The sequence below is a fragment of the Salvelinus namaycush genome, chromosome 21, assembly GCF_016432855.1.
Source record: "Salvelinus namaycush isolate Seneca chromosome 21, SaNama_1.0, whole genome shotgun sequence".
Lineage (NCBI taxonomy): Eukaryota > Metazoa > Chordata > Actinopteri > Salmoniformes > Salmonidae > Salvelinus > Salvelinus namaycush.
The window spans coordinates 47,457,014-47,601,192 of record NC_052327.1 but is presented as its reverse complement, the minus strand read 5'-3'; the positions used below and the strand labels follow the sequence as shown (position 1 = coordinate 47,601,192).

General features: G+C 42.8%; 2 protein-coding genes across 2 annotated transcripts; one reads left to right on the top strand and one right to left on the bottom strand.

Moving 5' to 3' along the window:
• Positions 1 to 66,312: 66,312 nt before the first annotated feature.
• On the top strand, positions 66,313 to 83,180 carry LOC120066433 (ras and EF-hand domain-containing protein homolog). The gene is made up of 15 exons (XM_039017795.1): positions 66,313 to 66,508; positions 67,787 to 67,933; positions 69,238 to 69,328; positions 69,608 to 69,703; positions 71,101 to 71,288; positions 71,797 to 71,868; positions 72,432 to 72,480; positions 72,701 to 72,786; positions 73,208 to 73,541; positions 74,315 to 74,447; positions 75,745 to 75,826; positions 79,706 to 79,820; positions 81,769 to 81,870; positions 82,349 to 82,425; positions 82,909 to 83,180. The coding sequence occupies exons 1-15, from the start codon at positions 66,348 to 66,350 to the stop codon at positions 82,994 to 82,996; spliced, it is 1,821 nt and encodes a 606-aa protein (XP_038873723.1). The 5' UTR covers positions 66,313 to 66,347; the 3' UTR covers positions 82,997 to 83,180.
• Positions 83,181 to 85,994: 2,814 nt separating this feature from the next.
• LOC120066432 (protein arginine N-methyltransferase 8-B-like) lies at positions 85,995 to 125,475 on the bottom strand. Its single transcript, XM_039017794.1, has 11 exons — positions 125,399 to 125,475; positions 118,768 to 118,774; positions 118,220 to 118,417; positions 117,138 to 117,293; positions 110,499 to 110,562; positions 102,817 to 102,959; positions 102,533 to 102,620; positions 97,187 to 97,302; positions 94,634 to 94,784; positions 89,379 to 89,500; positions 85,995 to 88,298 (listed from the first exon to the last, which is right to left on the bottom strand). The coding sequence occupies exons 1-11, from the start codon at positions 125,473 to 125,475 to the stop codon at positions 88,215 to 88,217; spliced, it is 1,206 nt and encodes a 401-aa protein (XP_038873722.1). The 3' UTR covers positions 85,995 to 88,214.
• Between the last annotated feature and the right edge of the window lie 18,704 nt (positions 125,476 to 144,179).

The window sequence follows — 144,179 nt, the reverse complement described above, 5'->3', positions numbered from 1 at the left end:
ATAATGCACGGTACTGTCTTTCCAAGCTAGTCAATTGCTACATTTAAATTATTTCGCCACTATGGCCTATTTATTGCCTTTCTACATTTGCATACACTGTACATAGATTTTTCTATTGTGTTATTGACTGTATGTTTGTTTATCCCATGTGTAACTCCGTGTAGTTGTTTTTGTCACACTGCTTTGCTTTATTTTGGCCAGGTCGCAGTTGTAAATGAGAACTTGTTCTCAACTGGCCTACCTGGTTAAATAAAGGTGAAATAAATGTATTTAAAAAAAACGCTGTCTGCCATCTGCCCGGTACAGTTGAAACCGGGATTCATCCGTGAGCGTTTGCCCACTGAAGATGGAATACGTTACCGAACTACAGTCAGGGCAAGACTCTGTTGAGGACGATGGGCATGCAGATGAGCTTCCCTGGGATGGTTTCTGACAGTTTGTGCAGAAATTCTTCGGTTGTGTAAACCCACAGTTTCATCAGATGTCTGGGTGGCTGGTCTCAGACAATGTGGAGGTCCTGAGCTGGTGTGGTTACACGTGGTCTGCGGTTGTAAGGCCGGTTGGACATACTGCCAAATTCTCTAAAACAATGTTGGAGGAGGCTTATGGTAGAGAAATTAACATTCAATTCTCTGTCAACAGCTCTGGTGGACAGTCCTGCATCAGCATGCCAATTGCACACTCCCTAAAACTTGAGACATCTGTGGCATTGTGTTGTGTGACAAAACTGCACATTTTAGAGTGACCTTTTAATGTCCCCAGTACAAGGACCACCTGTGTAATGATCATGCTGTTTAATCAGCTTCTTGATATGCCACACCTGTCAGGTGAATGGATTTTCTTGGCAAATGAGAAATGCTCACTAACAGGGATGTAAGCAAATCTGTACGACATTTAAGAGAAATAAGCTTTTTGTTTGTATGGAACATTTCCGGGATCTCATATTTCACCTCATGAAAGATGGGACCAACATTTTACATGTTGTGTTTATATTTTTGTTCAGCATAAATATATCCTCATGTCACCAAATAATGGATTAAAACACACTGTTTTGCCATGAAGGTCTACCGTAGCCTCATCAGCACTCTGTAGGGTAGCACCATGGTGTAGCCTGAGGACAGCTAGCTTCTGTCCTCCTCTCGGTACATTAACTTCAATACAAAATCTAGGAGGATCATGGTTCTCACTCCTTTCCATAGACTTACACAGTAATTATGAAAACTTCCAGAGGATGTCCTCCAACCTATCAGGGCTCTTGCAACATGAACTGACATCAAAGGATAAGGGAATGAATCTAGTACTGAAAGCGTAAGCTACAGTTACCTAAAATGTGGTGAGTAGTTGACTCAAAGAGAGAGAAACACAATAGTTGAAATTTTTCAGAACAAATACATTTCTTCCAAAATGAAAGAGAAGCAAGAGAAGCAAGAGAAGCAAGAGAAGCAAGAGAGAAAGAGAGAGAGAGAGAGCTAAATTTCGTAGTATATGCTTTTTTTCACTTTCACTTACTTAGATCATCTAATGTAGCTAGCTAGTTTAGCCTCCTGATACATCCGGCTCAAACAGAGAGAGATGCGATGTTAGCTAGCTGACTATGGCTATCCAATACTGAAACTCTTCCAAATCAAGGTAAACTTTTGGTTTTATTAATTTATTGCCACCGGGGCCCACTGGTGTAACTGCTAAACTGCTTGCTGCTGACTATACACTGTACTGTATGACTGTAGTGGGTTTACTTTACTAACGTGTTAAGGTAAAGCGGGCTACCTAGTCAGTTGTACAACTGAATGCCTTCAACTGAAATGTGTCTTCCGCATTTAACCCAACCCCTCTGAATTAGAGAGGTGCGGGGGGCTGCCTTAATCGACATCGATGTTCTAGTAGCTATGTTGGCTATGGCATGACAACGATGTAGGCTGTGTGGCGGTCATGCGTTAGCGGTCATGAAATGAAGGTTTGGCTTGGATTTATTTTCCCGCCTGGTCACAGACAGCTGATGTGTTGTGCACTGAAGTCCACAAGCTAAGGGAAAAGGTGAGAGGAGAAGACCACGTAGATAGATGCGAGAAGGAATTATATTAGATATATAATGAGCTACGAAAGTGAACTGTGTTTGCGTGCGATCAGTGGTGTATTCATTGTGCTGATTGTTTTGAAAAAAAAATCTTAAACGTAACGAAATGGGAATAAACATATCTGAAATTGTCCAATAGAAACTCTTGTTTGCAACTGTTCGACTAATGATTACACCCTAGATCAGCTAGATGCAGGCAAGAGTGTGCAACCTGGTATTGAATGTGACAAAAAAATTATCTCCTGTGCACCTACGTACATTGTAAACTTTCATTCATAGGCTAGGTTGTAGCAACCTTATGATGGGTACAGGGAAAATTTGAGTATCATGTAGTAGCCTAAACCTATTGATGTTACATTGAGCTGGGTGAATGGAATATGAATGACAGTCATCCAATATACTGCAATAGAAATAATGGCATGTTCATAAAAAAAAAGAAAAAGGTACCTATTGCCACCATTATCAGAATACATGATCCTGGTGTCTGACTGCATCCAGATACAGTATATGAATTCAATCTAAATGTAAGGATCGAAGATGTAGCTTAATGGTAATGTACAGTGCCATCGGAAAGTATTCAGACCCCTTGACTTTTTCCACATTTTGTTAAATTACAGCCTTATTCTAAAATGGATTAAATAACACATTTTCCTCAGCAATCTACACATAATACTCCATAATGACAAAGTGAAAACATGTTTTTAGAAATGTTTGCTAATTTATATATATATTTTAAAACATAAATACCTTATTTACATAAGTATTCAGACCCTTTTCTATGAGACTCGACTCAGGTGCATCCTGTTTCCATTGATAATCCTTGAAATGTTTCCACAACTTGATTGGAGTCCACCTGTGGTAAATTCAATTGATTGGACTCTTTGGCCTGAATGCAAAGCATCACGTCTGGAGGAAACCTGGCACCATCCCTACGGTGAAGCATGGTGGTGGCAGCATCATGCTGTGGGAATGTTTTTCAGTGGCAGAGACTGGGAGACTATTCAGGATCGAGACAAAGATGAACGGAGCAAAGTACAAAGAGATCCTTGATGAAAACCTGCTCCCAGAGCGCTCAGGACCTCAGACTGGGGCTAGGGTTCACCTTCCAACAGGACAACGACCCTAAGCACACAGTCAAGACAATACAGGAGTGGCTTCAGGACAAGTCTCTGAATGTCCTTGAGTGGCCCAGCCAGAGCCCGGGCTTGAACCCAATCCAACGTCTCTGGAGAGAACTGAAAATTGTACCTTGTATCAAGATGGCGCCGGAGGGGAAGGCTGCCGTCTTATCGGCTCTTAACCAACCATGCTATTTTGTTTGTTTTTTCTCGTTGTTCGTAACTTGTTTTGTTCATAATGTTGCTGCTACCGTCTCTTATGACCGAAAAGAGCTTCTGGACATTAGAACTGGGATTACTCACCTCAAATTGGATGAGCAGTTCTTCGTCAATGAGTCGGACGCGAGGGATATACTACAGACACCCGACCAGGCCCAGATCCCTGTGATTTGCTGGAAAAGGAAACATAGGTTTCATGGAAAGAGATACCTTGTGAGGATCAGGCGATGAGTGGCTAATCTGCCCTTGCCTTTCGTTTTTTTAGCTAACGTTCAATCGCTATGAAAATAAAAGGGACAAAGTGAAAGCACGTATATCCTGCCAACGGGACATTAAAAACTGTAATATCTTATGTTTCACTGAGTCGTGGCTGAACGATAACATTAAGACCATACAGCTGGCGGGTTATACACTCTATTGGCAGGACAGAACAGCAGCCTCTGGTAAGACACGGGGTGGGGGCCTTTGCATATTTGTAAACAGCTGGTGCACGATATCTAAGGAAATCTCAAGGTTTTGCTCGCCTGAGGTAGAGTATCTCATGATAAGCTGTAGATCACACTATCTACCTAGAGACTTTTCATCAGTTTTTTTCATAGCTGTCTACATACCACCACAGATGGAGGATGGCACTAAAACCACACTCAATGAGCTGTATTCCGCCATAAGCAAACAGAAACACGCTGATCCAGAGGCGGCACTCCTAGTGGCAGAGAAACATAAATCAGTTTTACCTAATGTCTATCAGCATGTTAAATGTACAACCTGAGGGAAAAAATTCTAGACCGACCTTTACTCCACACACAGAGACGCGTACAAAGCTCTCCCTCGCCCTCCATTTGGCAAATCTGACCATAAGTCTATCCTTCTGATTCCTGTTACAAGCTAAAATTAAAGCAGGAAGTACCAGTGACTCGGTCTATAAAAAAGTGGTCAGATGAAGCAGATGCTAAACTACAGGAATATGTTCCGGGATCCTCCCAATGGCATTGAGGAGTACACCACATCAGTCATTGGTTTTATCAAAAAGTGCATCGAGGAGGTCACCCCCACAGTGACTGTACGTACATACCCTAACCAGAAGCCATGGATTACAGGCAACATTCGCACTGAGCTAAAGGGTAGAGCTGCCGCTTTCAAGGAGCGGGACTCTAACCCGTAAGCTCCTAAGAAATCCCGCTATGCCCTGCGACGAACCATCAAACAGGCAAAGCATCAATACAGGACTAAGATCGAAACATACTACACCGACTCTGATGCTCATTGGATGTGGCAGGGCTTGCAAACTATTACAGACTACAAAGGGAAGCACAGCCGAGAGCTGCCCAGTGACACGAGCCTACCAGACGAGCTAAATAACTTATATGCTCGCTTCGAGGCAAGTAACACTGAAACATGCATGAGAGAATCAGCCGTTCCGGACGACTGTGTGATCACGATCTCCGCAGCCGATGTGAGTAAGACCTTTAAACAGGTCAACATTCTGTAATACCAACATGTTTCAAGCAGACCACCATAGTCCCTGTGCTCAAGAACACTAAGGTAAGCTGCCTAAATGACTACCGAATTGTAGCACTCACGTCTGTAGCCATGAAATGCTTTGAAAGGCTGGTCATGGCTCACATCAACACCATTATCCCAGAAACCCTAGACCCAACCCAAATTTGCATACCGCACCAACAGATCCACAGATTATGCAATCTCTATTGCACTCCATACTGCCCTTTCCCACCTCGACAAAAGGAACACCTATGTGAGAATGCTATTCATTGACTACAGCTCAGCGTTCAACACCATAGTAACCTTAAAGCTCATCACTAAGCTAAGGACCCTGGGACTAAATACCTCCTTCTGCAACTGGATCCTGGACTTCCTGATGGGCCGCCCCCCAGGTGGGAGGGTAAGTAACAGCACATCTGCCATGTTGATCCTCAACACGGGGGCCCCTCAGGGGTGTGTGCTCAGTCCTCTCCTGTACTCCCTGTTCACTCATGACTGCACGTCCAGGCACGACTCCAACACCATCATTAAATTAGCTGATGACACAACAGTGGTAGGCCTGATCACCTACAATGATGAGACAGCCTATAGGGAGGAGGTCAGAGACCTGACCGTGTGGTGCAAGGACAGCAACCTCTCCCTCAACGTGATCAAGACAAAGGAGATGATTGTGGACTACAGGAAAATGAGGACTGAGCACGCCCCCATTCTCATCGACGAGGCTGTAGTGGAACAAGTTGAAAGCTTCAAGTTCCTTGGCGTCCACATCACCAACAAACTAACATGGTCCAAGCACACCAAGACAGTCATGAAGAGGGCACAACAAAACCTTTTCCCCCTCAGGAGACTGAAAAGATTTGGCATGGGTCCTCAGATCCTCAAAAGGTTTTACAGCTGCACCATCGAGAGCATCCTGACAGGTTGCATCACTGCCTGGTATGGTAACTGCTCAGCCTCCGACTGCAAGGCAGTACAGAGGGTAGTGCGTACAGCCCAGTACATCACCGGGCCAAGCTTCCTGCCATCCAGGTCCTCTATACCAGGCGGTGTCAGAAGAAGGCCCAACAAATTGTCAAAGACTCCAGCCACCCTAGTCATAGACTGTTCTCTCTGCTACCACATGGCAAGCAGTACCAGAGTGCGAAGTCTAGGTCCAAGAGGCTTCTAAACAGCTTCAACCCCCAAACCATAAGCTAATGGTTTGAACAGCTAATCAAATGGCTACCCAGACTGTTTGCATTGCCCCCCCACCCCCATGCTGCTGCTACTCTCTGTTATTATCTAACTCTACCTACATGTACATAATTACCTCAATTACCTCAACACATTGACTCTGTACCAGTACTCCCTGTATATAGCCCCACTATATTGTTATTTACTGCTGCTCTTTAATTATTTGTTATTCTTATCTCTTACTTATTTTTTATTTTTTTTCTTAAAACTTTGTTGTTGGTTAAGGGCTTGTAAGTAAGCATTTCACTGTAAGATCTGCACCTGTTGTATTCGGTGCAGCTGACAAAAACAATTTCATTTGATTTAATTTGATTTGAAATAACTGTGCAGCAATGTTACCCATCCAACCTGACAGAGCTTGAGAGGATCTGCAGAGAAGAATGGGAGAAACTCCCCAAATACAGGTGTGCCAAGCTTGTAGCGTCATACTCAAGAAGTCTCGAGGCTGTAATCGCTGCCAAAGGTGCTTCAACAAAGTACTCAGTAAAGGGTCTGAATACTTATGTAAATGTGATATTTCAGTTTTTTATTTTTAATAATTTAGCAAACATTTCAAAAAATCTGTTTTTGCTTTGTCATTATGGGGTATTATTGTATGTAGATTGAATACATTTTTAAATAAGGCTGTAACGTAACAAAATGTAGAAAAAGTCAAGGGGTCTGAATACTTTCTGAAGGCACTGTATCTTCAACGGCAGAGGGATATGTTTAAAGTCAAGGTAAGCTGACTTTAAGTCAAGCCAAGGGCATGTGGACCTGGTTACCCTTCTGAGAATAGGGGACGATTGAAAACAAAGGGCGGTCAAATCTTTCACATTTTTGCTTAAACTTACCACATATTGAACTTGGCCCATAATCTTTTAACAAAGGCAGGCAGACAGATCAGTATACAGTACAGTCCAAATCTATAGTGTAACACTGATTATTACACCTACATCTGAGCAATACATATTCATTTTATTCAGTAGGTCCAAAGCTCATTAGCTATGTGCAATAAATCACGGTAGATTGGTGTGTATTAAATCTAGCTCGAATAACACAATTTCCTGTGTTTAGAAGAAATTCTTCCAACACAAGTGCATTGGACTGAGGCCTTAGGGGCTTATACAGTATTATGTATCTGCATGTGTTCTTCTCTTATTTCTTTACGGTGCCGATTCTTTCATCTAACAAACAGGACAAATGACACAGTGAAAGGCTGCATAAGTAGTGAGATCACCCCAAAGAGCATGCATACCGTAATCCACTACTGTATCTGCATTTGCACTACAGACCCGTTGGAGGAGAGCGCTGTTACTGGAGGAGCTTGACAGATCCACTAGACTGTCTAAACAGCTGGCTGTGTGTTATCTGGAGCTCCCCAGTAAGTCTATCCATCTCCACACAGTGTATTCATCTGAGAGAGCAGCAGCTGATGGATCTCATGAACAGGATTAGTGCTTTTGGCTCCACACGTTTCCAACACGCATATCTTGATGTAACACAGATCTTTCCCCATGCGTTAATCTTACTGTTTACACATAACAGTCCTGTAACCATAAACATTGTCCAGGAAACATAAAGAACTGTGTGCATGTGATCAATCAATACAGACTACATTGGCGGAGTCTGAACTAGGAATATGGAATATGTGCATTTATCTACATCAGTTGAGGCTTTGTTGTCTACTAGACTGCAAGCAGGGTTAAGAAAGACTGAGGCATATTTTTAAAATTATGAGATTACTTTCAATGGCAGTATCAGATGGTTTTCCCCTAAGGAATGACTTTACAGGTTAGTATTCAGAGAGTGAATAACACTACACTGAGGTATTCTATCTTCCTCATCATTGTCCTGTGTCTCTGAATGAGGTTGTCAAAGAGCTGCAGAGGAGGAAGAACACTTGGCCCTGAGGCTATCACTGAGTGACACGAGAAACCATGTAGCTATGCATGATCATTAATCTACCTCTTTGAAATGAACACAGTTGAAAAAATATGGCTAAAAAGGATAAGCAGATACATAAAGACATTGACTCAGTCCATCTGCCTTTCATCTTCATTATAACCAAATCACTCACTATCTTATATCTAACATATATCATCTCAACAGGCATGTAGGTCTCAAAAAATCTTATTTTCTTTCAGAACCTCACTAGATAGACAGATATATATAGTATATATATATATACTGTATATATATATATATATATATATATATATAAATAAATACTGTAGATAGATACAAAATTACTGTAGATAGCACCGACGAGCTAACCACCGTCACTGGCTTCATTGGGAAAAGCATCGTCGACTTCGTCCCCACAGTGAAGGTTCGCTGCTTCCCCAATCAAAAGCGCTGGATTAAAACGAGTTGCACACTAAGCTAAAGGACAGAGCTACCACTCACAAGGATATCGTAGCCAACCCCGAGGCTACGGTTGAGGACATGAACACATACAAGAAGTCCCGCTACGACCTCCACAGAGCCATCAAACCGTCAAAAGGACAATATCGGAATCACATTATACTGGCTCTGACTCTCAATGCATGTGACAGGTGCAACAGCACATTACGGATTACAAAAGAAGCCCTAGGCGTGATCTGCCCAACGATGCCTCTCTACTAGATGAACTCAATGCCTTTTATGCACGCTTCGACAAAAACAACACAGAGCCCTGCATGAGGGCCCCCGCTTATCCGGAGAACTGGGGGATCTCGCTCTCTGAGGCTGACGTGAGTAAGGTCAACACTCGTAAGGTCGCAGGGCCAGACTGTATTCAAGGGCGTGTCCTCAGGGCATGTGCAGACCAGCTGGTTGGGGTTAACTGACATTTTCAAACTCTCCATGTCCGAGCCTGTAACCCCCACATTTCAAGCTGACTACCATCATTCCTGTTCCCAAAAACTCTAAGGCATCCTTCCGCAATGACTACCACCCTTGAAGAACTCACATCTGTAAAAATGAGGTGCTTTGAATGGTTGACCATGGCACACATCAACACCCTGGGACTGAACACCACCCTCTGCAACTGGATCCTGGACTTCCTGTTGGGCAGACCCCAGGTGGTAAGAGTAGGCAACAACACCTCCGCCACCCTGACCCTCAACACGGGTCCCCTCAGGGGTGTGGCTTAGAGCCCTCCTGTACTCCCTGTTCACCCACGCCTGTGTGGCTGTGCACGACTCCAACTCCATTATCAAGTTTGCTGACGACACGACGGTGCTAGGCCTAATCACCAACAGCGTGAAGACAGCCTACAGAGAGTAGGTCAGAAAACTGCTCACACCTACGCTGCTGCTAAAATGATTATTGGTTAGTTGTATTACTACCACTATGCTGCTGTTCATTGATTATTGATTACCATTAACCTTAATCTATCTATTTATCCTGTGACTGGTCACTATTACTCCTATTTGCATGTATAAATTACCATTAGTATACTGTTTACTATTATTATTCTGCTACCAGTCACTTTCTCCTAATCCCTGCCTACATGTACATATCTACATCAAATACTCCAGTATCCCTGCACATTGAACATTTGGTAATGGCACTGACATTTTTAGCTTCTTCTCTTATTTCTTATTTCTCATGTTTGTTTGTTTTATGTTTATTTATTAGTTATACTATTTTGGTATTGAATACTGCACTGTTGGGTAAGGCTTGCATTTTAAGCATTTCACTGTACCAAGGTTTGCAGACCTTTGCAAACAGATCAGATTCCAAAGTCAAACACAACCAAAGGACTTTATATTAATGCACATCAGCAAGCCTATCGACTACACCTGTTAGACGGTTCTAATTGATGGGCAACGCTATATCAAACTGAATGCCACTGAGCACCAAAGACAAATAGCATGGCTGCAGTGGCCTCAATATAGATGAAAGAACACCTCTACAATAAATCAAATTGGAGCCATTGCTGATATAATCAGGCAGCAATTTAAGAGAAATGCTGACACAGACACATATTCCTAAAATATTCTACTACCATGCAGTTTATAATCCCAAACTTAACTTTTGATCAAGATATATACTGTATGCTTACAGCTGGGATCAATACCAGAACTGGAACACATATCACAGGAGACTGACACGTATACAGTCTGTCATAATAAAGTGGCTTTTGACCTTAAGACAAGGTAAGAAATGATCTGTTCAACATGTAATGACAGCCTTAAGACAACAACAACAACTGGTTGTCGTTCACATAGCGGGGCCATAAGAGCATAAGACCCAGCCTAAACATTGCCGGCTCCGGAGATGACCTAGGAAGCCACAGCGTTTCAGCATTGTTAACCGAAACTCTCCTGTTTTTTTCCTCTGTATTTTTCCCTTTATAGCTGACATTTTGAGACACTTCGTTGTTTACAGTTCATAATCTGTGTCTGGAAGTCTAAGTACAGTATAATCAGTATAAGTCTAGGTAAGTATACGTATCTACTTAGGTACAAAATGGAATTTGAATCTTAACAAGATTCCCAAAGTAAGGGCTATACTATATATATATATATATATATATATATATATATATATATATATGTGTGTATATATATATATATATATAGAGAGAGAGAGAGAGAGAGAGAGAGAGAGAGAGAGAGAGAGAGAGAGAGAGAGAGGGTTAGAGAGAGAGAGAGAGAGAGAGAGAGAGAGAGAGAGAGAGAGAGACAGAGAGAGAGAGAGAGAGAGAGAGAGAGAGAGAGAGAGAGAGAGAGAGAGAGAGAGAGAGAGAGAGAGAGAGAGAGAGAGAGAGAGAGAGAGAGACAGAGAGAGAGAGAGAGAGAGAGAGAGAGAGAGAGAGAGAGAGAGAGAGAGAGAGAGAGAGAGAGAGAGAGTCTTTTCCTAGTCAAGTCTCCCAAGGACCAGTTGGGTCATTAATACAGTTGGCATGGAAAAAATAAACACCACTTCAGGCCAGTAAGTTAAACTTGTGTAGCGGTAAGCATTTTCTAAGTGGACACAAGTGTTCTATTTTGATTTATGTTTTCACCACTCATTCATCACGTCTTTCTGGACGCATTTCAAATACATCTTCAGCCCTTAATGCTCAACAGCATAAAGCACAGCATGCTTAAGCTCGACATTCCATAGGTCACTTGGAGTTAGGCAAATACATTCTTTCCCCTCTCCTATAATACGTGTGCTGGTGGATGAGTTCAACCTGGAATTGTTTCAGCCAACGCTCCCTTTAAATTGTACAAAAAAAACAATAATAGAGATCTTACTGCAAAGAGTACATAGTCAATAGATACCGTACTATAGAATCAAACGTAGTACTACTCCAACAATGCTCTATTCTCAGAGTTATCACTTGTTATTGGAGTCGTTTAAACCACTTAGCTTATTGATTAAATGCAGTATTTCACTGGGAATATATTATTAAAGCATTCACTCCAACGTTAATAAATGCACATTGTGTTCACACCAGGATAGTTACCTAAATCAAACAAACAGAGACTGCTGTGATGAATGGACTTCTGAAGTCAGGGGAGAAAGCAGGGGGTTGTCTCTGGAAAGAAATAAAAACAGTATCAGAGAGCAATGTTTGCACATGTTTGGCGAGGTACTACATCCCTACATATGTTCCAGACATGAGACTTGGGTGAGGTCACTTTGGGCAAAAATAAACTAGAAGCAGAAATTGTGGGGATGGGTCAGAATGTTTGGATAGTGTGCATTTGGAAGACAATCCTAGATGTGGCCCAAGTGCCTAAAGTTCTGAAATTACTTGCGTTGTGATAAAGAACAAAAGGACAAAGACCAATCCATTACAGCTCTGCAGGAGATTCAAAAAGATTCAAAGTGGACATTCATTTGGGGAAGCTTAATCAAAAAGCGAACATACAGTATCAGTGATTTTTCCTCACTCACTTACTGAATAACTTGGCAAACCAACACGGATAGTGACTTGTTCTTTCAAAAGCAACCAGACATTAATGAGGTGATTTGAGCCATGGCATAACAAACTTGCTTTGTCCTCTATGCATGGTACATCGTCATGTGCTGTATCAGCACTCATCACATCACATAGAAAGGATTCTACAATAGGAAGAGTCATGTCTGGAAAAATCATGTCTGGCAAAGATAATAATACCAGACATAAACCATAGTATGGTCATGGGTGTTGGCATTGTGCATTGTGCAAGATGAATACACTGAATTATATAAAACGAAGGACATAAACAGCATTCAAGAAATAATAATAAATTGTACACCATTTTTGGGAGGCAGCTGTCCTGTTCTTCTGGAGAAAGAAGGATTATCAGACAGCACTTAGGTAAGGTCACCCAAGCCCTCTCCAGCCAGGTACATACAGGGGGAATTTATGGACCATGTGGTACGCACATTTATACCTTAGAGAGGAGGAAACTTGATTCATGATTATTCAGTCCGCTTGATGGGTCTTATCTTTTTCGACAGAATTCCTCATTTTATAAAACTGAAGACAAAAACATATAGACTGGAAGCATATGGTGGGATGGAACACGACCAAGATGGCCTGAGCTCTCCAAGCTCTAGCACAAAGAGCATTTGTTTTAAAATGTACGCTTTTCTTAATTTAATCAGCACAGTCATTACCATGATTGAGGTGGTGAGGCGAGGCATATAAGACTAAAAGCAAGATGAAGGAGAGGAATTTAATATCAGCAACACCGTAGAAGAAGCCTGAATGACCAGTAGATCTGGATGCTTACGGTACAACTTTTAAAACAGGCAAATGGAAAGTTTTAGTATATGAGGAGGCTTTGTTCTGCTCTGGGGCATCTGAATGTATGGTGATGCGGAGGCAGGCAGGAAACACCACTTGTGAGGTGCAGAGTACCAGGCCTGGAGGGTTTCATGGGAAGTTTAACAGGTGTGGTGACATCATTGGCAAATAAAAACCTGTAGAAAATGTCTCAAGTCTGTCCAACTGCAAACACTTAGACATAAGTGCTTGAATGTGGTCACTCACATAGTCTGAGAGACCACACGTATTATGTCTTGGATGTCGAGTCACAGCTTAGCTTGTATCATCAGGGCCAGATACAAAACACTCTTGAATAAAATCTAGATCCAGCAAGAAAAGCTGCTATTCAACTTAATGGAATAGCATTGTTTCCCTACACATTAGGATCAGGGCCTTCTGGGATGCTAAGAGAGAAAACAAGGATCAGATTGAGAATGAATGGACAAGTCCAGTTAGTGTTAACAGTGACGAAGATAAATGAGAACAATAGAGTGTGCTGCCTCAGAGTACACTAAGCCCATGTCTGAGGAATTCAAGGAATGCATGAGGCATAAGATATAAACCACTGTACTGTTGCTGGTCAGTTCAACATCAGTACATTTCAAGACAGAACCCTGCACACATCCAAGATGTCATGGTGGCTTTTCAAATAACACTCTGGCAGAGTAAGATTCTGATATAAACAACCTATTTCTGCTGATTGAGTCCAAAAGGACTTCTGCACCAGCTCCAATAACAGAGCTTTGCTTGTGATGTACTTCCTTGTGGAGTTTGTGCTTCATCTGCCAAGACTAGAGCCTGTTTAAAGGCTGTTCCATACAGCACTCAACATGATTAATACACAGAGAGAATGCTCACACATCTCTGCCCTTAACACAACTTCTGGACCAGAAATTGCGGTCAAGAACATGCCATCCGTCATGGATTAAAATTGAATTCATATAAGGTGATTACTTGGGAGGTTGTACACGCCACTCACATATGCATAGTCTGTCATATTTCTTTGAGTTGCCCAAGTACATTCATTACATTCACTCCATTAATAGAATTTCAAGGTCAGATGTATGTTTTTGAATGCCTCCTTTCGTACTCTAGACTCTGGAGCGGTTGCTTGAGTTAAGGAATGCATCAGCAAAACTGCAGGCAACAGATGATGACTGTGATACGGTAACTCAGTTACGGTACTTAATGCACTTAATTTGCTGTTGCTAACACTGGATAATTGAACCAGACGGATTGGCAAACAAATCAACCAAAGCAAATGTCATAGCTGCCACTGCTGCTGAGTGGTAGCATAAGGCCATTTTGAAACATGGTTAACGATATTAAATTCCTGGGAGATTTTTAGGGCAAATGTAATCACAGTTTGATCTCTATATTTAAGACAACATCACATAAACCGTGGCCTGTCCAAATCAGTGTTTTAAAAATCTTGTCAATGGAAGCGTAACATCCAGCCAGTGTAATCTTTTTTGTTGTGGTTGTTGTAGGTCTTCATGATATACACATGGTGGCAGCTTGTTTTGAAGCTAAACGAGAAGTGTTTGCTGCAACGCTCCACAGAATGCAGGAGAGAGCATCCATATAAACCAAAGCTGAAAGTCCCTGCTTTGTTTTTACTGTTGGGTGGATGGCTCCAATGCATGATGTGGTTCTCTTAAAAACATATTGCGCAGAGAAAACATATCTATTATGGCCTGACTGAACAAGTTCCTATGGTTTCATTAAACAGAAAACATGTATACATTTGTGCTGATGAATAGGTCATTGTCAGAGATGTTCATTGTTCACTGTGTGAGTGATTTCAGATGCATACTGTACAGTGGAGACTCGGCTGCATCCTAACACTGTAATGAGTTTCAACCCAATGCGTTGCATTTGAGTGTGACACTGACAACTGAAATGTGCTTATGAAAAAATATGGAACATAATATCCTAATCTGTTTACACTGTCTTGTCGCACTTGCAACACTGAAGTTATGTAATGCTATACAGCAAATGCTCCAAAACCAGTACCACAGTATGCCACATACTCATCATTGTTAGGCACTTTGGACAGGTTTATGTTTGGGTACACTAAAATGTAGGGTTGGTGTACTAGTTTGTAAAAAATATAGTTGTGACAGCTCCCATTGCACTTCACATGTTTTGACCAAGAGTCACAATTGGTCATTCCTGACATGTCTGGAACAGTAAAATATCTTGATTGACCAAATTTCAAACATAATACGCTAGCTGTGGCAAGGTTACAATGCTGTGGCATATATATTTTTTCATTATGGCAGTGAGATGCCCAATGTCGAGAGCTCAAGTCATTTAAGCATACATCATTTATAAGAAAATCTGATAAAGTTAGATATGTCGAAACAACTCACAGAAGAAATGTAACTCCAAATAAGTGTAGCAGTACATGAACGGGCTCTTACATGGCACGAAGGCAGCCACTTTTTTATTCCTAATATTCATGCCTGCCAATAACTATACTCCTCAGCCCACCACGTCTGGACTAATCAGTTAAGTTATTGCATTTCAACACATTTTGCCATGGTGCAGTGAGAAAAATGTGTTTTGTAATGCTATTCTCAAGATTTTTTCATGAGGCTAAGAGAAAATGTTGCAGATTTAAAGCTAATTTCCTGCAATTTACACTTTTTGCCATGGAGCAGATATTTTTGTTGTTGCTGGTTTATAGCTCATCTGATGCTTTTGTTCACATTTGGCCATGAGGCTGAGAGAAAATGTAGCAGATTTAAAGGTAATTGTAACGGCTGTCGTCCTCCTCTCCTGACGAGGAGAAGCGGGAAGGATCGGAAGGCCTATATGCAGCTTGGTAAGTGTCCGTAAAGTTTATTTTAAGACATAAACTGAACACTACAAAATACAAAACAATAAACGTGAAACGAACGAAACCGAAACAGTACCATGTGGCAACAAACACTCACACGGAAACAAACACCCACAAACCAAAAGTGAAACCCAGGCTACCTAAGAATGATTATCAATCAGGGACAACGATTGACAGCTGCCTCTGATTGAGAACCATACCAGGCCGAACTCAAAACCCCAACATAGAAAAACACACATAGACTGCCCACCCCAACTCACGCCCTGACCATACAAAATAAAGACAAAACAAAGGAAATAAAGGTCAGAACGTGACAGTAATTTACTGCTGTTCTACACATTTTGCCATGAACATGAGAGAAAATGTATCAGTTTTAAAGCGAAATCCCTGCAATTCTACACATTTTGCTATCATATACTATCTGGGGCCTCCCCAACCTCCAGGGGGGCCCCATCCCAAAATCGAACAAATACACATTTTTGTTGGGTTGGGGGCTCCATGGAGGTTAGGGACCCTGGGGCACGTGCCTTGCGTGCCCGTTCGGTAATCCTGCCCTGCAGCCAACAGCAACTCCAGCTAAAGCCATTAACAGAGTTAGTGACAGTATATTTATCTTTTTTTATCATCAAGGATATAAACACCACCAAAGGGTGTAGTCCAACCAACCAACTAAGTATTTATAGGTTACAGCTACCACATTAGGCTACCTGCCTTGAATACTAAAAATAAATAAGCCAAATTAAGTTGACATTAAAATATACTGTAATTCTTCCAGTGGTAAAGACACATAATACCCACTCTGATATCACTTATTTCTAGGGCAGAGAAGCAGTTGATTGTGAGGAGTAAAAGTATGCCACCCTCTTGCATTCCTACAGTATCACCACATTACTACTTCCAACTCAAACCACTACCGTAACCTCACAAAGGTAGCTAGGAGAAGAGCCAGTATCTCATGGCCAGTGATAGCATTAGAAGTGTCTCCAAGGCGCAGTAAGAACTGAGTAGGATTCAGTACAATTCTCTCCTCTATAAAACGACATACCGATTTCACAAAGCTCATCCAGAAAATCTAGTGAGTTATAGCATATTGGTCGACATTAACATTTACTGCCCGAAGCCAAAAGTTAATAGATCCAATTGATTTAAATTATCTTCAAAGTTTTCAGTAGGACAAAGAGGCAGTAACAAATCATGACTGACGTGAATAACAGAAAGTTCATGGTGAAGGACATTTCCGCAAAGAGGGACATCATGGACTGCTGAGGTTGATAGATACTGTATATGCATGATAGTGACATCAAATCTACTTCTGAAATATGAAGCACAGTTACATACGTGAATGCATGCTTAAATCTAGAAAACTCTGTCAATGCATTGAATTATTACAATGGCTTTACCTGCTGGTTGAGCTGCTAGGTCGTTCCACCAAATGAGTGCCTTTTGCGTCTCTTTGATATTTTAAGTAGAAGTTTTGCACCAGTATTGAATTTTAAAATCATGTTATATTCAATGAAGTGCCCTTTAATATACAGTGCATTCGGAAAGTATTCAGACCCCTTCCCTTTTCCAAATTATGTTACAATACAACATCATTAATCCACACACAATACCCCACAATGACAAAGCAAAATTGCAATTTCTTTTACAGAAAAACCTTATTTACAGTTGAAGTCGGAAGTTTACATACACCTTAGCTAAATACATTTAAACTCAGTTTTTCACAATTCCTGACGTTTAATCCTCGTTAAAACTCCCTGTCTTAGGTCAGTTAGGATCACCACTTTATTTTAAGAATGTGAAATGTCAGAGTAATAGTAGAGAGAATTATTTATTTCAGCTTTTATTTCTTTCATCACATTCCCAGTGGGTCAGAAGTTTACATTCACTCAATTAGTATTTGGTAGCATTGCCTTTAAATTGTTTAACTTGGGTCAAACTTTTCGGTTAGCCTTCCACAAGCTTCCCACAATAAGTTGGGTGAATTTTGGCCCATTCCTCCTGACAGAGCTGGTGTCACTGAGTCAGGTTTGTAGGCCTCCTTGCTCGCACACGCTTTTTCAGTTCTGCACACAAATTTTCTATGGGATTGAGGTCAGGGCTTTGTGATGGCCACTCCAATACCTTGACTTTGTTGTCCTTCAGCCATTTTGCCACAACTTTGGAAGAATGCTTGGGGTCAATTTCCGCTTGGAAGACCCATTTGCGACAAAGCTTTAACTTCCTGACGGATGTCTTGAGATGTTGCTTCAATATATCCACATAATTTTCCTCCCTCATGATGCCATCTATTTTATGAATTGCACCAGTCCCTCCTGCAGCAAAGCACCCCCACAACATGATGCTGCCACCCCCGTGCTTCACGGTTGGGATGGTGTTCTTTGGCTTGCAAGACTCCTCCTTTTCCCTCCAAACATAATGATAGTCATTATGGCCAAACAGTTCTATTTTTGTTTCATCAGACAGGAGGACATTTCTCCAAAATGTACGATCTTTGTCCCCATGTGCAGTTGCAAACCGTAGTCTGGCATTTTATGGCGGTTTTGGGGCAGTGACTTCTTCCTTGCTGAGCGGCCTTTCAGGTTATGTCGATATAGGACTCGTTTTACTGTGGATATAGATACTTTTGTACATGTTTCCTCCAGCATCTTCACAAGGTCCTTTGCTGTTATTCTGGGATTGATTTGCACTTTTCGCACCAAAGTACGTTCATCTCTAGAAGACAGAACGCGTCTCCTTCCTGAGTGGTATGACGGCTGCGTGGTCCCATGGTGTTTATACTTGCGTACTATTGTTTGTACAGATGAACGTGGTACTTTCAGGCGTTTGGAAATTGCTCCCAAGGATGAACCAGACTTGTGGAGGTCTACAATTTGTTTTCTGAGGTCTTGGCTGATTTCTTTTGATTTTCCAATGATGTCAAGCAAAGAGGCACTGAGTTTAAAGATAGGCCTTGAAATACATCCACAGGCACACCTCCAATTGACTCAAATTATGTCAATTAGCCTATCAGAAGCTTCTAAAGCCATGACATCATTTTCTGGAATTTTCCAAGCTGTTTAAAGGCACAGTCAACTTAGTGTATGTAAACTTCTGACCCACTGGAATTGTGATACAGTGAATTATAAGTGAAATAATCTGTCTGTAAACAATTGTTAGAAAAATTACTTGTGTCATGCACAAAGTAGATGTCCTAACCGACTTGCCCAAACTATAGTTTGTTAACAAGAAATTTGTGGAGTGGTTGAGAAACGAGTTTTAATGACTCCAACATAAGTGTATGTAAACTTCCGACTTCAACTGTACATAAGTATTCAGACCCTTTGCAATGAGACTTGAAATTGAGCTCAGGTGCAACCTGTCTCCCTTGATCATCCTTAAGATGTTTCTACAGCTTGATTGGAGTCCACGTGTGGTAACTTTAATTGATTGAACATAATTTGGAAAGGCACACATCTGTCTATATAAGGTCCCACAGTTGACAGTGCATGTCAGAGCAAAAACCAAGCCATGAGGTTGAAGGAATTGTCCGTAGAGCTCCGAGACAGGATTGTGTCGAGGCACAGATCTAAGGAAGGGTACCAAAACATTTCTGCTGCATTGAAGATCCCCAAGAATACAGTGGCCTCCATCATTCTTAAATGGAAGAAGTTTGGAACCACCAATAATCTTACTAGAGCTGTCGGGGGAGAAGGGCCTTGGTCAGGGAGGTGAACAAGAACCCAATGGTCACTCTGACAGAGCTCCAGAGTTCCTCTGTGGAGATGGGAGAACCTTCCAGAAGGACAATCCTCTCTGCAGCACTCCACCAATCAGGCCTTTATGGTAGAGTGGCCAGACGGAAGCTACTCCTCAGTAAAAGGCACATGACAGCCCACTTCGAGTTTGCCAAAAGGCACCTAAAGGACTCTCAGACAATGAGAAACAAGATTCTCTGGTCTAATGAAACCAAGATTGAATTCTTTGGCCTGAATGCCTAGCGTCACGTCTGGAGGCAACCTAGCACGATCCCTACGGTGAAGCATGGTGGTGGCAGCATCATGCTGCGGGGATCTTTTTCAGCTGCATATACTTTTTTGACAAGTCAGGATCGAGGGAAAGATGAAAACAGCAAAGTACAGAGAGATCCTTGAAGAAAACCTGCCCCAGAGCGCTCAGCACCTCAGACTGGGATGAAAGTTCACCTTCCAACAGGACAACGACCCTAAGCACACAGCCAAGACAGCACAGGAGTGGCTTCGGGACAAGTCTCTGAATCCTTGAGGTGCCTAGCCAGAGCCCAGACTTGAACCCAATCGAACATCTTTGGAAAGACCTGATAATAGATGTGCAGGGATGCTCCCCATCCAACCTGACAAAGCTTGAGAGGATCTGCAGAGAAGAATGGGAGAAACTCCCCAAATACACGTGTGCCAAGCTTGTATCGTCATACCCAAGAAGTCTCGAGGCAGTAATTGCTGCCAAAGTTGCTTCAACAAATTATGGAGTAAAGGGTCTAAATACTTATGTAAATGTTATATTTCAGTTCTTTATTTTTAATAAATTTGCTCAAATGTATTAAAAACAGTTTTTGCTTTGTCATTATGGGGTATTATGTGTAGATGTAACGACGTTCGTCTGAGGAAGAAGGAGAGGACCAAGGTGCAGCGGGGTATGTGTTCATGACTTTTAATAACACTGAACACTAGAACAAAAAATAACAAAACGGAACAAACGAAAGAGTCCTGTCTGGTGCAGACACAAAACAGAAAACAACTACCCACAAAACACAGGAGGGAAAAGGCTACCTAAGTGTGGTTCTCAATCAGAGACAACGATAAACAGCTGCCTCTGATTGAGAACCACACCCGGCCAAACACATAGAAATCGACAACATAGAACAAAAACATAGAATGCCCACCCCAACTCACGCTCTGACCAGCCAAAATAGAGACACAAAAAGGATCTCTAAGGTCAGGGCGTGACGGTAGATTGATGAGGGAAAAAACGATTTAATCAATTTTAGAATAAGGCAATAACGTAACAAAATTTGGAAAAGGTCAAGGGGTCTGAAAACTTTCCAAATGCACTGTAGACCACATGTAGATGTTTTATGTTAATAAAGACTTTCTAAAGTGCCAAAATTCTTCATTTTGATATGTCCCTCTGTGCATCCTCTGTGACTTCCAGGAAGATTTTAACCCACCAAAATATATCCAGGTTTTCACCATTATTGTTAAGCTCATGTTATTAGTGATTATTTTAAGGTAAAAAAAACAACCTGTCCTTCATTTTAAGGTCAACCCGGTTACATGAAATGAACTCTTGTTTTAATATGGTGAAACCATTCACTTTCAATTTTTTTTTTTTTTAAAGAACATCTAATTGTCAAGTCATAGCATAAAAGCAGTTGAGCTGTTTTGGCCTTTTTCTGGTGTTTTGGGGTGGAAATCTGAACGGGTCGAGCATAACAACCCTGTTACCCATAAATAGACAGGCTAGATATGCTTGAACAATTTTAGGTAACGCTTTACATTAAGTTGCCCCTATTACTATTTAGCTACACAGTAATAACTGTAGTAATGACATAGTAGTGGAATTACATAGTAATAAGGTTGTAGCTGTTTCAGTTTTTACACAATTGTAACAAGGAATGTGTAATTACACATCCACTTGCTTAATGTTATTACATATTTCTTGTTCCACTATGTAAATAATGTTTTGTAATTATACATTATAAAGTCAGCTGTGAATACCGTGTTATTAACTCGAACCAAAATCTGACCTTTGTTACATGTTACTACAAGGTGCCACTACCATTGAATCCACATGTAATACCAGAGTTTATAAATAGGCTTAGACCTGGTAACAACAATTGTAACAAGGAACACCCTGTCATTAACTACCAGCCATTTTCAATTAATTTATTACTATGCTATGACCTGGCTCAAAGGCTATACCAAATCAAATGTAATGTAAGAACAATATAGTTACATAGGAGATACTTGAAGTTATCATGTACCTACCCAGAAGCAAGCAACTTGATATAAAGTGAAACCCAGTAGGGTATAACCTTTAATTACTATGCAGTTACAATGTAACAACCTTTGCAGACAATAGGCTAACGAGGACAAATTATGAGACAGGACAACATTAGGTATAAACCTTTTAGTTACATTGTTCTTACAATGTAACAATCTTTATCAACCAACTCTGTAATTGCAATGTTGTTACAAGGGATATACATGTATTTACAATGTACTTACCCAGGAGCAAGCAACTTAATGTGAAATCATGTGACATTTAAATGACTTTGTAGTTACAACCTGACAACCTTTGCAGACAATAGGCTAACCAGGAGAAAAAGGAGACAAGATACATTTTTTCAGTTGGACTTTTCTTTAGGAATTGGACATTTTTTCCCCCATTTTCGCCTAAAATGACATACCCAAATCTAACTGCCTGTAGCTCAGGACCTGAAGCAAGGATATGCATATTCTTGATACCATTTGAAAGGAAACACTTTTACAAATTAATGTAGGAGAATATAACACATTAGATCTGGTAAAAGATATAATCTTTGAAATGCAAGAGAAAGGCCATAATGTACTATTCCAGGTTAGGCGCAATTTCGATTTTGGCCACTAGATGGCAACAGTGTATGTGCAAAGTTTTAGACTGATTCAATGAACCATTGCATTTCTGTTCAAAATGTTGTATCAAGACTGCCCAAATGTGCCTAATTGGTTTATTAATACATTTTCAAGTTAATAACTGTGCACGCTCCTCAAACAATAGCATGGTATTATTTCACCGTAATAGCTACTGTAAATTGGACAGTGCAGTTACATTAACAGGAATTTAAGCTTTCTGCCCATATCAGATATGTCTATGTCCTGGGAAATGTTCTTGTTACTTACAACCTCATGGTAATCACATTAGCCTACGTTAGCTCAACCGTCCCGTGGCGGGGACACCGACCACTAAGATTCATATTCAAACCATTGAAATTCAATTCCCCATTTCAGACTCAAAGCAAAAGCCATATTAGTTAGTAAAATATACTAACACAGGTTGGGAAAGCTAGCTAGCATTTCCCCATTACACCTATTCCCCCAGACACTCACTATAGTCATTTTTTTTACCTCTTGATATGTTTTTTATTATTGTTGAACATTTGCTCTTTATGACAGAATGTTCAAGTGTGTTCACCAAGTTACACATCTCAAAAGGCACCGAATTGGTGGAACGACCCTGCTGTTTTATAAACAGCATGACAAAGCTCCATTCTCCCATTAATCCATGCTGACAGACCCAACAAGAAAATGATGCACCCTCACATCTTTCAACAGAACACAGGGTGTTGAAAATGCCCTGTCTTCCCTCATTATTCCGTCCTGTACATCAACCTTTAAGCAATTTGGCCTTGGGTTAGGTCTCCTCCCATTTTGTTTGGAACTGTATCATAGGGAGTGTTCTCAAGCTCCTGTCTGACTGATGTCTCGGCCTTCATGAGCCTTAACCAACCAAAACACAGTATTGGCCTGGTTACGTGGGTCTGCCTGTCTGTGAGGTCAACGATTTTTACAAGGGATGCCACCCATCGAGACAGCAATGCCCACTCAGCGTACCAGTGGGTGGTCTCTCTACCCAAGCAGGGCACCATTGTGGTTGAGAGAGCAGTTTGGGGCTGCCCATTATGCCCACAGTAAATGTGTTGAGAGATACATTGCCTATCACTCTGTAAAATGACTTTCAAAATGCACTCTATGCAGGCCTTTACCGTTACAATCTATAAGCCCTATACCAGTAACTAACAACCCCCAACATTAAATACATTGCTGTTTTGTCCTCCAACAGACTGAAGGTCCCTGAGGATGCTATGTGAGCAGTATTCACTGTGCAGTAAGTCTACGCTATGTGAAAAAGCTGGTGTTTTGGCAGAGGTGGCGACTGTGGGCTGGAATGGAAATAATCAGTTGAAGCTGGCTGTAGAAAAGAAGCTGTAGTTCTGAACCGAAGCCCTGTGCTCCCCAGAGGGAGATATGGTTCTCACCATACTCTCATTCTGCTCGCTTTCAGCCTGACACTAAACCTATTGTGACTAAAAGGAATCCAGCTAACATTTTATATCTCCATGAGGAGAACAAAAGTGGGATTTACCAGTGAAGGAAAATGGCATCAATAGGTTGCCATGAGGAAGAAAAGTAAGAAATTCATCAATTGTCTTCACAATCGTGAAGGTCAATGACAACACAAAAAAATGCCTATGAACTGGGGACATGCACAACTATTGTGAGTGGATTGTAACAACAACCATACAGTAAATTAAGATCCTACATCCATCTTTTATAGAGGGTGTCTCTGACTGTTATAACTTTGAAACAATTGTTCAGCCTGTAGCATACAGAACTGCATTGAACCCTACTGCCATGGAAACTAAAACCCTTATCAAGGCAAACGGTAAACCGTTAACCCAAAGTACCCTTTAAACTTCTGATACCCTGATATCTCTGTTATTGCTGATCAAAAGGAGGCGAATTACATTTTTTGAACTTGGATCATGGAAACTAAAAGAGAAATCTCAGTGTGCAACTCAAGGTATGTACAGTATTTTCCACAGACCCTTCTGTTATTTACAGTCTGTTGCCTATCATTTGACAGGCCTGTGCAGCTGCACAGGTGGATTACACTTTGAAATGGACATACAATGCCATTTTGAAGTGTATACCAGCTGAATAATGTACTAAAGCATCATAACCCTTTTAATGAAGCCAATGTTAACATACCAACAAAGCAAGCAACCGTTTTTATGATACAGCCTAGCCAGAGAACAAGGCTGAGGGCAACATAGACTGCCTTCTCTAAAATCAGAAAACATAGGCCTAAATACCTATTTAGCATGATACCATATCATCTATGTAATTGTATACAATTCAACAGCACAAGCCATTTTCCCTGACCCTGTACTTACTCATGCATTATAGAGACATGAGACATTCAGGAGATCCCCAAAACAATATCCATGACCTTGTATCACTTCTTTAGTGTTTCACCCTCCCCACCCCCATATGACTGATGAATTAAGTTGTTATCACTATAAGATATGGCCTCTCCCAACATCATATGGTATAGGAGTTAGCTTCATCATTTACATTATATAAACAAATCTGTCATTGTCGATAGCCTACAGTAAGTGTGAGGTTGAAACTGAGAAACCACTGCCAATGAGAACGTAAACACCTGGTGTGGAGAGAGCCTAGGAGACAGGAACCGGTGGAGCAAGCAGCCTGAAACCCTGTGTGGAGGATAAGTGTCGTCTGTGGCCCCTCCACCACAAGGAGCCACAGGGCTTAAAGGCTGAGTAAGTCCAGAGTTTCTAATGGTGCTTTCATAACCATTTGTGCTCTTACCCTACATTGATTCCTTCAACAGCAGTTACTATTCATTCCTCTGTTCCATTATGAAAAGAATGGTGAGGCAAAGAAAGAGTCCAGGTTGTTAAGAACACTGAAACACTTGGAATTGGTTACAAAACTCTGTGTTTGAGAGTTACGGTGGTCCATAGCTCCAGGAGGAAGTATTTATAGTGCCAGAAAGCAGTTTGATCTCCAATATACTTATCCTTTGAATCTGAGGATTATGTGGCTATAACAAATAAGAACCAGTAAGCATATGGGACAGCCATTTTGAAATTATTGTGTAGCTTTTTCCACAGTCTTCCTTTGAGTGAATTGAATCAAGCTCAATTTCAAATCAGTACATGTTGTTCTGAGTGGATAGTTCTGTGGCCTCTCAAGCATACCTAAGCAGACCCGAGACCCTGACACAGGATAAATCCACATACAGAATTCTACATGTGCAGTATTTCCAGCAAAACTATTTAATCAGTACTTCTGATGCTGGAAATGTTTTACACTCACAAGGGAACACAGAAGCTTCGCTGCTCACTCCATTCTGTTCCCAGGATATTTTACACTGAGATCTGGGGGAACTAATAAACTATTTATTTGGGCTAAAGGCTGTAGAATAAATCATCCTTTCATTTCTTACCGTTGAATACCAAAAGATGACAAGCTTTTAAAGCTGTGTTTACCCACACCCTATTAAAGAGGGAGCTTTAAAGATCTTGGTTGGTAAACCAAGTCAACTGCACAGAGACATTGACATACTGCTGACTCCAAGGGAAAAACACAATCATTTCAAGTTGTATAGTCCAGGAGGAGGGATACATAGCTACAGTTATTTCTCATTCATCTATAGTTGATTTCAGCAATTTCCATTTTATACACACTAAACACGCCATCAATGGATCATCTGGCTTCTTAGGTCTTCCATCTTGGCATAGTGTATTCCTGGCAAACTGCATGTCATTGAGGGGCACTTTGTGGGAGTTTGGATACTGTCTGCAGACCTATTAAACTGGGCATATTCCAAATCCAAGTCAGGTCAACAAGCAGACAGTGCCAGGGTACAGCAGTATCTCAACATTGAGGGTGAGAGATCAAACATTATAGTTGGCAATAAAAATATTTCCATGTCAAAAGTTCACAACGGTACGTCATTCACAAGTCACCATGTTAATCATGGCCTCTGCATTCAGACAGGTCACACAATCTACAAAATGACGTTGGCTATCGTTTCTGGTGCACCTGCAAAGTTTATCTCCCCATAAATCAAAGCCATGGCTGGAATGTTAGATCATGGAAACGGGGAGAATAACAGTACATTGGTGTGAGATATCTTCAAAATTATGAGACGGAACAGTAGGTTGATATGCAAGCATTGAGACATCTGGTTCTAGTCATTCATACAGCACCATGGAGTGACTACCAGATGAAGTGTTCAAATCTAATTTAATATGTTACAATTAAATTAGATATGTTGCAAGTTATAATAAAGTAAAGATATCACATGGATTGTCTGAGATAACAAGAGCATTTTACTTCAACAGATAACCTGCTGTGACAATGCCTACAGTCCCGTACATTAAATATAGAAAAGTGAAATATAGTTGTTCCCTCGCTAAACCTTTATACCGTCAGGTGGAGCTTTTGTCCTGCTTTCAGCAGTGTTTATACAGAAAAGACTCTTTGATCGTAAAATAAATCTCATGGTAGCCTATAACAAGTATATAAACAGAGGTATAGTGATGCTCCATTCATTTTAGTCTGAAATTGAAATTTATGGCAAATTCACTTTGAGAATGACAAAGGTATGCATGATATGGATCAAGAGACTAAAAAAGTTGTGAGTTTAGGCTGTGAATTTAACCTGACTATGTAAAGTAATTCAACCAAGTCTGGTAAAATATGAACAAGTGCCCTCTTGTGCAAATGAAAAGATTCTAAGAGGGGAAAAAAGCTGACTACACTACATCGCAGAAAGAGTGGTATCTGACTTTGAGAAACCTTTTGAAGTTGAAAATGCATTTAACAACGACCTGAATCCACTGACCCAGGAAGTTCTTCTAACCAGTCAAATGGGAAATATGACCCATTGGGACGGGGTAACGAGCTGAGGCAGAATATAATTAAAATAGCATAGAAAGTCTGTACGATCTGCGAGAAGGAACAGGGACTATTTCATCTGGCTCGCTATCAGCGTTATAAATCAATCAATTATTTATGGCTGGGCCTGTAAAGAATATAGTGAAGAATTTTATTTTTTACATAGGAGTACATTTTGAAATGTAGAAGGGACTTAAAGGAAGTTGTCTTGAACAGTTGAGGAAATAATAGAGAGTACCCAGCTGCCCCCTGTCAACAGTAAGTGACATCATCAGATGTAGGGTCCAACGGCCAACAACCAGACAAGAATATATTTTTAGTGGAATTACTGTATATTGGCTTCCAGGACAGTGCTTTACATTCCAATCACTCAGTGTTATCTTCTCTGCGCTACGGATCCCTTTAGCGGGATCATTTTCCTAAACAACCGCTGAATTGCAGGGCGCAAAATATTACTAACAATATTTATAATCATGCAATCACAAGTGAAATATACCAAAACACAGCTTAGCTTGTTGTTAATCCACCTATCGTGTCAGATTTTGAAAATATGCTTTGCAGCGAAAGCAATCCAAGCTTTTGTGAGTGTATCAATCAACGCTACAACAGCTAGCCCCAAATTAGCATGGTCACGAAAGTCTGAAAAGCAATAAAATGAATTGCTTACCTTTGATAATCTTCGGATGTTTGCACTCACGAGACTCCCAGTTACACAAGAAATGTTCTTTTTGTTAAATAAATATTACTTTTATAACAAAAAAACGCCATTTGGGTTGCGCGTTATGTTCAGAAAACCACAGCCTCGTTCCGGTCCTGAAAGGCAGAAGAAAATTCCCAAACGTATCAGATTCAAAAATATTACTAAAAATATTTATAATCATGCAATCACAAGTGAAATATACCAAAACACAGCTTAGCTTGTTGTTAATCCACCTATCGTGTCAGATTTTGAAAATATGCTTTGCAGCGAAAGCAATCCAAGCTTTTGTGAGTGTATCAATCAATGCTACAACAGCTAGCCCAAAATTAGCATGGTCACGAAAGTCAGAAAAGCAATAAAATGAATCGCTTACCTTTGATAATCTTCAGATGTTTGCACTCACGAGACTCCCAGTTACACAATAAATGTTATTTTTGTTCGATAAATATTACTTTTATAACAAAAAAACACCATTTGGGTTGCGCGTTATGTTCAGAAAACCAAAGCCTCATTCTGTTCGACGAAAATTCCAAAAAGTATCCGTAATGGTCGTAGAAACATGTCAAATGTTTTTTATAATCAATCCTCAGGTTGTTTTTTAGCAAACATAATCGATAATATTTCAACCGGACCGTAACCTATTCAATAAGAGAGAAAAAGAAAATGGAGGGCTACCCCTCTTGCGCGCAGGAACTAATCAGAGGACACCTGACTAGTTTTGAAAAATCTCGCTCATTTTTCAAAATAAAAGCCTGAAACTATGTCTAAAGGCTGGTCACAGCCTGAGGAAGCCATTGGAAAAGGAATATGGTTGATACCCCTTCAAATGGAAGAAAGACGGGCCAGGAAACACAGATACAAAAAAAAATCACTTCCAGGTTAGATTTTCTCAGGTTTTCGCCCGCAGAATCAGTTTTGTTATACTCACAGACAATATTTTGACAGTTTTGGAAACTTTGGAGTGTTTTCTATCCTAATCTGTAAATTATATGCATATTCTACGATCTGGACCTGGGAAATAGTCTGTTTACCTTGGGAACGTTATTTAAAAAAATAATAATAATCTGACCCCTAGCGTCAAGAGGTTAAACAGCGCTCTTCTTCACATGCATCCAAATAATACTCATCCTTATCGTCTTCTTAGATGTGATACCTGAAAGTGAAAACTATCGCATTTAACCATGGAAAGGTGACTGGGAATATGGCAGAATACAAACAGTGCAGTTATTCTCTCCGTAAGGCAATAAAACAGGCAAAACATCAGTATAGAGACAAAGTGGAGTCCCAATTCAACGGCTCAGACATGAGATGTACATGGTAGGGTCTACAGACAATCACGTACTACAAAGGGAAAACCAGCCACGTCGCAGACACCAACATCTTGCTTCCGGACAAGCTAAACACCTTCTTCGCCCGCTTTGAGGATAACACAGTCCCACCAACGTGGCCCACTACCAAGGACTGTGGGCTCTCCTTCTCCGTGGCCGATGTGAGTAAGACGTTTAAGCGTTTTAACCTTCGCAAGGCTGCCGGCCCAGACGGCATCCCTAGCCGCGTCCTCAGAGCATGCGCAGGCCAGCTGGCTGGAGTGTTTCCGGACATATTCAATCTCTCCCTATCCCAGTCTGTTGTCCCCACATACTTCAAGATGTCCACCATTGTTCCTGTACCCAAGAAAGCAAAGGTAACTGAACTAAATGACTATCGCCATCATGAAGTGCTTTGAGAGACTAGTCAAGGATTATATCACCTCTAGCACTTTAATTTGCTTACCGCCCCAATAGGTCCACTGACGATGCAATCGCAATCGCACTGGACGCTACCCTATCCCATCTGGACAAGAGAAATACCTATGTAAGAATGCTGTTCATTGACTATAGCTCAGCATTAAACACCACAGTACCCTCCAAGCTCATCATTAACCTCTTGAAGCTATTTTTATGTTTGGAAAAATAACGTTCCCAATGTAAGCTGCCTATTTCTCAGGTCCAGATACTAGAATATGCATATAATTGACAGAGTATGATAGAAAACACTGTAAAGTTTCCAAAACTGTAAAAATATTGTCTGTGAGTACAACAGAACTGATTTTGCAGGCGAAAACCTGAGGAAATCCAACCCGGAAGTGCCTTTTATTTTGAAAGATCACTGTTCCATTGCCTGCCTTTCGTCCATTTAAAGGGATATCAACCAGATTCCCTTTCCAATGGCTTCCTCAGGGTGTGAACAGTCTTTAGACATAGTTTCAAGCTTTTATTCTGAAAAATGAGCGAGATTTATCAAAACGCGTCAGTGGATAGACGGAGGTCCTTACATTAGTTCATGCGCTCGACACTGGTTGCTGGACATTTTCTTTCTCTCCAGTATTGAATAGTTTACAGTCCGGTTGAAATATTATCGATTATTGATGTTAACCTGTTTGGGCTGCAGGGGCAGTATTGAGTAGCCAGATAAAAGGTGCCCATTTCAAAAAGGCCTCGTACTCAATTCTTGCTCGTACAATATGCATATTATTATTACTATTGGATAGAAAACACTCTCTAGATTCTAAAACCGTTTGAATTATATCTGTGGGTGAAACAGAACTGGACTTAGAGCAATTTTCCTATGTGTATGTCAGAATGCAGAATTTTGCTGGCTGTTCTGAGACCTGTGTATTAATTTGCCTGTCCTCTATTGGTTGAGATGCACTGCATACGCCTTCCCCTGGGTGTCAGCGAATAGGGAGACTTGAAATGGAGTTTCTACGTAGTTCCCAAAGGTTATAAATTGCTTGGAACCGAAGTGTCCCATCTTTCCACTCTTTGCTCTGACGCAGGGAGGGTCTTTGCATGTCATTTTAGAAGCTCCCGTTTTAGCTCCTAGATATATCCGGCTCTGTTTTTATTCGATATAGGTGTTGAAGACATCGTAATGTTGTTATTTTAAACCAAATTATATCAGTTTATGTCAGTATATTGCGATTTTCGGGTATTTATTTTCGTGACGTTGTAGGAAGTTGGGTATCTCTGGCCCACATGGCTATTGTTTACTGCTAATTGCAACGTTGAAGACGACGTTCTCCAACCTAGCAACGATTCTTTTGGACAAAGGACACCTTTCCCAAGATTCTGATGGGAGTTCATCGAAAAGTAAGAACTATTTATGCTGATAATTCATTGTTCTGTTGGAAAAAGTAAAATGCATAAGCCGCCATTACTTGCAGTGTAGCCTTGCTTTATCGCAGCCTGTATTGCGCAGTAACGTTAATTTTAAAAATGTAATTCAGCGATTGCATTAAGAACTAATTTGTCTTTCAATTGCTGTCCAACCTGTATTTTTTTAGTCAAGTTTATGAATAGTTTTCGATAAGAATAGGTGCCTTTACAAGATGGCGCCGGACAGATTGCTTGACGTTATGGACACTATTCTCATTGTATAAGCACGATTTGTGCCGCTAAATATGCACATTTTCGAACAAACTCTATATGCATTGTGTAATATGATGTTACAGGACTGTCATCTGAAGAATTCTGAGAAGGTTAGTGAAACAATTAATATATTTTGGTGGTTTATACGTTATCGCTATTTTTGCCTTGAATCAATGCTGTTGTTATGTTTGCTATTGTGCTAAGCTAATATAACGCTATAATGTGTTTTCGCTGTAAAACACTTGATAAATCGGAAATATTGTCTGGAATCACAAGATGCCTGTCTTTCAATTGCTGTACACTATGTATTTTTCAGAAATGTTTTATGATGAGTATTTAGTTATTTGGCGTTGGTGTCTGTAATTTTTCTGTCTGCTTTCGGTGCAATTTCTGACTGTAGCTGCAATGTAAACTATGATTTATACCTGAAATATGCACATTTTTCTAACAAAACATATGCTATACAATAAATATGTTATCAGACTGTCATCTGATGAAGTTGTTTCTTGGTTAGTGGCTATTTATATCTTTATTTGGTCGAATTTGTGATAGCTACTGATGGAGTAAAAAACGGATGGAGTAAAAATAGTGGTGTCTTTTGCTAACGTGGTTAGCTAATAGATTTACATATTGTGTCTTCCCTGTAAAACATTTTAAAAATCGGACATGTTGGCTTGATTCACAAGATGTGTACCTTTCATATGCTGTATTGGACTTGTTAATGTGTGAAAGTTAAATATTTAAAAAAAAATATCTTTTGAATTTCGCGCCCTGCACTTTGAGCTGGCTGTTGTCATAAGTGTACCGACGTCGGGCTGCAGCCATAAGAAGTTAAAACAACCTGAGGATTGATTATTAAAAACATTTGACATGTTTCTACGAACTTTACGGATACTTTTTGGAATTTTCGTCAAGCCTTGATGACTTGCCTAAGGCTGTGGAATACTGAACATAATGCGCCAAACAAATGGAGGTTTTTTGATATAAAAATAATCTTTATCGAACAAAAGGAACATTTATTGTGTAACTGGGAGTCTCGTGAGTGCAAACATCCGAAGATCATCAAAGGTAAGTGATTAATGTTATTGCTTTTCTGGCTTTCGTGACCAATCTACATTGCTGCTAGGTGTTTGTAATGTTTTGTCTAGTGATCGATAAACTCACACAAACGCTTGGATTGCTTTCACTGTAAAGCATATTTTCAAAATCTGACACGACAGGTGGATTAACAACAAGCTAAGCTGTGTTTTGCTATATTGCACTTGTGATTTCATGAATATAAATATTTTTAGCAATTTTTTTTTTATTTGGCACTCTGCAATTCAGCGGTTGTTTACGAAAATGATCCCGCTAAAGGGAAGAAGCGTCAAGAAGTTAAGCTCGAGGCCCTGGGTCTGAACCCCGCCCTGTGCAACTGGGTCCTGGACTTCCTGACAGGCCGCCCCCAGGTGGTGAAGGTAGCAAACAACACCTCCACTTCGCTGATCCTCAACACTGGGGCCCCACAAGGATGCGTGCTTAGGTCCCTCCTGTACTCCCTGTTCACCCATGACTGCGTGGCCATGCATGCCTCCAACTCAATCATCAAGTTTGCCAACGACACAACAGTAGTAGGCCTGATTACCAACAATGACGAGACAGCCTACAGGGAGGAGCCCTGGGAGTGTGGTGCCAGGAAAATAACCTCTCACCCAACGTCAACAAAACAAAGGTGCTAATCGTGGACTTCAGGAAGCAGCAGAGGGAGCACCCCGCTATCCACATGTACGGGACCACAGTGGAGATGGTGGAAAGCTTCAAGTTCCTCGGCGTACACATCACTGACAAACTGAAATGGTCCACCCACACAGACAGTGTGTTGAAGAAGGCGCAACAGCGCCTCTTCAACCTCAGGAGGCTGAAGAAAGTTGGCTTGGCTCCTAAAACCCTCACAAACTTTTACAGATGCACAATTGAGAGCATCCTGTCGGGCTGTATCACGGCCTGGTACGGCAACTGCACCACCCGCAACCGCAGGGCTCTCCAGAGGGTGGTGTGGTATGCCCAACGCATCACCGGGGGCAAACTACCTGCCCTCCAGGAAACCTATAGCACCCGATGTCACAGATAGGCCAAAAAGATCATCAAGAGCAATATCCACCCGAGCCACTGCCTGTTCACAGAGAGACTGGAAAATATATAAGACCATCAGACTGTTAAATAGCCATTACTAGCATATTAGAGGCTGCTGCCCTATATACATAGACTTGAAATCACTGGCCACTTTAATAATGTAACACTAGTCACTTTAATAATGTTTACATATTTTGCATTACTCATCTCATATGTATATACTGTATTCTATCCTATTCTACTGTATCTTAGTCTATGCCGCTCTGCCATTGCTCGTCCAAATATTTATATATTCTTAATTCCATTCCTTTACTTTAGATTGTGTGTATTGTTAGATACACATTTCGCTACACCCGCAATATCATCTGCTAATCACGTGTATGTGACAAATAAAATTTGGTTTGATTTGATTTGACCATGACTGTGAAACACATTTATTCTGGAAAAATATCAACAATTACACATTTAATGCTGGCTTTGCTGCCAATACATTTGACAGTTTTGCAAAACCAACCCACTGGGCACAGATGTCATTTCAACGTCTAGATTTTGATTTACATTTGGTTGAGTTGTCAACTAACGTGAATTCACTGTGAAATCAACAAAAACATTCACCATGTCAAAAAAAGAAGACTAAATTCCATTAAGTTGATTTCTTTTTGCAAATCCAATCAGTTTTTCACGTTATTCAATGTCATCACATGAGATGGAAATAATGTTGATTCAACCAGTTTTTGCCCAGTGGGAAGTGTCTGATTAATTTAGAGTCACTACAACTTACAGTGCCCTCTACTGGGAGGATCTATGAGATGTATTTTTATATAAGGAAAACTAGTGATCTCATCCCTCCATTCCATCCTCCACCTCATCAAACACCCTCACCTTTTCACACAAAACTGGGCAAGGGACCAGTTGTAGAACAAAAAACAGACAACCTATGGAAATGTGGTGTACGTCAAAAAACCCAGCAAAATGACATGACTCATTGGAGGTTGAGAGCATGATGTCATGTGGGAGGACTGATGGTGTCACGGTGCGAAATGAGTGGCACACCAGGCATGACCTCATTACCTATGACCTTACACTTCAGCCGGGAAACATTTCAGTACATTCAAGTAAACACATTCACACCACTCCCCCACTTTCCCAAAATATATGGGAATTGTCATTCTTCAAACAAAAAAAGTGCCATGTTACATCTTACCATGCTACGATGCTGTAGTGTAGTGTTTAAGGGACAACAAATACTTGGCACACACCTTGACGAATGTAGAGTTTTCAACATATCCAAATCCGAGGTGGGAAAAATGTAGAACTAACAACAAAATGAATGGGAATTTTAAATGTGAAATTCCAATGGCTCTAGTTCATCTTGAAGCTTTTCTGGTTGTATTTTAATGTGGGTACAGGAGGACAGCGCATGAACTACAAAGACCTGTTTCTGTATAAGGGAGGGGTACTACAGTTCAGGTTCACCTCTGGTTAGCTTGACGTGCACAGCCAAAAATCATAAGCTAAGTTTAGTTTGGTTTAACAAGCCTTAAAGACACACTCCAGCTATTTCTGAACTATTCCTGTTGAAAAATCCCACGGCATGTTTAAGTACAGTAATGTACACACACTTAAGGGTAAAAAACATGTGCAAACATCATGAAGGAGGTCATTCAAGGAGTTGGTCTAATGGTGCCTCGTGATGTCAGCAGTCTCCCATTGCTTGAGGAACAAGTGCTATGTCAGAGGACACCAGGAACACTAACTGAGATGAGCCGTTTGTTAAGTAAAACAGGTAATAAATGAGCTAAAAGGAGACTGATGTAGGACTTTAAACTACTTATCTTAAAACAGGGCTGTAACATGATTGAAATAACACCTGTAATTAATTTCTACATGTAACATTTATCTTGAAGCTGTGCAGGCCAAAAAAGTTGTCTTCGAGTATGAGGTTTTGACTCCTGTGGGTTGTTTAAAAGGACTTTTGAGAGGTTGAGCCAAATAAAAGATCCAAATATAATGTTTTCACTTGCCCAGGTTATGGTTGGGGCTGAAATTAAAGGGATTGCAGAAACTCAGACAGATGTTTGAAATTGCAGTGTAGCACACTTAGCAACTAACTGGAAAAACAGTGGTGCGGGGCTTAAATGTTCTCTTCTGACATGGGGAACACTTTGCCGTTTTCCCCCAACCACTATTTGACCCTTCAGATCACCTCAACTCTCAATTATAATTCAATAGTTTAGTGATCCTCCCTATATATGAGCCACGCTACAATTCCTACCAAGTGGGTTAACCCTATTGGCGTGATGCGTAGGATATTTGCCTTTCACGCCAGACACCTGAGTTTGTTTCTCGTTCGCTACGATATGTTGGGACCTGGCATTTTTATTGTTTGTTATATAAACAAACAAAAATCTGTCATTTACAGCTCACCAATTGCCACTGCACAACATACAAGTAATGCAGCGATAATGTGGTTGATTCACACTAGATTAGATACTCAGTACACTAAGCATGCAATGTGCTACTAACCTCAGGGGCTGGAATTAGTCTATGATATAAATACAGAGAAAGAGGGAGAGCTGTGGAGGCATATGAGACACTGGAAAGCCTGAGATGCCAAATACTGTACTGAATGGTGGAACACACTATGTAGCAATGGGAACCATATGTTCTCAAGGGAGAGGCCTATGGGGAGTGGTGCTTACATACAATCATGTCTAATGGCCGTAGTCCAGTTACAAGAGGCGATGGAAAACCCTAATGCTAATTCATATACTGTAAGGGTGAGCACAAATACAGGGGCCTTTCCAATCAATTAGCTGTAAATGCAGTATCCTAATCTAGATTGAATCCAGTCTAAGTGGCTGGATTGATAATGCTCCGTAATGGGCAGCTTTGTTCCATATCACAAAGTAATCTGGCAACTCTGACCTTCCACATCATATCTGCAGCCAGGCGGAAAATGGGGTGTGTAATAGCTTGTCTTGCACAATAAGACTGTGTGTGATAAGAGGCGATAGCAGCAAGGAAAGCAGCCTACTCTGCATGCAGTCCTAAGCGTTAACTTGGCTAGAGTTAGGAGCCAGGTTGTTGCATGACTGCAGGCCAACCCTGACTGCATCCTTCAATGTGAAATCAAAAAATACATTTCAACCACCCCAAAAAAATAAAAAAAATAAAAAAAATAAAAAAATAAAAATACATTTCACCATTGTCATTGGATTTAGGTTAACTTTGGGTGAAAAAAATACAAAATGCCCTTGTGACTTTTTGCAAATCCAATCAGTTTTCCACATTGATTCAACGTATATATAACTATCTGCCCCTTACACGGCAAGCAAATTTAACACTGGGCCAGTGTCTATACGAGTCCACAACTTTCAGTGTTAAGTTAACACTGTGCTTAGTGCTGACACTGTTACACTTTGTCAGTGCTAGGGAATTAACATTTTAGCATTTAACACTAGGAAGTGTATAAAGTTTACACCAATGGTGTTATGCAATAACACCTCATATAATATTTTTAATCATTACACAAAGAGATCCAGCTCATGCTGCATTAAGGACATAACAATAATATTTCCAAGTCTTTATTTTCATATGCTCTTATGTGCTGATTTCCAAAGACTTCAGGACTGGCAGCAGACAAGCTCAAACTTTTATTAACATAACCATAGACCACTTGAACTAGTACAACACTTCCACTCATGGCTGGCCAAAAACAATGAATTGAAAGCCACACCCCCACTAAGCCACACCTACATTATAACGCCTTGCCTTGCCTTTTCGAGGTAATTGTAGCGTTACCACCCATAACAGTTTTGTTAGTGAGAGAGACATGGTTGTTGAATTCGGTCATTTTCAGTCCTGTGGATTTCACTAAGTAAGTTCCTACTGGAGGCGGATGTTATCATTCAAATCAAACTCTTCAGGACAATACATTAAATATATAATAAGGCCTTGGTTGTCAAGTCAAGACCAAGTTCCTCCTTAACACAGTGGTGTTAGGAACCTCCCTGGTTCACAGGCCACATCAGGCCTGCAAGTAACATTACGCTGGCTTACAAAATGGTGTGTAATTCCTACTGCAATCCAAGAGGAGTTAGGACATCCAACAGTGGTAATTTGTATTCACCTGCAGCCTTCATTCAGAATGACTGTCAGGATTAGAAAGATTGTGAGGAGACTAGCTAAACCATTTAAACTGGGACAACCATTTCAGTAACGGCTGCAATAAATCTAACAAAATTATTGGATTAGTTTAGACACATTTACGTTATTTATCTTTGTGTAGCATAATATCAATCAATCAATCAATGTAGGCCTTCATGCAAAAACAAAGATAGTGAAAACAATCCTAAAAATGTCTACCTGCAGTAGAGCATGGTGGGAAATCTGATAATGATGGGCATGGTTTGATGGGAATGTTTTACTCTCCACAGAGTAAAACTGACATGTTCACATTCTCACACTCAACACGGGTTATTAACACCAACGCTGGGGTTATTTTACACCACTGCGTGTTAATTTCACTTTTACAGAGTTAATTTAAGCCCTAAATCAACACTAGAAATGTTACACAGAAAAATCAACACTACAGTATGTAACACTGGCCAATTTGCTGAGTACTGTACCTCCACAAAGTCAAAAGTATTAGATTGATTAGTTTAATATATTTGTTTGTCTTCAAGTCATAAAATGTTGCTCAAATATAAATTGAAGAAAACTTAAAGTGACATATTCTTGCAAGGGAGAGTCAGAGTTCAAGTGCATGGAAGCCTTTGGCAGTGTTTGTAACAAAACAGGTACTCAACCAAATAGTCTGCTCACAACATCATTATCACTGCTAAAGATTGCCACCTAGGGGTGGCAACCAGCAAATGATACCAATATATTTCTGCTCTCATATTTCCAATGTTTCACATGCACAGGAACACTCTTCAATGACACATTTCATGCCCTAAAAACATCACAATGATTGATTGATATTCAGCCACTGCTGAACAATAGTTTGTCTGATTCAAATGCCTCAATATCTATTTGCTTTATTGTCTTTTTCTGGGGGGACTACAACTCAACGATTTACATTACACTACCTAAAACTAGCCTACTTATGTTTTGTTTTAGTGCTGATAAAAGTAAATATATCAAACCCAAGAACACTATCAAAAGTTGCTAAAAAACAGATGGCAATCACACAAAACAAAACAGTAGAGCGGTGAAAAAGAACCCGGATGCGTTAGTAAGGCCCTCCAAGTACATGGCTGAGGACACTCACTGTATCATAGCTGTCACACTGGGGCTAAATTTGGAGGCCTCATGCCAGAAATTAAGCAATCCTTCAAAGTGTCTCTGACCTACTTGAAAGCCTTACATTTATTTATTTGCAGTGCAGAGACTGCAGTGGTACATGGAGAAAGGGCATGGGTTGCTCATTATAAAGTTTTGATGACTCTTGTCTTCCTTTTTGACAGAAAAGGTCAGATGTGAATTAATAAGCAAGACTGCCGTAACCGTAAGCCATGTAATTTAACATACTCCTCCACCTCTCAGTGCATTTATTGTGTTGTAACGCTAAAAGAGCAGTGGGCTTTTCTCCTGGAACCTGAAACAGGAATACCACGGTGGGTCCTCAGGCCACGGTCATTCTCAGCGAGGCAGAGGGACACTCCAAGAGTGATGTCAGTCCTTCCACGCCCTTTAAACCTGTGCCGTGTGACTCCGGCCTGGCGGTGTTGTTACTCTCTTCATGCCGTCTGCTTTTCCTCTCCGCTAAATCAGATGGCTCCCAGGGGTCTAGTAGTCTTTGGTATGTTTCAGATGACTTCTTGAGCTTCCTGTTCCTCTCCTGGGCTCCTCCCGGGGAGTTAGGGCTGGATGAGTCAAAGCTGTAAACCTTGAGCCCTTGGAAGACAGGGGAAACCAGTGCTCTCCACAGCCAGAGTCCATTGATTGTGTAAGCACAATAAGGAGGAGGCATATAGCCTTGCTTCTAGTGCAATCACCATCACACTCTTCATCAGTGCTGTGCATCATTTACCTAATGAACATGAAATATATATTCCCTGTGATCTTTACATTGGAGTAACACTGTCAATCCATTTTAAAAAATGATCAAAACTCCGTACACGCATCTGGCTTTAGAATCTTATTTGGAATCCCACCTGTATCTGTCAGCAGCACCAGACTCACAACACAACATTTTAGCACAGGGTTACCCAGCTGGCAGCCGTTATGTTTTTATATATATACAGTACCAAAAGTTTGGACACACCTACATATTCAAGGGTTTTTCTTTATTTGTACTATTTTGTACATTGTAGAATAATAGTGAAGACATCGAAACTATGAAATAACACATGGAATCATGTAGTAACCAAAAAAGTGTTAAGACAATCCGGTGGAAAATTTCAAGAACTTTGAAAGTTGCTTCAAGCGCAGTAGACAAATTAGGACCACCACAAGAAAGGAATACCCAGAGTTACCTCTGCTGCAGAGGATAAGTTCATTAGAGTTAACTGCACCTCAGATTGCAGCCCAAATAAATGCTTCACAGAGTTCAAGTAACAGACACATTTCAACATCAACTGTTCAGAGGAGACTGCGTGAATCAGGCCTTCATGGTTGAATTGCTGCAAAGAAACCACTACTAAAGGACACCAATAAGAAGAAGATACTTGCTTGGGCCAAGAAACACGAGCAATGGACCTTAGACCGGTGGAAATCTGTCCTTTGATCTGAGTTCAAATTTCAGATTTTTGTTTCCAATCGCTGTGTCTTTGTGAGACGCAGAGTAGGTGAATGGATGATCTCTGCATGTGTGGTTCCCACCGTGAAGCATGGAGGAGGAGGTGTGTCACCTTTGCTGGTGACACTGTTTGTGATTTATTTAGAATTCAAGGCACACTTAACCAGCATGGCTACCACAGCATTCTGCAGCGATACACCATCCCATCTGGTTTGGGCTTAGTGGGACTATCATTTCTTTTCAACAGAACAATGACACAAAACACACTTCCAGGCTGTGTAAGGGCTATTTGACCAAGAAGAAGAGTGATGGAGTGCTGCATCATTTATCTGGGTTGGAGCCCCCCCTTGAGTTGTGCCGTGGCGGAGATCTTTGTGGGCTATACTCGGCCTTGTCTCAGGATGGTAAGTTGGTGGTTGAAGATATCCCTCTAGTGGTGTGGGGGCTGTGCTTTGGCAAAGTGGGTGGGGTTATATCCTGTCTGTTTGGCCCTGTCCGGGGGTAACATCGGATGGGGCCACAGTGTCTCCTGACCCCTCTTGTCTCAGCCTCCAGTATTTATGCTGCAGTAGTTTATGTGTCGGGGGGCTAGGGTCAGTCTGTTATATCTGGAGTATTTCTCCTGTTTTATCCGGGGTCCTGTGAATTTAAGTATGCTTTCTCTAATTCTCTCTTTCTTTCTTTCTCTCTCTCAGAGGACCTGAGCCCTAGGACCATGCCTCAGGACTACCTGGCATGATGACTCCTTGCTGTCCCCAGTCCACCTGGCCGTGCTGCTGCTCCAGTTTCAACTGTTCTGCCTGCGGCTATGGAACCCTGACCTGTTCACCGGACGTGCTACCTGTCCAAGACCTGCTGTTTTCAACTCTCTAGAGATAGCAGAAGCGGTAGAAATACTCTCAATGATCGGCTATGAAAAGCCAACTGACATTTACTCCTGAGGTGCTGACTTGTTGCACCCTCGACAACTACTGTGATTATTATTATTTGACCATGCTGGTCATTTATGAACATTTGAACATATTGGCCATGTTCTGTTATAATCTCCACCCGGCACAGCCAGAAGAGGACTGGCCACCCCTCATAGCCTGGTTCCTCTCTAGGTTTCTTCCTAGGTTTTGGCCTTTCTAGGGAGTTTTTCCTAGCCACCGTGCTTCTACACCAGCATTGCTTGCTGTTTGGGGTTTTAGGCTGGGTTCTGTACAGCACTTTGATATATCAGCTGATGTAAGAAGGGCTATATAAATACATTTGATTTGATTTGATTTATTATCATTGCATAGGCACAAAACTTTTGGATTTATAAAAAACAAACTTGACAGGAGAATGTGCGGTCCTCCACAGACAATTTGACCCATACGTACGCACATAAACTGGAGAAATGAGAATGGATGAAACTCGAGAAACACTTTGAAATTGATACCATTGTGTAAAATAAATTGAAATAATACCTCTCACGTATTATAAATTAAGTGCACACAAAAAACATGATTTATGATAATAAATACAAATGGAGATATCTGTTTTTGCAAAAGAACCCCTCAAATATGTTGTACAGTTTCATCGGGAATCATATTTAATTGGATCTGTAATTATTAAATAATACTTGCATGTTATGCTCATAAATAATAAGGTGAACAGTAAGACAAATTACATTTAAACTGAGCTGTTTTCGAAGCCTCAGTTAGGCAGATACGAGTGAACAGTTTCATATAATTTTATCACAAGTTCGTTGCGCAGAACTGTCAACGTGATAATGGCCCTGTCATTGTCAGTTACAATCAGGATAATTTCCACACCTGAAGGTGTTATGCAATTGTGTAGCTTTGACAATCAAATGGGTGGGTATAAAAAGGCATGCAATTACAATGCGTAATGACACACAATGGCTGCTTTGGCACTGCTGGAAGATTTGGCGAATGGAAGAATTCGACGAGAGTGAATTTTCAGAGACCAGCTAGATTTACTGGCCAATGATGATGAGTGGCTTATGAGCTGGTTTCGATTACCAAGAGCTGTTCTCTTGGACCTCTGTGCTGTAGTGGGCCCAGCTTTACAGAGAAGCACCCGCAGAAACCAAGCCGTGCCTGTCCCACTTCAACTCCTTGGCAACCTCGTTAATAGCATTGATGGTGTCTCTTTGCGTTTGCAGGACTACATCTGTGAGGACACGGCCACTGGAGGGTTGTGATGCACGAGTTGCAGTGGAGACACCAGGGCTTGGCACACTCAGCTCATGCTCAGCTGCAGCACCACCGACCCCGCTGGAACAAGCAGCGACTAAAAACAATAGAAAATGTCACAATTGTTTGTGTAAACAAATGTTTAAACACAACATGAATGCATTTGGTTTACTCTTTTCAAACGCGGGAAATACTAACTACAAACCTGGATCATCCGGTGCGTCTGCATGTTCGTGTCCCCCTCCACCTCCGTCACTACTCCACTCAGGAGGGATTCCCCTACGATACCGGCAAGTAGCTCATCAATGGGGTTGAGCTCCGGTGTCCCCTTTCCCCCGCCAGTGGCACAAACACTATGCGCCTTTTGGCCTCCACTTTTATGTCTGACCACTTCTTTTTTATTTCTGAGAGGGTCCGACCTTCTGAGCCAGCAGCATTCACAGCTTCCACCACATGCTGCCACTCTAACACCTTTTTGGCATTTGTAATGCCCACACAATATATTTTTTCTTGCTTCAACCTTCCCTACAAGAACTTCCATTTCACACTGGGTGAAATTTGTTTTTTTAGCCTTTCTGTCAGGATTTGACGTCATTGTCATCATGCAGTCATTATGGATGAATATTGATTAGGAGCGCTTCACTGACTATTTATAGGCAACTATGGGCGTTAAAAGGGTGGGACAAGACGCTCGCTCAAGTGCGCCAAATTTCGAGTTGATTGTGATTTATAAATGGAAACTGTCGTGGGACGTGCGTGCGCACTGTGTTACAAATCAGAATATTTTTGTGCGTAAGCACTTTCTGTGTTTCGTCCGTACGCCATCTTTTGACGTGAATCCGCCACACAGTGTTATAAATGAGCCCCCTGGCCTCCACAATCACACGAACTCAACCCAATTGAGATGGTTTGGGATGAATTGGACCGCAGAGTGAAGGAAAAGGAGCTAACAAGTGCTCAGCATATGTGGGAACTCCTTCAAGACTATTGGAAAAGCATTCCAGGTGAAGCTAGTTGAGAGAATGCCAAGAGTGTGCAAAGCTGTCATCAAGGCAAAGGGTGGCTAGTTTGAAGAATCTAAAATGTAAAATATATTTTGATTTGTTTAACACTTTTTTGGTTACTACATGATTCCATGTGTTATTTCAACTCCTCCTTTGGCCGCCTTCCCTTCCAGTTCTCTGCTGCCAATGACTGGAAGGAATTGCAAAAATCACTGAAGCTGGAGTCTTATATCTCCCTCACTAACTTTAAGTATCAGCTGTCAGAGCAGCTTACCGATCATTGCACCTGTACACAGCCCATCTATAAATAGCCCACCCAACTACCTCATCCTCATATTGTTATTTCTTTTTTTGCTCCTTGCACCCCAGTATCTCTACTTGCACATTTATCTTCTGCACATCTATCACTCCAGTGTTTAATTGCTAAATTGCAATTATTTCGCCACTATGGACTATTTATTGCCTTACCTCCCTAATCTTACTACAATTGCACACACTGTATATAGATTTTTCTATTGCGCTATTGACTGTATGTTTGTTTATCCCATGTGTAACTCTGTGTTGTTTGTCTCGCACTGCTTTGCTTTATCTTGGCCATGTAACAGTTGTAAATGAGAACTTGTTCTCAACTGGCCTACCTGGTTAAATAAAGGTGAAATATATATATATATATATAAGGACTTTGAAATATATTTTGACAGCCTTTGAAATTTTTGGCAGGCCTTTGAAATGTTTTGCGAGCATTTAATATATTTTGCTGTCCATTGAAATATTTTGCACGTCTATTTTGAAAGCTGGTTTGCCCCTTACATGCTGACCAGACCGGACACGTCGCGTGTGCGAGCATCGCAAAATACATTTAGAAATCCATGTTATTCAATTATTGCACCCACACTGCTCGCGTGCACCAACGAGCGTCTGCGACGCCAAGGGCTAAAATAGAAGTCGTTCTTATTTCTGACGCAGATCGCGCTGAAAGTCATCTCCTCATTGGTTTATAGAAGCAGGTACACACGTGCCATCTCCTCATTGGTTATACCCACGTGGGTGATTGAAAGACGAACTTTGTTGCCTGTTGTCATGGTAATACAATGAAAGTTTAGATGCGATCACCATATAAGTTCAAAGATGAAAAAGCCTGGATGGAGGAGAGATGACTAGAAACGATTCGGTTGGCCGTTTTATGTGTGGATTAATTGTCGGAGTAGAGGTCCTTGTGCATTTCAGGTAAAATAACAACTCAATGTTTATATTCCAGGACAAATTAGCTAGTAACAGCAAGCTAGCTAAATAGGACAAATTAACGTTAGCTGGCAAGTGCAAGCTAACTAGCCATACATGTTTAATGCTTTTCGACCTGTCCCCAAATCAATGTCATTGGTTCAGAGTTTGTTTTGATATTTTAACCTGCGTGTCGTGATCGCGTTTGGTGTGGGGGGGCAAAATACATTTATGCAGGATAGCGCACGATGGCGCACGCGCGCAGCCGGTTTGGGTTCCGTGTTAGGGCCACCACACCTTTACCATACTGTTTTGTACTTCATTCTTGAAAGCACCAGTGTACATACATTTTTTACAGGCTATGGTACATGCTCCTCTAATGCCCTTATCTGCATATTGTTGACACTACAAATCTCATACCTCTGATCTGTACAGTCACCATACAAATACCATTCTGTAAAAAATAACATTGAGAGTGACATTAACACCCACCTTTTTTTATTATAAGTAGCCTATTCTGTCATGGTCTCACTATTATAGTAATGGCTTTGCATTGTTCAAGTTCCATCATATTGATGTGTTGTTTCATTTGACACCACTTGGTGGCACCTTCATCTAAGAATCTGCATCCCATTTGAAGCATCTCTGCATGCCAAGAGGAAAGTTGACAAAAGGACAAAAGCCAAGAACCTCTTTCCAATAATTTTCTGGTTAATGACATTTCTCTAAATTTTGAGATGGAGTAGGCCTAAATGTCTTCATTTTTTACGTCATACTTAGGTATTTTGATAATCAACATAGACACTAATTCATTTCTAATGCACTGTCTCAAATGCAGAGAAGAGTAAACCAGCAGGAATTATTGCCCATGTCAATAAGCATTTCAAAGGTATCTATGGCTTTGAAGTGGAAAACTGTCAGGGTTGTCAGAGCTCTCTGTGAAATTATGCTGTGAATGGGATTCAGCTGCATATGTCATGCATAAGGATCAGAGGTCATGGTCTAATTTGCAGATACAGTGTAAAAGCCAGGCCTAATTATGATGTAAAAAGATCTAGCTAGGCTAATAACAAATATACATTTATTTTTTCTTCTCTGGATAGTGGAGTGAATTAATTATTTGTCTCAACCACATTTGGCACACTGCATTATGTCTTGAGAAAGTCCAGCTGTGGCAAGGGGATTTTCCGACCTGTTCCCCCAGGTTGTCCCACGTAACTTCTGCGTGGAAAGGTTGCTATAGCTACAGACGATGTCAGCTTTCTTGAAAGTTCCTCCCCGCAGGCAGTTCAGTGAAATTCCTCCACTGTTACATTGTAAACAGAGGAAATACAGCTTTATCAAATTGTGACAAAGATACACTTTTGAAGTCGTCTACGACTATCTTTACTGCCTTCACATGGTAACGTATTACTTTACTTTATCTTACTTTTTTAGGCTACTTTAGCTAGTTGGACTGTACAACTGTCTACAGTGGCGGGTGAGTTAACGTTAACTTGAGAAAGATTTGACGGATCATCACCCTGGCTTGATATTAACTTTATGTCGGCAACTCTTTCAATGCGGCGGTGCCAATAGTTTTACCTTACACATATAAAGATGTTTTTCTTAGGGAGGAGGAACATTTTCTATTTTAGTAACGAAAGTCACTTACGTCGCCTATAAGTATGACGTGATCAGGAAGTGTCGGTTACATTTTGTTTCAGGTGTTGTGAACTGAATGTTTCACATGCCTTGGCATGATGATCTGTTAAAATAAGTAGTGTAAATCATTGAAGATGAAGGTATCTGTCTGTCTCATAGGGTGTTAGGCAATGTGCTGATTGATTTTCTACACGAATGATCAATTGGGCATACTTAAGTCCACTAAAAAAGTATGTCTACATCTTTAGAAAATGCAGATCAGAACCTAATTTTTCATCCAGTCATTAGTTTTTTAATATAGCCTGCAACACTGCTTTGCCATTGCATTACAATATTGCAGTGCAGAGCTGTTAGACAATTTCATTACACTACTTTAGAATTGTATAATTTTTCCACTATCCACAATGGTTAAATTGAGAGCAGCATTGGGAAGTGGCCTCAACCAGGAAGTGAGTTTCAATTGCCAGTTGTCTGACTTGGTGTACTTGAAAAACCTCTGACCCGGTAAGATGTGCTGGAACCACAGACTGATGTGTGGCCTCGGCCTGATAGAACAAGATTGTCACATATCAAGACAGGATGCTGTTTAGTTACCACACACATTGACCTAGTTACTTACACTCCCCTACATATTTATTTGGACAGTGAAGCTAAAACTTTTAATTTGGCTCTATACTCCAGCATTTTGGATTTGAGATACAGTACAGAATGTCACCTTTTATTTGAGGGTATTTTTTGCCATTTAGAAATGAAAGCACTTTATGTATCTAGTCCACCCATTTGAAGGTGTCATAAATATATGGACAAGATCACTTATAATGTATTCACGTTCCCTTCACGTTCCTGTACTATATTTACTACCAAATCAAAAATCAAATCTAATTTTATTGGTCATATACACATATTTAGCAGATGTTATTGCGGGTGTAGTGAAATGCTTGTTTTACTGCTGCACTGTTGGAGTTAGGATCTAACAATCCTCAACAATACAAAAATCTAAAAGTAAAAGAATGGAATTAAGAAATATATAAATATTAGGAAGAGCACTGTCGGAGTGGCATTGACTAAAATACAGTTGAATATAATACAGTATATACATATGAGATGAGTAAAGCAGTATGTAAACATTATTAAACTGACTAGTGTTCCAGCAGCCTTTAAGGTGCATGGTTGAGTAACCGGGTGGTAGCTGGCTAGTGATGGCTATTTAACAGTCGGATGGCCTTGAGATAGAAGCTGTTTTTCAGTCTCTCAGTCCCAGCTTTATTGCACCTTTACTGACTTCGCCTTCTGGATGATAGCAGGGTGAACATGCTGTTGCTCGGGTGGTTGATGTCCTTGACGATCTTTTTGGCCTTCCTGTGAAATCAGGTGCTGTAGGTGTCCTGGAGGGCAGGCAGTGTGCCCCCGGTGATGCGTTGGACAGACCGCACCACCCTCTGGAGAGCCCTGCGGTTGCAGGCGGTGCAGTTGCCGAATCAGGCGGTGATACAGCCCGACAGAATGCTTTCGATTGTGCATCTGTAAAAGTTTGTGAGGGTCCAAGCCAAGTTTCTTCAGCCTCCTGAAGAGCCGCTGTTGAAGAGGCATGTGTGGGTGGACTTTTTCAGATTGTCAGTGATGTGTACACCAAGGAAATTGAAGCTTTCCATCTTCTGCACTGCAGTCCCGTAGATGTGGATAGGGTGTGCTCCCTCTGCTGTTTCCTGAAGTCCACAATCAGGTTCTTCGTTTTTTTGATGTTGAGAAAAAGGTTATTTTCCTGCAGCCACTCTGCCAGGGCCCTCAACACCTCCCTGTAGGCTATCTCGCCATTGTTGGTGATCAGGCCTACTACTGTTGTGCCGTCTGCAAATTTGATGACTGAGTTAGAGGTGTGCGTGGCCACGCAGTCATGGGTGAACAGGTAGTCCAGGAGGGGGCTGAGCACGCCCCCTTGCAGGGCCCCTGTGTTGAGGATCAGCAAAGTGGAGGTGTTGTTTCCTACCTTCACCACCTGGGGGGCGGCCCATCAGGAAGTCCAGGACCCAGTTGCACAGGGCGGAGATCAGACCCAGGGCCCCGAGCTTAATAATGAGCTTGGAGGGTACTATAGTGTTGAAAGCTGAGCTGTAGTCAATGAACAGCATTCTGACGTAGGTATTCCTATTTTCCAGATGGGATAGGGCAGTTTGCAATGCAGTGGCGATTGCATCGTCTGTGGATCTATTGGGGCGGTAAGCAAATTGAAGTGGGTCTAGGGTGTCACGTAAGGCAGAGATAATATGATGTTTAACTAGCCACTCAAAGCACTTCATAATGACATTAGTCATTTAGTTCAGTTACTTTTGCTTTCTTGGGTACAGAAACAATGTTGGACATCTTGAAGCAAGTGGGGACAGCAGACTGGTATAGGGAGAGATTAAATATGTCCGGAAACACCCCAGCCAGCTGGTCAGCGCATGCTCTGAAGACGCGGCTAGGGATGCCGTATGGGCCAGCAGCCTTGCGAGGGTTAACATGCATAAATGTCTTACTCAAGTCGGCCACAGAGAAGGAGAGCCCACAGTCCTTGGGAGCAGGCCGCGTCGGTGCTACTGTGTTATCCTCAAAGCTGGCGAAGAAGGTGTTTAGCTTGTCCTGGAGCAAGATGCCGGTGTCTGCGACGTGGCTGGTTTTCCCTTTATAATCCGTGCTTGTCTGTAGACCCTGCCACATACAACTCGTGACTGAGCCGTTGAATTGCGACTCCACTTTGTTTCTGTACTGATGTTTTGCCTGTTTGAGTGTCTTACGGAGGGAATAACTACACTGTTTGATTTCAACCATACTCTCAGTCACCTTGCTGTGATTAAATGGGGTGGTTCACGCTTTCAGTTATGCGCGAATGCTGCCATCTATCCACGGTTTCTGGTTTTGGTAGGTTTTAGTAGTCACCGTGGGAACACCATCCCCTATACACTTCCTGATGTGCTCAGTCACTGTGTCCGTGTATACGTCAATGTTATTCTCAGAGGCTACCCGGAACATATCCCAGTCTGTGATCAAAACAGTCTTGAAGCGTGGATTCTGATTGGTCAGACCAGCGTTGAATAGACCTCAGCACGGGTACTTCCTGTTTGAGTTTCTGCCTATAGGAAGGGAGGAGCAAAATGGAGTTGTGATCTGATTTGCCGAAGCTAGGGCGGGGGAGGGTCTTGTAGGCATCTTGAAAAGGTAACTAGCAGGGGTCTAGTGTTTTTTCTAAGCGAGTACTACAGTCAATGTGTTGATAGAACTTCGGTAGCGTTTTCCTAAAATTAGCTTTGTTAAAATCCCCAGCTATAATAAATGCGGCCTCAGGATATGTGGTTTCCAGTTTGCATAAAGTCCAGTGTAGTTCCTTGAGGGCCGTCGTGGTATCGGCTTGAGGGGGAATATACAAGGCTGTGACTATAACCAAAGAGAATTCTCTTGGGAGGTAATACGGTCGGCATTTGATTGTGAGATATTCTAGGTTGGGTGAACAAAAATACTTGAGTTTCTGTATGCCGGGGCGGCAGGGTAGCCTAGTGGTTAGAGCGTTGGGCTAGTAACCGAAAGGTTGCAAGTTCAAATCCCCGAGCTGACAAGGTACAAATCTGTCGTTCTGCCCCTGAACAAGGCAGTTAACCCACTGTTCCTAGGCCGTCATTGAAAATAAGAATTTGTTCTTAACTGACTTGCCTAGTTAAATAAAGGTTAAATGTAAGTCGCTCTGGATAAGAGCGTCTGCTAAATGACTTAAATGTAAATGTATGTTATCACAATCACACCATGAGTAGTTAATCATGAAACATACACCACCGCCTTTCGTCTTCCCAGAAAGTTCTTTATTCCTGTCTGCGCGATGAACTGAGAACCCAGCTGGCTGTATGGACGTGGACAGTATATCCCGAGAGAGCCATGATTCCTTGAAACAGAGTATGTTAAAGTCCCTGATGTCTCTCTGGGATGAGATCCTCACCCTTAGCTCATCTACTTTATTGTCCAGAGACTGAACATTAGCGAGTAATATACTCGGAAGCGGTGGTTGATGTGCACGCCTCCTGAGTCGGACTACAAGTCCACTCCAAATACCTCTTCTCCGCTGGCGGCGTTTTGGAGCAGCCACTGGGATAATTTCAATTGCCCTAGGGGGTACGAACAAAGGATCCAATTCGGGAAAGTCGTATTCCTAGTCGTAATGTTGGTGACTTACCGCCTCTCTGATATCCAAAAGTCATTTCCGGCTGTATGTAATAACACAAAAAACGTTCTGGGCTAATAATGTAAGAAATAGCACACAAAATACTGCAAAGTTGCTTAGGAGCTAGAAGCAGAGCTGCCATGTCTGTCAGTGCCATCTTACTAGGAAGCGGTGGAGAACAAATTCACCACAGAACAAATTCTGTTTGTAAATGCATGAAATTTGGTTTCAACATAGTTGGTACAAGTGTTTAAAGAGGCCACATTGAAATGCTAAGATTTCCTACCATAGTCCCAGTGTCAATCAAAGTTGGGATTTTGAGAAAATGTTAAGAAATCATTCAAATAACTTAAGCATGTATCATTTCAGAATTTAATTGTTTAAAAGCATGTAGTATTATTTGACCTGTTCTAAGCCCATATATGCCAAATACATGTATTTGATTTGACTGTTTTTTGCACATTTCATGAAGCAAGTCATGTGAATAGATGTTCAAATGATCAGGTCTTAATAATATTTGGTATATAGATTGTCCGGACCTACAGTACCAGTCAAAAGTTTGGACACACCTTCTCATTGAAGGGTTTTTCTTTATTTTTGCTATTTTCTACATTGTAGAATAATAGTGAAGACATCAACACTATGAAATAACACATATGGAATCATGTAGTAACCAAAAAAGTGTTAAACAAATCAAAATATATTTTATATTTGAGATTCTTCAAAGTAGCCACCCTTAGCCTTGAAGCCACTCCTCAGTAAAAAGCACATGACAGCCTGCGTGGAGTTTGCCAAAAGACACTAAATGACTCTCAGACCATGAAAAACAAGATTCTCAGGACTCTTTGTCCTGAATGCCAAGCGTCACGTCTGGCGGAAACCAGGCACCACTCATCACCTGGCCAATACCATCCCTACGGTGAAGCATGGTGGTGGCAGCATCATGCTGTGGGGATGTTTTTCAGTGGCAGGGACTGGGAGACTAGTCCGGATCAAGAGAAAGATGAATGGAGCAAAGTACAGAGAGATCCTTGATGAAAACCTGCTTCAGATCGCTCAGGAAGGTTCACCTTACAACAGGTTAATTACCCTAAGCACACAGCCAAGACAACGCAGGAGTGGCTTCGGAACAAGTCTGAATGTCCTTGAGTGGCCCAGCCAGAGCCTGATCGAACATCTCTGGAAAGACCTGAAAATAGCTGTGCAGCGACGCTCCCCATCCAACCTGACAGAGCTTGAGAGGATCTGCAGAGAAGAATGGGGGAAGACCGCTGTGCCACTCAGGAGCCCCTATTATGGGGTATTGTCAAAGCTCTCTGTGAAATTATGCTGTGAATGGGATTCAGCTGCAAATGTCATGCATAAGGATCAGAGGTAATGGCCCAATTTGGACATACAGTGTAAAGGCCAGGCCTAATTATGATGTAAAAGATCTAGCTAGGCTAATAAGAAATGTTAAAAAAAAAAAATCTCTGGATAGTGGAGTGAATTAATTATTTGTCTCAACTACATTTGGCACACTGCATTATGTCTTGAGAAAGTCCAGCTGTGGCAAGGGGATTTTCCGACCTGTTCCCCCAGGTTGTCCCACGTAACTTCTGCGTGGAAAGGTTACTATAGCTACATACGATGTCAGCTTTCTTGAAAGTTCCTCCCCGCAGGCAGTTCAGTGAAATTCCTCCACTGTTACATTGTAAACAGAGGAAATACAGCTTTATCAAATTGTGACAGAGATACACTTTTGAAGTCGTCTACGACTATCTTTACTGTCTTCACATGGTAACGTATTACTTTACTTTATCTTACTTTTTTAGGCTACTTTAGCTAGTTGGACTGTACAACTGTCTACAGTGGCGGGTGAGTTAACGTTAACTTGAGAAAGATTTGACGGATCATCACCCTGGCTTGATATTAACTTTATGTCGGCAACTCTTTCAATGCGGCGGTGCCAATAGTTTTACCTTACACATATAAAGATGTTTTTCTTAGGGAGGAGGAACATTTTCTATTTTAGTAACGAAAGTCACTTACGTCGCCTATAAGTATGACGTGATCAGGAAGTGTCGGTTACATTTTGTTTCAGGTGTAGTTGTCATGCAATCTATGCGTAGTGGGTGTGGAGTCAGGCGCAGGAAGCAGAGGGTAAAGAACAATGTTTTATACCGGCGCAGGGAAAATGGTCACGCCAAAACACCAGGCGCAAATAACAAAACCGGCCCAAAACCAGGACCCAACCAGTCCGGAGGAAAAAACAAAGGAAATCGCACAACCACAAACATGAACAGAGGAAAAATAAGCCCGCACAAAGAGCAGGCGGGCATACCGGCTTAAATAGCCCAACTAAAACCTAAACAAGAAACAGGTGTAACCAATAAGACGAAAACAACAGAAAACGGAAAAAGGGATTTGTGGCAGCTAGTAGACCGGTGACGACGACCACCGAGCGCCACCCGAACAGGAAGAGGAGCCCCCTTCGTTGTGAGTCGTGACAGTTGTGAACTGAATGTTTCACATGCCTTGGCTTGATGATCTGTTAAAATAAGTAGTGTAAGTCATTGAAGATGAAGTTATCTGTCTGTCTCATAGTGTTAGGCATTGTGTTGATTGATTTTCTACATGAATGGTCAATGGGTCATTGACCCATTTGAGATTGAGGGGAAAAAACAATTGAATCAATTTTAGAATAATGCTGTAACGTAACAATGTAGAAAAAGTGAAGGGGTCTGAATACTTTCCGAATGCACACACTCTCTTTCACACACACACACCTCTAGAGTACATGCAGTATAAGCAAATCTAATGGAAGTCAATGGAGACTGGATAGTGAGTCATTTTACATTGTTTTCTCTCTTTCTCAGATCTTAAACATTTTCAAATCTTAATAGTTGTCTGGTCAAATATATATAAAACAATGTCAAAAAAAATTATACTCACACACACCCTTGGTGTATGAATTGGCGTGGTAGGAGGCAGAATAATGATCTGTTTGTTATCACATTTAGTATACAGTTGGAGTCGGAAGTTTACATACACTTAGGTTGGAGTCATTAAAACTAGTTTTTCAACCACTCCACAAATTTCTTGTAAACAATCTATAGTTTTGGCAAGTCAGTTAGAACATCTACTTTGTGCATGACACAAGTCATTTTTCCAACAATTGTTTACAGACAGATTATTTCACTTATAATTCACTGTATCACAATTCCAGTGGGTCAGAAGTTTACATACATTAAGTTGACTGTGCCTTTAAACAGTTTGGAAAATTCCAGAAAATGATGTTGTGGCTTTAGAAGCTTCTGATAGGCTAATTGACATCGTTTGAGTCAATTGGAGGTGTACCTGTGGATGTATTTCAAGGCCTACCTTCAAACTCAGTGCCTCTTTGCTTGACATCATTGGAAAATCAAAAGAAATCAACCAAGACCTCAGAAAAAATGTTGTAGTCCTCCACAAGTCTTGTTCATCCTTGGGAGCAATTTCCAAACACATGAAGGTACCACGTTCATCTGTACAAACAATAGTACGCAAGTATAAACACCATGGGACCACGCAGCCGTCATACCACTCAGGAAGGAGACGCATTCTGTCTCCTAGAGATGAATGTACTTTGGTGCGAAAAGTGCAAATCAATCCCAGAACAACAGCAAAGGACCTTGTGAAGATGCTGGAGGAAACAGGTACAAAAGTATCTATATCCACAGTAAAACGAGTCCTATATCGACATAACCTGAAATGCCGCTCAGCAAGGAAGAAGCCACTGCTCCAAAACCAACATAAACAAAAGCCAGACTACGGTTTGCAACTGCACATGGGGACAAAGATCGTACATTTTGGAGAAATGTCCTCTGGTCTGATGAAACAAAAATAGAACTGTTTGGCCATAATGACCATCATTATGTTTGGAGGAAAAAGGGGGAGGCTTGCAAGCCAAAGAACACCATCCCAACCGTGAAACACGGGGGTGGCAGCATCATGTTGTGGGGGTGCTTTGCTGCAGGAGGGACTGGTGCAATTCATAAAATCGATGGCATCATAAGGGAGGAAAATTATGTGGATATATTGAAGCAACATCTCAAGACATCAGTCAGGAAGTTAAAGCTTGGTCGCAAATGGGTCTTCCAAATGGACAATGACCCCAAGCATACTTCCAAAGTTTCCAAAGACTCCAGCTCCAGTTACACCAGCTCTGTCAGGAGGAATGGGCCAAAATTCACCCAACTTATTGTGGGAAGCTTGTGGAAGGCTACCCGAAACGTTTGACCCAAGTTAAACAATTTAATGGCAATGCTACCAAATACTAATTGAGTGCATGTAAACTTCTGACCCACTGGGAATGTGATGAAAGAAATAAAAGCTGAAATAAATCCTTCTCTCTACTATTACTCTGACATGTCACATTCTTAAAATAAAGTGGTGATCCTAACTGACCTAAGATAGAGATTTTTTTACTGGGATTAAATGTCAGGAATTGTGAAAAACTGAGTTTAAATGTATTTGGCTAAGGTGTATGTTAACTTCCGACTTCAACTGTACATTTATCCTGTTTCCACAATCCAGTAACCCTACGTGACTTTTTGTCTCTGGTACAGGCTGGCTCTGTAGCTGTTTTGTTGTACTTGAAAGATAAGTCAGCTAACTGTATGAAAAGTAGTACAGCAGGTTATTTTCCGAAGTTGACAGTTGAAACAAGCCAATACCTTACATTGAAATGTAGCCTATTTTTCAAATGCAATTGTTATGGAAACTGCACTAGGCCTAGGCTACTCTGTTCTACTTTTCTCATTAGCTGACATTGTAGGTCATAGACTCATAGTTAAGACGTACAGGTTTCTGTTTGCATTCAACAGTGGGTGTACCATGTGTCATTCATTGCATTATAAATAGCCTATGTCTGAGTTGGCGATGTGTCATCATGCTGTGTGTATTGTTATAAGCCTATTACATAAGTTATCATCACAGTGTTCAACTTTAAAGTGTCAAATATTGTCTTTGAGACTGGTCCGATCCCTGGCTCGAGATACATCCATGATAATGAGATTATCGGTCAAGCTCTTAAACTGACTAGGCCAATTCATGAGAGCCTATAGGCCTGTGTTTTTCAGACCTTGTCTCGGGGACCCACAGACGTTTCACAATTTAGTTGTAGCCCTGAACTAGCTTACCTGATACACCTAGTCAAGGGCTTGATGATTAGTTGACAAGTTGAAACAGGTGTGCTAGAGGTGCAATAGTTCAAATTCAAGGAACGGCTGAGCGTCCCCGAGGAGACGTTTGAAAACCCCTGGCCTAGGCGAGAGGGTAGTTGTGTTGTGTCAACTGAAAAGTGGTAGGATTACTGGTCCTTTGTAAAATAAAACTGTGCAACTTTAGCGCTTTAGAGTGAAATGCACAATCAAGTGTTTCAAATTGGATCATCAATAGTGTTGAGGATGTCTTCCTGGTTCAGCTTCCAGGGTTTGGCCAACAGGGTGTTTGTTGGCTATTTTTTGCCAACAAAATAACCATTCAAAAATTCTAATGCGGGGCATCAGAGATTGGTTGGAGCATGAGGAAGAATAGGTAGTGTGTGTGTCTCTGTCTCTCTGACTGCATGCATGTGTGGTGGTGCTCTGTCTGTTCTCTGCCTGCCCTGCAGTGACTCAGCCTGCAGCCTACGGGCTAGGGGGACAGCTCCTTGAAGGCAGTCTTCCAAACCAGTGCACACAGGAGCCCATGTAGGCCTAACCACTAACCACTGTGTGTGGCTTTACCAGTCAATATTTCCAAGAATCCCTTCCAGACAGGCAAAAGAAGCCCTCCAACTCTGGCTCAACTTGTTGCCCATCATCAATCCCATCACTCATACTTGCTGTAGTCTTGATGTGTACCGTACCAAGCGAACAGCACTACTGTAGTCTTTTGTGGATGCACAACACACAGTGGACCTTGTTGGATTGAGTATTCAACAATGTCCTATGTTAATGCATTGCATGATACTGTTCTGTAAGAATTTAGTAGAATTTGAGGCTTTTGCCTCTGTGGACTGGATGCTTAATTCAGAATAAGTATCTTTCCTGTTAGCCTCTTTACCCTGAGAAACCAGTAAGAATTGGCCAAGCCTAGTGCCAACCTAATTGTTTTGTTTGAACTACTGTGATAGAGAGAACATGATACTTCCCACTGAAAGGGAAGGGAACTAAATTCATCAAAAAACTTAGCTTATAACAGTATACCTTTTTTTTTGTGGGATACACATAAGGCAATTCTAGGTCTTGTGGCATATTTTGGTTAAACTATCCCCAATTCAATGGAATTGCAACCCTCTGCATGCACAGTGCATTCTTCCATCACATGTACAGTGCACTCTTCCATCACATGTACAGCTGAATCTCAAGATCTTGCACAGTAATGGGATGCTCTTGAGCTCACACTACTACACTGTCTGAGCCAAGGACTACATGCTTTCTGGTAAGTTTTGATTACAATACTGGGTGGGGTGAATATATTTTATATAACATACAGTATATGATTCTTTTGTTAACTAGTAAATAAACTCAGCAAAAAAGATACGTCCCTTTTTCAGGACCCTGTCTTTCAAAGATAATTCGTAAAAATCTAAATAACGTCGCAGATATTCATTGTAAAGGGTTTAAACACTGTTTCCAATGCTTGTTCAATGAACCATAAACAATTAATGAACATGCACCTGTGGAACGGTCGTTAAGACACTAACAGCTTACAGATGGTAGGCAATTAAGGTCACCGTTATGAAAACTTAGGACACTAAAGAGGCCTTTCTACTGACTCTGAAAAACACCAAAAGAAAGATGCCCATGGGGCCTGCTCATCTGCGTGAACATGCTTTAGGCATGCTGCAAGGAGGCATGAGGACTGCAGATGTGGCCAGGGCAATAAATTGCAATGTCCGTACTGTGAGAGGCCTAAGACAGCACTACAGGGAAACAGGACGGACAGCTGATCGTCCTCGCAGTGGCAGATCACGTGTAACAACACCTGCACAGGATCGGTAGATCTGAACATCACACCTGTGGGACAGGTACAGGATGGCAACAACAACTGCCCGAGTTACACCAGGAACTCACAATCCCTCCATCAGTGCTCAGACTGTCTGCAATAGGCTGAGAGAGGCTGGACTGAGGGCTTGTAGGCCTGTTGTAAGGCAGGTCCTCACCAGACATCACCGGCAACAACGTTGCCTATGGGCACAAACCCACCATCGCTGGACCAGACAGGACTGGCAAAAAGTGCTCTTTTCTGACGAGTCGTGGTTTGTCTCACCAGGGGTGATGGTCGGATTCGCGTTTATCGTCAAAGGAATGAGCGTTACACCAAGGCCTGTACTCTGGAGCGGGATCGATTTGGAGGTGGAGGGTCCGTCATGGCCTGTGCGGTGTGTCACAGTATCATCGGACTGAACTTGTTGTCATTGCAAGCAATCTCAATGCTGTGCGTTACAGGGAAGACATCCTCCTCCCTCATGTGGTACCCTCCCTTACTGCAGGCTCATCCTGACATGACCCTCCAGCATGATTTCCTGCAAGACAGGAATATCAGTGTTCTGCCATGGCCAGCGAAGAGCCCGGATCTCAATCCCATTGAGCACGTCTGGGACCTGTTGGATCGGAGGGCTAGGGCCATTCCCCCCAGAAGTGTCCCGGGAACTTGCAGGTGCCTTGGTGGAAGAGTGGGGTAACATCTCACAGCAAGAACTGGCAAATCTGGTGCAGTCCATGAGGAGGAGGTGCACTGCAGTACTTAATGCAGCTGGTGGCCACACCAGATACTGACTGTTATTTTTGATTTTTGACCCCCCCCCAGTGCATAAAGTTCCCTTTGTGGATCTTTGAGGCACTTTCCCCTGTTGCCTCCATCCTCCAAATCCCACCAACATCAGCCGCCTCAGAGCGCAACTGGTCCTTGTTTGGGAACACACACACCAAGGCACGCAACAGGCTGACCAATTCAAGGGTTGAAAAATTGGTGGCCATCCGGGCAAATTTGAGGCTTTTTGATTCTGACAACGAGCCATCCTCAACAAGGTTGGAAAGTGACAGTGAAGAATAGGCCTCAGAGTCTGATGTTCAAGAGGTGGACATTGAGGAGGTCCAGGGAGAAGACATGGAAGCCTGAGAGGAAGACAACCAAAGCTTTATTTTCTAGACTTTTTACAGATGTATGTTGAAAACGTTTTTGGGAGATGCGATTGATCGTTGGGGATCATTCAATATTCCCTTTCTTTTGTTATACAGTGAAATCATCCCATGTGAAGAGTCAACTCATTTAATTAAAGTTGAATTCGCCACTAAATGTTGTTTAAAATTTCTATTGGAAGGATTTAATCATTTGCAATTATGTCTACTTATGATAAGGTAAAAGGTTTATGTTTCTGTCTCCATATGATATGGTAAATATATCCAATGCAAAAAACATCTACATTTAAATGGTATTAATATTAATTTGCATATATTTCCGTTAATTCCATATATTCCCACGGAAAGTTTCCACCTCTGAATATTCCCCAAAATGTGCAACCCTAATTGCAATTATCACGGTTTTATATTTATTGTGATTCGATACTGTGATTTTATTCCGATTCGATGTTCCAAACATATTGCTCAACATATGTCTGCAGCAGAGGGACAGAGAGCCATGAGAAAATGTGTTTTGATCAGTCATGGATATAAAAGTGTTGAATGCAATTGGCTCCCTTTTTAAAAAGAAGATGAAGAACAAGCTATGAAGGAAAAATACTGGAGTTTTGGTGCCGGTACAGCCAACTCGAGAAAAAATTATATTGTGATTTTGTCAAAATGATACGATACGATATATCGTCAAAAATAATATCCCGATATGTAACTATCGATTTTTTTTGCCCTCATCACTAATTATTAGACTACATGTCATTATATTCTAATAAGATCTAGGTTATGTTATCTAGAGAAAATGAACAACATAAAAATGCTATGTATAGAAAGACAATAGTCTGACATGCTCCTTCATTCAGAGAGGGTTATTTAAAGGGATCTATTTTACCTTTGCTTCCTTCCTGTCTATCTCTCTCAGACTAGGCTTCATCTACTAATTAAAGAGGCGGTTGCTAAGAGATAACAAGCAGTGACATCGCTGCTGAGAGCCTCTGATGTGCTGCAGCCTGAACCTGCATCTCTACTCTGGGTCTCTTCTCTCAACCCCCATCTAGACCTGAGTGCACCTGACTCATGTGAAGGAGTAGGGGGAGAGAGAGAGAAAGCGGAGCCACACCACATACCACACGCCATGGCAGCTTTCACCAATACCCCGAAAGTGAGTTCCGGGAGTGCTCCTCGCCACGGGTTCAGGGAGGAGAGCCCAGCGGAGTGTGACTGGAAGGACTGTGACACTGGAGGCAGCGAGAGGTCTAGAGGACACCGCACCATGCTGGAGAAGACCCATGACTTCTTCCAGACCTGTGACATCGAGGACAAGGGCTTCATCACCCGCCGGGACATGCAGGTAAGATCACCTATATGGGATCACCGAGTCTGACAGAATCATCTCATGGGAAGTTATTGAAATGTTTAGGCTACACCAGACGTGCATTATGTATGTTCCAATCCCTACTGTGTAGTTACCTAGTCATGTGTCGATGTTACTTTTATGTCATTATGTCAAGAGTACCAAATATTTTAAAGCTCCAACTTTTGATACTGATTTTTACGATGCAATAAGTTATGACCGTTTTGTTTTGAACTGTGATTCATGCTGAATGTTGTTTTGCCGCTCTGAAGGTTCAAAATAATTCTGAGTTGTAGTCGGTTGGTTGGAGTTGTGATGGATTTCTCTAGATGTATTCTAGCCTACACATCTGTCCCGTATCTCACTATTGTTATCATTCAGGCTTTTGTAAGGGCATCTGAATGACTGCTGTTAACAATAGAATACACTAAACAATGAGGAAATTATAGCAATCTAACAACTGCAACAAATCCTCCATAGACATTTATGTTAGATTTGGAGACAAATATCTGGTAATTTCATTAGGCTGCACATGGAGGACAGAGACTGTGTGTGCTCCTTAGAATTAGCTAGAACACTTCTATATCTATGTTGTGTGCTCATTATAGATGTTTCTGAGGACATAGTCTCTATCATTCTAATTCAGGAGTGTATGTGAAAAGAGTGCCAGGAACCCACAACACCTACTGGCAGCAAAGAGCCAAGCAGATCCACGCTTTGTCATATATCTCCTTCAGCTGTGTTATTGTGCAGATCCAGAAGCCTTTCACATTCATCCATGGCAGTATTATTTTGATGGAGCAGTTGTGAGCCCACGCCGTGACAAGGGTCTCTCAATAGAATGGATGGGTCTCTTTGATCATTGCTTACGGAAATAGATTGAAAATGACCTTATACCCACTCCGCATGTTCATTAGGAGTTGTGGAAGAATTACATTTTTTTAGTAATGGAAATGGATAACTCAACATATGCAGGAGTGTACAGTACATTGCTTCTCCCACTCTGTGTAAATTAGTCTAATTAACATACAAGTAGGTAATCAGTGTTAGCAACTGAAATGCAGTTCTGCTGGTCTATAGCTACAGTGCATTCGGAAAGTATTCAGACCCCTTGACTTTTTTCATATTTTGTTACGTTACAGCATTATTCTAAAATGTATTAAATAAATAAGAATCTCATCAATCTATACACACAAAACCCCATAATGACAAAGCGAAAACCGTTTTTTAGACATTTTTGCAAATGTATTAAAAAATATAAAACTGAAATACCTTATTTACATAAGTTTTCAGACCCTTTGCTATGGGACTCGAAATTGAGGGTACCAAAACATTTCTGATTGTGTTTTTTTGTTAGTTTATTTGCGTTGTTTGTTACTTATTTTGTACATAATGTTGCCGCTACCGTCTCTTATGACCGAAAAAAACTTCTGGACATCAGGACTGCGATTACTCACCACGGACTAGCAGAATCCTTTTTTTCCTTTAATGAGTCTGACGAGCCCGACGCGAATGATATACTGCTTTCTTGGGACCAGGCCCAGATCCCCGTGATTTGCGTGAAGAGGAGGTGAAGAAAAACGGGCCAAAGGGCGGGCTGCCTTCTGAGAATTCGTAGGCGATCCAATAAACCCCCACTTCCTTCCATTCTGCTAGCTCACGTGCAATCTTTGGAGAAGAAAATAGATGACCTACGCGCAAGATTAAACTACCAACGGGACATTCAAAACTGTAATATCTTATGCTTCACGGAGTCGTGGCTGAATGACGACACTATCAACATACAGCTGGCTGGTTATACGCTGTACCGGCAGGATAGAACAGCGGCGTCTGGTAAGACAAGGGGCGGCGGACTATGTATTTTTGTAAATAACAGCTGGTGCACGATATCTAAGGAAGTCTCGAGCTATTTCTCATCTGAGGTAGAGTATATTATGATAAGCTGTAGACCACACTATCTACTTAGAGAGTTTTCATCTGTATTTGTCATAGCTGTTTACATACCACAACAGTCAGAGGCTGGCACTAAGACAGCATTGAATGAGCTGTATTCCACCCATAAGCAAACAAGAAAACGCTCACCCAGAGGCGGCGCTCTTAGTAGCCGGGGACTTTAATGCAGGGAAACTTAAATCCGTTTTACCAAATTTCTATCAGCATGTTAAATGTGCAACCTGGACCACCTTTAATCCACACACAGAGACGCATACAAAGCGCTCCCTCGCCCTCCATTTGGCAAATCTGACCCAAATTCTATCCTCCTGATTCCTGCTTACAAGCTAAAATTAAAGCAGGAAGCACCAGTGGCTAGATCAATAAAAAAGTGGTCAGATGAAGCAGATGCTAAGCTACAAGACTGTTTTGCTAGCACAGACTGGAATATGTTCTGGGATTCCTCTGATGGCATTGAGGAGTACACCACATCAGTCATTGGCTTCATCAATAAGTGCATTGATGAAGTCGTCCCCACAGTGACCGTACGTACATACCCCAACCAGAAGCCATGGATTACAGGCAACATCCGCACTGAGCTAAAAGCTAGAGCTGCCGCTTTCAAGGAGCCCTCCGACGAACCATCAAACAGGCAAAGCGTCAATACAGAACTAAGATTGAATCGTACAACACCGGCTCTGAAGCTCGTCGTATGTGGCAGGGCTTGCAAACAATTACAGACTACAAAGGGAAGCACATCCGAGAGCTGCCCAGTGACATGAGCCTACCAGATGAGCTAAACTACTTCTATGCTCGCTTCGAGGCAAATGGCACTGAAACATGCATGACAGCACCAGCTCTTCCGGAAGACTGTGTGATCACGCTCTCAGCAGCCGATGTGAGTAAGACCTTCAAACAGGTCAACATTCATAAGGCCGCAGGGCCAGACAGATTACCAAGACGTGTACTGCAAGCATGCGCTGACCAACTGGCAAGTGTCTTCACTGACATTTTCAACCTCTCCCTGTCTGAGTCTGTAATATCATCATGTATTAAGCAGACCACCATAGTCCCTGTGCCCAAGAGGACTAAGGTAACCTGCCTAAATGACTACCGACCCATAGCACTCATGTCTGTAGCCATGAAGTGCTTTGAAAGGCTGGTCATGGTTCACATCAACACCATTATCCCAGAAACCCTAGACCCACTCCAATTTGCATACCGCCCCAACAGATCCACAGATGATGCAATATATTGCACTCCACACTGCCCTTTCCCACCTGGACAAAAGGAACACCTATGTGAGAATGCTATTCATTGACTACAGCTCAGCGTTCAACACCATAGTAACCTTAAAGCTCATCACTAAGCTAAGGACCCTGGGACTAAATACCTCCTTCTGCAACTGGATCCTGGACTTCCTGACGGACCACCCCAGGTGGTAAGGGTAGGTAACAACACATCCGCCACGCTGATCCTCAGCACAGGGGCCCCTCAGGGGTGCGTGCTCAGCCCCATCCTGTACTCCCTGTTTACTCATGACTGCACGGCCAGGCACGACTCCAACACCATTAAGTTTGCCAATGACACAACAGTGGTAGGCCTGATCACCGTCAACGACGAGACAGCCTATTTTGAGGAGGTCAGAGACCTGGCCGTGTAGTGCCAGGACAACAACCTCTCCCTCAACGTGATCAAGACAAAGGAGATGATTGTGGACTACAGGAAAAAGAGGACCGAGCATGCCCCCATTCTCATCGACAGGGCTGCATTGGAGCAGGTTGAGAGCTTCAAGTTCCTTTGTGTCCACATCACCAAAAAACTAACTTGGTCCATGCACAACAAGACAGTCGTGAAGAGGGCACGACAAAACCTATTCCCCCTCAGGAGACTGAAAAGATTTGACATGGGTCCTCAGATCCTCAAAAGGTTCTAAAGCTGCGCCATCGAGAGCATCCTGACTGGTTGCATAACTGCCTGGTATGGCAACTGCTCGGCCTCCGACCGCAAGGCACTACAGAAGGTAGTGCGTACGGCCCAGTACATCACTGGGGCCAAGCTTCCTGCCATCCAGGACCTCTATACCAGGCGGTGTCAGAGGAAGGCTCTCTGACACCGTCAGAGGAAGGCCCTTGTCAATGACTCCAACCACAACAGTCATAGACTGTTCTCTCTGCTACCGCATGGCAAGCGGTACCGAAGCGCCAAGTCTAGGTCCAAGAGGCTTCTACCCCCAAGCCATAAGACTTCTGAACACCTAATCAAATGGCTACTCAGACTATTTGCACTTTAATAACTCTACCTACATGTACATATTACTTCAGCTAACCCCGCACATTGACTTGGTACCGGTACCCCCCTGTATATAGTCTCGCTGTTGTTATTTTACTGCTGCTCTTTAATTACTTAGTTACTTTTATTTCTTGTTCTTATCCGTATTTTTTAAACTGCATTGTTGGTTAGGGGCTCGTAAGTAAGCATTTCATTTTAAGGTCTACACCTGTTGTATTCGGCACATGTGGTTTGATTTGACTATTCAGGATTGAGGGAAAGATGAACGGAGCAAAGTACAGAGAGATCCTTGATGAAAACCTGCTCCAGAGTGCTCAGGAACTCAGACTGACCCTAAGCACACAGCCAAGACAACGTAGGAGTAGCTTTGGGATAAGTCTCTGAATGTCCTTGAGTGGTCCAGCCAGAGCCCGGACTTGAACCCGATCAAACATCTCTGGAAAGACCTGAAAATAGCTGTGCAGCGACGCTCTCCATCCAACCTGGCAGAGCTTGAATGGGAGAATGGGAGAAACTTCCAAAACAGGTGTGTCAAGCTTGTAGCGTCATACCCAAGAAGACTCAAGGCTTTAATCGCTGCTAAAGGGGCTTCAACAAAGTACTGAGTAAAGGGTCTGAATGCTTATGTAAATGTGATATTGATGTTTTTTTTTTATAAATTTGCAAAAATTTCAAAAACCTGTTTTTGCTTTGTCAATATGGGGTATTGTGTGTAGATTGACGAGGGCAAAACACTACTTAATCCATTTTAGAATAAGGCTGTAACGTAACAAAATGTGGGAAAAGTCAAGGGGTCTGAATACTTTTCGAATCCACTATATACAACCAGAGCAGGTGGTACAGGAAAGTCATTTTGATTTAGTCAGGTATTTACAATGCTTGATAAGGCAACCCTTGTATATCCACAAGGGTTAAGAATCTGGTGGCACAATAACCCTTTTTAAAATATATATTTTATTTACTTTAATAACGTATTCTAGCAAATGCCAGCATTGCCATAGATGTGCACATGTATCATTTTGTGCTCATGCACATAATGTACAGCCTGTACAATGTTTTTCACACCATGATCTAACGGTTGGCAGTGGTGTGTCTCAGGCTGTGAACTCTGTTTGCTGACATAAGGGATGTGTTCAGTCCAGATAACAGAATGTACAAGCAGTGGAAAGCAGACTAGGTCTCATAGAGTTCCTACTATGAATTTCACAAGTGGTTTCAGTTTAAACATTGACATGCACAGCTCACAGAGGTGTGGCAGCATTTGGCTTTTCAGGATCATTCTGGTCTTTACTGTTTATTTTCAGGGTTTCAGTAGGTTTTAAGTCTCTTGTTTGCTTGTCTATATTACAAACAGTTTTTACACTCTGCTTGGCCTTGGTGTGTAAATGGTGGTTTGGGCTATGTATTAACACAGATTAAGGTTTATGTTGTTGACTTTTTTTGCTGTTTTTGTTGACTGGGCAGATATGTTAATTTCTCAAATGTTTGGGTTCAATCCGAATAAAGATGTCACAGGTTCATTAATATAAACATTTTATTAAACAAATAGAGTAGTTATTTACTATTCCTTCATCATGAACACGTTTACATCCATTAGATCAGTTATGGAGCGCAAATAATACACTATCCCACTCCTTATGAACATGAAGTTCTTACAACGACTCGTCCTGTACTTGGATACAAATCTCTTCTGATGCTAATCATAGTGTTGAAGTGTTTTCCCAGGGGCTTATGCCTGGCTGGCAGCTGTTGTACCATGTACTGTATTGTTAATGTAAATACTCCAGAATCCTTCAGGTCCCCAGTCGTGTCAATGGCACCTGACAGTGTGTCCTGCTCCACAGAGGCTCCATGGAGAGCTGCCACTCAGTGCCGAGGAGCTGGAGAACGTCTTTGACACCCTGGACTCTGACGGCAATGGATACCTCACCCTGGAGGAATTCTCCTTGGGCTTTAGTAGGTTGACTATGTTCCCTTCTCACTTTCTACTATCCACTGTATGTTTATGTGCTGTGATTGTAGTGTCTTCCATTTCCACATAATAACATCAACAGTGCTAGTGCACCGTGCAGGCGGAGTATGGTAGCTCAGCGTAGGTGCAGGTGCAGGTAGAGAGAAAGAGAAGGGAAAGAGTGGAGAGTGAGAGTAAAGGATATTATGAATCATCTCCTGGACTCTTGTTTCTCTAGGTGAGTTCCTGTTTGGCCAGAGGATCTCTGCAACAGAGGGGATGGGGGAGGCCAGCCCCATTGCCAAGGAACCCACTCAGGGTCCTCCAGGCGCCCTGTACCAGACCCAGTGGGAGGAGAGGTTGGTGGACAGCGAGGACGAGGAGGAGAAGCACTTCTGCATGCTAATGGAGAGCTTGGGAGCCAGCAATGTCTTTGAGGAGTGAGTGTTTTTGTCTTATGCAATCCTTTGTCCACCCCTCAACAATGCCCTCAAATGACCTATTTGTCTATTCCATTAGATTGGTCAGCTGTGCAAAACAAAAAGCACTGTAAATTGCCACTCCTTAGTAGTGCTAGCCACTCTACTTGCTGTTTCAATCTACTTGCTTTGATATTTATCTGGAAATTCTGAGCTTAACAACCAAGCATAGAACAGATTAAATCCTGAAGTGTACTGTCTTCTTCCCTAAAAACATCAGACATAGGAAAAGTTCATCAAAATTGATTTGGCTTGCTTAACCTTCGACAAATCATTACAGTCGACGACATTCATGTCTATGAAAGTATTCCTGACATTGGTGACTGGGTGCTGGTACCAATGATTTTGGCTTTTTGAACTCCAGGCATTGGGAGGGAAAAGATAAAGCCAGGCCTCGTATAACGCATGACTAGACTCACCTTTAGCAAACAAGTACAGCTCAATAAAGTTCAACAGTAGTAGTGGAGGATGTACATTTGATAAGGACATCCTATTGACTGTGTAAACCTGGGTTAGAACCAGAGAGGAATGCTGACAATTTACATCAGATCGGTTTGTGCACCAATTTCTGGTGTGTCTTCCTGAAGTTGACATGGGGTAGGAGTCTACTGTAAGGAGTCTTCCAGAGGTCTGCGAGTCAACAAGTTCACATTTCTATGAACAAATCCATCAAACATATGCATTGCATGGCGGAGGATGATTGTTTTGTCTTTCCACACATTCACCTGCCTTTTACAATACAATGTTCAATAGCAGTCGTTATCTGAACACTGACGTGAATACCTGGGCACAGACAAAGATGGCTTTAAACCGTCAAAATAGTTATTTTCTACTAACCGGAAAGGGGATTTTCAAGGCAAAGATCATCTTGTCCAAGTGTACATTTTAAACAAATATGTAAGCATGGTTGCAGGCAGCCCACAGCCACCCACTGCCTGCCTGTCCACAGCCACCCACTGCCTGCCTGTCCACAGCCACCCACTGCCTGCCTGCCCACAGCCACCCACTGCCTGCCTGCCTACATTGTCCTAATTGTTCACATTGACCTTGTCTTAAAAGAAAGTCTATTCATGGCTATATTTATATGTCCATACAATTCTACTTCAAGTATAATTCAATTTCTTTCCTCCAAGAAGAACCTCAGTACAGTTCTTCTACAGAAATCTAACTGCAGTATACAGACTGTATTCCAGGTATTGTCATTCAGGCTAATCTTTGTTCTGACCCGCTTCCCATCAGCCCTGGTGAGGTGCGTAGTCTTTGGGCACAGCTGAGGAGGGACGAGCCGCACCTCCTGTACAACTTTGAGGAGTTCCTGGCCAGAGTAATTTTACAGATCACAGGGGCCAACCAGGAGAGGATGGAGATGGAGAGCGCCCTTAAAAGGTTAGTAGCCTACTACTTCATTCATCAGATATTGGTGCACATGTAGGATTTAGGCAATTAGCAGCCCACTGTTGCCTGGTCCCAGATCTGTTTGGGCTGTCTTGCCAACTCCTATGGTCATTGGCAAGGCAGCACCAACATATCTGGGATCAGGCTAGTTCAAAATGTTCCTTTACAGAAAACCTCATTGCCTGAGTAATGAAGGGCGAAGTAGCCTACTGCATGTACTTGCTATGTGTGCCAGTTAGACCTTTATGGCATGAAGGCATCTACAAAATGGTCGACCCCAGGTATGTATCTGTTTTTTCCCCGTTTTTTCATTCTATTACTAAAAGCATCACTTTTTCTTTCAGATTTGTAGTCCTTAGTTAAGCCAGCTAAATTCCACACATTGAGTGTTAGTTCTGCCTTGGGAGGGTAGAAGTGTTAAAGTTTTACAGTGTGGGCGCAACAAACATTTACTTCAAGAGACACATTTACTCAACCTTCCAGTTCCAAAGCCATATTAAGTGTTTGTGAATGTTCTCCCTCAACGCCAACTTTCTTCAAATCATGTCGGGCAATATGTACAGTATGGCAATTTTACACAAGGAATACTACTCCACAATCTCTACCTACAGTACTTGTTTATTATGTCACGTTTCAACTGAGCACAGCTTTTGTACCACAGTGGTGCATTATCACACAGTTTCACATAGTTGAAAAGCATCCAGTTCGGTGGGCTGTTTCTGACAGAAATGAATGCAAATGTTGCATAAGGCTGCTATGTGGCTCACACTTTGCAGCTGTTTCAAAATGTATTGTCAATGTCTTTCTTGCTGTAGTCTGAGCTGTAGACACGCAGGGATGTTTGATTAAAGCTGACCAGAGTAGTCAGGCCTGGAATGGTTCAGTAATTACAGTTATCCCTTTTATCTTCAGATGTGAACTACATGTAATGCTAGACTGATAATAAGTGTTATGTTTTCATGGTACTCCCTTGAAAATCAATTTGTTGCTGTGCCTGTTTGGAATGCATCACAATAGGTTACAAATACCTACTGTATGATTGAAATGGCAGACTGGAAGCTCATGTAAGATCTCAAGTACGGCATTTATGTGCTGCCTATGCATGTGATTCTATGCCTATGCATGTGATTCTATGCCTATGCATGTGATTCTATGCCTATGCATGTGATTCTATGCCTATGCATGTCATTCTATGCCTATGCATGTCATTCTATGCCTATGCATGTGATTCACCAAACTAACGGAATATGCTGTATTAGCATTAACAAGATGAAAATATTTCTAAATCCGAACAGAAAATCAGCAACACATGACGATGAGATCCATCGCTTATATGAAGAAATGGAACAGCAAATCAAAAATGAGAAGGACAGGATCTTACTGCAGGTAAAGAGATCTCCCACTGAATACAACACACTTGTTAGTAACTTCAGTTTTCTGAGATCTCTCTTTCTCTCTCTCTCTCTCTCTCTCTCACACACTTTTTCTCTCACACTGTCTCACACTCTCTATCTCTCACACACACAACCTTTCTCTTTCACACACTTTATCTCTCACACTCTCTCACACTCTCTCACACTCTCTCTCACACACACACACTCTTTCTCTCACACTCTCTCTCACACTCTGTCTCACACTGTCTCTCACTCTCACTCTCCACTACAGGACTCTGAGCGCTTCCTGTCTAGGAGTCAGGATCTGGAGGATCAGCTGTCCAGTAAGGAAAGGGAGCTGAATCAGATCTTCCAGAAACAGAGGAGGGTGAGTCAGGACACCAATGATGAGAAATTGATCATCACTGGCATCACAGTAAAGGATAGAATTCTACTGTACAGAACGTATCATTATTATTTATTAAATCAAATTTTCCTGAAAGTGTTTTGAACAATGTGAAATATCAACTCTGATTGATCTGGAATGAATTGTGACCAGCCTTATTAGTAGACTTGAAGCTCTAAGAGCTGTCCCTGAGTGTCTGCAGCTTACTCTCAAATGAAAATTAGATGATGATAATACGCAACAATAACACTATCAAAAACAGAACTCCGGGCCTCCCGGGTGGCGCAGTGGTCTAGGGTTTGGCCGGTAGGGAGATCCTTGTCTCATCGCGCACCAGCGACGCCTGTGGCGAGCCGGGCGCAGTGCACGCTAACCAAGGTCGCCAGGTGCACGGTGTTTCCTCCGACACATTGGTGCGGCTGGCTCCTGGGTTGGATGCGCGCTGTGTTGGGTTGGGTTGTGTTTCAGAGGATGCATGGCTTTCGACCTTCGTCTCTCCCGAGCCCGTACGGGAGTTGTAGCAATGAGACAAGATAGTAACTACTAACAATTGGATACGATACCACGGAATTGGGGAGAAAAGGGAGAAAAGTACAATTCAAAAAAATATATATATATAAAAAAAAAATGAACTCCACAGAAGCTTTTAAAACGAATTAATCAAGGAGTCTTACCAGTGCATCTCAATTTGCTTTATAAAAGGAAACAAGGCCTTAATTCGTACTGTGCCCAAGTCACCAAAGCCTTCACTCAGATCTCCCTGGCACCATCCACATTCCTCTCTGCCAACCAGAAATTGAATGGCAGAACATTGACTGGATTGGGAATGTCCATTGTAGATATTCTATTTCTATGGTGCCAACACGTCTCTGTAGAGCAGGCATACAGGCGCTATGCTGGCTAGCCTAATCACAGTGTCGCTAGATAAAACGTCTCTTATGTTGTTGTGTTGGATCCGTTGTGACACTTGGGCTTATATATTTAGAACAGTGATAGTAGTGTTTGAGGCTGCATTCAGACAATAGCCTTATCTGCGTGTCCTCACACAACCTCTGGCTTTAATGGATGCGTGTCAGACCAGACCAGTATGTGTTTAGAAGATATCACTTGTTTCATCCTTTGATTCATCAATGCTTGGTGTATCATAACAATCACACATTGATCATACTCTACCAATCATAGACCTCAGACCGTGATTGTTACTGCATAGTAGCATCTGGGATATGGTGACCCCAGATCAACTGGCCTTGCCATTCTTCAACACAGATATGAATGAAATGAAAGTGCAGGTTATTGTAGTGCGTCTGCTTTAGGCTGTAGTGTTGTTTTGTGTGTTGTCACCTCTGCTTGTCTCCTCTGTGACCGTGTCCCCTACCCAGTGGGAGCATCAGTGCCGGGAGCTGCACAGCGAGCAGCACGTGACCAAGGTGGAGAACGTGGCGCTGAAGCAGACCAATGAGGAGCTGGCCCAGGAGCTGGAGCACACCAGTCAGGAGCTGAGCCTTGCCCAGGAGCAGCTGGTCCTCCTGCAGGAGCAGTCCTCACACCTGAACCAGGAGAGGGAGATGTAAGTCTATCTGGCTGGCTGGATGGCTGGCTGTGTCTGGGATCCTGTTTGGGTGTTTGTTTCTCCTTGTGAGTCCATATCTTAGACCAGTGGTTTCCAACTTCGCTTCTTGAGCACCCCAAAAGCCCCGAAAGCATTCCTGATTCAACTCATTGAGGGCCTGATAATTAGTTGAATCAGGTGTGCTTGTCCAGGGCTACAATAAAAATGTGTACTGTTTGGGGTACTCAAGGACCGGAGTTGGGAACATCTGTCATAGGCGTGACTTGCATTCAGTAGCGTCTATAAATCACATGATTATGAAGGCATAAATGTATAAAAGCCTCTATACCTAATTTATGTTGATGTAGTTCTGTCCTTGTGATGTACTTGTCTGTTAATGTTCTGTATTATATAATGTTTTATGTTCTGTTTAGACCCCAAGAAGAGTAGCAGCTGCTAGCTGATAGGGATCCTAATGAAATATTGATATTATAACATGAATATGTGTATTTGTTGTCCAACACAGGGAGATGTACCGGGTCACAGAGGGATTGCAGAGGGAGCAAGCGAGCCTGCTGAAACAACTTGACCTGCTGAGGTAAAAGTGGAGATGGAACAGACAAACACACACACACACACACACTAGGAGGGGCAGTGGGTTACTGTATATCAGTTCAGAGCCACTACTCTCCAAATCAAGGAGCAATGATCATACTGTACAATACTGAAGGTTATGTTATATTCACTACAAACCAAGACCACACATCAATCCAACAGATAGCATTGACCTCAGGCAAACTCCTCAAGCTGTTTTATACTAAAGCAATGAGGCACGAGGGGTGTGGTGCATGGCCAATATACCACAGCTAAGGGCTGTTCTTAACCACAACGCAATGCGGAGTGCCTGGAAACAGCCCGTAGCAGTGGGAAATTAGTCATATACCACAAACCCCCGAGGTGCATTATTGCTATTATAAACTGCTTACAAATGTAATTAGAACAGTAAAACTAAAAGTTTTGCCATACCTGTGGTATACAGTCTCGTATACCATGGCTTTCAGCCAATCAGCATTCAGTGCTCGAACCATCCAATTTATAATAGTGCTTAGAAAGTATGTATTTCTGTTGCAATGAACCCCTTCCTTGTTATATTATCTTCAGGGAAATGAACAAGCACTTACGAGATGAGCGAGACATGTGCTCTTATCAAGTAAGTATACACATGTGCAATGTATTTATTAATCATTCTCTTTTCGTGAAATCCCCTTCTATCTATCTACAGTATCTGTATGTCTGTTTCTATCAAGTTTGATAGATACTAACCTAAAAACATGATTCCTTGAAAAGCATGGAATCTAGAAAACATTTTAAATCAAATCCAATTGCAATCAAATTGCAGATGAATTTGTTTTTCTTTTGTTGTTTTGCAGAAACTGAGGAATACTGTTAAAAATCCTGCTTGCAACCCGAGGCCTGGATCAAAAACTCTGAATCCCTTTGACAGAAAGGCCTTTAGGTATACTATTTGCTTAGAAAGGCTTTTAATACAAATTGAATGGATAGTGCCTGGTGCTGTTATGGAAGCCTTAATTGATACAAACGTTCAATTCACCTACAATACACTCTTGTTCAGTATGAATATGACTGTAGTTTGAATAGTTATTAATAGTGAATGATTCATATTTTCTAAGTAGGTGGCATTGCAAAAAGTCAAACAGAGCACATGAAACATAATTCACATGTTGGACAGAAAGCTGCTCAATAGGGCTGCAGTTTTAGTTCTGTGTAGAACGTGTCTGTACAGTATTTACATTGTTCTTAATATATGCAAATGCCTGTAAGTCAATTCACATTCTACATCCATACCATTGTACTCCATAAAAATCATTTGTTAGCCAATTTCCCCATCAATTTCCATCTCATCCCTGTCTCTCCAGTGAGGATGAGGAGGTAGTGCTCCCCCACTCTAAGAGGAAGAGTCCGGGTGGAGTGAATGGCTACAGCCTGGAGGACGTGGTGGATTCCAGACCCCTCCAGAGGATCATCTCCATAGAGGAGGACCACCTACCCCAGCTCCTTCAGGATAACTACCAGACTCAGCTCTGGGAGTGGCATGAGGAGGCCGAGGAGGAAGAGCACATAGAGCTACAGATGACCTCTATAAATCCTCCCAGTTCTCCAACGATGGAGCAGCAGCCAGTTGACACCAGAGAGACAGAGATGCCTACATCTCCCAGGGGCCAGCCTGTCGGAAAGGAGACTATGGGGAATGTAAGCATGTAGGACAAGGGCTCAGATAGAGACACAACATCAGTGTTGGTTTGAAATTATGTGGAGAGACATTGTGGTCCGTCTACTGAAAAGACTAGAAGGATTCAGTTGGCTTGGCATAGTTATCCTCCATTTGAAGTGAAAGAGATTGTTCAGCATTTTCACATTATGTTCCCTCCAGGGTCGTTTGTAGGTCACCAGGTTTTTGTTTGTTCTCCTGACCCCGTAAAGAGAGGTGTGGGGGAGGAGTGTAGGTGGATGTACAGCACAGTGTGTTTCCAACAGACCAGACCTGAGATAGGAACAAAACAGTCACAGGTGTTGTGTTTCTCACTTTGAGTGAGTTGACCCCGCAGTGAACCTCATAAACAAGATTAGCTACTTGTATTAGTGTTTGTTGAAAGAGTGTTTCCATGATTTACTATCGATTTTAGAAAATTACTATGTATTTCAAGAACTTTGTTTTACTATAACAGAATAATATAATAGGATAATAGTTGTGGAGTTTCTTGGAATTAGGGGGCTAATTATGCAGTGTTCATAATATTTTCAAATTTGCTGCTCAATGCTCAAATATTTGTTGCCATGTCATTGTTTGTAGTGTACTCTCTCCCAGTATATATCGAATTGGATACTTGCAATCTGAATTATCCTGGTAATTACTTGAGGAAAAGTAGACTTGAGTACATAGTGAGTTTGAAAGAGTTGGATGAAACTTATAATATGAACTCTTAACACACACATCCCTCTTTCACTCTGTGTTGTGTTTCCAGGAGGAGGTTGCAGCGTTGGCCCCAGACCGCCTGTTTAAGATCGTCCTGGTGGGCAACTCCAGTGTGGGGAAGACCTCCCTCCTCAGGCGGTTCTGTGATGACTGCTTTTACCCAGGCACCTCTGCCACCGTCGGTGAGTGGCCTTTCCAGGCTTCCTTTTTTACAGCAGAGCAGGGTTGTGTTCATTAGTCACCAACGGAACAAAACCAACTGAAACAGGAACTACCTGGAATTGTTGTATAAGAATCTCTCATTTTATTTTACGTTGAAAAATGTTTCGCTACGGTGTGCCCTAATGAACACGACCCAGAGCCGAGCCCCAGTCCTGTGGCTGGTTGACCTCACCCTCCCTCTCACACTGGCTTTACTCACTAAGCACTTTAAGATGCTGATTGTTTAACACTGTGGAAAGCTGATTATGTTGTGTTGATCTTGCACTTATAGGCCACAGCCTAATAAGCAGAGAAACCATATTGTGGTGCTGTATATTGACTGACTTGACTCACACTGACCATGACTTGGATTCTTCCGATTGGCCTTTCTGTTGTACTGTAGGTTAATGTTGCACACCCAAAACGAGTTTGTTCTGTGTGTGACTGAGAGCATACTCAATTATGTCATGACTCACCATACCATTTTATATTGGTTTAATTCAATTAAGTATTTTCACTCATACAGTGCTGTGCAATCCCATCGTAAGTCAGTGCACCATTCTGTAGACATGAATCAAGCGCACTGTAAGTGTATTGGGGATCTTGTAGTTTTAAACCAGTAGAGCTAGGCAGACCAAACAGCGCCACATGAAACAGCTTGTGAAGTCACAGTGTTCCTCTCCTGTCATTCTGCAGCCTGGTACAAACAGCTCCACATTTCTTCATATCCTCTCTATTTAGGCCCTGTTTGGAAGCATTTGATTCTCAAAATAGTCATACAATTCTGAGAATGTATTTTTGTTGTTGAGAAAGTCAGATAGATTTCGAATTGTGTGGTCCCTTTAGAACAATATACAATATCCGATCAACTCCTGTTGACGCAATTGTGACGCAAGCATTGACAGAAAACATGTTGTTCCTCCGTTTCTATTTGAGCACTGGGGACAAATGTAGTCGATTGGAATCATCAATGGATAAGTAACATTTCAGAAACTCAGAGAAGGACATTGCCATATAAAGTTCCACATGTTATCCTTTGAAGTTCCTTGTTTTATCCAGATTTAGCCCGGAAATCAATTTTTGGTTCCTTTTATCATTTTTGTATCTTATTACGTGCCCATCATTTCTGAAAATGGGTTTACTTTTGAAAATGAATATGGATAAAAAGTCAGAGGAACAAAATATTATTGTAAGGCAAAAGATAGTAAATGACTATAAGTGACAATAAGTGACTTAAATCAGATTAATGATATATTGTCTGTCCTGCATCATCAACAGGCATAGACTACAGTGTGAAGACAATACGGGTGGACAACAGCCAGGTGGCGCTGCAGATGTGGGATACAGCAGGACAGGAGAGGTGGGAACTCTACTAGGTGGATTTACACATGTTCAACCTTTTGCCTCAGCAGCTTTTATTTTGCTACATGCAGTTAGGCTGTATGGCGCAATACTGCTACTATGGTTAAATGTCAGTATTTTTACGTATTTTAATAATGAGACAAAAGTTTTAAAAGATCAAATGACATGTAATGTTGTGCATGAGGATAAAGTACAAACGGGGGAATTCTCAGTCTTACAATTACTCACTTCTCCACCACTTCAGGAGAGGACTATCAGAATGGTCCTGCAATAGATAGCAGCCGTTTTACAGGCTCCTGAACAATTCTACTATTTTTTTTTTTTTTTTTTTGCGCTGATCGTAACTTTTTTGTACATAATGTTTCTGCCATTGTTTCCTATGATCGAAAAGGGCTTCTGGACACCAGAACAGCGATCAATAACCTTGATTTGGATTAAGATTTCTACTTCAACAAGTCGTAGGCACAGGACATAGTGCTCATTCTGGACCAGACCCTAATCCCAGAGAAAAGAGAGGCTGGCATGCGGGCACCCTGACAAAACTACATTGGCGAGTACATAAACCGCCTCTACAATCAATGGAGAACAAACTGGATGAGCTCTGTTCAAGACTATCCTATCAACGGGACCTGAAGAACTGTAATATCTTCTGTTTCTCAGAGTTGTGGCTGAACAAGGACATGGATAATATACATTGAGTGTACAAAACATTAGGAACACCCCTTTTTGCCCTCAGAACAGCCTCAATTCGTTGGGGCATGGACTCTACATGGTGTCGAAAGCGTTCCACATGGATGCTGCCCATGTTGACTCCAATGCTTCCCACAGTTGGCTGGATGTCCTTTGGGTGGGGAAGCATTCTTGATACACACAGGAAACTGTTGAGCGTGAAAAACCCAGTAGCGTTGCAGTTCTTGACACACTCAAACCGGTGCGCCTGGCACCTACTACCATACCCCATTTAAAGGCACTTCAATCTTTTGTCTTGCCTGTTCATCCTCTGAATGGCACAAATACACAATCCATGTCTCAAAGCTTAAAAATCCTACCCTTCATCTACACTGATTGAAGTGGATTTAAACGGTGACATCAATAAGGGATCATAGCTTTCACCTGGACAGTCATGGAAAGAGGTGTTCCTAATGTTTTGTACACTCAGTGTACATCTAGCTGGTTTTTCCATACATCGGCAGGACAGAACAGCAGCGTCAGGTAATCTCAAGAGCGGAGGTGTCTCTTTGTTAACAACAGCTGGTGTGCCATCTCGAGGTTCTGCTCGCCTGAGTTAGAATACCTAATGATAAGCTATATATAGACCATACTATTTACCAAGATAGTTTTAATCTATATTTTTCATAGCAGTCTTTTTAGAATCACAAACCGATGCTGGCACTAAGACTGCACTCAATGAGCTGTATAGGGGCCATAAGCAAACAGAAAAATGCTCATCCAGAAGCGGCGCTCCTAGTGGCCTGTGATTTTAATGCAGGAAAACTGAAATCCGTCCAACCTCATTTCTACCAGCATGTCACCTGTGCAACGAGAGGTGAAAAAAACTATAGATCATCTTTACTCCACACACAGAAACGCATATAAATCTCTCCCTCACCATAACTCTAACCTCCTGATTCATGCTTACAAGCAATAACTCAAATGAAGTACCAGTGACGCGCTCAATACAGAAGTGGTCCAATGAAGCAGATGCTAAGATACAGGACTGTTTCGCTAACACAGAGTGGAATATGTTCCGCCATTCATCCAATGGCATTGAGGATTGTACCACATCAGTCACCGGCTTCATTAATATGTGCATCAACGACATTGACGAACCATCAAACAGGCAAAGCGTCAATACAGGACTAAGATCGAATCTTGCTACATCAGCTCTGACGCTTGTCGGATGTGGCAGGGCTTGCAAACTATCACGGATTACAAAGGGAAACCCAGCCACGAGCTGCCCAGTGACGCAAGCCTACCAGATGAGCTGAATGCCTTCTATGCTCACTTCGAGGCAAGCAACACTGATCCATGCATGAGAGCACCAGCCATTCCAGATGACCGTGTGATCACGCTCTCCGTAGCTGATGTGAGTAAGACCTTTAAACAGGTTAACATTCACTAGGCCGCAGGGTCAGATGGATTACTCAGAGTATGCGCTGAGCAGCTGGCAAGTGTGTTCACTGACATTTTCAACCTCTCCCTGACCCAGTCTGTAATACGTACATGTTTCAAGCAGACCACCATAGTCCCTGTGCCCCAGAACGCCAAAGTAACCTGTCTAAATGACTTATGCACCGTGGCACTCACATCTGTAGCCATGAAATGATTTGAAAGGCTGGTCATGGCTCACATCAACACCATCATCTTGACACCCTGGACCCACTCAAATTCGCATACCGCCCCAACAAATCCTCAGATGACGCAGTCTCAATTGCACTCCACACTGCCCTATCCCATCTGGACAAGAGGAATACCTATGTAAGAATGCATTCCATTGAATACAGCTCAGCCTTCAACACCATAGTACCCTCCAAGCTCATCACTAAGCTCAGGGCCCTGGTTTTGAACTCTGCCCTGTGCACTGGGTTCTGGACTTCCTGACGGACCAACCCTAGGTGGTGAGGTTAGGCAACAACACATCCGCCATGCAGACCCTCAACACGTGCTTAGTCCCCTCCTGTACTCCCTGTTCACCCACAACTGTGTGGCCGCGCACGACTCCAACACCATCATTAAGTTTGCAGACGACAACGGTGGTAGGCCAGATCACCAATGACGAAGAGACAGCCTATAGGGAGGAGGTCAGAGACCTGGCAGTGTGGTGCCATGACAACAACCTGTCCCTCAACTTCAGCAAGACAAAGGAGCTAATCGTGGACTACAGGAAACGGAGGGCCGGGCACACCCTCATTCAAATCGACAGGGCTGTAGTGGAGTGGGTTAAAACCTTCAAGTTCCTTGGTGTCCACTAAGGATCTCTCATGGTCCACACACACCAACACAGTCGTGAAGAGGGCACAACAACGCCTCTTCCACCTTGGGAGGCTGAAAAGATTTGGCATGGGCCCTCAGCTGCACCATTGAGAGCATCTTGATTGGCTGCATCACTGCTTGGAATGGTAACTGCTTGACATCTGACCGCAAGGCATTACAGAGGGTAGTGCATACTGACCAGCACATCACTGGGCTGAGCTCCCTGCCTAATGATCAATTAGCCTTTTAAAATGATCAACTTGGATTAGCTAACACAACGTGCCATTGGAACACAGGAGTGATGGTTGCTTATAATGGGCCTCTGTACCCCTATGTAGATATTCCATTTTAAAAAATCTGCCGTTTCCAGCTGCAATAGTCATTTACAACATTAACAATGTCTACACTGTATTTCTGATCAATTTGATGTTATTTTAATGGACAAGAAATGTGCTTTTCTTTCAAAAACAAGTACATTTCTAACTTTTGAACGGTAGTTTACATATCTACCTCAATTACCTCGTACCGCTGCACATCGACTCGATATTGGTACTGGGGCGTCAGATGACCTAGCGGTTAAGAACGTTGGGCCAGTAACCGAAAGGTTGCTTGTTCGAATCCCTTAGCCGACTAGGTGAAAAATGTGTCTGTGCCCTTAAGAAAGGCACTTAACCCTAATTGCTCCTGTAAGTCACTCTGGATAAGAGTGTCTGCTAAATGACTACAATATCCTTGTACCTCGTGTATATAGCTAAGTTATCGTTACTCTTTGTGTATTTACTTTTATTTCTCTATTTTCTTTCTGTCTGCATTGTTGGGAAGGGCCCGTTAGTAAGAATGTCACTCTTAGTCTACACCTGTTGTTTAAGAAGCATATGATGAATACTATTTTATTTGATTTCAGGTATCGCAGCATCACCAAGCAGTTCTTCCGCAAGGCTGACGGTGTGATAGTCATGTATGACATCACTGCTGAGCAGAGTTTTACCGCAGTGAGGCAGTGGCTGACCAGTGTACAGGTAGGAAGTGCCCAAACACTTTACTGCTCACCTCTGACATAGTACTACATACAGTGGCAAGAAAAAGTATGTGAACCCTTTGGAATTACCTGGATTTCTGCATAAATTGGTCATCAAATTTGATCGGATCTTCATCTAAGTCACAACAATAGACAAACATAGTATGCTTAAACAAATAACACACAAATTGTATTTTTCTTGTCTATATTGAATACAGCATTTAAACATTCACAGTGTAGGTTGGAAAAAGTATGTGAACCCCTAGGCTAATGACTTCTCCAAAAGATAATTGGAGTCAGGAGTCAGCTAACCTGGAGTCCATTCAATGAGACGAGATTGGAGATGTTGGTTAGAGCTGCCTTGCACTATAAAAAACACTCACAACATTTGAGTTTGCTATTCACAAGAATCATTGCCTGATGTGAACCATGCTTCGAACAAAATAGATCTCACAAGACCTAAGATGAAGAATTGTTGACTTGCATAAAGCTAGAAAGGGTTACAAAAGTATCTCGAAAAGCCTTGCTGTTCATCTGTCCACGGTAAGACAAATTGTATATAAATGGAGAAAGTTCAGCACTGTTGCTACTCTCCCTAGGAGTGGCCATCCTGCAAAGATGACTGCAACAGCACAGTGCAGAATGCTCAATGAGGTTAAGAAGAATCCTAGAGTGTCAGCTAAAGACTTACAGAAATCTCTGGAATATGCTAACATCTCTGTTGACGAGTCTGCGATACGTAAAACGCTAAACAAGAATGGTGTTCATGGGAGGACACCACCGAAGAAGCCACTGCTGTCCAAAAAAAACATTGCTGTACGTCTGAAGTTTGCAAAAGTGCACCTGGATGTTCCACAGTGCTACTGGCAAAATATTCTGTGGACAGATGAAACTACAGTTGAGTTGTTTGGAAGGAACACACAACACTATGTGTGGAGGAAAAAGGCACAGCACACCAACATCAAAACCTCATCCCAACTGTAAAGTATGGTGGAGAGAGCATCATGGTTTGGGGCTGCCTCAGGGCCTGGACAGCTTGCTATCATCGACGGAAAAATGAATTCCTAAGTTTATCAAGACATTTTGCAGGAGAATGTTAGGCTATCTGTTCGCCAATTGAAGCTCAACAGAAACTGGGTGATGCAACAGGACAACGACCCAAAACACAGAAGTAAATCAACAACAGAATGGCTTCAACAGAAGAAAATACGCCTTCTGGAGTGGCCCAGTCAGAGTCCTGACCTCAGCCCGATTGAGATACTGTGGCATGACCTCAAGAGAGCAGTTCACACCAGACATCCCAAGAATATTGCTGAACTGAAACAGTTTTGTTTTGTAAAGAGGAATGGTTCAAAATTCCTCCTGACCGTTGTGCAGGTCTGATCCGCAACTACAGAAAACAGTTGGTTGAGGTTATTGCTGCCAAAGGAGGGTCAACCAGTTATTAAATCCAAGGATTCACATACTTTTTCCACCCTGCACTGCGAATGTTTACACGATGTGTTCAATAAAGACATGAACACGTATAATTGTTTGTGTGTTTAAGCAGACCAGAAGATCAGATCAAATTTTATGACCAATTAATGCAGGAATCCAGGTATTTCCAAAGGGTTCACATACTTTTTCTTGCCACTGTAGCTCATAAAAATGTAGATCGCACTGAGGGCCTCCTCCTGCTCAATAGCACATTCACTGTATGCCTACATAACATTGATATACAATACCAGATCAAATGTGCTACTTATTGTAATTCATACTGGATATCTGTAGAGGCACGATACATGTTACCATTCAATATCGTTACGTATTCAGTGACACAGTTCAGAGTACATCATGTCCACTATACTGATAAAGCCAGCTTTGTCATGTACTACCAGAGAGAGAGAGAGAGAGAGAGATCTAGCCCTAATGTAATGCCTCTGTGTCCATCATCTCCTCTCTCTTCACAGGAGGGGGCTGGCGAGGACATTCCCATCATGCTGCTGGGGAACAAAATGGACAGGGGGAGTGAGCGGAAGGTTCAGACGAGAGTGGGTGAAAAATTAGCCAAGGTCTGTCTATCAGCCATTCCCTGGGCGTTGTTAATGGTCCAGTCTTCAACCCACAGGCTTCACAGTGCCCACATATCTTCTCACTGAATAAGTAAAAGCAACAAAATGAGGCTTTTTAACGAGACTTGTGTGTGGTCATTAATATGGCCCAGGATTTTTTTTCTACTTCCTACATCCTTCTTTCATCTATGTTTTCTTTTCCCTTTCTTTGGGTCTGTAGTTTCTATGGTGATAGATAATTGCTAAGTGCCTCAGATCAGTCAAGAGCTGCTCTTCTTTTTCATTTTGCTCCTATGGCCATTAGTCCAGATGATGTTTACCTTAATGCTACTAAAGAGGCCTGAGTACTAGGAGATGGCTGTGTGGGAGAGGAGACTGATAGACCTACTACAGCCGCTTCCAATCACAGCGCTGGTCTGTACATCCCATTGACTTCATGTTTGTCATCCGGTAAAGACTTATCAAATCTCCTTTGCAGGACTGCCAGTTGATTTTCTACGAGTGCAGTGCTTGTTCCGGACAAAACGTGGTAGACTCAATGGTAAATTTGGCAAGGTGAGTTGAGTAAAGTGCTGTGAGGGATTTTTAACAGGACATAATTCCTACTTCTTCCACATATCTATTGTCTTAACACTATTTGTCATTTTAATTTAAGCCATTAATTAACAAGACTATATATGACGGGAAAACAAACTTAATACTGTCAGGCCAAAAATGTAATAACTCTGCTTGGACATAGTCCAAACTGGGCTTTATGCGGTCTGCAGTGACTCACATTAAGCCAAATGTGTCACGGCAAGATTAAGAAAACAATGACCAATCTTATCATTCCTAAATATACACTTTAGACACGTAAAACATAACTTTATCCTACTACTTCAATAATAGGATCAGAATGTTATATTGTGTGCAATTTCTTCTCTAGTCAAGTCACTGTAATAGAGGTTGAGTTCTCACTCGCAATAATAAACAATTAACCTGAAGTATATGTGTGACTGGCGCATTTCTGAGTGAAATCTCTTCTGCTATGTCTTCTAGAATTCTGAAAGAGCAGGAGGACAGAGAGAAAGAGAAAACGATCCATCTGGTGAACAGCCCTTCACAGAAGAAGAGGTCCTGCTGCTAGCAACAAAATGGCTATTAGTTACTGTCTTCACAACACCATAGTGTACCTGTTCAGATGTTCACTGTACATTTTAACCTCCGGTCCTTAGGAACTCAAGGATCTATAGCACAATGCAGTTGATGTCGGAAGTTCACATACACCTTAGCCAAATACATTTAAACTCAGTTTTTCACAATCCCTGACATTTAATCCTAGTCAAAATTCCCTGTTTTAGGTCAGTTAGGATCACCACTTTATTTTAAGAATGTGACATGTCAAAATAATAGTAGATTGAATTATTTATTTCAGCTTTTATTTCTTTCATCCCATTCCCAGTGGGTCGGAAGTTTACATACACTCAATTAGTATTTGGTAGTATTGCCTTTAAATTGTTTAACTTGGGTCAAACATTTCGGGTTGCCTTCCACATGCTTCCCACAATAAGTTGGGTGAATTTTGGCCCATTCCTCCTGACAGAGCTGGTGTAACTGAGTCAGGTTTGTAGGCCTCCTTGCTCGCACACGCTTTTTCAGTTCTGCCCACAAATTTTCTATGGGATTGAGGTCAGGGCTTTGTGATGGCCACTCCAATACCTTGACTTTGTTGTCCTTAAGCCATTTTTCCACAACTTTGGAAGAATTCTTGGGGTCATTGTCCATTTGGAAGACCCATTTGCGACCAAGCTTTAACTTCCTGACTGATGTCTTGAGATGTTGCCTCAATATTTCCACATAATATTCCTGTCTCATGATGCCATCTATTTTATATAGTGCACCAGTCCCTCCTGCAGCAAAGCACCCCCACAACATGATGCTGCCGCCCCCGTGCTTCACGGTTGAGATGGTGTTCTTCGGCTTGCAAGCATCCCCCTTTTTCCTCCAAACATAACGATGGTCATTATGGCCAAACAGTTCTATTTTTGTTTCATCAGACCAGAGGACATTTCTCCAAAAAGTACGATCTTTGTCCCCATGTGCAGTTGCAAATCGTAGTCTGGCTTTTTTATGGCGGTTTTGGAGCAGTGGCTTCTTCCTTGCAGAGCGGCCTTTCAGGTTATGTCGATATAGGACTCGTTTTACTGTGGATATAGATACTTTTATACCTGTTTCCTCCAGCATCTTCACAGGGTCCTTTGCCGTTGTTCTGGGATTGATTTGCACTTTTCGCACCAAAGTACGTTCATCTCTAGGAGACAGAACGTGTCTCTTTCCTGATGGGTATGACGGCTGTGTGGTCCCATGGTGTTTATACCTGCGTACTATTGTTTGTACAGATGAACGTGGTACCTTCAGGCATTTGGAAATTGTGGAGATCTACAATTTTTTTTCTGAGGTCTTGGCTGATTTCTTTTGATTTTCACATGATGTCAAGCAGAGGCACTGAGTTTGAAGGTAGGCCTTGAAATACATCCACAGGTACACCTCCAATTGACTCAAATGATGTCAATTAGCCTATCAGAAGCTTCTAAGGCCTTGACATCATTTTCTGGAATTATCCAAGTTGTTTAAAGGCACAGTCAATGTACCCACAACGACCCACTGGAATTGTGATACAGTGAATTATAAGTGAAATAATCTGTAAACAATTGTTTGAAAAATTACTTGTGTCATGCACAAAGTAGATGTCCTAACCAACTTGCCAAAACTAGTTTGTTAACAAGAAATTTGTGGAGTGGTTGAAAAACTAGTTTTAATGACTCCAACGTAAGTGTATGTAAACTTCCGACTTCAACTGTACCTCTTTCGATCTCACTCGGTCTCTTAGTCTCTCTCTCTGTCTCGGTCTAACTCCCTCTCTCTCTACACATGCAGTGTGTACACCTGTTTTCACGAGTCTGTGGCTTTTAAAACAGCTCTCTTTCAGATGTTATCTTAGCACTTCACACCATGAAAGAGCCAGACTATGGGATGACACTACCATTGGTGAATAGAATTACATTTTTAAAAAGGCAGTATTGTACTATTAAAATATCATAGATGTATTTTCCTAATAACTACAATTTATTTTTAATTAAATGTATTTTCAACCAGCTAAGCCAAAACCAACAGTGAGTTATATACTGTATAAAAGTTAAGAAAGTAAATCTTTGTTTATGGCTGGGTTAGGTTTTCGACAATTTGTGAAATGTGGATTTTGTTCAGAACCAATTGAACATTTCCAACAGTAAAGAAGAGTTCATATTATTTGTCAGATTTTGACTATTTATCTCAGATCAATTTTGTTACTAGATTAGCCTCTCTCAAACATAATAAGGTTTACTGTTGTATGTGGGGATGATTGTCCAGAAGTCAACTATGTGTATAGAAATGCCTTTGCAATGAGTGGACGGTAGTAGACCTCTACCTCTATCAAAGCGTCTGCATGCAAACTGTCACCACTATTTGGCTTTTTTATGTAATTGGCGCAGTGTTATTTCTATGAAGGAGTTGTCTGTTGAACTGCAGTTGTTTGCTCAATCTTGCCAAGTGATATGCCTTTTCCATAACCAGATCTCTTAAAGTATTTGTTTGTGGACGCGCTAAAACATTTCTCATAATAATTCCATAAAAGTAGATATAGCACCAAGTATTGTTGAACAAATTATCTTGTGCTCCCGCTGGGAATTTGTTGTAAATATAACATATTGTAATGTACACCATCACTGCACTTGTACAGTATAGTAATTTAGCTTCCAATAGATACCTATGAGACAATGGAGGTGTAATTAGTACATGTATGTTCTGGGATGTTGAGGAACACTAACAAATCATCCTTTGGGGTCCTCCAGTGTAGAGTATCTCTTGTGTATTTGACAGTGTGCTATGGCCACTCTAAACTAACCAACCCGGTTGCATTTGTGCCACGTTACTGTACCTGTGTTCTTGCACAATAATGTGAAAATGTAAATATGAAAAATGTTATGGTTTCTCTGAATAATAAATGGATATTGTATATTTCAGGGATCTTGTGAAAACTTGAATTACAGATGCCACCTAGTGGACAATGTTAGTCTTTAGCTTAACTTTTATTTAACTCTTACACGACAGCAGGTAAAATTAACAATACAATACAATGCTTGAATAGCACTATTTTTAAACTCTATTGAAAATGTAATTGTCATACAAAATGAACATATAGCACAATTTCAGTAGCTGACTTGAATGAACTAGTGGTAACCATGTTTTAGTACTTAGGCAGATTACCAGGTGTAAATAATTAAATGATTGCCATGAGTGGTAAACAGGAATAACACTTAGCAAGTGTTATATCTGCTGAAGGGTAAACATTAAAGTTCGTTAGCTTAAATCACTGACTTAATTCCAAAGACAACAGTGTTGTATGCATGCTATTGCACACAATCTACTTAGTGGATACTATTTCAGTTAGATTTTCTTCATAATATTCTGCTTTTTTATTCTATTTCACACGCTGTGCTAGACATACACATGTTGATACTGGATCAAAAGCAAAAAAGGTAAAGACATACTATCTGCTCACAAGAGACAGCTCTCAACATGAAACTACCGGTCCCTGCCCTTCTAGATCAAAACGCAGACTCTTTACGGAACATATTGTACATGAGCCAAATGTCACTCACTCATTACTAGCCACTAGTCTATTCATACATGGCATGTCACACTGTACGTCTTCTGAACAGTCATAAGTGTTGTGCTGATGAGCTTCATTGAGAGGCATGGAAGAGCGTCTGTATCTTGGCTGCAGATAGAATGTCTTTGGTAAGGAAGGATGGTGTAACAGTACTACACAACTGTGAGGGGAGGTCACACAGTTGGACTGGAGGACACCTCCAGTTGTTGCCTTGGGGATGACCTTAGAGTTAGTAAGAGCACAGGTGAAGGGAAGGAGCTGCCGCCTGAGTGTCCAACTCCAGCGATGAGCAGAGGCTGGAATTAACTCTCTGCTACTGATCTAAGGACAGGACTAACTGCTGACAGTTGCTAGGCCAGGCTCTGAGGACAGGCCAGTCACTGACCCGAGATCAGCAGAGCCAGGGAAAGCATGGTAACTACAAGGCCCTCAAGTTGAGAGAAGTTCAGTGAGCAGCAGCTACTGATGTGAGGCCCCACCCACTAAATGCTGCGTCACACTTTCCACTTCTTGGTATGGCTTCAGTGTGTACACAGAATTTAAGAGACAATGGTTATTATTAAAGATCAGTGTCTGCCCAGTGGGGTAGGCCTTGTAATCAGGAGCTTTTGCAGGCATCTAGACAAGAGCCGCTGACTACGCAGATTACAACGCCGACATCACAGCTCTAACAGAAACCACAGACCACACTTTGGAGTGCAAGCTGCGCAAATGTATGAGCGCTCATATATATTGAGCGCTGATATATTGCACACTCCCAAAAAGCTACAGTACATGACCTGATTGCAAACACACACTATCATTCACATCGTTACACATACATTATGCAGCACTGAATTTTTCTTGGCCGATACATTTAATTACTGCACTACCAGATATGGTGAAGATTATTTACAAACATGCAAAATTGGGTCATTTAAAAGTATATTTGAAGATAGAAGATACTGGCCTAGGATGTAGAATATTAAAAAGTATCATTATATGCAATATATATGCAAAGTACAGTAACTGATCATAATGCGCTCCAAACACTGAAGCTCACATAGAAAATATTTTCCCAAAAAGGAGGGAAAATGAAGACATTTTAAAAAGTGCTAACTAATCCTGTGGCCTGATGATTTTGTTCATTGTTCATCCAAAATAAAGATAACATACAATATAGATAAATAATCAATAACATTCATTATGACTAGAACATTCTTGAATTCACAAGGTGTTACATTCAAAGTTGTCCTCTGAACAGTTGGCCTAACAGTTAAGACTTGCCTAGTTAAATAAAGGTTAAATTAAAAAAATGCCAGTGAGAGGTGTTGATGTGGGCATGTTGATATTGCTTGGAGTGCCACCCCTGTACTCTTCTCTCATCATCACCCGATTCCTCTGATCTGGCCTATCCCACCATTTCTCTCCATCCATCCTCTCTCATCCTTCCTCTCCATCTATTCTCTCTCATCCCTCTATCTCCTCTTTGATTCCTGCATCCCACCATCTCCCTCTCAACCTCTCTCATTCTTCCATCCCACTCTCTCGTCTCCCTCCACCCCATTCTCTCTCCTCAGTGTCTGTTGTTAAGGGGAGTGCCTCTGCCTCCCTCTGTGTTTGTGGGGCTGCAGGCAGCACTGCGCACCGGCTATCCCTGTTGGACACCTAGCTAACGCATCTTGTAGTCGTGGGAGATGGCTGCCTCACATAACTGTCCTTTGAAATCCAACTCAAAGGTAAAGTCCAAGTCACGCTGCAAGACAGAGACAAAAAGAGAAAGAGAGACAGAAAGAGAAAGAGAGAAAGAAAGGAGACAGAGAGAATTCACCAGGGGGGAAAGAGAGAAATTAGAGTGAGTGTTAAATCAAACGTTTCTTATTTCAGGCCTGTCACCTGAACATGGGCTTGACAGAGTTCTCACACAGGCAATTTCTACAGATGAGGAGAGGGTGGATTCCAGGACTCTGTATCATCTCCTGTTTGGTCTGGGACTGATCAGTGTTTTCTCTCCTTTGACCTTTATCACAAAGATGATTAAAACAAGCTGTCTATTGTGGAGAAGTAGCAGTGGAATTGAGTTTATTTCTAGCTATATAATGATAGAATAAATGCTTTATCTGCCTGAAATGACGATATTAGTCTTTTTGACTTTATTTTGATAGACAAAACAAGTACAGATATTATATGTATGTGTCACGCCCTGACTTTAGTTATATTTGCTTTCTTTATTATTTGGTTAGGGCAGGGTGTGACAAGGGGTGGTTTGTTTAGTTTTTGTATTGTCTAGGGGTTTTTGTTATCTATGGGGATTTTGTATTGTCTAGGGGTTGTAGGTTTATGGTGGACTGAGTTGGTTTCCAATCAGAGACAGCTGTTTATCGTTGTCTCTGATTGGGGAGCCTATTTAGGTTGCCATTTTCCATGTTGGTTTGGTGGGTAGTTGTCCATGTTTAGTTGCCTGTGAACACTACATTGGCTTCACGGTTTGTTTGTTAAGTGTTCTTCGTTGAATTAAAATATGTATTCCAATCGCGCTGCACCTTGGTCCACTCCTTTAAATGGCCGTGACAGTATGACCTGTACCTATCCCTGTGGGGCCTGGTTCTCTAGCTATCATGCAGTAGGTAGGTGCTAGGGCCTTTAAAAAACATTTTTGGGGACCAGAACAAACCTGGTACCTAGATGGGGAGGGTTTCCCAGACACAGATTTAGCCTAGTCCTGGACTACAAAGCACTCTCAATGGAGATTCTAGACTGTGTCCCAGAAATTACCCTTATAAGCATAACTTCTCAGTTGATGACTTTTTACTGGTCATAGATTCCAGATACTCACTATGTTCTTGTCGTTGGGCTTCATGTTGATGCTGCCAATGATCTCTTCCCCTCTCCTCACAGTCAGGTAGTCCTCCAGGTAGAACACTGTCTGTTTCCAGTGTGTGTACGGAGCATCGGGGGCTGTAGGAAGACAGACAGGCAGTTAAGGCCAAATCCTAACTTCAGGTCAGTGTGCTTAAAAGGTCCAATGCAACCGTTTTTATCTTAATATCAAATCATTTCTGCGTAATTGTTTTCAATTACAATGGTCAAAAAGAAATAAATAACTTATTAGCAAAAAGCCATTTTTCAAGCAATCATTTTGCTAGGAGTGGTCTGAGACAAGGACCTAATGGGAGTGATATGCACCCCGAAAACAAGCTGTTATTGGCAGAGAGGTTTGAAATTATCTTTGTTATTGGTCTATTAACTTATACTTCCTGGTGATGTAGCCAGGCAGGCCAAAACTCCACCCATGCTAAACGAGCTGAAATTCCAGGTGGTGTTTTCAAACAGGTCTTACACTAAAAGGGTATTATCACAATTTCACAGTATTATTCCAACCTCAGTGTGTAAATATACAGTATATAAAACAAAGGAAAATCATGTTTTTGACTGTACTGCCCCTTATACTCGTATTTTCACGTATATTATGCATAATTGTCAACTGAAGAGTTAATTTTAGAATTCGGCCCTTAGAGTGGACATGACCCCCAGACCATTTACCCTTAAAACCAAAACAATCATGAGCCAAAGTTTTGACCCCTATATGAACTGTAACTCAGTAAAATCTTTGGAATTGAAATTCATTATTTGTACATTTCCCAGTTAAAACCTCTTGACGGCGGGATCATTTTCGTAAACAACCGCTGAATTGCAGAGCGCCAAATTCAACAAACAAAACAATATTTATAAATCATGAAATCACAAGTGAAATATACCAAACACGAGACTCCCAGTTACACAATAAATGTTATTTTTTGTTTGATAAAGATTAGTTTTATAACCAAAAACCGCCATTTGGTTTGCGCGTTATGTTCAGAAAACCACAGGCTCGTTCCGGTCCTGAAAGGCAGACGAAAATTCCAAAAAGTATCCATAATGTTCGTAGAAACATGTCAAACGTTTTTTATAATCAACCCTCAGGTTGTTTTTAACATACATAATCGATAATATTTCAACCGGACGGTAACCTATTCAATACTACAGAGAAAGAAAATGTCGAGCTACATCTCTCGCGCGCAGGAACTAATCAAAGGACACCTGACGCGTTTTGAAAAATCTCGCTCATTTTTCAAAATAAAAGCTTGAAACTATGTCTAAAGCCTGGTCACAGCCTGAGGAAGCCATTGGAAAAGGAATCTGGTTGATACCCCTTTAAATGGAGGGGCAGGCAATGGAACAGGGATTTTTCCAAATAAAAGGCACTTCCGGGTTGGATTTCCTCAGGTTTTCGCCTGCAAAATCAGTTCTGAAATACTCAGACAATATTTTGACAGTTTTGGAAACTTTAGAGTGTTTTCTATCCTAATCTGTCGATTATATGCATATTCTAGCATCTGGACCTGAGAAATAGTCCGTTTACCTTGGGAACGTTCTTTTTCCAAACATAAAATTCTGCCCCCTAGCTGAAAGAGGTTAATGGAATGAATGCGCTTAGTGTCAAAAATGGACTGCAGGGGGACTGCAGGATTTGTTTAAATGCATTTCAACTTGTATTGCTGAATTTCCATGACAGCTAGGCTCTCTGAACAGTGACATGATAAGTCTGAAAGCCTGAGGGAATTAAACCCTGATCACTAATCATCATGCTATTTACAAACACCACAGATGTGTGATGATAAAATGCTGGTTGAGGATATACATATCATTGGTATAACGAACAGATAAGACGAACTGACTGGGTTGACCTCCCCACCGACATTTGTCTTTATCAATCTGTATCCTCCCTTTACCTCGCCACTCCTCATGCATTCCACTACCTGAATTGTATGTGTGTATGTGTGTGTGTCATCTCCAGCTGCACACTGCTGATAGCCGACACCACCGCCCCAAACAAAAGTGTGCGCCCCCTTGTGAATGCGCTGTTAAACGATTGCTGGACCAAGCCAAAGGTCAATACACCTTTAATCAAATTTCAGCCGGGGTAACTTTGCACCTTTAAAAAGATACGCCATTTCAGGGCTCATGGAAAAAAATGAGTTTCTGATCAGCATGGTTGCTGCATAAACACAGAGTATGAAAGCTGTGTGATAACAAACAGAATAGGTAAATCTATAGTTGTGAAGAGGGCATGATAACACCTTTTCCTCCTCAGGAGACTGAAAAGATTTGGCATGGGTCCCCAGATCCTCAAAATGTTCTACAGCTGCACCATCGAGAGCATCCTGACCGGTTGCATCACCGCCTGGTATGGCAACTGCTTGGCATCTAAGGCGCTACAGAGGGTAGTGCGTATGGCCCAGTACATCACTGGGGCCAAGTTTCCTGACATCCAGGACCTATATACTAGGCGGTGTCAGAGGAAGGCCCAAAAAATTGTCAAGGACTACAGTCACCCAAGTCATAGACTGTTCTCTCTGCTACTGCATGGCAAGTGGTACCGGAGCACAAAGTCTATGACCAAAAGGCTCCTTAACAGCTTCTACCCCCAAACCAAAAGACTGCTGAACAACTAATCAAATGGGCACCCAGACTATTTACATTGATGCCGCCCCCCCCCCCCCCCCTCTTTGTTTTTACACTGCTGCTACTCGCTGTTTATCTATGCAGTCACTTTACAAATTACCTCGACTAACCTGTACCCCCGCACAATGACTCGGTACCGGTACCCCCTGTATATAGCCTTGTTATTGTAATCTAAATATCTTGTAATACATACATATATTTTTTTTACTTTAGTTAATTTAGTAAATATTTTCTTAACTCTATTTCTTGAACTGCATTGTTGGTTAAGGGCTTGTAAGTAAGCATTTCACGGTAAGGTCTACTACACCTGTTGTATTCGGCGCATGTGACAAATAAAATTTGTTTTGATTTGTTTCGCTAATTCAATGCGTGAGTTGTTATTTTCCAGCAGCAGATAACTTGAACTTTTTCTACCTCCACTCAGCATGTCTGAGTGTCTCTGTGTGCTCCATACACTATATACCGGTCCTCCAGGAGAATATAGGAAAACAATGGCCGTAAAGGACTTAGGCCTCTATGTGTGCATTTAGATGCGTATCAGGGGTGCAGCGAGGGCTCAAATCAATACAAAAAGGTGGAAGAGCTGTATGATTGGAGGTCAAAATTAAGACATGGTCTACTTTGCAGTGACAACACATGGTCATCTTGCCACTGCCTCTGCAAAATGTACGCCACAGAAAGTCACAGTTCAAAGTCTCCTATGTGCGTCACAAATTCGAATGAAGGCAAACGAATGAAGATATTATGCGGTATCACATCACAAAATGTATAACATCACACCACCACTAGAGGTCGCTCACTGACTGATCCAAATGAACTCAGCTCATCGCTCTACGTTCTGTGGACATGCAAATCAACTGGGGCCTCAAAGGTCTTCTAATTTTAGCCTTGATACACTACATGACCAAAAGTATGTGGACACCTGCTCGTCAAACATCTCATTCCAAAGTCATGGGCATTAATATGGAGTTGGTCCCCCCTTTACTGCTATAACAGCCTCCACTCTTCTGGGAAGGCTTTCCACTAGATGTTGGAACAATGGGATTCCATTCAGCCACAAGCGCATTCGTGAGATCGGGCACTGATCTTGGGCGATTAGGCCTGGCTCGCAGTCGGCATTCCAATTCATCCCAAAGGTGTTCGGTGGGGTTGAGGTCAGGGCTCTGTGCAGGCCAGTCAAGTTCTTCCACATCGATCTCGACAAATCATTTCTGTATGGACCTCGCTTTGTGCACGGGGGCATTGTCATGCTGAAACAGGAAAGGGCCTTCTCCAAACTGTTGCCACGAAGTTGGAAGCACAGAATCATCTAGAATGTCATTGTATGCTGTAGCGTTAAGATTTCCCTTCACTGGAACTAAGGGGCCTAGTCCGAAACCATGAAAAATATTACCAGACCATTATTCCTCCTCTACCAAACTTTACAGTTGGCACTATGCATTGGGGCAGGTAGCGTTCTCCTGGCATCCGGCAAACCCAGATTAGTTCGTCGGACTACCAGATGGTGAAGCGTGATTCATCACTCCAGAGAACACGTTTCTGCTGCTCCACAGTCAAATAGTGGCGAGCTTTACACCCCTCCAGCCGATGCTTGGCATTGCCCATGGTGATCTTAGGCTTGTGTGTGGCTGCTTGGCCATGGAAACCCATTTCATGAAGCTTCGGACAAACAGTTATTGTGCTGACGTTCCTTCCAGTGCTGACGTTGCTTTGGAGCGCTGTGCACTTTAGCACTTGGCAGTCCTGTTCTGTGAGCTTGTGTGGCCACCACTTCGCAGCTAAGCCATTGTTGCTCCTAGATGCTTCCACTTCACAATAACAGCACTTACAGTTCACTGTGGCAGCTCTAGCAGGGCCAAAATTTGATGACCTGACTTGTTGGAAAGGTGGCATCCAATGACAGTGCCACATTGAAAGACACAGAGATATTCAGTAAGGCCATTCTACTGCCAATGTTTGTTTATGGAGATTGCATCGCTGTGTGCTCAATTGTATACCTCTGTCAGCAACAGGTGTGGCTGAAATAGCCGAATCCACTAATTTTAAGGGGTGTCCACTTACTTTTATATATATAGTGTATCAGCATTTGCTGTTGTAGTCTAGGCCTTTCTGGCTTATCAAAGAACTCATTAGAGGGGGTTCTTTGTCTTGGGATGGAACCCATAGGGAGGATGGATGGTGGGCAGGGAGCAGCAACTCTAGCTAACCTGTCAGGGAGCAGCAGGACTCTCCTAGCCTATAATCTGCTGCTGCTGCCGCCAATTAAAAGGATAAAACCCTAGGTCTGCAGAAGTTGGACTGATAACGACACCGTGAACTGAAGAGCTGCTAGTACTACGGTACAAAGAGTGCTAATGAGCCTTCCACACCGAGACTTCCTTTATTGCTCATACTTTCTTATCATCCAGTTTATTGTTGTCGTCCCCCAACAATTGCCTGTTGCCGACCCCTGACCTACACATTCCTCTTATTAATCACATGTCAATCTTACATCTACAATTAGGCTACACCTGTGTAAGCCTGTGTGAAAATCAATAACAGAGAAAGAGAGAGGCCGAGAACAGGAAGAGAGTGTTGAAAATGTACCGGTGGAGAAGCCAGTCTTCTTGTGACACTTGGTGAACTCGATGTTAAAGTAAGTGACCAGGGCGTGGATGTAGTCGTTCCTCTGGATCTGAAGGCAGAAGGCTGAGGTGAAGGACAAGTCCTCAGTCTTCACTGTATAGATGTCCACCTCCTGTTGAAGAGGGACAACAACCACACTTCCCTGTTACATCTACAGCTAGCAGTGTTAATGCTAATCACATACATAATCCATAGTGATTGGGGTTCTATTCACACCATTCACTGCCAGCACAGTGGTTTCTCCATTGTGTATGTACATGTAGGCCTAACTCTTCCTCTGTTGTCTTACAAGTCTTAAGTCTTGTAAGGAGCAGGTCACATGCATATCTTATATGTGAGTCATATGATCTATGTGGCAGTGCCCCTGGGCATTGTGTCCTGTATTATCCCTGAGCCTCTTGTTCTCTCTGTCAGAGCTGAAGCCTCTGCTCTCTGCTACTCTGCTCCAAACAATCCCTTTGGGTTCAAGGGCCACAGAGCTGAAACCAAACCCCACTAATCTCCCCTCACCCCAGAGGGACCAGCCCAGAAACCCCCACTAAAGGTGGATGAACGAGGAGGAGAAGATGGGGTCATTTGTCTGGAGAACCAAGGCAGTAACTATTGTTAAGCTTGTATTGTGCTCACATCCTGCTCCTTTATAGACCTCCTACAGTATGATTCATATCCCATATTTTAAAAGGGTATCTACTGCCTTGTGATTCTGCAGTGGGAGAGGAGAGAGAGAGAGGAGAGCATATGGTTGTGAAACACAGCTTTCTGCTCCGGTGAGGCCCACATTTCATCTTTCACTCAAATGTCAGCACACCAGCGGTTCCCAAATCACGTTAGCGTTTGATTACAGAGAAATCAGGAGCGTCCTCCCATCTGAATCCGTTGCTGCTAGGTAAGCAGACAGATGGTTTAGAGCTCAGATAATGTGTTGTTATGCAGTACCCTATAGTATTCACCGCGGGGGGCAACTGGCTCTGTTTCCAAAGTGACACATTTGCAGTGGAAAAATAAAATGTTTATGTATCGGGCGATCAGCAGTTAAAACAGCATAATTCAAAGTCAACGTCCCCAGCTATCTTTCTCAAACAACTCCCAGCTTTCGTAAGAGTAACAACTGTTTACTTTGGTTATGCGCCACAAACTCCTTAAAGTCATATTTCATAGTGCAGGACGACAATTCCTTTTCGGCGCCCTCTCACTCACAGTAAAGGAAACATTTTGAACACGAGGAACTTGTTTGATCCCTTTAACATCCTAAGCTCCTTTGCGCACTGTCTGTGTACAATATTAATTAAAGGACTCATCCTATAATCCATTCAGAGACATGCAACACCTTGTGGCATGTCATTTTCTGGGTTGTCAGGTTTAATCTTGCCAGGCGTGAGTGAAAAGAAGGCGCCAGTACCAAAATCTTGAAGATAAAACACTGACTTTTCAAAGATTATTTCCCTGCTTGTTATTATTACAGACAAAAAGCTTTAGAAAAAAACAACATAAACACATGCACTTAGAAATGGCAATCCAATCAATAATCTAGGTAAACAAGACAATCAATAATCTAGGTAAACAAGAATCAATAATCTAGGTAAACAAGACAATCAGACAATCAGACAATCAGCAGTCTAGACATTGCAATTAACATGCATGGCACAATCTGTAGCTAGTAGTGAAGGACAGAGAAAGCATGGCCAGAAGGCTGGAATTGGAGGATCACATTAGGGTGAAATATTGTCCATTTACAGCTGAGGACATACGCCACTAGATTGTGATATGTATGTGGATGATTTACAGTCTCTTTACTGTAACGTATGGCCTCTTTCCTGATTTTGAATTAGGTTAAACAGTTTAAAAAGTCTTGATTCCTACAGTGTGTTTTCAACAATGCCAAGTTACGTTGAGGCACGTGGATGAGAAGTACACACCTCAGCAGTCCAAAAGCTGAAGCTTAGCAGCTGTGTTCACTATTCTAATGAACAGATCAAGATATCGCCCGGTGGCCCATTATACTAATAACACTAACACCGGTTATGTAAATCCTACACTGCATTAGCCTAGAGGTTTTTGTTTACTTTAATATTTCAACTATTTTTAAAAACCAGCACACATAAAACTTGAAAAAGCCATAGGTACACATGAGTAAAATCATGGAGGATAACACAATAAAGGGATTGTGGTCCTCTTGAGACACGGATGAAAATAGTATGGCAGTGAGATAATAAAACAGAAAAACAAAGAAGAAGAACATCTATCTCATCATTGCAGTTACATTGTAGGGTACAATGAAACGGGCACAGAAGACAAAGGTTTAAAACTTCGCAGAGAGGGTGTCGTTTTTTACGGGCAGAGACAACGCTGACGCAATGCTTTGTGATTCAACAGTGGGCTTTCACACTGCTGGTTCTCCACAAATACAAATACAAAAAATAACTACCCACACATACAGTCACACACAGAGACATACAATAGTTCTACAGACATCCACACACACATGCACACATGTGAAATGAAGACAAAGCGGACCTTGATCAGGAAGGAGTTGGTGACCATCTGTTTGGGGTCAACTATGTCCACCAGGGGCTCCTTCATGGCCACGTTACGGATGCAGGTCATGTCAAAGCCATACACGTTCTCCCACCCTGTGGATGCACAGCGCATTATGGAACACCTTTGTGGAAGAAGGGCAATTAAATAAATCAGTCTTAGAGAGGGAGGAATACATAGTGTGTGTCCAAAATGGCACCCTACTCCCTATGTAGTTGACCAAGGCCCAAGATACCTGGTCAAAAGTAGTGGACTAAATAGGGAATTGGGGGCCACTTCAGACTCAGTGTCGGCTAACCATCACTGTAGTGCAGTGCACCGCAGTAAACAGAGAGATTGCCTAATCTCTCCTCTCCTCAGGCTAACTCATCATGTATTAAGCATGGCTACAGTACTTAAGATAGTGTGTTTAAGATCCAGTCCATAAAAAAAAAAAACTGGAGGCCTCTTACACTTCAATGTTGTGAAAATCCTGGCGAAATGCATTGCACATAGAATAAAAAAGGTTTTACCAGATACTGTTCATCCTGATCAGACAGGTTTTTTTACAAGGACGATATATTGGAGATAATATGCGACAATTACTTGAAACAATTGAACACTATGAAACGCCAACAATACCAGGCCTGATCTTCATAGCAGATTTTGAAAATGCGTTTGACAAAGTACAACTAGAATATATATATATAAATGCCTGGACTACTTTAATTTCGGTGAATCTCTTATACAATGAGTAAAAGTTACGTACAGCAAATGCCAGGTGTAAAATAGTAAATAATGGTTACTTCTCAGAAAGTATTGAGCTGTTAAGAGGAGCAAAACAAGGCTATCTGTTGTCTCCATATCTATTTATTGCCATTGAAATGCTAGCTATTAAAATTAGATCCAACAAGAACATCAAGGGGTTAGAAATCCAGGGGATAAAAACAAAAGTGTCAATGTATTGCAATGAATAAAGTATTTTATTGAGTCCGCAATCTGTATCCCTGCAGTCTCAATGAAGATCTTGATCACTTTTCTAGCCTCTCTCGACTAAAACCTAATTTTGACAAGTGTACCATATTACGTATTGTAGTTTACCAATAACATTGGTGGATGGTGAAGTAGACATACTTGGTATTCATATCTCAGATAAGATGCTGCAACCATGGAGAGGTATGTACAGTGCATTCGGAAAGTATTCAGACCCCCTTGACTTTTTCCACATTTTGTTACGTTGGACTTATTCTAAAATGTATTAAATACATTTCCCCCTTAATCTACACACAATACCCCATAATGACAAAGCACAGTTTTTTTGCAAATGTATTAAATATACAAAACAGAAATATCACATTTCAGTCAGACCCTTTACTCAGTGCATAGTTGAAGTACCTTTGGCAGTGATGACAGCCCCGAGTGTTCTTGGGTATGACGCTACAAGCTTGGCACACCTGTATTTGGGGAGTTTCTCCCATTATTCTCTGCAGATCCTCTCAAGCTCTGTCAGGTTGGATGGGGAGCGTCGCTGCACAGCTATTTTCAGGTCTCTCCAGAGATGTTTGATCAGGTTCAAGTCCAGGCAATGGCTGGGCCATTCAAGGACATTCAGAGACTGTCCCGAAGCCACACCAGCCGTGTCTTAGCTGTGTGCTTAGGGGCTTTGTCCTGTTGGAAGGTGAACCTTTGCCCCAGTCAGGTCCTGAACGCTCTGGAGCAGGTTTTCATCAACGATCTCTCTGTACTTTGCTCATTTCACCTTTCCCTCAATCCTGACTTGTCTCCCAGTCTCTGCCACTGAAAAACATTCCCACAGCGTGATGCTGCCACCACCATGCTTCACCGTAGGGATGGCGCCAGGTTTCCTCCAGACGTGACGCTTGGCATTCAGGCTAAAGAGTTCAATCTTGGTTTCATCAGACCAGAGAATCTTGTTTCTAATGGTCTGAGTCCTTATGTGCCTTTTGGCAAATTCTAAGCGGACTGTCATGTGCCTTTTACTGGGGAGTGGCTTTCGTCTGGCCACTCTACCATAAAGGCCTGATTGGTGGAGTGCTGCAGAGATGGTTGTCCTTCTGGAAGGTTATCCCATCTCCACAGAGGAACTCTAGAGCTGTCAGAGTGACACACGGGTTCTTGGTCACCTTGACCAAGGCCCTTCTCCCCCAGTTTGCTCAGTTTGGCCGGGCGGCCAGCCCTAGCAAGATCCTTGGTGGTTACAAACTTCTTCCATTTAAGAATGATGGAGGCCACTGTGTTCTTGGGGACCTTCAATGCTGCAGAAATGTTTTGGTACCCTTCCCCAGATCCGTGCCTTGAGATAATCCTGTCTCAGAGCTCTACGGACAATTACTTTGACCTCATGGCTTGGTTTTTGCTCTGACATGCACCATCAACTGTGGGACCTTATATAGATGGGTGTGTGCCTTTCCAAATCATGTCCAATCAATTGAATTTACCACAGGTGGACTCCAAGTTGTGGAAACATCTCAAGGATGATCAATGGAAACAGGATGAACCTGAGCTCACTTTCGAGTCTCATAGCAAAGGGTCTGAATACTTATGTAAATGTGATATTTCAGTTTTTGCTTTGTCATTATGGGGTATTGTGTGTAGATTAATGAGTGAAAATAACTATTTAATCCATTTTAGAATAAGGTTGTAATGTAACTGTCACACCCTGACCATAGAGAGCTGTTTATTCTCTATGTTGGTTAGGTCGGGATGTAATTAAGGGTGGGTTATCTAGGGGAATTGTATGTCCATGTTGGCCTGGTGTGGTTCCCAATCAGAGGCAGCTGTTTATCATTGTCTCTGATTGGGGATCATATTTAGGTAGCCATTTCCCCATTGTGCTTTGTGGGATCTTGTCTATGAATAGTTGCCTGCAAGCATTATATTTAGCTTCACGTTTCGTTTGTTCGCTTTATTGTTTTGTTCTTTGAGTTTTCTCTTCCTATTAAAAGGGATGGAAACATATCACGCTGCATCTTGGTCCAATCATTATGATGATCGTGACAGTAACAAAACGTGGAAAAAGTCAAGAGGTCTGAATACTTTTCGAATGCACTGTACATGTCTATTTATGAGAAAAAAATCACATTGATTAACTCTTTGTTCCTATCACAGTTTACTTACTGATGGTGTTGCCTACTCCAGACAACTCGTTTTTAGCCAAAAATATTTCACTTTATTTGGAATGCTAAGCCAGACAAAATTATACGTCCCTATTTATATAATGAATATGAGTTTGGGAGGCTAAAATTTATAAATATTAAAGCATTAAATCTATCACTAAAAGCTTCACTCATACATAAGTTATACTAAAACCCAAACTGGTTCTCCGGTAAATTATTAAGAAGGCAAAAGTTGGAACAAAGAATGAGCTTTTATACGTATTACCACTTCTCATTTCCGACAAATTGAAAATTAAACTTTGTTAAAAGTATCACCCTTTCTTAAACAAGCCAAACAAAGCTGGTTACAATTTCAATTTTATCCTCCAGAAAAGAAAGAACAAATATTACAACAATTATTATGGTTAAACTCAAATATAGTGATTGATAAAAAAAACTTTATGGAAAAAAAGTGTTTAAATTCTATTATATTTATTAATGATTAACTATGAATAGAAATGGTGGAGTTATATTACATTTGCAGCTATCAAAAATAAATGGGAATGTCTGCTCAATCCAAATGTACAACCAACTGATTGCATCATTACCGCAAAAATGGAGGATGCAAGTGGAAGGGGGAGAAGGTAGAGACCTGTTTGTCTGCCATATATTAAAGATACGAATTGGCTGAAAAGGATTGGCATAAATAGACAAATATACCAGTTTCATTTGAGGATTTATCATTTTATTTTTTTACAGCTGCGCCATACAGGTTGCAAAATAAATGGGCAGAGATGTTCGATGTACCGATCCCATGGCATATGAACTGATACAAAAAAACAATACTTGATTCAACACTTCAAATTGTTCCAGTTGAATTATTAAATGAAATTGTTGCCACCAACAGAATGCTATATATATGGGGCATACAACAATCTCAGCTCTGTATATTTTGAGGGTGGGATGGGCTGAGAGTTTCTGAGGGGTGAGATTAAGAGCTTATGTTTGGTAATGTGTTATTGTTATGTGATTGTTGTATATAAAATGTACATGTAAAGTGTGATATGTAAAATGTATGTATATGTAGCATAAAAGATGTAAAAACAAAATAAGAGATTTGTGTAATCCGAAGAGGGCGCATGGTGGATGGGTTAATACTTTTTAAAAAGTATTATAATAATTTTTAAAAAGATAGTGTGTAAGCATCTTTGTGTCCCTTTGAAGTGGAAACACTTAAGCGTGACAACAGGAGGAGGGAATAATGAGCAGGTCGCACCTCAGCTGTGCTTTATCAGGCCCTAAAACTGAAGTACTCCTGGGTAATATTCCAGCAAATGTAAGAACACAGATTGAAACAGGGAGTGACTATCTGACTTTGTCCAATAAGAAATGCTAATTTCCTTTTTCCGTTTCAAAATGCTTTGCTATGATATGCCATAATGAATACGACCCTATTCATGATGGCAGAACATTATTTTTAGCACACCAAGTGATCAGGTATGTCATCCTTTCCCAAAAGACATCTGTCTGTTGGAACCAGACTGGGCCAAATATGGACACTGTCCCCCACTCGTCCTCTACCTCCTATCTCTGCTTTCACTAAAACCTCTCACTGCACATGGCTGAGAAAGAGGAACAGCACTGGCTGGACTTCTCCTCAGCACTCAGTCATGTGGTCTGGGTTTCTGTAAGCCAAAGGAACTCGCTGTCTCAGAGTATTGTGTTGGTGTGGAATTCCCTATTGTTGGTATATGTGTGTGTGTAGGTATGTGGAGTGGGTGTGTGTGGTGGTATGAGGCATTGTTCTGCTTCATGTTTTCTGTTCGACTGTCATGGCTCTGGTCTCTGTGCTGAGATGAACAATTCCACCAAATCCACCAGGAGAGCTTTGTGTGGGCTAGCACTGAGATGGAGAGGCTTGTTGACTTGAATATTGTATCGATCATCACTTATGCCTTTGAAAAGTTCAAATGTATGACCAACACTAATGTGTGTGCCTGCCATGTGTGTGTGTGCCTGCCGTGTGTGTGTGTGTGTCTGCGTACAGTATATATTGTGTATGTTTAAGTGTGTGTCTTTGGTGCGTGTGCTGTTGTGGTTGTTTGATATTCACGGTTGATTAGCAAAGCAGAAATATAAGGCAGGTAAGACCCACCATGGGAATAGAGAGCGAGTCAGGGGCAGAGGGACTTATGTGAGGGCACAGGGCCAAGTAAACATACACACTCACAGTGGATTTTGAAGTCCTTGTACTGCCTGTCCTCGATGGCCACCACATACAGTGCAGCACGGTCTGGAAACATCAGACCGCCGGGTTTCTGTTTAAAATTTGGGGAGAAAAAAAGTACCTGCAATCAATCCTGCATAGAAGTACATCTCATTTCTCAGCTGTATGTGAGAAGAAGCAAACACCAGGCCAGGTTATGGTTTTTATCCCTGGGTAAGTCAGTGAGGTTAGAGCATTCGTCATGCTGCTAGCATGTCTGGTCAGTGCATGTGCACACACACACCTACCAGCCACTTGTCCCTTGCAAAGATGACGGTATTGAGCATGGACTCGTAGAAGAGACAGTAGCCCATCCACTCTGAGATGATGATGTCAACCTTCTCTACTGGCAGCTCCACTTCCTCCACCTTGCCCCTGAAGATGGTGATAACTGCAAGACATACCATTACACACCATTAACATGGAGTAAATCACATTAGGTATCTGTGAAGATAACATAGGAGCAGTGGAGTAAAGAACTTAAGAAAAAATACTTTAAAGTACTACTACTTAAGTCGTTTTTACTTTTACTTCACTACATTCCTAATAAAAATAATGTACTTTTTACTCCATACATTTTCCCTGACACCCAAAGGTACTCGTAACATTTTGAATGCTTAGCAGGACAGGAAAATGGTCCAATTCACACACTTATCAAGAGAACATCCCTGGTCATCTCTACTGCCTCTGATCTGGCAGACTCACTAAACGCAAATTGTTGTTTGACTGTGCCCCTGGCTATCCGTAAACAAGAAAACGCTGCCGTCTGGTTTGCTTAATATAAGGAATTTGAAATAAGTATATTTAACAATTACATTTACTTTTGATACTTTTAGACTTTTACTCAAGTAGTATTTTACTGGGTGACTTTCATTTTCTATTAATGGTATCTTAACTTTTACTCAACTATGACATTTGCTTACCACTTAATATTATCACTTAAGCTCTGCTTCTAATAACACAATCTGCAAATGATGCTAGCCTTGAACCATGGCAAGAATTCAATTAGCTGAAGTGTTTTTCTGTAATAGCGTAATTCTCTGTCGTACATAAAGTGCATTCGGAAAGTATTGAGAACACTTAACTTTTTCAACATTTTGTTACGTTACAGCCTAATTCTAAAATGGCTTCAATAAAATAAAATAAAAAAACTCAGCAATCTACACACAATACCCCATTATGACAAAGCAAAAACAGTTTTTTTTACATTTTTGCAAATGTATAAAAAAAATTTTTTTTTAAAGGTATTTACATAAGTATTCAGACCCTTTGCTATGAGACTCGAAATTGAGCTCAGGTGCATCCTGTTTCCATTGATCATCCTTGAGATGTTTCCACAACTTGGAGTCCACCTGTGGTAAATTCAATTGATTGGACATGACTTGGAAAGGCACACCTCTGTCTATATAAGGTCCCACAGTTGACAGTGCATGTCAGAGCAAAAACCAAGCCATGGGGTTGAAGGAATTGTCTGTAGAGCTCCGACAAAGAATTGTGTCGAGGCACAGATCTAGGGAAGGGTAGCAAAAAATGGCTGCAGCATTGAAGGTCCCCAAGAACACAGTGGCATTAATGACAGCTTTGCACACTCTTGGCATTCTCTCAACCAGCTTCATGAATGCATTTCAATTAACAGGTGTGCCTTGTTAAAAGTTCATTTGTGGAATTTCTTTCCTTCTTAATGCGTTTGAGCTAATCAGTTGTGTTGTGACAAGGTAGGGGAGGTATACAGATGATAACCCTATTTGGTAAAATACCAAGTCCATATTAAATGGCAAGAACAGCTCAAATAAGTAAAGAGAAATGACAGTCCATCATTACTTTAAGACATGAATGTCAGTCAATACGGAACATTTCAAGAACTTTGAAAGTTTCTTAAAGTGCAGTCATAAAAACCATCAAGCGCTATGATGAAACTGGCTTTCATGAGGACCGCCACAGGAATGGAAGACCCAGAGTTACCTCTGCTGCAGAGGACAAGTTCATTAGAGTTACCAGCCTCAGAAATTGCAGCCCAAATAAATGGTTCACAGAGTTCAAGCAACAGACACATCAACATCAACTGTTCAGAGGAGACTGCGTGAAATCAGGCCTTCATGGTCAAATTGCTTCAAAGAAACCACTACTACAGGACACCAATAAGAAGAGACTTGGGCCAAGAAACATGAGCAATGGACATTAGTCTGATGACTAATGAGTCCAAATTTGAGATTTTTGGTCCCAACCGGTGTCTTTGTGAGACGTGGTGTGGGTGAACGGAAGATCTCAGCATGTGTATTTCCCACCGTAAAACATGAAGTAGGAGGTGTTATGGTGTGGGGGTGTTTTGCTGGTGACACTGTCTGTGATTTATTTAGAATTCAAGGAACACTTAACTTCTCTAGGATAGGGGGCAGCATTTTCACGTTTGGATGAAAAGCATACCCAAATTCAACTTCTCTCTCTTTGTTTACAATGTTGCTATCCTCAGAAAATAGCATAGTTTGCTTTCGCCGAAAAGCCTATTTGAATTCTGACATGTTAGCTGGATTCACAACCAGTGTAGCTTTAATTTGGTATCTTTCATGTGTGATTTAATGAAAGTTTGATTTTTATAGTAATTTATTTGTATTTGGTGCTCTGCATTTTCTCTGGCTTTTGGCAAAGTGAGACAGTAGCGTCCCGCCTAAACTCAGATTTTTGGATATAAATATGAAATTTACCGAACAAAACATACATGTATTGTGTAACATGAAGTCCTATGAGTGTCATCTGATGAAGATCATCAAAGGTTAGTGATTCATTTTATCTCTATTTCTGCTTTTGTTACTCCTCTCTTTGGCTGGAAAAATGGCTGTCTTTTTCTGTGACTTGGCTCTGACCTAACATAATCGTTTGGTGTGCTTTCGTCGTAAAACCTTTTTGAAATCGGACACTGTGGCTGGATTTACAACAAGTGTATCTTTAAAATGGTGTAAAATACTTGTATGTTTGAGGAATTTAAATTATGTGATTTCTGTTGTTTTGAATTTGGCGCCCTGCAGTTTCACTGGCTGTTGACGAGGTGGGACGCTAGCGTCCCACATACCCTAGAGAAGTTTACACTCTTTTTTACCTTTATTGAACTAGGCAAGTCAGTTAAGAACAAATTCTCATTTTCAATGGCGGCCTAGGAACAGTGGGTTAACTGCCTTGTTCAGGGGCAGAACTGACAGATTTTTACCTTGTCGGCTCGGGGATTCGATCTTGCAATCTTTCGGTTACTAGTCCAACGCTCCAACCACTACCATACATGAATACATGATTCCATGTGTGTTATTTCATAGTTTTGATGTCTTCACTATTATTCTACAATGTAGAAAATAATAACAAACACTCTTGAATGAGTAGGTGTTGTAAAACTTTTGACCAGTTAGTGTATGTTAGAGATTTGGTCTTAAAAAGGAAAATTCCACTCAAAAACAATGTTTTTGAATTTTTTTCATTCGTCCACTGCTGACACATGTCATCATGTCAGCATCTTACGATGCCAAGATGCCAAAATGCTACTGGCGGAATTACCGTTAGGCATTAGGGGCAATTGCCTCAGGCCTCACATCATCAAGGGGCCTCAAGAGCTGGGCATAAAAATATAATAATAAAACAATTATAATAATTTCTCTGCTTGAAGCACACCCATTCTCCGCTCGAGGCATAATAAAAAACAAAAAAGTTAAATCCCCATCAAAATGTGTATGTTTAAGCTAGAGATATGTTTTTTGTTGTTGCATGGGCTGCGTTTCAATCCACCACATTTGTGATGTTGGCCTTGAGCATCTGCGGTGGAAGGTGGCAGAGCTATAGCAGTGTTTTTCAGACCAGGAGATATTTTGAAAATCGGTCTCGTCATCAAAATGTCTGTAGCGTCAGAACAGTTTGGCCTAGAAATGAATATGACTCCTCTATGGAGAGAGATGAGACTCAAGAACACGATGGTGTTCTCCGCGACACGTCTGAAAGTAACCCGGTATCGGGCCAAAAAATGATGGAAGTAAATAGTGCATTTCTACAAAGGTATACAGGTAATTCCACTGTAAAACCTTTTTTTCCCCAGAGCCTTTTTCTATGTCTCAGATATAGGACAGACGTTTCAAAACATACTTATTTTTTATTAAATGTTTTACTATCCGTTTTTTAACGTATGAATCTGTTATTCAATGCATTTCCATGGGCTAATAGTGGTAAGGCCAAATTCAATGTTTCACATTTTTTAAATATATTTTTTTATACCTACTGGGGTCCTAAAATTCTAAATCAAATAGCTAAATCATCCTTTGTATGACCATCTTAAAACAATTACATATGTTAGCTTAGTAATTGTCCCACGTTGCCACTCCTCCAAAATCAGGTCACTGTCACCCTTCCCTTGAGGGGTCCGGAGATTTTGGTTCGCTGGCTCCCAGTGGCAAGATTTTGATTGAATGGTATATTTTAAGAACCCTCCCCCACATACCCGTTGGTGCTACGAGTTATGTTCCTCACTGTTTTCAGACAGAGAGTTGTTCCATGTGCTAGTTTGCATATGCTATCAGACTCCTCTGATAATGGTTCCTCGGCGTACACATCACGGACAAACTGAAATGGTCCACCCACACAGACAGCGTGGTGAAGAAGGCGCAACAGCGCCTCTTCAACCTCAGGAGGCTGAAGAAATTTGGCTTGTCTCCAAAAACACTCAAACTTTTACAGATGCACAATCGAGAGCATCCTGTCGGGCTGTATCACCGCCTGGTACGGCAACTGCTCCGTCCACAACCGTAAGGCTCTCCAGAGGGTAGTGAGGTCTGCACAACGCATGACCGGGGGAAAACTACCTGCCCTCCAGGACACCTACACCACCCAATGTCACAGGAAGGCCAAAAAGATCATCAAGGACAACAACCACCCGAGCCACTGCCTGTTCACCCCGCTATCATCCAGAAGGCGAGGTCAGTACAGGTGCATCAAAGCAGGGACCGAGAGACTGAAAAACAGCTTCTATCTCAAGGCCATCAGACTGTTAAACAGCCATCACTAACATTGAGTGGCTGCTGCTAACATACTGACTTATCTCTAGCATCTCTATGCAGAGACAGAGTCCTCCTTTAGTTTTTTCTGGGATAGTCACCTGTTGAAGTGTCCTAGGCTAAGGAAAACTTTTTTGGATAATCAAGTCCCTCACTTGAGCGACTGATTCCCCTTTCTGTTCAAGCTAGGCTGAAGTGCTTTTGGGTAACGCAATAATGACAAGGAGTCCAGTGTAATTTGGAGGCGAAAGAAACGCACACCTATTTAGGCGATGTGCTGGCTAGCGGTGTAGAACACCTGAAAAGTAAAGGAGAACCGCACACTCTAGGAGCTCAGATGCAATAATTTAATAACCAACGTTCGACAGATGATTGAAGACAGCTTGTCTGTCGAAACGTTGGTTATTTCCAGTTAAATTATTTTATCTGAGCTCCTCGAGTGTGCGGGTCTCCTTTACTTTTCAAGGAGTAGAATGCATCATGGAAAATTAGGTGACCTTGGCTAAAGCACACAGCCAAAATTTCTATTCACTTTACACAACATGTTGTTTCTGACATTCGGATCAAATCAGATTTACGCTTTAATGATGACTGAATAGTGGGCTCAAAGTACTGTTGTAGCCACAAAAACGTATCTCTTCTTGAGATTAAAGTTGAACAAATTTAAAGTCCTTTTCCAGTCAGTATGCGCTTTGTCTACACATACAGTGCATTCGGAAAGTATTCAGACCCCTCACATTTTGTTACGTTACAGCCTTTAAATCGTTTTTTCCCCTCTTCAAACTACAAACAAAAACCCATAATGGCAAAGCAGAAACAGGTTTTTATAAAAATAGGTTTTTAATATATTAATATAAAAAACTGAAATATGGCATTTACATAAGTATTCAGACCCTTAACTCCGTACTTTGTTGAAGCATCTTTGGCAGCGATTACAGGCTTGAGTCTTCTTGGGTATGACGCTACAAGCTTGGCAGACCTGTATTTGGGGAGTTTCTCCCATTCTTCTTTGCAGATCCTCTCAAGCTCTGTCAGGTTGGATGGGGAGCGTCGCTGCACAGCTATTTTCAGGTCTCTCCAGAGATGTTTGATCAGGTTCAAGTCCAGGCAATGGCTGGGCCATTCAAGGACATTCAGAGACTGTCCCGAAGCCACTCCTGCGTTGTCTTGGCTGTATGCTTAGAGTTGTTGTCCTGTTGGAAGGTGAACCTTCGCCCCAGTCTGAGGTCCTGACAGGTTTTCATTGCTCCGTTCACGTCACTAGTCCCTGCCGCTGAAAAACATCCCGACACCATGATGCTGCCACCACCATGCTTCACCGTAGGGCTGATGCCAGGTTTCCTCCAGACATCTCACTTGGCATTCAGGCCAAAGAGTTCAATCTTGGTTTCATCAGACCAGAGAATCTTGTTTCTCATGGTCTGAGAGTCCTTTAGGTGCTTTTTGGCAAATTCCAAGTGTGCTGTGCCTTTACTGAGGAGTGGCTTCCATCTGGCCACTCAACAATAAAGGCCTGAGGGGTCGAGTGCTGCAGAGATGGTTGTCCTTCTGGAAAGTTCTCCCATCTCCACAGAGGAACTCTGGAGCTCTGTAAGTGTTCACCTCCCTGACCAAGGCCCTTCTCCCCCAATTTTGGCCAGGCGGCCAGCTGTAGGAAGAGTCTTGGTGATTCCAAACTTCTTCCATTTAAGAATGATGGAGGCCACTGTGTTCTTGGGGACCTTCAATGTTGCATACATTTTTTGTAGCCTTGCCCAGATATGTGCCTCAACAAAATCCTGTCTCAGAGCTCTACGGACAATTCCTTCGACCTCAAGGCTTTGTTTTTGCTCTGACATGCACCATCAACTGTGAGACCTTATATAGACGGGTGTGTATCTTTCCAAATCATGTTCAATCAATTGAATTTACCACAGGTGGACTCCAATCAAGTTGTAGAAACATCTCAAGGATGATCAATGGAAACAGGATGCAACGGAGCTCAATTTCGAGTCTCATAGCAAAAGGTCTGAATACTTTTGTAAATAAGGTTTCTGTTATTTTTATTAAAAAATAACTGTTTTAGCTTTGTCATTATGGGGTGTTGTGTGTAGACTGATTACAATCTTTAATTTAATCAATTTTAGAATAAGGCTGTAACATAATAAAATGTGGAAAATGCAAGGGGTCTGAATACTTTCCGAATGCACTGTATGTTTTCTAAGTGGTGGCTATCCCTATACATAGCCACACAGCCAGTCCATAGTGTTCTCATTAATCAGCTCACCTGGAGGCTAAAGAAAATAAGTGGAATCTCACTCCGGCTGAGATGAGTTGGCAACAATCACGTTTGTTCTCCTACCTGGAGTTATTGAATACAGTTTCTCAGAGAACAGAAGTCTTTGTCAGCATGAAAATGAACCCTCCCAGGCTTGGTACCAGTTACCACTCTGTCATTGGCTTTCCAAAAGCTTCCCTAAACACACTGGAGGTTGCAAATGAGCTAGTCCACACAATTACCCCATCCATATTTAACAGGCAGGGCTTTGGAAAGATTGATTTTGCCGATGCTACTTTTTGCTATTATTTGTTAGAGCTTAAATCGCAACTTGGCTGTTAGCTGAGTAAACATTTTGCATGAATGTGTGGTTAATCCCCTATAAAATATCACTGTACAAATTGTGAAGTTGATCCCCAAGAAGTAAACCCACTTGTTTTCTACAGAGAAGTGAGAATATAGGTTACTTTCGCATTATGTTTTAAATTAGCCATATTTCCTATCACACACAGATGGACAACTTCCCACGGTCTTGGTGAATCCTCCCCTTTTAGACAATGACAGTCACGGTCACACATCCCTGTTGTACTGCATCTCTGAGGAGAAAAGTAAATAGGCACAGTGAATAAGAAAGACCTTCAGCTCTTACCACTGTCCAGGTGGTTAGACTTTATGATTTTCTCAGAGTATTCCGATATACTGGAACATTCAATCTGGGGAAAAAACAAAACAAAAATCACTTCAAACATTTTGACACTGATACCACTGATCACCAAGGAAAACTGGATGATGAGTGGATGACAAATCAAATCAAATCAACAATGGTGGAATATGCTGCTCTCTAACTCCGTCCAACAGATGAGTTCTGAGAAAGTAGTTAGCACTGGAAGTCCAGGACTTGAAGAAACTGTTTGTGATGGTAAATAGACAGCTACGAAAAATATAGATAAACTCCCTTGGTAAAAAAAATTGTCTGCAGCTTATAACGGGGTATTCTAACTAAGGCGAGCAAAAACTTGAGACTTCCTTAATATTATTGATCGCACACCAGCTGTTGTTGAATAGACACACCCCTCCTCCCTTCGTCTTACCACAGTCTGCAGTCCGGTCTTGATGATAGATAGCAAAAACAGTGAGATGTACAGTTGAAGTCGGATGTTTACATACACTTAGGTTGGAGTCATTAAAACTTGTTTTTCGGGCCTCCCGGGTGGCGCAGTGGTCTAGGGCACTGCATCGCAGCGCTAGCTGAGCCACCAGAGTCTCTGGGTTCGCGCCCAGGCTCTGTCGCAGCCGGCCGCGACCGGGAGGTCCGTGGGGCGACGCACAATTGGCCTAGCGTCGTCCGGGTTAGGGAGGGTTTGGCCGGTAGGGATATCCTTGTCTCATCGCGCTCCAGCGACTCCTGTGGCGGGCCGGGCGCAGTGCACGCTAACCGAGGGGGGCGGGTGCACGGTGTTTCCTCCGACACATTGGTGCGGCTGGCTTCCGGGTTGGAGGCGCGCTGTGTTAAGAAGCAGTGCGGCTTGGTTGGGTTGTGCTTCGGAGGACGCATGGCTTTCGACCTTCGTCTCTCCCGAGCCCGTACGGGAGTTGTAGCGATGAGACAAGATAGTAATTACTAGCGATTGGATACCACGAAATTCGGGAGAAAAGGGGGTAAAAAAAATTTAAAAATAGTTTTTCAACCACTCCACAAATTTCTTGTTATCAAATCAAATTGTATTTGTCACATACACATGGTTAGCAGATGTTCATGCGAGTGTAGCGAAATGCTTGTGCTTCTAGTTCCGACAATGCAGTAATAACCAACGAGTAATCTAACCTAACAATTCCACAACTACTACCTTATACACACAAGTGTAAAGGGATAAAGAATATGTACATAAAGATATATGAATGAGTGATGGTACAGAACGGCATAGGCAAGATGCAGTAGATGGTATCGAGTACAGTATATACATATGAGATGAGTAATGTAGGGTATGTAAAAAAGTGCATAGTTTAAAGTGGCTAGTGATACATGTATTACATAAAGATGGCAAGATGCAGTAGATGATATAGAGTACAGTATATACATATACATTATATTAAGTGGCATTGTTTAAAGTGACACATTTTTTATCAATTTCCATCAATTTCTATTATTAAAGTGAGCTGGAGTTGAGTCAGTATGTTGGCAGCAGCCACTAAATGTTAGTGGTGGCTGTTTAACAGTCTGATGGCCTTGAGATAGAAGCTGTTTTTCAGTCTCTCGTTCCCTGCTTTGATGCACCTGTACTGACCTCGCCTTCTGGATGATAGCGGGGTGAACAGGCAGTGGCTCGGGTGGTTGTTGTCCTTGATGATTTTTATGGCCTTCCTGTGACATCGGGTGGTGTAGGTGTCCTGGAGGGCAGGTAGTTTGCCCCCGGTGATGCGTTGTGCAGACCTCACTACCCTCTGGAGAGCCTTACGGTTGTGGGCGTAGCAGTTGCCGTACCAGGCGGTGATACAGCCCGACAGGATGCTCTCGATTGTGCATCTGTAGAAGTTTGTGAGTGCTTTTGGTGACAAGCCGAATTTCTTCAGCCTCCTGAGGTTGAAGAGGCGCTTCTGCGCCTTCTTCACAACGCTGTCTGTGTGGTTGGAGCAATTCAGTTTGTCCGTGATGTGTACGCCGAGGAACTTAAAACTTACTACCCTCTCCACTACTGTCCCGTCGATGTTGATAGGGGGGTGCTCCCTCTGCTGTTTCCTGAAGTCCACAATCATCTCCTTTGTTTTGTTGACGTTGAGTGTGAGGTTATTTTCCTGACACCACACTCCGAGGGCCCTCACCTCCTCCCTGTAGGCCGTCTCGTCGTTGTTGGTAATCAAGCCTACCACTGTAGTGTCTTCCGCAAACTTGATGATTGAGTTGGAGGCGTGCATGGCCACGCAGTCGTGGGTGAACAGGGAGTACAGGAGAGGGCTCAGAACGCACCCTTGTGGGGCCCCAGTGTTGAGGATCAGCGGGGTGGAGATGTTATTACCTACCCTCACCACCTGGGGGCGGCCCGTCAGGAAGTCCAGTACCCAGTTGCACAGGGCGGGGTCGAGACCCAGGGTCTCGAGCTTGATGACGAGTTTGGAGGGTACTATGGTGTTAAATGCTGAGCTGTAGTCGATGAACAGCATTCTCACATCGGTATTCCTCTTATCCAGATGGGTTAGGGCAGTGTGCAGTGTGGTTGCGATTGCGTCGTCTGTGGACCTATTGGGGCGGTAAGCAAATTGGAGTGGGTCTAGGGTGTCAGGTAGGGTGGAGGTGATATGGTCCTTGACTAGTCTCTCAAAGCACTTCATAATGATGGAAGTGAGTGCTACGGGGCGGTAGTCGTTTAGCTCAGTTACCTTAGCTTTCTTGGGAACAGGAACAATGGTGGCCCTCTTGAAGCACGTGGGAACAGCAGACTGGGATGAGGATTGATTGAATATGTCGGTAAACACACCAGCCAGCTGGTCTGCGCATGCTCTGAGGAAGCGGCTGGGGATGCCGTCTGGGCCTGCAGCCTTGCGAGGGTTAACACGTTTAAATGTTTTACTCACGTCGGCTGCAGTTTTGGAGAGTCAGTTAGGACATCTACTTTGTGCATGACACAAGTAATTTTTCCAATTTTTTTTTACAGACAGAGTATTTAACTTATAATTCCCTGTATCACAAGGCCTATCTTCAAACTCGGTGCCTCTTTGCTTGACATCATTGGAAAATCAAAAGAAATCAGCCAACACCTCCATGGTAGACCTCCACAAGTCTGGTTCATCCTTGGGAGCAATTTCCAAACGCCTGAAAATACCACGTTCATCTGTACAAACAATAGTACGCAAGTATGTCCCACCATGGGACCACGCAGCTGTCAGACCGCTCAGGAAAGAGACGCATTCTGTCTCCTAGAGATGAACGTACTTTGGTGCGAAAAGTGCAAATCAATCCCAGAACAACAGCAAAGGACCTTGTGAAGATACTAGAGGAAACAGGTACAAAAGGATCTATATCCACAGCAAAACGAGTCCTATATCGACATAACCTGAAAGGCCGCTCAGCAAGTAAGAAGCCACTGCTCCAAAACCGTCATAAAAAAGCCAGACTACGGTTTGCAACTGCACATGGGGACAAAGTTCGTACTTTTTGGAGAAAAGTCCTCTGGTCTGATGAAACAAAAATAGAACTGTTTGGCCATAATGACCATCGTTATGTTTGGAGGAAAAAGGGGAGGCTTGCAAGCCAAAGAACATCATATGCAGTTTTGTCACACAACACAATGTAACAGATGTTTCAAGTTGAGGGAGCGTGCAATTGGCATGCTGACTGCAGATATAACCACCAGAGAATGCCAGAAAATGTAATGTTAATTTCTCTACCATAACCCGCCTGTTGGCATGTTGGTGAGCGGTTTGCTGATGTCAACATTGTAAGCAGAGTGCCACATGGTGGCGGTGGGGTTATGGAATGGACAGGCATAAGATACGGACAACCAACACAATTGCATATTAATCAATGGCAATTTGAATGCACAGAGATACTGTGACAAGATCCTGGAGGCTTGTCGTGCCATTCATCTGCCATTACCTCATGTTCAGCATGATAATGGACGGCCCAATGTCACAAGGATTGGTACACAATTCCTGGAAGCTGAAAATGTCCCAGTGCATACTTTTGGGATACGTTTGGGATGCTCTGGATCAATGTGTATGACAACGTGTTCCAGTTCCCGCCAATATCCAGCAACTTCGCACAGCCATTGAAGAGGAGTGGGACAAGACAGATGCATATCTGTATTCCCAGTCATGTGAAATCCATAGATTAGGGCCTAATTCATTTCCTTACATGAATTGTAACTCAGTAAAATCTTTGAAATTGTTGCATGTTGCGTTTAGTTTTGAGTATACATCGCTACCTCAATTACCTAGTACCATTGCACATCGACATTACAAGTACTTCCTGTATATAGCCATGTTATTTTTACTCCTTATTAATATTATTCGTTATTCACTGTATTGTTTCCTTGTGTCACTATTACAATTTAATTTAGTATATTTACCTTTAACTCTGCATTGTTGGAAAAGGATCCGTAAGCAAGCATTTCACTGGTAGTCTACACCTGTTGTTTACAAAGCATGACAAATAAAATTTGATTTGAAGTCTTCTTCAGTAGAGATGTAGAAACAAATAATATAACAGTCTGTCCTTTCCTGTGCTCAGCTGTCAGAGCTGTTTTCTTCAGGTAATGTACATTTTTATTTAACCAGGCAAGTCAGTAAAGAACAAATTCTTATTTACAATGATGGCCTACACCGGCCAAACCTGGACGACGCTGGGCCAATTGTGCACCGCCCTATAGGACTCCCAATCACAGCCGGTTGTGATACAGCCTGGATTCAAACCAGGGTGTCTGTAGTGACACATCTAGCACTGAGATGCAGTGCCTTAGACTGCTGCGCCACTCGGGAACCCAAGTTCAGCAGGACCTGAAGAACCTCTCGCACACTTGCCTTCTCTATCTCTCTATTCTCTCTCTCTCTCCCTTTCACACACACACACAGAGCACAGCGAGTTTGGCATCTCAATAAAATGTCACATTTTCACACCTTGCTCTCTGCCTGTATAAAAAAACATCTCTCCCCCTGTCAGTGGTACTCTGCCTCCCTGTCTGGCTTTCACCATGGCCACACTGTAGGGGGCTGAGGCCCATAGTCTGGAACCCCACCAGGAGAGCCAAACAGCTCCCTATACATGTTTTTCTACAATGAAAGCACTCATCCATCAACTGTGGAGACTTCCATTGAAAGCCTTCACATTATTAAAGCAGGCCCCGGGACACAGTCATATTGATCAATATTGAACTTTAAAAGTGTCCGGATACTGCAGGTATTGATTTTTCCTCCATGTACGCTCCACAGCCTACTATGTTTGTCTGAGGTGTACAAGGGGAATCATGCTCTACACCACCCATGTGTTCTCAATCTGTAATGGTCTCTGGAAAACAGAGAGGACAGGGCAACAGGGTGGAGCTGGCTAATGCTTGGGCCCTTCGTAAAGGCAGGGTAGAGGGACCCAGGTGAGGCCTGCCCGCTCCGTGCCTCGCTGTTCTGGGGCTGTCATCTGGGGCATGCCTGGCCCTCTACACCCCAGTGCCCATGGTCATCTGCCAGCCTGCCACCACATCTGTTCCCCAAGGCCTGACCTGCTGTATAAAGGCATGTGGAGGGGAGTATGCCATTGATGATGTGTAGCCTGTGTGTGTTGGCACTGATTTCTCCACTTGCCCAAGACGGGGACATATATCTACCTTCAGTGCCAGTCCTGAGTGGGCACTCTCACCCACAGAGATCTATATGCCCCTCACATCTCTCAGCTCTCACTGGTGCCAGGAGGCATCACTACCTATCACCCACAGGCAGTCACACAGCTCCTCCTACCTGGAGATAGTCTCCCATAGTCACACAGCTACCTCTTAGGAATAACTTCTACTAGGTAGGCTTTAAGGCAGGCAAACATCTGCATAAGGACTGTTAAAACTATTCAGTGTGAAGGACTTACAGTAGCATGGACGTCATCACTGCTGTAGCTGGGTGTGATTTTCCTGTTAATTAAACTCCTAGACTGTGGCTTATCAGTTCAGCAATGGTGATACAGGATTTTACTCCAATCGTGTGATTTAGAGTCTACCACTGCTTAGGAATGATCCTCCATTTTGATACTGGGATGTCAGGTTTGATGTTCTGTATGAAAGGTCTTTGATCTGTTTTTTATAATAACATTAGATGTTCCTTTTCTCTGTGAAAGACTACATCTCTCTGACAGGGTGATGTTCTGTATGGGAGAGTTCAGATTTGGCCTCGAGCCCAGATCTGTTCTCTGGGGTTTGTCTCTCTGGTGGAGTCTAAGTGATGGATCTGATAACGGCATGGCCCCAGAGCTCACAGTGAGAGCATAATAAAACCAAAGATGGGAAACTGCATATAGGTTGCAGTAGAATATAGATGGAAAATCAAAACCAATATAACAGGAAAATAGAATGACGGATGGAACGATATAGTTGCAACTTGCAGGCAGTGAGAAGTTAGTGTTGCACAGCCTCGGTATTGGCAGAACATTTGTCCAAATTCACACACACACACACAAAGACTGAGTCTGAGGAGAGCGAGCAGATTGTCAGGCTAGGTTTCACAGCATTTCCTGATGCTGTCGGTCGCGATGGTTCTGCCTGATAACATTCTAGTTTGAGACCGGACAGGGCGCATGGAGGGAGAAAGCTTTTCTTACCCCATACACGTGCTTGGCTCCTGCCTTGGCTGCAAACATGGACAGGATACCAGTCCCACTGCCCACATCAAGGACGATCTTGTCTTTAAAGGCGTGCTTGTTGTGGTACATGGAGTTTCTGTAGGTCAGCGTCCTCACTTCGTCCTTCAGCATCTCCTGCTCAGTGAAAAATGATTGATGTCAGGGTGGGAGTTATCCAAATCTCTTTCAACTGTGTATCAAGGTGAATAACAAGGTGTTTTTCTTATCAAAGCTGTTTTAATTTCCATGACAATTACATTTTTTTGATGTATTAGGATCCCCATTAGCCGACACCAATGGCGGCAGCTAGTCTTACTGGGGTCCGACATATAAACAAAAAAGACATTACAGACAAGACTTTACAATTGACAAACATTTAAAAACATGAACATGTAGTGTGTGTGTGCATCTATCAGTTACACATACATGTCAGTACATACACATAACAAGTAAGTCACAATGTGAAAATAGATTTAGTGTAGTATGGATAAAAATCATAATTGCACAGGCTATGTAGATATTAATCTGCAGTAATTCTACCCTTCCATTTCAGACACACTGGTACACAGTGAAAAACAATGCGTTACTGCATATCCCTCTTAAGTAATTTCAGCCATTCTCTCTCTCTAACAGAAACATTCACAGAGCAGAAATGATTAAAACCCATCTGACTTACATTCTAAAAATGTCACAGAACAAACCTCATCTCACAGGTCTAACTTGAAAGATGCTCTGCACCCTTCTGACATCTTCCTCCCTTACTCCCTGAAACACAGTACATCTCTGGAGATGAGATGCACTACTGTGATGTGTTCTAAAGTGGGCCAATCTATTGTGGCACGAACTTTACATAGTCATGTAAAGACACAGTAGGTAAGAAGTGGGCCTGTATTTACATGGTATCTCAAAGTAGGAATAATAATCATCATAATCATAATATAGAGTAGGAAGGCTCATCTAAACTCAAGCAACCCACCCAGTCTAATCTTTTGCTGATCCTAGATCAGCACTACCACTTTGAAATGCTTGATACATTACATACAGCCACAGGGCAGCCCTACCTCATGGATGCCAAAGTGGGCGTAGGAGTCAAAGTAGTAGTCCCTGGAGGTCATCTCCTCAGGGTTGAGGAACTTGGCCATCTTTCCCCGGCCAGGGCAGCTGGGCAGGGAGGCAGCGTGGGGCGTATGGGGCGGCTGTGGGACATGGTGGATGGAGGGCACAGGCTTGGGCAGCGAGGTTGGCTGCACGCGCTGAGACTGGATGATGCGGATTGGCTGCGGCTGCTGCTGTTGCTAAGGGTTGGAGAGAATGGTAATACACAATAAAGACTTCATGGGGTGGGGGCAGATTTCTGAAAGTCAAGTCTTCCATAGAGAAACAGTGGGTGAAGGGCATACTGAATGATGATAAAACTCAAAAACCCAATGAATTGACTCTGAAAACATAACACTGTTTGCATTCACCTCACAATCTGCGGGAAGCTTAGATCTTGCAGACGTTTATATTCTTTGCTATTTTCATCTCTCAGCTGCCATTAGCTTTCCCATGGTGCCCCAGAGGTGAGTTCACAGAGCCTATTCTCCTAGACAACGATAACAGTATTGACAGGAGGTCTGTATGAAAAAGTACGGAAATGTATGCTCTCACTACTGTAAGTCGCTCAGGGTGAGAGCGTCTGCTAAATGACTCAAATGTAAATGTTACATTTCTGTCTGTCTGTCTGAGGAAAGCAGAAGATACATAATTCTACACAGGTGTGCCTGTAAAACTCTGATAGGCTTTTCTCTGCTCTCCCAGCATTCATTGCAGGTGACTGTCTGATCAGCCTGTAGCTCAGCAGGAGAAAAATGATCCAAAATTATCCCTTCTGGACATATCAGAGGACAGAGGGGGAAAGAAATCTAATGTGAGCATTCAACTCAATCCATTTGTTCTATTCCCCGGTGCACATACATCTTAAGATTTAGACTTCACTCTCATGGCTGTCACTGATATTGATCTGGTCTTGTTAAAAAAAATAAGTGCTTCTCCTCTGTCTTGTGCTTTCAGCAGCCAATCTGACTGTGCAGCTTTGTCTTTGTCCTTGTTTTCTTTCGTAATGGGGATGGTCTAGCAGCAGGGGACTGAGCAGGCATCTATATGGGTACTGCAGTAATCTTTTTTTCACCACAATTTTTTATTCCTCAAACTTTTACTCTCAAGCAGAAAATAGTACAATTGCCATGTCAAGCACATCTAAAGAAAACAGCAGCCTTTAGCCGCCGCCAGTGAATTGCCAAGCTGAGATCCACTGGTATTATTTATTTACTGATGTTCCATCGGGAAATGACACACAATGAGTGCAATTCACTTCATGTGAAATATGACAGCGCATCCCAAAACAGCAGGGAATATTTTACTCTGGAACATCCACAAGAATAGAATAAAACTCCACTACTTTCTATCTGCTAAAGTTCAGTGAGTTGTACTGTCCTGCAATGGGCCTCAGACTATCTGAATGAATGCTAATTCAATGAATGAATGCAATGAATGAATGCTAATTAAATAAATGCTGAGATCCGTCCCTAAATCTGTTAGAGTTGCTGTGCTCAACATCAGATGCCTGAGAAGAATGTTCCAGGGTGTATAGAATGACAGTGAAAAAGGTCATTCCACTAAGCATAGACTCAGAATGCAAGAGCGGAATGATGGGTCCTCTTTGTGTGAAAAGGTGAACGTGCAAGCTGATGTTTTTTAAGGTTAAGACACTGTACAGGATGTGTCCCCGTCAACCTCTGTTCACTGACCAGTCAGATTTGGACTTCAACATGTTGTCTTGTTATTTGGGAGGAGCATTATTTTGGCTAGTGTAAACCACAGCCCCTTAACCCTCAAGTGACCTCTTCAGTCCTTGATGTCTGGAGAACAACCACAGTAGACAAATAAATCAGAATTATGTACAGTACAAATGAAAAACAACCTGAAACAGAAATAGGTGCATGGCAGATTATGCTGCTCTTCATCAGAATAGACATGACAAACTCCCCATAAACGAATGACTGATATTGACCATAGTTCCCTAAGAGCAATTCGTGCATGAAGGCATCATTGCTCTCAGGGCTAGTCTACCGCATTTGGGGCCCCAGGGCCCATTTTGTGGGAAGAATTTGCAGTTGTATAATGCTATTCTACACATTCTGTCATGAGGCTGAGAGCAAATGTTGCAGTTTTAAAGCTAAATTCCTGCAATTCTACACTTTTTGCCATGGGTCAGAGAGAAGAATGTGCTGTTTTATAGCTCATCTCATGCTATTTTTTACATTTTGCCATGAGGCTGAGGGAAAATGTTAGTTTTAAAGATAATTTCCTCCTATTGAAGCAGAGATCATTTTAAAGTGTTGAAGCCCATTTACTGCAATTGTACACATTTTGCTATCACATGCTATCTGTGGGGTCGGGTGTCCCGGGTCGCGTGCCCTGTGTGCCCGTTCTGTACTCTGGCCCTGGTCAGGGGAGTCTATCACTTTCAGAAGTCAAGAAAACCACTGTGGATCTGGGTTCCTGCAACCACGGCACTCAAACACTTCACATCCAACTAGGCTCATTCCATTACTTCAGAGGAGGGCTCCACTGCCCTCAGATAATGGTCTTAGTCTGCTTACAACACTCTACCTTAGTAATGAGAATCAACAGGATGAGGGGTTTGACAATGTTTTTTCCCCTATATTATCCGAGTCTGAAAAAACTGTGGATGAATAATTTACAGAAGACCTTTTGAAAAACAGAGTGCCAATCTGCCTCTTATACGTAAGTGTATGTGCCAACATGACAGCAGAGAGAAGTAGTTTTTGAATAATTGAAAGCAGCAGCACTCATATGGTCAATGCTATCCGCGATTCTTGGGGCATCCCTACGGTTGAACATTTTGGGGAATATTCAGAGGTGGAAACTTTCCATGGGAATCAACAGGAATATATGGGAATTAACGGGAACATATGGAAATTAACAAAAATATATGCAAATTAAGATTAATACCATTTAAATGTAGATGTTTTTCGCATTGGATATATTTACCATATCATATGGAGACAGAAACATAAACCTTTGACCTTATCATAAGTAGACATAATTGCAAATGATTAAATCCTTCCAGGAGAAATAAAAAAAATACAATTTTACTTACGAATTGAACTTGAATTAAATGAGTTGACTCTTCACATGGGATGATTTCACTGAACAACAAAAGAATGAATATTGAATGATCCCCAATGATCCATCGCATCTCCCAAAAACGTTTTCTACATACATCAGTAAAATCATAGTCTAGAAACTAAAGCTTTGGTTGTCTTCCTCTCAGGCTTCCACGTCTTCTCCCTGGACCTCCTCAATGTCCACCTCTTGAACATCAAACTCTGAGGCCTCATCTTCACTGTCACTTTCCAACCTTGTTGAGGATGGCTCGTTGTCAGGCTCAAAAAGCCTCAAATTTGCTCGGATGGCCACCAATTTCTCAACCCTTGTATTGGTCAGCCTGTTGCGTGCTTTGGTGTGTGTGTGTTCCCAAAAAAGGACCAGTTGCGCTCTGCGGTGGCTGATGTTGGTGGGATTGGGAGGATGGAGGCAACAGGGGAAAGAGCCTCAGATCCACAAAGTCCCTTCCACCAGGTGGCTGATGAGATATGTTGCTTGGAAGTGTACTTCGCCAGACTGCCAAGAACCTTGCCCTCATCCAGGCCAAGGTGGCGAGACACGGTAGTGATAACGCCATAGGCCTGGTTGATCTCTGCACCAGACAGGATGCTCTTGCCAGTATACTTGGGGTCCACCATGTACGCTGCGGCGTGTATGGGCTTCAGGCAGAAGTCTTCATGCTTTTTTATGTATTTCAGAACTGCAGTTTCTTCTGCTTGGAGCAACAGTGAAGTGGGCAGGGCAGTAAGGATTTCTTCTCTTACATGTGCAAGCATCAGACAGGATGGCATTGTCTCCCTCAATCCGTGCAATGGCTACTGCCATAGGTTTCAGGAGTTTCACCAGATTTGCCACTCTCTCCCAAAATACATCATCCAGGAGGATCCTCTTGATGGGGCAGTCCATATCGGCAGACTGTGATATGGCCATTTCTTGGAGAGACTCCTCCCCTCCAGGAGACTGTCAAACATGATGACAACACCACCCCAATGGGTGTTGCTGGGCAGATTCAATGTGGTGCTCTTATTCTTCTCACTTTGCTTGGTGAGGTAGATTGCTGCTGTAACTTGATGACCCTTCACATACCTAACAATTTCCTTGGCTCTCTTGTAGAGTGTATCCATTGTTTTCAGTGCCATGATGTCCTTAAGGAGCAGATTCAATGCATGAGCAGCACAGTCATATGGGTGTGATGTGAGGGTAGGACTCCTCCACTTTAGACCAAGTATCCTTCATGTTTGTAGCATTGTCTGTCACCAGTGCAAATAACCTCTGTGGTCCAAGGTCATTGATGACTGCCTTCAGCTCATCTGCAATGTAGAGACTGGTGTGTCTGTTGTCCCTTGTGTCTGTGCTCTTGTAGAATACTGGTTGAGGGGTGGAGATGATGTCGTTAATTATTCCTTGGCCACGAACATTCGACCACCCATCAGAGATGATTGCAATACAGTCTGCTTTCTCTATGATTTGCTTGACCTTCACTTGAACTCTGCAGAACTCAGCATTCAGCAAATGAGTAGATAAAGCATGTCTGGTTGGAGGGGTGTATGCTGGGCGAAGAACATTCAGAAATATCTTCCAATACACATTGCCTGTGAGCATCAGAGGTGAACCAGTTGCATACACAGCTCGAGCAAGACATTCATCAGCATTTCTCTGACTACGTTCCACGATTGAGTCAAAAAAACTTCTGATTCCAGGAGGACCATGAGCTGTTGCTATCGTTAAAGTGTCTGATTAATCATTTTCACCTCGAGTAGAAGTAGAGGGACTTTTGTCAGAGGTTGCTTGTTGTGAGCACTGAGGGAACTTTATGCACTTGGCCAGATGATTCTGCATCTTTGTTGCCATCTTCACAAATGATTTGGCACAGTATTTGCAAATGTACACAGCTTTTCCATCTACAATAGTTGCAGTGAAATGTCTTCACACATCAGATAGTGCCCATGGCATTTTCCTATAAAGATTAGGAAAAAATGAGTAAAAACAATAATAATACAATTCCATGTACAGATAAATAGTTAAGCAGTCAGATTAAACAACTCCTTTGTAAGATAAATGTTTTAAAATGAAACATGTATGGAAACAGGTGAATTAACACTCCTCAGTTAGCAGGCTCAAGCAAGCTAAAACCCACATGGTAGCAAAAACTAACTAGCAGAAATTCCTAACAAGTTAGAAATTATTTAAACACACTTTGCTGTAGGCTACTACTTACTAGTTAACAAAAAAAGTCATGCATGTCACATAAAATATATTCACCCCACCCAGTATTGTAATCAAAACTTACCAGGAAGCATGTAGTCCTTGGCTCAGACAGTGTAGTAGTGTGGGCTCAATAGCATCTCATTGGTGTGCAAGATCTTGAGAATCAGCTGTACATGTGATGGAAGAGTGCACCGCACATGTGATGGAAGAATGCACTGTGCAGGCAGAGGGTTGCAATTCCATTGAATTGGGGATAGTTTAACCAAAATATGCCACAAGACCTAGAATTGCCTTATGTGTCAATCCCACAAAAAAAAGGTTCACTGTTATAAGCTAACTTTTTTGATGAATTTAAGCAAAATTCCCCAAATTCCCGGGCTTAACTTCCCATGGAAAATTTCCAGAAAAGTTCCGACCCTTTGTTAACTCTTGATATCCCTACCCTAAACCCTGCCACAGTAGTGGAAAAGTACCTAATTGTCATACTTGAGTAAAAGTAAAGATTACTTAATAGAAAATGACTCAAGTAAAAGTCACCCAGTAAAATACTACTTGAGTAAAAGTCTAAAAGTATTTGGTTTGAAAAAAGTAAATGTAATGGATAAAATATACTTAAGTATCAAAAGTAAAGGTTTAAATGCTCTCAAATTCCTTATATTAAGTGAATCTTTTTAATTTACAGATAGCCAGAGGCACACTCCAACACTCAGAAATAATTTACAAACGAAGCATTTGTATTTTGTGAGTCCGTCAGATCACAAGCAGGAGAGATGACCAGGGATGTTCTCTTGATTAGTGAGTGACCATTTTCCTGTCCTGCTAAGCATTAAAAATGTAAGGAGTACTTCTGGGTGTCAGGGAAAATGTATGGAGTAAAAAGTACATCAATTTATTTAGGAATGTAGTGAAGTAAAAGTAGTAAAAAATATAAATAGTAAAGTACAGATACCACAAAAAACGACTTCAGTAGTACTTTAAAGTATTTTTACATCCCTGCCCTTAACCATTTTAAATTTCAACTTCATGGGGGTTGGGACGTTCCTGGATAGCATGGACCTTGCTCATACTTCTAAAGTGAAACTGATTTCTAGGCTGTCATATTATGCTGAGCAGATTAGTTTATGCTATGCATACAAATATGAGTTATGGACTTCCCAATATCCTATCCAACATTTAATAGAAATATGTGCATTTTCCAAACACACTCAGCTAGCTACTGGTGATAAACACACATTACTGATAAAACTAAGGGACCTCTCACTCATCTGAACGGGATTTTGACCAGTCAGATTCCTGCTAAAATCTGCTTTAACACTCGCCTAACAATCTAACAACAAACTAAAAATATGTTGGTTATAACACTCGTTTTTAGTCGACAATTCGGCGCATGGTCCAGCAATGCAGCTGGACAGGACAAGGGAGGACGCACGAGCTCAAATCTTCGCGCCCTAAATCACATTGCTCCGAATCTTTACCTGTGACGGAGTGCGATATTTCTCAAAATGAGACAAACAAATAGTTGGTGGCAGACACACGAGTAGGCTATCATTAGGATAGCTAGGCTACCATGAAACAGGGTGTCACAAGACTCAATTTATGCTCAGAGAACAATTTGAAGTCACTATTTTATGCTTCGATTAAAATTATATGGCACGAGTGGAGCGTGCCATTGTCACCGAAGGGCATTTGGTGCACAAGAGTGGACCCGATGAGTACTAGAAAATACATCTCAGAGGTACCAGCCTACTCTGGATGGCTTTTGCATCCTCGAAATGAGAATCAAACCTGACAGCGCATTGCACTAGCCTATTCATCACTCACATATTTAGTGTAGCCTACATTCATTTATCGTAACTTGCACACCTACCTCAGTGCTCTCGGACTCCGCCATTTTTCTCCTGAGGAGCATACAGCGGGAGGAGTGTTTCATTCCCATAAGAGCCACGGCGATGGTGTCTCGATATGGATAAAAAAAAATAGGATGAAATTGTATATATTTAAGGATTTAGTCGCAGTTCTGTTTGTCAAAAATGTTCCACATCATGACATTTTACAAAATTGCTCTTACATTTCAAAGATGAAAATAGTACATAAAGTCCCACAAGAATAGCAACCCGTTTTAGCAGATAAACGTGTTCTGGAATCCAGAGTGCAAAAGTTACCTATCTCACATGTTGCTTTCTAGGAGAGCATAAGGCAACCACTCTTCACTTTGCAACCTTTGAGGAAAATGAATAAATTAAACTGCATTCCATATTCTCCAGCGGTGTACGCTACTCCAGAGCAGGTGCGACGCACACTAGCAGAAATGTTCCCATCACATGTATGAACAAAATTGGTTTCTAAAAATAGAATCCAACGTCCCTATTGCTGTGATGTCTTGATCAGGCCTCACAGATGTTCATGTCAGCTCATTTTCTACGAAACTATTGCAAGCATTGCCTATGTAACTAAGCCTATTAATAACGCAGTAACTTGTCCTCTAGTGAGCCCATTTCAGCGCAGGCAGCTCCAAAACGTAGAAGAGCTCACGCTTTGCTTGATCTAATTGCCACTTTGTCGAATTGCAAAGCAGCTTATTATATAAAGTTCAACTTTACTCTGTTTGAATGCGATGATAAGGAAGCAAGTCTTGATGCTTGAAAGACATGGCACCACCACCTCACCGTGCGCCATCAGTCCCTTCTGCTTGCAGTCAGTGAGTTTATGCTGCTCCATAGCCGCGGGAAGAGCACCCCCTGAAAAATTTGAATATCTATATTTTTATATTAAATATATTTACAAAAATATTAATACATTTAAAAAATCACAAAAGTAGTGCAGTGGTTCTTTAATATTCCTGTATTAGCAGAAAAAAAGATTTGTAAATATTTTCAAATTGCCATCGATAAAATGCAATTGTGTTCGTTGTTTATGCCTTCCCATACCATAATCCCACTGCCACCGTAGGGCACTCTGTTCACAACATTGACATAAGCAAACTGCTCGCCCACATGACACCATACACACTGTCTGCTATCTGCCCAGTACAGCTGAAACCGGGATTCATCCATGAAGAGCACACTTCTCCAGCGTGCCAGTGGCCATCAAAGGTATGCATTCGTCAACTGAAGTCGGTGACTACGCCGACTGCAGTCAGGTCAAGACCCTGAAGACGATGACGAGCACGCAGATGAGCTTCCCTGAGAAGGTTTCTGACACTTTGTACAGAAATTCTTTGGTTGTCCAAACCCACAGTTTCATTAGCTGGCCGGGTTATGCACACAAAGCTTATTTCTCTCAAATGTTGTGAGCAGATTTGTTAACATTCCTATTAGTGAGCATTTCTCCTTTCCAAGATAATCCATCCACCTGACTAGTGTGGCATATCAAGAAGCTGATTAAACAACATGATCATTACACAGGTGTACCTTGCACTGGGGACAATAAAAGGCCACTTTAAAATGTGCTGTTTTGTCACACAACACAATGCCACAGATGTCTGAAGTTTTGAGGGAGTGTGCAATTGGCATGCTGACTGCAGGAATGCCCACCAGAGATTTTTCCAGATAATTTAATGTTAATTTCTCTACCATAAGCTGCCTCCAATGTCGTTTCAGAGAATTTCGCAGTACGTCCAACCGCAGACCACGTGTAACCACGCCAGCCCAGGACCTCCACATCCGGCTTCTTCACATGCGGGATTGTCTGAGGGGGGTTTGGAGGGGGGGCTGAGGAGTATTTCTGTCTGTAATAAAGCCCTTTTGTGGGGAAAAACTCAGTCTTATTGGCTGAGCCTGGCTCCCCAGTGGGTGGGCCTGGCTTCCAAGTGGGTGGGCCTATGCCCTCCCAGGCCCAACCATGGCTGCACCCCTGCTCAGCCATGTGAAATCCATAGCTTAGGGCCTAATTCATTTATTTCAATTGACTGATTTCCTTTTATGAACTGTAACTCAGTAAAATCTTAGAAATTGTTGCATGTTACGCTTATATTTTTTGCACTACTGTAATGGTTTTCTTCCTGGGATGAAGGAGAGGACCAAAACGCAGCGCAGCTAGTGTTCAACATAATTTAATAAAGAATATGTGAACACTACAAACAACAAAACAATAAATGTGAAAATCGAAAACAGTCCTATCTGGTGCAGAACACAAAGACAGAAGACAACCACCCACAATCCCCAACACAAAACAAGCCACCTATATATGATTCTCAATCAGGGACAACGATTGACAGCTGCCTCTGATTGAGAACCATATTAGGCTGAACACAGAAACAGACAAACTAGACACACAACATAGAATGCCCACCCAGCTCACGTCCTGACCAACACTAAAACAAGCACAACACATAAGAACTCTGGTCAGGACGTTACAGTACCCCCCTCCTGAGGTGCGGACTCCGAACGCACCCCTAAAACTCAAGAGGAGGGTCTGGGTGGGCATCTGTCCGCGGTGGCGGCTCCGGCGCAGGACACCACTCCACCATTGTCTTTGTCCCCCTCCTTAGCGTCCTTTGAGTGGCGACCCTCGCCCCCGACCCTGGTCTAGGAACCTTCACCAAGGTCCCCCCTAGATAGAGGAGACAGCTCAGGACAGAGAGGTAGCTCAGGACAGAGAGGTAGCTCAGGACAGAGGGGCAGCTCTGGACTGGAGGGCAGCTCATGACTGGAGGGCAGCTCATGACTGGAGGGCAGCTCATGACTGGAGGGCAGCTCATGACTGGAAGGCAGCTCATGACTGGAGGGCAGCTCATGACTGGAGGGGAGCTCATGACTGGAGGGCAGCTCATGACTGGAGGGCGGTTCATGACAGGCGGGCGGCTCATGACTGGCGGGCGGCTCATGACTGGCTGGCAGCTCCTGACTGGCTGGCGGCTCTGGCAGCTCCTGACTGGCTGGCGGCTCTGGCAGCTCCTGACTGGCTGGCGGCTCTGGCAGCTCCTGACTGGCTGGCGGCTCTGGCAGCTCCTGACTGGCTGGCGGCTCTGGCAGCTCCTGACTGGCTGGCGGCTCTGGCGGCTCCTGACTGACGGACGGCTCTAATGGCTCGGGACAGACGGACGGCTCAGATGGCGCTGGGCAGACGGACGGCTCAGTCGGCGCTGGGCAGACGGACGGCTCAGACGGCGCTGGGCAGACGGACGGCTCAGACGGCGCTGGGCAGACGGACGGCTCAGACGGCGCTGGGCAGACGGACGGCTCAGACGGCGCTGGGCAGACGGACGGCTCAGACGGCGCTGGGCAGACGGACGGCTCAGACGGCGCTGGGCAGACGGACGGCTCAGACGGCGCTGGGCAGACGGATGGCTCAGACGGCGCTGGGCAGACGGATGGCTCAGACGGCGCTGGGCAGACGGATGGCTCAGATGGCGCTGGGCAGACGGACAGTGCAGGCGGCGTTGAACAGACGGCCGACTCTGACCTGCTGAGGCGCACAGTAGGCCTGGTGCGTGGTGCCGGAACTGGTGGTACCGGACTGGAGACACGCACATCAAGGCTAGTGCGGGGAGCAGGAACAGGGCACACTGGACTCTCAAAGCGCACTATAGGCCTGGTGCGTGGTGCCGGAACTGGAGGTACTGGGCTGGAGACACGCACCTCAGGGCGAGTGCGGGGAGAAGGAACAGTGCGTACAGGGCTCTGGATACGCACAGGAGGCTTGGTGCGTGGTGCCGGAACTGGAGGTACCGGGCTGGAGACACGCACCACAGGTAGAGTGCGTGGAGGAGGAACAGAGTTCTGGAGACGCACAGGAAGCTTGGTGCGTGGTGCCGGAACTGGTGGTACCGGGCTGGAGACACGCACCACAGGGAGAGTGCGTGGAGGAGGAACAGAGTTCTGGAGACGCACAGGAAGCTTGGTGCATGGTGCCGGAACTGGTGGTACTGGGCTGGGGCGGGAAGGTGGCGCCGGATATACCGGACCGTGCAGGCGTACTGGCTCCCTTGAGCACTGAGCCTGCCCAACCTTACCTGGTTGAATGCTCCCCGTAGCCCGACCAATGCGGGGAGGTGGAATAACCCGCACTGGGCTGTGTAGGCGAACCGGGGACACCATTCGTAAGGCTGGTGCCATGTACACCGGCCCGAGGAGACGTACTGGAGGCCAGATATGTTGAGCCGGCTTCATGGCACTTGGCTCAATGCTCAATCTAGCCCGGCCAGTGCGGGGAGGTGGAATAACCCGCACCGGGCTAAGCACACGTACAGGAGACACCGTGCGCTCTTCCGCATAACACGGTGTCTGCCCGTACTCCCGCTCTCCACGGTAAGCATGGGAAGTGGGCGCAGGTTTCCTACCTGACTTCGCCACACTACCCTTTAGCCCCCCCCAAGAAATTTTTGGGGTTTCTTCTCGGGCTTCCTACCGCGCTGTCGTGCTAACCTCATTCGCCGGTATCCCTCTGCACATTGCTCCATGGGATCCCAGGCGGGCTCCGGCACTCTCCCTGGGTCAACCGACCACCTGTTTATTTCCTCCCAAGTGGTGTAACCCAGATCCGGCTCCCGCTGCCGAGCTAGCTCCTCAAAACGCCGCCTCTCCGCTTTTGCTGCCTCCAGCTCTGCTTTGGGGCGGCGATACTCCTCTGGCTCTGCCCAGGGTCCTTTACCGTCCAGCTCGTCCTCCCATGTCCATTCCTCCTTTCTCTGCTGCTGTCGCTGCTGCCCGTTGCCACGCTGCTTGGTCCGAGTTTGGTGGGTGGTTCTGTAATGGTTTTCTTCCTGGGATGAAGGGGAGGACCAAAACGCAGCGCGGCTAGTGTTCAACATAATTTAATAAAGAATATGTGAACACTACAAACAACAAAACAATAAATGTGAAAACCGAAAACATTCCTATCTGGTGCAGAACACAAAGACAGAAGACAACCACCCACAATCCCCAACACAAAACAAGCCACCTATATATGATTCTCAATCAGGGACAACGATTGACAGCTGCCTCTGATTGAGAACCATATTAGGCTGAACACAGAAACAGACAAACTAGACACACAACATAGAATGCCCACCCAGCTCACGTCCTGACCAACACTAAAACAAGCACAACACATAAGAACTCTGGTCAGGACGTTACAACTACATTTACATTACAATTTAGCCATTCAGCAGACGTTCTCCTTCAGAGCGACCCACAGCTAGTGCATTCATCTTAAGGTAGCCAGGCGAGACAACCACATATCACAGTCGTACCCCATCCACGTATCACATACATAATACAATACATAATGCATAAACATTTATTTGTCTCTCTTCATAGTCTCCGTCGTGCTGTAAGGTGTTCTTCTATGTGTTTTTTAAATCTGGTTTTGTCGCTAGCTTGAGTTACCTGGGGTGGCAGACAGTTCCATTTAGTAATGGCTCTATTTAATACTGTGTGTTTCCCAGCCTCTGTTCTGGACCTGGGGACTGTGAAGAGACATCTGGTTGCATGTCTTTTCTGATACCGATGAATGTCCGTCCTGTGTGCCAACTGCTTGAACAGACAGTTCGGTACCTTCAACTCATCAACACCCCACACAAAGACCAATAGTGATGTAGTCAATCTCTCCTCAACTTTGAGACAGAAGCGATTGACATGCATGTCATTGACATTCGCCCTCTGTGTACATACGTGCTGCTCTGTTTTGGACCAACTGCAATTTGTCTATGTCCTTCTTTGCTATACCTGATCACACAACTGAACAGTAGTTCAGGTGCGACAAAACTAGGGCCTGTAGGACCTGTCTGGTTGACTGAGATATCAAGAAAGCAGAGAAACTCCTTATCATTGACAGACCTCTTCCCATTTTAGTAACAATTGAGTCTATATGTTTTGACCATGATAGCTTGCTGTCTAGGGTGACACTCAGCAATTTAGTCTCCTCAACTTGCTCAGTAGCCACATTATTCAATAATTGTAACGACTTTCTTCCTGAGATGAAGGAGAGGACCAAAATGCAGCGCGGTTAGTGTTCAACATGTTTAATTTGAACATAAACGGTGAACACTTACAACAATACAAAAACAACAAATGTGAAAGTCGAGACAGTCCTATCTGGTGCAGAACACAAACACAGAGACAGGAAACAAACACCCACAAAATCCCAACACAAAACAAGCCTCCTATATATGAGTCTCAATCAGAGACAACGACTACCATCTGCCTCTGATTGAGAACCCACACTAGGCTGACATAGAAACAGACAAACTAGACACACAACATAGAATTCCCACCCAGCTCACGTCCTGACCAACTAAACACATACAAAACAAGAGAAAACAGGTCAGGAACGTGACAGAACCCCCCCCTCAAGGTGCGAACTCCGGGCGCACCCCTAAAAACTCAAGGGGAGGGTCTGGGTGGGCATCTGTCCGCGGTGGCGGCTCCGGCGGTGGACGAGGGCACCACTCCACCATTGTCTTTGTCCACCTCCTTAGCGTCCCTTGAGTGGCGACCCTCGCCCCCGACCATGGTCCAGGAACCTTCACCAACTCCCCTCTACAATAGAGGAGACAACTCAGGACAGAGAGGTAGTTCAGGACAAAGAGGTAGCTCAGGACAGAGAGGTAGCTCAGGACAGAGAGGTAGCTCAGGACAGAGGGACAACTCCGGACTAGTGGCAGCTCCGGACTGGAAGGCAGCTCATGACTGGAGGGCAGCTCATGACTGAAGGGCAGCTCATGACTGAAGGGCAGCTCATGACTGAAGGGCAGCTCATGACTGAAGGGCAGCTCATGACTGTAGGGCAGCTCATGACTGTAGGGCAGCTCATGACTGTAGGGCAGCTCATGACTGTAGGGCAGCTCATGACTGTAGGGCAGCTCTGGCAGCTCCTGACTGGCTGGCGTCTCTGGCAGCTCCTGACTGGCTGGCGTCTCTGGCAGCTCCTGACTGGCTGGCGTCTCTGGCAGCTCCTGACTGGCTGGCGTCTCTGGCAGCTCCTGACTGGCTGGCGTCTCTGGCAGCTCCTGACTGGCTGGCGTCTCTGGCAGCTCCTGACTGGCTGGCGTCTCTGGCAGCTCCTGACTGACGGACGGCTCTAGCGGCTCCTGACTGACGGACGGCTCTAATGGCTCGGGACAGACGGGCGGCTCTAATGGCTCGTGGCAGACGGATGGCTCAGATGGCGCTGGGCAGACGGATGGCTCAGACGGCGCTGGGCAGACGGATGGCTCAGACGGCGCTGGGCAGACGGATGGCTCAGACGGCGCTGGGCAGACGGATGGCTCAGACGGCGCTGGGCAGACGGATGGCTCAGACGGCGCTGGGCAGACGGATGGCTCAGACGGCGCTGGGCAGACGGATGGCTCAGACGGCGCTGGGCAGACGGATGGCTCAGATGGCGCTGGGGAGACGGATGGCTCAGATGGCGCTGGGGAGACGGCCAGCTCTGACGGCGTTGGGCAGACGGACAGTTCAGACGGCGTTGGGCAGACGGACAGTTCAGACGGCGTTGGGCAGACGGGCAGTTCAGACGGCGTTGGGCAGACGGGCAGTTCAGGCGCCGCTGGGCAGACGGGCAGTTCAGGCGCCGCTGGGCAGACGGCAGACTCTGGCCGGCTGAGACGCACTATAGGCCTGATGCGTGGTGCCGGAACTGGAGGTACCGGGCTGAGGGCACGCACCTCAGGGCGAGTGCGGGGAGGAGGAACAGGGCTCTGGAGATGCACTGGAAGCCTGGTGCGTGGTGTAGGCACTGGTGGTACTGGGCTGGGGCGGGAAGGTGGGGCCGGATATACCGGACCGTGAAGGAGGACACGCGCTCTTGAGCACCGAGCCTCTCCAACCTTACCAGGTTGAATGGTCCCCGTAGCCCTGCCAGTGCGGCGAGGTGGAACAACCCGCACTGGGCTATGCAGGCGAACCGGGGACACCACCTGTAAGGCTGGTGCCATGTACGCCGGCCCGAGGAGACGTACTGGAGGCCAGATACGTTGGGCCGGCTTCATGACATCCAGCTCGATGCCCAACCTAGCCCTCCCAGTGTGGCAAGGTGGAATAGCCCGCACTGGGCTAAGCACGCGTACTGGGGACACCGTGCGCTTTACCGCATAACACGGTGTCTGACCAGTACGACGCCCTCTCACTCCACGGTAAGCCCGGGGAGTTGGCTCAGGTATCCAACCTGGCTTCGCCACACTCCCCTTTAGCCCCCCCCCAAGAAATTTTTGGGTGAGCCTCTCGGGCTTCCAGCCTCTCTTACGTGCTGCCTCCTCAATCCACCGCTCCTGGGCTGTGGCTGCCTCCTTCTCCTCCCGAGAGCAGCGATTCTCTCCCACCTTTGCCCAGGGTCCTTTTCCGTTTATGATTTCCTCCCATGACCATTCCTCCTGGTACCGCTGCTGCTGTTGCTGCTGCCCGTTGCCACGCTGCTTGGTCCGGGTTTGGTGGGTGTTTCTGTAACGACTTTCTTCCTGAGATGAAGGAGAGGACCAAAATGCAGCGCGGTTAGTGTTCAACATGTTTAATTTGAACATAAACGGTGAACACTTACAACAATACAAAAACAACAAATGTGAAAGTCGAGACAGTCCTATCTGGTGCAGAACACAAACACAGAGACAGGAAACAAACACCCACAAAATCCCAACACAAAACAAGCCTCCTATATATGAGTCTCAATCAGAGACAACGACTACCATCTGCCTCTGATTGAGAACCCACACTAGGCTGACATAGAAACAGACAAACTAGACACACAACATAGAATTCCCACCCAGCTCACGTCCTGACCAACTAAACACATACAAAACAAGAGAAAACAGGTCAGGAACGTGACAATAATAGATCCAGATGAGGTTTAGGGTTTAGCAAGTGATTTGTCCCAAAAATGATGCTTTTAGTTTTTGAGAAATTTAGCACCAGCCTATTTCTAGTTACCCATTCTAAAACTGACTGGAGCTCTATGTTAAGGGTGTCAGTTATTTATTTTACTGTTGCAGCCAACGTGTATATAGTTGAGTCGTGTACATGGACACACAGGCTTTATTCAAGGTCAGTGGAAGGTTATTAGTAAACACAGAAAACAATAATTTTCCAAGCCGGCTGCCCTGCGGTCCACCACACTTGTATTTGCATTAGAGAAGCTTCCATTAAAGAAAACCCTCTGTGTTCTATTGGATAGGTAACGGTCCATCCATGATAAGGTAGAGGATGTTAATCCATAACACCAATTTTTTAAGCAATATGTTGACTGATAGAAGAAAGTACTCGGCTTCTATTTCACAGACATAGATTTGTGCGGTTTGTACCTAGCGCCCTTCTTTCTACGTTGCATCATCTACCCATTCGCCATTCAGCATACTGCGCAAAGCTACCCTCTCTCCTATCTGAATTCCAACAACTTCCTGCCACGCGTAGGTTAGCGTCTTTTTTGCTCCCAAGAGAGGTTAGCTGAAATCACGGCCCTTTTCTGCTACCGGAGTATGCCAGCCTACATACATTGAGCCCCTCTATCAGCAGGCAAAACAGAGCTCAGTAGTAGCCAGATTAGCGTAATATAACAGCATAATGAGCAATGTATTAGCTTATGCTTTATTCACTCACTCACTCACTCACTCACTCACTCACTCACTCACTCACTCACTCACTCACTCTGCTGACAAACAGATACAGTAGGCATTGCCATCTGGTACCAAGCAACTGTTGGCATAGAACCTACAATGACGTCACTTGTGACTTTCTCACTCACTCCTGCGATAGGTTTGTGTTCCCCTTGTTATTCTACACATCAATCAGGAGGCATTCATTTACAATTGACAGAAAATAGTGGTCATTAACCGGAAACAGAAACAGCGGGCTTATTCTTTTCATGATTCATTTGTTGAGACACATGGGCATCGAAACTGGTTCGAATTATAGCCAGCAACTGCCTGGAAAGGAAGGGTACGATTTTCGGGAAAGCTGAGGTTCTGGATAGGGAAGCTATCCTGACCTGTCAATGGAATTAAGCAGTTATACTGGAGTGCAGTGGAGAAAATAGGTCTTTGATGTTGGTTCCATCTGATCTGGATAGTGTACGACTGTTTAATGTTAAATAGCATTTCCGGGGCCTCCCGGGTGGCGCAGTGGTCTAGGGCACTGCATCGCAGTGCTAACTGCGCCACCAGAGTCTCTGAGTTCGCGCCCAGGCTCTGTCGCAGCCGGCCGCGACCGGGAGGTCCGTGGGGCGACGCACAATTGGCATAGCGTCGTCCGGGTTAGGGAGGGTTTGGCCGGTAGGGATATCCTTGTCTCATCGAGCTCCAGCGACTCCTGTGGCGGGCCGGGCGCAGTGCGCGCTAACCAAGGGGGCCAGGTACACGGTGTTTCCTCCGACACATTGGTGCGGCTGGCTTCCGGGTTGGAGGCGCGCTGTGTTAAGAAGCAGTGCGGCTTGGTTGGGTTGTGCTTCGGAGGACGCATGGCTTTCGACCTTCGTCTCTCCCGAGCCCGTACGGGAGTTGTAGCGATGAGACAAGATAGTAATTACTAGCGATTGGATACCACGAAAATTGGGGAGAAAATGGGATTTAAAAAAAGAAATAAATAAATAATAAAAAAAATATATATATATAGCATTTCCATTTACTGATGTCTGTGGGCGCTCTTATGGTTGGCCTGAATTAGTAATGCCAAAATTAAGTAGAGGGAAGGGAAAAAGCTGCATTACTCATTTTGTCAGACTGAAGCTAACAGTGTTCTGATAATACTATACAGTATAAATCCCAATGAAAGATTTAATCTTCATACAGTAATAATAAGCCTTTTGTGTGTTTGTCAGCCATCTCAGGTGTGAAATTACACCAAATATGGTGGATAATTGAAGATCATCCAGGCTGTTTACCATTGACATTTCTGCCTACTTAAGGGGGTGGTTCTCCCATAGACACCAATGTGATAGCAGCTGGGTCGGGTCTACTTAGTTCATTGACTTCCATTGAAACAGAAGAAATTAGGGAGTGGAATGTCTCACTTCCTCTTCCGTCTCTGATTGCACCTCTCCACCTAAGATATGCCAACATTAGCTACACCATGCTGTCATGTCATTGTGGTTAGGCTTGGCTTACTCTGTTGTTCAAAAAATATATATACTGTATATATTTTCAGTTTTGTCTTAGAACATTCTTGTAGTAAAGTGATATGGTTATGTCTTTTATTGTGACATTATGTTATCTCCAGTTAAAATCCTAGACTTTCTATGAAACACTTTAACCATAACCCCAGATGAGGAGACCTACATACAAAAAAAAGCCTGCAGACTCTGCCCCTTCTTGGAGTACCTGCTAGCACTACATTTGACATTTCTGTCATTTAGCAGATGCCCTTATCCAGAGTAACTTAGTAAGTGCATACATTTTCATACTGGTCCCCAATGTGAATTGAACCCACAACCCTGGCATTGCAAGTGCCATGCTCTACCAACTGACCCATATGGGACCAAACAAGCCACACTAGCCTCCAAGCCCTCTGCGGTACCTCCTGATAACTTTCCTCATACACTCCCTATTGGCCTAACTTGTCTATTATACAGAGGGTCAGGGTTGCTAACTAGGACAATATTATGGCGGGTCCATAGAGAATGATAGAATGATAGTCTCTTGTGGCCAAAAGGCTGTGTTAGCATGGGCAGCGCCCTTGAGGGCTTCCACCATGCTTCCTCCATTTTAAAGTAGTCAACTGGCTGGGGATTCCTATGGGTTGTAGCCATATGGTTCTGCCCATGCTGTCACAGATGCTATAATGGCAGAGATATAAGATGAGTCCTCTATCTACCAAAAGGATGAAGCTAGCTTTAGTTTACAATGCTCACACAAGGTTTTGGGACTTTCTGGTTTTATCTGTGTGGTGATTCGTTGTTGTTGAATGGAGCGATGTGTTCTCCAGTGAGTCTGTAGCAAACTAAGACTGGATTAAGCTGTCATTCAGTCCCACTGGAAGAGAGCTGAGGAGATGATTGACAAATCAAAGTACTTGTCTGGAAATCTCATTAGACTCATTGTGTGTTGTGGATACATGGACGTTTTTAATTATGAGTCTGTTTTTAGCTGCAGTGGTTGCCCACAGGCATGGACTAGCATTGGCGTCCGTCCAACATCTGTAATTAGAGCTAATGATAAAGGGTGTGTGTTTTGCCATTGAAATTAGTCAACGTGATGTTTGCTTTCACAGCAACGGATGTTGTCCTTGCCTTAGAAACCCATATCATTGCATACTAAGAAAATACTTCGGGTTTTATCTCCTGTTGATGTAAAGATAGTCTGGTTTCTCTGGGAACACTAATTGAAAAGGCTAATTAATAGTATCCTCCTAAGCATACAGAATGAGGCCCATATGTGTGGAGTGAGGCTGTCGTTGCTGATATAAATAACACGCTCAGAAAGAATGGCCAGACCATCCATAGCAACATCTAATCAAATCAAATCAAATTTGATTGGTCACATATACAGTTGAAGTTGGAAGTTTACATACACCTTAGCCAAATACATTTAAACTCAGTTTTTCACAATTCCTGACATTTAATCCGAGTAAAAAGTCTGTCTAAACCCTGTCTTAGTTCAGTTAGGATCACCACTTTATTTTAAGAATGTGAAATGTTAGAATAATAGTAGAGAGAATTATTTATTTCAGCTTTTATTACTTTCATCACATTCCCAGTGGGTCAGAAGTTTACATACACTCAATTAGTATTTGGTAGCATTGCCTTTAAATTGTTTAACTTGGGTCATACATTTCGGGTAGCCTTCCTCAAGCTACCCACAATAAGTTGGGTGAATTTTGTCCCATTCCTCCTGACAGAGCTGGTGTAACTGAGTCAGGTTTGTAGGCCTCCTTGCTCCCACACGCTTTTTCAGTTCTGCCCACAAATTTTCTATAGGATTGAGATCAGGGCTTTGTGATGGCCACTCCAATACCTTGACTTTGTTGTCCTTAAGCCATTTTGCCACAACTTTGGAAGTATGCTTGGGGTCATTGTCCATTTGGAAGACGCATTTGCGACCAAGCTTTAACTTCTTGACTGATGTCTTGAGATGTTGCTTCAATATATCCACATAATTTTCCTGCCTCATGATGCCATCTATTTTGTGAAGTGCACCAGTCCCTCCTGCAGCAAAGCACCCCCACAACATGATGCTGCCACCCCCATGCTTCATGGTTGGGATGGTGTTCTTCGGCTTGCAAGCATCCCCCTTTTTCCTCCAAACATAACGATGGTCATTATGGCCAAACAGTTCTATTTTTGTTTCATCAGACCAGAGGGCATTTTTCCCAAAAGTACAATCTTTATCCCCATGTGCAGTTGCAAACTGCAGTGGCTTCTTCCTTGCTGAGCGGCCTTTCAGGTTATGTTGATATAGGACTCGTTTTACTGTGGATATAGATACTTTTGTACCTGTTTCCTCCAGCCTCTTCACAAGGTCTTTTGCTGTTGTTCTGGGATTTATTTGCACTTTTCGCACCAAAGTACGTTCATCTCTAGAAGACAGAACGCGTCTCCTTCCTGAGCTGTATGACGGCTGCGTGGTCCCATGGTGTTTATACTTGCGTACTATTGTTTGTACAGGTGAACGTGGTACCTTCAGGCATTTGGAAATTGCTCCCAATGAGGAACCAGACTTGTGGAGGTCTACAATTTTTTTTCTGAGGTCTTGGCTGATTTCTTTTGATTGTCACATGATGTCAAGCAAAGAGGCACTGAGTTTGAAGGTAGGCCTTGAAATGCACCTGTGGATGTATCTCCAATTGACTCAAATGATGTCAATTAGCCTATCAGAAGCTTCTAAAGCCATGACATAATTTTCTGGAATTTTCCAAGCTGTTTAAAGGCACAGTCAACTTAGTGTATGTAAACTTCTGACCCACTGGAATTGTGATACAGTGAATTATAAGTGAAATAATCTGTCTGTAAATCATTTTTGGAAAAATGACTTGTGTCATGCACAAAGTAGATGTCCTAACCGACTTGCCAAAACTATAGTTTGTTCACAAGAAATTTGTGGAGTGGTTGAAAAACGAGTTTTAATGACTCCAACCTAAGTGTATGTAAACTTCCGACTTCAACTGTACATATTTTGCAGATATTATCGCGAGTGTAGTGAAAAGCTTGTGTTCCTAGCTCCAACAGTGCAGTAATACTTAACAAAACTAAACTAAACACTCAAATCCCCAAAATACAAAAGAAATATAGACATTTTAAAACAAGCATTGTCAGAGTCTGCAATATACATATACACTGAACAAAAATATAAAATCAACATGAAACCATTTCAAAGATTTTACTGAGTTACATTTCATATCAGAAAATCAGTCAGTAGAAATACATTCAGTAGGCGCTAATCTATGGACTTCATATGACTGGGAATCAGTGGCGGTAGGTGCTGTTTAAGATGAGGGATGTTTTTGTTTTTTATGAACATGGCCTTATTTCTATTACAGCATATTGGATGGCTGTCATTCATATTCCATTCACCCAGCTCAATGTAACATATCGATAGGTTTAGGCTACTACATGATACTCCGATTTTCCCTGTACCCATCATGAGTTTGCTACAACCTAGCTAATGGATTAAAGTTTATAACGTAGGTACACAGGTGAAGAGAATTTTGAGTAATCAAGGTGACAGACAGTGATACATGCAATACCGCATTGCACTCTCTTGCCTGCATCTAGCTGATCTAGGGTGTAATCATTAGTCCAACAATGGCAAACGAGAGTTTCTATGGGACAAATTCAGGTATGTTTATCCCCATTTCGTTCCGTTTGCTTCCGTTTAATAAAAGTTTTAACAGAATCGGCGCAATGAATACACCACTGATCACATGCGAAAACAATTCACTTTCATAGGAGCCACATACAAACAGCTCATTGAATATATAATTCCTTCTCGCATCTATCTACACGCTCTCCTACGCTCACCCTTTCCCTTCGCTTGTAGACTTCAGTGCACAACACATCAGCTGACTGTGACTAGGCGAAAAAACCTTTCCAAGCCAAACCTTCATTCATATCATAGCCGCTAACCGCTACACACAGCCTACATCGTTGTCAAGTCATAGTCAATATAGCTACAATAACTAATGCATTATTAAACCCGCTACAATCATGCAGTACAGTGTACAGTCAGCAGCAAGCAGTTTAGCAGTTTCACCGGCGGGCCCCGTGGCAATAAATTCATAAAACCAAAAGCTTACCTTGACTTAGAAGAGTTCCAGTGTTGGATAGCCATAGCCAGCTAGCTAACATAGCATCCCTCTCTTTTTGAGCTGGGTGTTTGAGTAGGCTAAACTAGCTGGCTGCTAGCTAAGTAAGTGAAAAAATATATACTACGAAATATAGCTAGCTCTCTCTCTCTCTCGCTCTCTTGTGTCTCCTTAATTTTAGAAGAAATACATTTGTTCAAAACTGTTCAACTATTGTCTTTCTTTCTCTCTGAGTAAACTATTGACACCACATTTTATGCACTGCGGTGCTAGCTAGCTGTAGTTTATGCTTTCAGTACTAGATTCATTCTCTGATTCTTTGATTGGGTGGACAACATGTCAGTTCATGCTGCAAGAGCTCTGATTGGTTGGAGGAAGTCCTCCCGAAGTTGTCATAATAACTGTTTCAGTCTATGGAAGGGGAAGAGAACCATGAGCCTCCTAGATTTTGTATTGAAGGCAATGTACCCAGAGCAGGACAGAAGTTAGCTGTCTTCCAGCCACACCATGGTGCTACACAACAGAGTGCTGTTGAGGCTACTGTAGACCTTCATTGCAAAACAGTGTTTTAATCAATTATTTGGTGACGTGTGAATATATTTAGTGTAGTTTTACTATACATTTTTTAAATGAAATTCACTGAGGAAGATGGTCCTCCACTGCTGGGAATACAAATATGCATCTGTTGGTCACAGATACCTTAGAAAAAAAGGTAGGGGCGTGGATCAGAAAAACAGTCAGTATCTGGTGTGACCACCATTTGCTTCATGTAGCATGACACTCCTTCTCAGAGTTGATCAGGCTGTTGATTGTGGAATGTTGTCCAACTCCTCTTCTATGGCTCTGTGAAGTTGCTGGATATTGGCGGGAACTGGAACACGCAGTCATACACGTCGATCCAGAGCTTTCCAAACATGCTCAGTGGGTGACAAGTCTAACGAGTATGCAGGTGATAGAACTGGGACATTTTCAGCTTCCAGTAATTATGTACAGATCCTTGCGAAATGGGGCCGTGAATTATCATGCTGAAACATGAGATGATGGCAGCAGATGAATGGCACGACAATGGGCCCTCAGGATCTCGTCACAGTATATCTGTGCATTCAAATATCTCTGTGCATTAAAAAATGAAATTATATTCGTTGTCCATAGTTTATGCCTGTCCATACCATAACCCCACCGCCATCATGGGGCACTCTGTTCACATCAGCAAACAGCCATACACACCTGTCTGCCATCTGCCCGGTACAGTTGAAACCGGGATTCATCCGTGAAGAGCACACTTCTCCCGCTTGCCAGTGGCCATCGGAAAAGAAAATTTGCCCGGTTACGATGCCGAAATGCAGTCAGGTCAAGACCCTGGTGAAAACAACGAGAACGCAGATGAGCTTCCCTGAGATGGTTTCTGACAGTTTGTGCAAAAATTCTTTGGTTGTGCAAACCCTGGTCTCAGAGGTACCAACAAGTGAAGAAGCCGGATGTGGAGGTCCTGGGCTGACGTGGTTACGAGGCCAGTTGGACGTACTGCCAAATTCTCTAAAACAACGTTGCAGGCGACTTATGGTAGAGAAATTAGTATTAAATTCCTTTGGCAACAGCTCTGGTGGACAGTCCTGCATCAGCATGCCAATTGCACACTCCCTCAACTTGAGACATCTCTGGCATTCTTGTCACGTTGGTATAAAGGGATTGGGAGACAGGCACAGGAATGCGTAATAGGTGTTTTTATTAACCCAAATTATTTTGTGCCATGTAAACAAACAGGTATACAAAACACAGGGTTGAAACCCAAACAAAAGAGTGAGGAGTACCTCGAATAAATACACAAGCGCACAATGACCACACTGGACGAGACCCGTAATCTGCTCAATACACGCGGCACGAAAGCCAAAACACAGCACAGGTACTCACACGACCAATGGACAATGGAAGGTGAACCAAAGGGTACATTTACACAAATACTAATCAGGGGAGAATATGGTGACCAGGTGTGCGTAATGACAGTTCCTAGAGGCCGATGACGTAGACCTCCGAAACTGGTGCACAGAATGAGCAACAGTACCGGAGGGATCTGTGAGAGTACCCGCCCACCCCCACCCCCGACGCGCTGCACTAGCAGCGGGACGACACCGGCCTCGAGGACGATCACAGGAACGCAGTGCGGGTCGATCAGGACCCGATGCAGCTGCCGAAGTTGCGTCGTCGGACGGGCCAGTTGCCGCTGCTGAAGCGGCGGCAGTGTTGGACGGACCAGTTGCAGGGCGTCGGATGGACCGGTTGTGGCGGCGTCAGACGGGCCAGTTGTAGCTACTGAAGTTGCGTCGTTGGACGGACCGGTTGTGTCGGCATCGGACGGGCCAGTTGCAGCTACTGAAGTTGCGTCGTCGGACGGTCCAGTTGTGGCGACGTCGGACGGGCCATTCCCGCTGTCTCCCTTAGGGGTCGATTATTCTGTCACGTTGGTATAATGGGATCGAGAGAGGCGCAGGAATGGGTAATAGGGTTTTTTATTGACCCAAATTACAGCGTGCCATGTAAAGGGCGTGCCAGCGTGCCATATAAAACAAAACAAACACGTATACAAAACACAGGGTTGAGACCCAAACAAAAGAGCGAGGAGTACCTTGAATAAATACACAAGCGCACAATGATACCACACGGGACGAGACCCGTAATCATCTGCGCAATACACGCGGCACAAAAGCCAAAACAACGCAGCACAGGTACTCACACGACCAACGGATATTGGAACAATAATCGACAGCCCAATGGTGAACCAAGGGCACACTTATACAAATACTAATCAGGGGAGATGGGGACCAGGTGTGCATAATGACAGTTCACTTCCTAGAGGCCGATGACGTAAACCTCCGAAACTGGTGCACGGAATGAGCAACAGTACCGGAGGGATCCGTGACAATTGTGTTGTGTGACAGAACTACACATTTAGAATGGCCTTTTATTGTCCCCAGTACAAGGTAATAAGGTAATAATCATGCTGTTTAATCATCTTATTGATATGCCACACCTGCCAGGTGGATGGATTATCTTGGCAAAGGAGAAAATAGAAAACTGAGGATGGACTAACAACATTGTAGTTACTCCACAATACTAACCTAATTACAGGGTAGAAAGAAAGAAGACTGTACAGAATAAAAATATTACAAAACATGCACCCTGTTTGCAACAAGGCATTAAAGTAATACTGACAAAACTCTAAGAGATTTACACAGAAATACACATAGCTGTAGTTGCTGCCAAAGGTGATGCTAACATGTATTGACTCAGGGGTGTGAATACTTATGTAAATGAGATATTTCTGTATTTCATTTTCAATAAATTTGCAAAATGTTTTCACTTTGTTATTATGGGGTATTATGTGTAGATGGGTGAAGAAGAAAATTAAATTAATCCATTATGAGTTCAGGCTGTAACACAAAATGTGGAATAAGTCAAGGGGTACGAATACTTTCTGAAGGCACTGTACGTAGGGCAG

What these genes read in the sequence shown, in the direction of transcription:
- LOC120066433 (XM_039017795.1), top strand. Translation starts at nt 66,348, where the DNA reads ATGGGGGAGGCCAGCCCCATTGCCAAGGAACCCACTCAGGGTCCTCCA. An exon ending in GAGACATGTGCTCTTATCAA is followed by an intron (nt 72,481 to 72,700) that starts GTAAGTATACAC and finishes GTTGTTTTGCAG; the next exon opens with AAACTGAGGAATACTGTTAA. An exon ending in TGGGTGAAAAATTAGCCAAG is followed by an intron (nt 81,871 to 82,348) that starts GTCTGTCTATCA and finishes TCTCCTTTGCAG; the next exon opens with GACTGCCAGTTGATTTTCTA.
- LOC120066432 (XM_039017794.1), bottom strand. Translation starts at nt 125,475, where the DNA reads ATGGGAATGAAACACTCCTCCCGCTGTATGCTCCTCAGGAGAAAAATG. An exon ending in GAGCCAAGCACGTGTATGGG is followed by an intron (nt 110,563 to 117,137) that starts GTAAGAAAAGCT and finishes TTTTTTCCCCAG; the next exon opens with ATTGAATGTTCCAGTATATC. An exon ending in TTGCAAGGGACAAGTGGCTG is followed by an intron (nt 102,621 to 102,816) that starts GTAGGTGTGTGT and finishes AATTTTAAACAG; the next exon opens with AAACCCGGCGGTCTGATGTT.